This window comes from Emys orbicularis, chromosome 4 (assembly GCF_028017835.1).
Source record: "Emys orbicularis isolate rEmyOrb1 chromosome 4, rEmyOrb1.hap1, whole genome shotgun sequence".
NCBI classification, from domain to species: Eukaryota; Metazoa; Chordata; order Testudines; family Emydidae; genus Emys; species Emys orbicularis.
Window position 1 is genome coordinate 97839199 of NC_088686.1, and position 125706 is coordinate 97964904.

Below are 125706 nucleotides of genomic sequence, written 5' to 3' on the forward strand. Positions count from 1 at the left end.
ATATTCACAAATTATCCTATGGGACTTTATTGGCACGTGAAACAGACACATTTTTACTGAGCGCAGCATTATGTTGATAGCACAATATATGCTGCCAGTTCTACAAGAAAGTAACCAACAGATACCAACTTCCTGCAGAGAAACTGGCTAAAACCACCAAACAACAGTATTTCTTACATTGAGGGCACACAATGCATCCCTTTTCCTCTAGGAAAGCGCCATAGCAATCCTCCAGAACACTGCAGCTCACAATTACTGCAGAATATCCTAGAGTTGTATGCCACTCCGTACCAGGTCATAGTTCCAGAATATCACTAGCTGCACTGTTCCTTGTCCTAATGGAATATACATTGGGTGCATCACTAATTGAAAGGATTGCACAGCTTGCTTTCTTTTTCCTCCCCTCTGTTCTAGAGAGAAGCCATCAAAGGCAAAGCACTTAGATTTCCTTCAGTAATATTATCACAACTGTTTACACCAATATAAATAATCAAGCAAACTTCTACACACTCAAACGACTTCTCTTAGAAGGATGACAAGGAGGAAAAAAGACGGCTATAGTTATTTCTTTTTAAATACTTGGGAAGTGCTGAAATATTACAGTGATGCAATAGGCTAAACAGACAGGAGAGTGCCTTTGCATCCCCTGAATAGTAGCTTTCAGTGAGGCTCATATTAGCTCAGTACTGCTCCCCAGTACCCAGCCCAAGTAATTGCTGGACACCGAGGAAGTCCATGTGCTGTGGGGGACAGAAGGGACGGGAGCCATCTCCCCAGGGCTGTGGAGTAGGAACTTGATCCTGCACCACTGAAGTTGCTGACTTCAGTGGAAGCAGAGCACATCTTAGAAGCAAAGCTGTTCCTTTGTCCTCGGTAGCTTTTGTGCCCTCTGCATTCTCTACTCCCCCCCCCCTCCCCCCAAAAAGTTGCTGCACGCCCCATGGTCCAGAGCCCTACCCTGGCCTTTGGATCCTGCCCTGCTCCCAGGCAGCAGAACCATCTGTGGTGTCAGACCCTCCTAATCTAAAAGTCCAAATCCTGTCCCTCCTCCACAGTAGGAAATAGTTCAAGTAATCTCTAGTATTTTAAATAGAGCGATTATGACCAAGAAAGCAACCATGCAAAAAACTGCATGATCTTCCTCAACAGATTTGTTGCTTGTGTTTTTAAGTTATAGATGATTAAACTGACTAATCTATTTTCATTATTCAAATGGGATGAAATGTAAAAAAGAACAGAATAATCAGTAAGTAGTAAATTAGATTCTTCAAATTACTCCATTTTTCACAATTTCATGTACTATGAAAGGCAGGTGTGGCCAACCTGAGCCTGAGAAGGAGCCAAAATTTACCAATGTACATTGCCAAAGAGCCACAGTAATACATCAGCAGCCCCCCCCCCCATCAGCTCCCTTCCCCCAGCACCTTCCACCCACCAGCAGCCCCGCCAATCAACGCCTCCCCCTCCCTCCCCGCACCTCCCAATCAGCAGTTTTGTGGCATGCAGGAGGCTCGGGGGGGGGGGGGAGGGGGGAAAGGGGGATGGGGGAGGAGCGAGGACACAACACACTCAGTGGAGGGGGTGGGCAGGGGTGGAGTGGGGGCAGGGCCTGTGGCAGTAGGGTGACCAGACAGCAAGTGTGAAAAATCGGGACAGGGGGTGGGGGGTAATAGGATCCTATATATGAAAAAAACCCAAAAATCAGGACTGTCCCTATAAAATCGGGACATCTGGTCACCCTATGTGGCAGAGCCGGGGTTGAGCATTGAGCATCCCCCGGGCACATTGGAAAGTTGGCGCCTGTAACTCCAGCCCAGGAGTCGGTGCCTATACAAGGTGCTGCATATTAACTTCTGAAGAGCCGCATGTGGCTCCGTAGCCACAGGTTGGCCACCCCTGTATTAAAGGGCTATTACCCTCAAATTTACCCCTCTCATTTAAATTGCCCACTGTGTGGGTACAATGTTTTAATACTTTTTGAGTCCCTGGCTGACCTCTCCCTTAAAGAATAAGCCTGACACTCTGCTGTCTGGGGGTCACCAGAAAGGGAGCACCTTGGAATTCATGGGAACAATAGGGGAGAGGAAGTGAACTGGCAGCTGCAAGGGGCTGCTAAGAGTAAACAGGCAGTTTCTGATGCTGTAGGTAGCACAAAGGAAAAGAGACGAGGGGAAGGATGGTCCAGTGATGAGGGCACAAACCTGGGACTTAATAGGCCTGGTTTGCATTTGCTGTTCTGCCACAGACATCCTATTGACACAGTCTCTTTCTGCCTCAGTTCCCCATGTGTCCAATGAGGATAATAGAACCTCTCGACCTCACAGGGGTCTTGTGAAAATAACGACATTAAAGACTGTGAGACTCTCAATAGCTAGGAAAAGCAGCACCAAGGCTCCATGTAGTCAGCAGGGCTGGGGGATTGAATCAAGCAACCCCTCCTGCATTAGAACAGCACAGACCTTTGGGGTTTGAGAACCTTTCTACAGGTTTGAGCTTTTTAAACCTGCCATAGTGAACCCTACATCAACTGTCCAGCCCACTATCCCACAGAATTTCAGAGAAAAATCGTATCCCTGCTATAAATTCTATAGGATAGCACAATAAACATAGAAAGGATTTCACTCATTTGCTGTTAAATTCTGTGTTTTTAGAACAGATTTTATGGAGCCCTATTCAATTTCTATAGAAGCCTCTTGGCTTTGTTGCTTGTCTTTTCTGTAATATTTCATAAAAGTCTAGAGACCAACAAATCCCATTAGTCCCACCAATACTCATCAGGGAGGAAAGGCACAAGCAGATAATCTATAGAGGGAGGCAGGGATCCCCACCCCAAGAATCTAGGTTAAAATGCTGCTCTCACCTCTGATAAATTGTCAAAATGATTGCTAAGTCTCTGATCTTCCCCACAACCCTCCTGTGGGCATGGCTACTCCAACTTCTTTGCTCCCTGCAGCAGGGGGGCCTCTGAAGCATCACAGAGGCTGTGTGCATCTAGAGTGACAGAATGAATCGCCCATGCTCAATACAGGCTGGGAGAGGGGCAAAGGGGTTTAGGCATATTCTATGGAAACAGCATATATGCTCTTGGATCAAGAAGTTAGGTGAAGGGTAGTGGGAGGAACCTGGAAACCTATGACTGACTTAACAGGCAAAAGTCTTGACAATAGCATACTTCTTTATTGGCAATGTTCAGCCTTGGCGACAGCTATATCTTTCTCCCTGATTTCAGTTCTTTAGCCCAGTGGTGCCTGAACTGGGGGTGGGGGTGAGGAGGGCCATAGCCCTCCGACTTCTTGAAAGTGGACAGGCCAGGCATGCCAATTTTCACCGAGGCAGACCCTGCCCTCTTCCCCTCCACTTCCCCCCAAGGCCCCCGCCCCCCGGCCCGGCAGTTGTGGGAGCCGCATAGACCCTCCACCTGCCCCCCCCCCGGCCCGACAGTTGTGGGAGCCGCATAGACCCTCCACCTGCCCACAGTGTGTGTGTGTGTGGGGGGGGCAGGCTGAGAGCAGCCCCCAGCCCGTATCCCCACCCGCCCCATGGCAGGTGGAGGTGGAGGATCTGTGACAGCTCACCACAATTGCCCACGCAGCTCTCCCTGACCCAGCTCTGGCTGGGGAGGGCTGGGCCTTGGAGCCACAGCCTGACCATTGTAAGAGCCACGTGGGCAGCTGTGGGGAGTCATGGACCCACCACCTGCGCTGGGCAGAGGGACTGGGGGGTGGGGAAACGGGACAGGGGCTGCTCTCAGTGGGCACACCACAGGCAGGTGGATGGTCCGCGTCTCTCCACCTACCCCCCCACCCCGCTGCTCTTATCATGGCCGGGCTGCGGCTCTGAGGTCCTGACCCCTGGCCAGAGTAGGGTTTGGGAGAGCCGCACGGGCAGCTATGGGGAGCCTGGGTCCCTCCACCTGACCTGGGGGGGGGGGCAGGGATACTGGCAGGGGTCTGCTTTTGGCGCCACCCCACCTCAAGGGGGCAGGCTCCCCTGCCTCACTCCAGCTTTGCTGGGGGCAGGCCCTTGGGGGGGGAGGGAAGGGGCCTTGGGAGGTGCTGGGGGGGCCCCCAGCCCCCCCCCCCACTTTTGGGAAGGCTCTGACACCCTTGCTTTAGCCCCTCAAGATATGTCTACACAGCCCATAGAAGTGAGCTTTCCAGGCTAGGTTGGCAAACTTGGCTTAGTGGGGTGTACACTAGTGATATAAAAACGTGCAGACAGTGCTTTGAAGCCATGGCTCAGGGGCCGGAGCTCAGGCTCTGAAGCATAGGGAAAGGGTGTGGGGAGGGGCTGCACCACTGTAGCACTTCAGTGTAGACGCTACCTATGACAATAGGAAGGCTTCTCCCATCAATGTAGGTAATCCACCTCCCTGAGAGGCAGTAATAAGGTCAATGGAAGAATTCTTCCAGTGAACTAAAACGGTCTGCACTGGGGGTTAGGCCGGTATAGCTAGAGCTCTCAGGGACGTGAAAAATATACACCCCTGAGAGCTGTAGCTATACTCAAGTATATTCCTAGTGTAGACCAGGCCTCAGAATGGTCCATGGTTCTATTATACCAGCTATATCTTCTTGGTTCCTACCCCAGCATGAGGAGCTTCCCATAAGCATGGAGCTGCTAACGGCCATCCTCTGCCACCCCCACAAGAACTCCCGGGGGTACGGGCCTTCCTGGGTGAGAGGAGTTATGGCCAGGAGTTCCTAAACGGACTCTTCCCACTTGTAGGAACAGCCCATAGCTAACAAAGGCAGCCAGGAGGAAATTAGGCTGCTCTAACGTAGTTGGGGGCTGAACTAGCCCCAGCAGAGGACAGGCATAAAGGGAACATAAAACTATTTTTGCCCTCCCCTGCTCAGTCCCTGTGCTGAGTTCAGCATTGCTGAGAGGATGAATTTGCCTCCCCCCCACCATGCCTTTCCATTTTAAGCAAAATAAGAATCACATATGCAAGTGGGTTTGGGGAGTTTCTGGAGCAAGTCTTTACTGCCTCCAGTGGAGGAGCAAATTGATCCATAGGCCAAAGCATTCACTCTTCATTTCAGGAGAGCTGAGTTTAGATTTTTAATTGAGTGAGACTCAGGAGGCTCAGCCTCACTCCAGTTACCCACATCACAAATAATCCTTCTAATTGCACACATCTGGCAGGTGATGTTTGAGAAACCCACACCTGGGACAAGGACATGGAACATGGTCAAGGGTGAGAAGTACTCGCAGAACCATATATGGGGATTTGCAGAGCACTGTCCAGAGGAGGCCTCGCTGAAGCCAGAGACATTAGCCCCTCACTTTCATGAGCTGCCAGTTCACATAAAAAGCCTAAGAAAAAAAGTAGTTGGAAAATAGGAATCCATCAGCAATACAGGCTTAAGTGCTTGAAGGGGAGGAAACAATAATGTCTGCCAATGGCCTATGGCTCCTTTTTCCTTATCTCCAGACTGAGACATGCCTCTCCTCCATTCTTTACTGAGAATTCCCTTTTGACCAACATGATGCAAACCAAGTTGCCAAGTTTTACTTACAAAGTCAATTACTTTTAGGGAATGTAACCTTTCTTCCTGTGTAGCAGGCTTGATGGAGGCTTGTGTTATGTGAAGGGCCCTTACAGGCAGGTAGTCTGGACATAAGGAAGCTGTGGCATCACAAGGCCTCTGCACCCCTTTAATTTAATCTGTGCAGGTTATGGGGCAGTTCCACTGACTATCAACAGGGGTCCAAAGGTGGACACTGCTGGCTAGTGAGAGGATGTGGCCAGTACACCCAGGCAGTGTGCGCTGATTTCACCCATCTCCCAGTGGTGCTCTTATGGAGCCCCTATTTTATGTGTGCGTTCACACACACACACACACACACACACTAAAGGTCAAAGGCCAATTGTCCTAGTGCAGTACAAACGGAGGGCGACAGGGTCACTGTCTATGTAGTCAAGACAAATAGTAACAGACAACATAAGCAAACTATGTGATCAAAGACTATTTCATGTCCTTCATGGTTTATTGATATTCTCAAAGTATTTTGAGTTCAGGACTGGTTTAGTTACAGATCCGAGACAACTTTCAAAAACAACGATTTTCAAGGACAAAACTCCAGTCACATGTGAGTGCAGGGTACAAAGAAGCCTAATTTACCCTTGATCTTTGTGCAAACTTCCCATTGATAGCAATGCAATGTAGCTGTAGCCGTGTTGGTCCCAGGGTTTTAGAGAGACAAGGTGGGTGAGGTAATATCTTTTATTGGAACAACTGTTGGAGAGAGAAAGAGAGCGCACGCGCGCTGGTCTCTCTCACCAACAGAAGTTGGTCCAATAGAAGATACTATCTCACCCACCTTGACTCACTGACAGCTATGGCAGTTTCCAAGTAGACTGAAGTAGTAAGTAGTCCTGTAGCACCTGTACTCCTAATACCAGGCAAACCCCTACGCTACTATTAAAAAAAATGTCAGATCTACTGTGTCCATGAGCAGACAGGGCCTTCATTTTTAAGGGTTTCATCTGTAATAAATTATAGGGAATTCAGCTTGTCTAACTCAGATGGTTGAAGGGCTGAGTGAATCCAGATAAAATTTGAATCTGTGGCTGTAGAGAGGCTAAGCATTTCAGACCTGTTGCTGAGAAGGGCAATGCCACCCCCTCTATGAACTGTATGGCTCAAGACTTCTCTTTTCTCACTACATTATTTTTAGGGTAATAACATTAAATACCTTGAAATACATCATTTAAACGCATGATAGTGTTACTCAAGCTTGTAATTCATTCTGAGGGTGGTATTTGCCATGCAGTTGCCTAATAGATCTTGGGTGGCTCAGCCCTCGCACCATACTAGGGATGAGCAGCATATTCACTCCTAGGCCAGTGCACCGGGTACCATCGGGGCTGGGATCACATGACCCCCAACTGCAATCCAGTAGCACTAACCGCCACACAGATGGCGTGAAGAGGGTTTCCAGCCCTCAAGGCTGAAGTAGCAGTCACAGCAGGGAGTAGAGAGGCAGGCACTCTGTGTCCGGGTCAAAGGGGAGCATATCTCCTCCTCACCCCATCCCTCTGCGCATCACCTACAGATCATTATTACTTATTTGTATTTCAGTAGTGTCTTGAGGCCACATCCAACCTAGGCACTGTATGGCTGCATACTGAGAGACAGCCCCTTCTTTAAAGAGCTACAGTCTAAATAGACAAGACAGACACCAGGTAGGAGGGGAAAACGGTAAAGTGACCAGCCCAAAAATCACACAGCAAGTTAGTGGAAAGCAGGGAATAGAATCCAGACCTCCTGACTCCCAAGCAAGTGCCCTGTCCACTACCAGACCACACAGCTCTTCCTGAGCAGTTACATCAAGCCTAAACAGTATTGCCAACTCTCATGATTTTAAAATCGCCAGTCTCATGCTATTCAGTGTTTAAGTCCCAGCTGCTAGAGTCAAGAGATTGCACATGAACATCGGCTTTAATTTAAAAACAAAACCTGTTTCTAGCCTTCACAGTTGCAGAGAAAAGCTTGAAAACATGAAGCAAGTGCTCTGAAACCAGAAGGCAAAGAAGCCAAAATTTATAATTAAAAAAAAAAAATCATAATTTTGGGGAGAGGGAGGCCAGGGAAGCTGACTCATGACTTTGTAATTCTTGTGGTTGGCAATACTGGTGAAGTGAATTTCACCTAAATGAATGGGGAGAAAAGTGTTCAGAAGAATTTTTAAACTTCAATAAAAATTTTTAAAAGAACATTCTATTGATTCAACTTGTGACCTTGGGCAACTCACTAAAACCCTATCTAGCAAAGTACTTAAGCACAAGTAGCAGCATTTGAGTCAATAACGGTACTCACATACTTAAAGTTAGCCACATTCTTAAATCTTTTACTGTACTGGGGCTCCAAGGCCTAATCCAGGCCTGCTGATGACAATGGAGATACTTTGACTCCAATGGGCATTTGGACTGGTTCCTTCACCTGTCTGGTTGTTTTCCAATCTATAAAATGGCTGTAATTATATTTCCCCATCTGGAAGGGGGGTTGTGAAGCTTTAGTTAATTAACATTTGTAAAGCACTTTGAGATCCTTGGAAGAAATGAGCTACAGCAATACAAAGTATCACTGGCATAATATTAGTTTAGTACCCCACCAAAACACGCTTCCCAATGTAGGCCCAGATTCTGTACCATTAGCCTCAATAGGAGCAGGGTCAGGCCCAGAGGCTGTTTGCTAAGTTCCATCCTAAAAGGAACTCTGGCCACAGACTCCAGAGTTTGTCATGGAGATACTGACAGTTTCTTAACCACCAGGGTTGCAAGTGATGTTGCAGGTCTGTAAGTTACTTGGTACTAAGCATCAGACTTTCTCTGCCTAGGGCAGGAGAAAAAGCAGGACCAGTGCCAAGAGTTGGGTGTGCACAGTATTACTTTACAGTGTGTAAAGGAGATAAGTAGGCATGTAGAACAAACAATTACACACAGAAGCTATCACGAATGAAATTAACAGTCCTGAAAGAACTGCCCAGCAGTAATGGATCAGTGTCTGGAGTTGTAATTTGCCAGAACATAGTCACAGTATTTGCTTTTCATAAAGCAAAGTGTACAATAACTATCAGGCCTTACCATCCAAAATGTTAGATAAGAGCAGCAAAGTTCTAAGACCAAAAGTCATCTGCACAATTCCTGTTTTTTAACCTTTCCCTCTAGTCCCCCTACCCTTTCTGTTCAGAACATGAATTCGTCAGTCCACAAGCTCAATTAAGCAGCAGCAGCAGCATCTGTGATGCTGTAATTAAAGCTGTGTCAGCACTTCCACTCTGAAACATCGCTTTGCTGTGCTTTCAACTCTGCTGTAAAAATTAACTCCAGAACAAAGCTCAATACAAACAAATCTCAGTTGGGGAGACAAATAAAAAATAAAATAGCTTTTCCACCAACATGCACAATTTGTCAGCTCCCATGTCTGTGTTCAGCTGAGTAATGAGATCGAAGTCTCATCTATGGGATGTAAGTGAACGTATTGTTTTCCTCACCACTACCACCTCCCTCCTCCTTAATCTCTTCTTGTTCATCTCTCATTCACAATCACCCCTTCAGCACACGTATATAAAGTTTTGTCTCTGTTAAAGCTTTCCAGCTGAAAGTCCATTTACCATCGGTCAGCCATTCAAAACCCCGGATATACAAATGATGGTCCTGATTCTCCAATGTGCTCTGTGTTGTCAACTCCCACTTGCCGCTGAGGAGCAGAGGCTTCAAACCCTTATGCACATGAGCAATCATATTAAGTCAATTGGGCTGCTCACAGAACTATTTGTATGAGTCACCATTTGAAGGATTAGGCCCTCCAGACATATTCCTTTCTCAAGAAAGCTCAGTAGAGGTTTGGAGAAGACCTATCTGCAAAAATACTCTAATTTGTCAGCACCAGAGAATTTTTCTGCAGGTGCAGTAATTAACTTAACCCTTAAGTAAAAGTGAATCACTATCTTGGAGACCATAAATCAGTGTATAGTCCTGTGTATTTCATTTCTAGTATATCTATAATGCTAAGGTTGGAACAACAGTCCTTTAGTTTTCCAAAAAGTATAAGAAACATACTTCCTGTTGCATATTTTTCATTTGCTCACTTTTGGCTGTTAACAATTAGAACTTCACATGGAGAAAAAGTAGTGACACTGACAAACTACATACGTATTTTGAAGGTCTGCAGGCAAACTACAGTAAATCCTGAAGATTAATTGCAATTCGAGATGCTAATTTTTACATTGCAATGCTTGTTTTTTCCAAAAATGTATCGCTGATAGCCACAATGTAGTATTCACTGTTGATAAAGAAATACAGCTTTAAACCAGCCATAATTTGCCCTCAAAGAGCTACGTGGCTACATCACATTACAGGAAGTGCTATCCACTGTGTGGTAATTAATGTGAAAGAAATGGGTGGGTACATACAACAGCTATTTTTTGTTTGTTTTAATTGTTTGCCTTCGAACTCCACAGCAGTGGATTATTTATAAATGGTATGTGTCCCCTGGGGCCATAGGACTGCAAGCCTCTGTTACTATAGAACATGCTAATTGCCAAGTAGCACAGATCTGGGCATTGTGTTTATTAGTTTCCAATAAACAGCTCTAATCTTTAGACATTTTTTCTTTTATTCATTCATATAGTAAAAAGACAGGACAGAGAAGCCTTACAGTTTGATTGGCTAAGGCAGATGAGTAATTATGCATCATTCCTTCAAAGCACTGCACATTTTTTCGCTAGTAATCATACTAATTTCTATAGTCCCTATTGTTATGGCAGCCCCTTATAGGTTTACATTAAATACAGGCATGGCTACCTAGTATCTTAACATTATTATTTGTATTGTTGTAGTGCCTTGGGGTCCCAGTCCTGGAACAGGAACCCATTGTGGTAGGTGCTGTACAAACAGAAAATAAAAGATGGTCCTGGCCCTGAAGTGTTTCTGATCTAATATTACAGCACATGAGGTAGTCAAGGATGAAAAGCAGTTTCAATTAGAACTGTCTGCACATATTCACCCCTTTCAGCTGACACCTTGCAAGCTGTTCAGTATGCACAGAGCTCCACTGACTTCACTGGGGCTCTACATTGGAAGAGAAGGCTCAAGGTCTGGAGAAACAAGTATCGACCCTGCGTTGCATACGAGAAAATGAAGATTTCCTGGACAGACATCAGGATATGCTTCTACAGGCACAACGTTCTGAAGAATCGGAGCAGGTTGCACAGAGGGGACTGAGGGATGGTGAAGAAAATTGGCAGCATGTGACCTCCAGAAGAAGAAAGAGGAGCGTCCATGTACCAGCAATGGAGATACAGGTGAGCAACCGTTTTCATGTTCTCTCCACAGGTACTAATGCAGAGAGTGGAGTAGATGATACATCTGAGGGAAGGGAGCAGAAGGAGACTCCACCGATTGGAAGGCATGAGATGCACTGTCCTAGGGATGGGGGTTCCACGACCACCGCTCCCAAGAGAAGGAGGAGGGTGGTGGTGGTCGGGGACTCCCTCCTCAGGGGGACTGAGTCATCTATCTGCCGCCCCGACCGAGAAAACCGAGAGGTCTGCTGCTTGCCAGGAGCTAAGATTCACGATGTGATGAAGAGACTGCCGAGACTCATCAAGCCCTCGGATCGCTACCCCTTCCTGCTTCTCCACGTGGGCACCAATGATACTGCCAAGAATGACCTTGAGCGGATCACTGCAGACTACGTGGCTCTGGGAAGAAGGATAAAGGAGTTTGAGGCGGAAGTGGTGTTCTCATCCATCCTCCCTGTGCAGGGAAAAGGCCTGGGTAGGGACCGTTGAATTGTGGAAGTCAACGAATGGTTACGCAGGTGGTGTCAGAGAGAAGGCTTTGGATTCTTCGACCATTGGATGGTGTTCCAAGAAGGAGGAGTGCTAGTCAGAGACGGGCTCCACCTAACGAAGAGAGGGAAGAACATCTTCACAAGCAGGCTGGCTAACCTAGTGAGGAAGGCTTTAAACTAGGTTCACCAGGGGAAGGAGACCAAAGCCCTGAGGTAAGTGGGGAAATGGGATACCGGGAGGAAGCACGAGCAGGAGAGGGCAAGAGGGGACGACTCCGGTCTCAGACTGAGAAAGCGGGACAATCAGCAAGTTATCTTAAGTGCCTATTAGGGTGACCAGACGTCCCAATTTTATTGGGACTGTCCCGGTATTTGCTTCTTTGTCCCACTTCTTTGCCCCGCGTCCAGTGTCCTGATGTTCGGTTGGGACACTGGACAAAAAAGCACATTTGCCCTCCGCTCCGGCGCTCATGCCCCCCACGCCCTGACTCCACCTCCTCCTTCCCCCACTGGATCCCTCCCCAAATCCCCGCCCTGGCCCCGCCTCTTCCCCAAGCACGCAGCCCACATTCCCCTCCCTCCCAGGCTTGCACGCCGCTGATCAGCTGTATGGCGGCTGCGCAAGCGCTGGAGGGAGGCCGCCGGACACCAGCGTGCGGTGCTGCGTGGGATGTGAGGGGGATGGAGGGAGGAGGTTAGGAGAAGGAATGCGTGGAGGGGGAAATGGAGGAAGGAGGGTCGGGCATCTACCAGGAGCGTGGGAGAGGAAGGAAAAGTTGCTGCGGCTGCCAGGGGCTAGCTGGGCATGGCCCGGGCTCCGTGCAGGCAGCAGCCGGGGCTGGCTCTGGCCCGGGTGGGCGGTGTGTCCCAGGGGCGTGGGCCGCCGGAGACACGCGGCGGAGAGGGACTGCGGGGGCGAGACTTGTCCCAGGTGGGGCGGCCGGCGGACAGGGGCGAGGAGCCGGCCGGGGTCCCCGGAACCCATAAACTTCCCCGCCACTGCCGGAGAGCCCCACGCCTCTCCCGCTCGGCTGCGCTCCAGCGGCTCGCCCCGCCAGCAAGGAACCGCTGGAGCGCAGCCGAGCGGGAGAGGCGCGGGGCTCCCCGCCGGCAGCGGGACGCGCCGCATGTGCCCAGGGCGGGCTGGGGGGCGGGAGGCTCCGCGGGGCCGGGAAAAGCCCCGACTCCCGCCCGCTGCCCAGCCCGGAGCCCCGGGGAGCCGCTCGGGAGACTGGCCGCTGCTGCGGCTCGGCTGTGCCAGTCCCGGCCCCCTGCACGCCCGTGCCGCGCAGCCCCCGGGGTCCCCGGCTCCCATGCACCGCCGCTGCCCCGCGCCCAGCCCTGGGCTCAGGGGCTCCTGCAGCCACTTCCAGGGGAGACAGCTTTGTCCCCGCCTGGTCCCGCTACGGGGCTCTGCCTCCTTGCGCCCATCCAGCCTGTGCCCTGTCCGGGGCCCCGCTGGAGCCGTACGCCCTCGCCCACCCGGACTCCTGTGCTTCCCAGCGCCTCCTCTTGGTCCCCCGCCACTGCCCTCTTTATCCCCAGCCCCCTCTGCATCAGGGCCACCTTTTGCCCTGGGGTGGGCAGCGCACGCGGCCGGGGCGCTGTGTACGATCCGGCAGCGCGGCTGGGGCCTGCTAATGCCCCCCGCCCCTGCAAAACTGCTTTTTTTTTTTGCTCCGCCCCCCCCTCCCGATATTTCATCCCTGTGATCTGGTCACCCTAGTGCCTATACACAAATGCAAGAAGCCTGGGAAACAAGCAGGGAGAACTGGAAGTCCTTGCACAGTCAAGGAACTATGATGTCATTGGAATAACAGAGACTTGGTGGGATAACTCACATGACTGGAGTATTGTCATGGATGGATATAAACTGTTCAGGAAGGACAGGCAGGGCAGAAAAGGTGGGGGGAGTTGCATTGTATGTAAGAGAGGAGTATGACTGCTCAGAGCTCCGGTATGAAACTGCACAAAAACCTGAGAGTCTCCGGATTAAGTTTAGAAGTGTGAGCAACAAGGGTGATGATGTGCTATAGACCACCAGACCAGGGGGATGAGGTGGACAAGGCTTTCTTCCGGCAACTAGCAGAAGTTACTAGATCGCAGGCCCTGGTTCTCATGGGAGACTTTAATCACGCTGGTATCTGCTGGGAGAGCAATACAGCAGCGCACAGACAATCCAGGAAGTTTTTGGAAAGCGTAGGGGACAATTTCCTGGTACAAGTGCTGGAGGAACCAACTAGGGGCAGAGCTCTTCTAGACCTGCTGCTCACAAACCAGGAAGAATTAGTAGGGGAAGCAAAAGTGGATGGGAACCTGGGAGGCAGTGACCATGAGATGGTCGAGTTCAGGATCCTGACACAAGGAAGAAAGGAGAGCAGCAGAATACGGACCCTGGACTTCAGAAAAGCAGACTTTGACTCCCTCAGGGAACTGATGGGCAGGATCCCCTGGGAGAATAACATGAGGGGGAAAGGAGTCCAGGAGAGCTGGCTGTATTTTAAAGAATCCTTATTGAGGTTGCAGGAAAAAACCATCCCTATGTGTAGAAAGAACTGTAAATATGGCAGGCGACCAGCTTGGCTTAAAAGTGAAATCCTTGCTGACCTTAAACGCAAAAAAGAAGCTTACAAGAAGTGGAAGATTGGACAAATGACCAGGGAGAAGTATAAAAATATTGCTCAGGCATGCAGGAGTGAAATCAGGAAGGCCAAATCACACTTGGAGTTGCAGCTAGCAAGAGATGTTAAGAGTAACAAGAAGGGTTTCTTCAGGTATGTTAGCAACAAGAAGAAAGTCAAGGAAAGTGTGGGCCCCTTACTGAATGAGGGAGGCAACCTAGTAACAGAGGATGTGGAAAAAGCTAATGTACTCAATGATTTTTTTGCCTCTGTCTTCACGAACAAGGTCAGCTCCCAGACTGCTGCACTGGGCAGCACAGTATGGGGAGAAGGTGACCAGCCCTCTGTGGCGAAAGAAGTGGTTCGGAACTATTTAGAAAAACTGGATGAGCACAAGTCCATGGGGCCAGATGCGCTGCATTCGAGGGTGCTAAAGGAGTTGGCGGATGTGATTGCAGAGCCATTGGCCATTATCTTTGAAAACTCATGGCGATCGGGGGAGGTCCCGGATGACTGGGAAAAGGCTAATGTAGTGCCCATCTTTAAAAAAGGGAAAGAGGAGGATCTGGGGAACTACAGGCCAGTCAGCCTCACCTCAGTCCCTGGAAAAATCATGGAGCAGGTCCTCAAGGAATCAATTCTGAAGCACTTAGAGGAGAGGAAAGTGATCAGGAACAGTCAGCATGGATTCACCAAGGGGAAGTCGTGCCTGACTAACCTAATTGCCTTCTATGATGAGATAACTGGCTCTGTGGATGAGGGGAAAGCAGTGGATGTGTTATTCCTTGACTTTAGCAAAGCTTTTGATACGGTCTCCCACAGTATTCTTACTGGCAAGTTAAAGAAGTATGGGCTGGATGAATGGACTACAAGGTGGATAGAAAGCTGGCTAGATCGTCGGGCTCAACGGGTAGTGATCAACGGCTCCATGTCTAATTGGCAGCCGGTTTCAAGTGGAGTGCCCCAGGGGTCGGTCCTGGGGCCGGTTTTGTTCAATACCTTCATTAATGATCTGGAGGATGGCGTGGACTGCACCCTCAGCAAGTTTGCAGATGACACTAAACTGGGAGGAGTGGTAGATACGCTGGAGGGTAGGGATAGGATACAGAGGGACCTAGAAAAATTAGAGGATTGGGCCAAAAGAAACCTGATGAGGTTCAACGAGAACAAGTGCAGAGTCCTGCACTTAGGATGGAAGAATCCCATGCACTGTTACAGACTAGGGACCAAATGGCTAGGAAGCAGTTCTGCAGAAAAGGACCTAGGGGTTACAGTGGACAAGAGGCTGGACATGAGTCAACAGTGTGCCCTTGTTGCCAAGAAGGCTAACGGCATTTTGGGCTGTATAAGTAGGGGCATTGCCAGCAGATCGAGGGACGTGATCATTCCCCTCTATTCGACATTGGTGAGGCCTCATCTGGAGTACTGTGTCCAGTTTTGGGCCCCACACTACAAGAAGGATGTGGAAAAATTGGAAAGAGTCCAGCGGAGGACAACAAAAATGATTAGGGGAGCACATGACTTATGAGGAGAGGCTGAGGGAACTGGGATTGTTTAGTCTGCAGAAGAGAAGAATGAGACGGGACTTGATAGCTGCTTTCAACTACCTGAAAGGGGGTTCCAAAGAGGATGGATCTAGACTGTTCTCAGTGGTACCTGATGACACAACAAGGAGTAATGGACTCAAGTTGCAGTTGGGGAGGTTTAGGTTGGATATTAGGAAAAACTTTTTCACTAGGAGGGTGGTGAAGCACTGGACTGGGTTACCTAGGGAGGTGGTGGAATCTCCTTCCTTAGAGGTTTTTAAGGTCAGGCTTGACAAAGCCCTGGCTGGGATGATTTAGTTGGGAATTGGTCCTGCTTTGAGCAGGGGGTTGGACTAGATGACCTCCTGAGGTCCCTTCCAACCCTGATATTCTATGATTCTATGATAGGTGCAGATGTCCACCCAAGCAGAACAGATTACCTGATCGGGGCCTAAATGCACACCTACAAGAGTTATGTACGTGGCTCGGTATGTCAAAACGCTCATATCAGCCAAAACACCAGTGTCATACCTTTCACTTCTTTGTCACACTCTTCAATAGCAAATTTTCATTTGTCACTTCTGGGCAGGTTTGAAAGTAAAGACTTGCAGACATGAATTCAAGAAAAGTAATTTTGAAGTGGTTATGGTGAGTGTGACGCTCTGTACCTCGTGGGAACACCCTACATCCCCATGGTCATCTTTATAAAATGATTGTATGGTATCCAATACAAAGTTTGTCATGTTGGGTGTCTTCAGAAGGCTCATGATGCACTGAGCATGGTTTTAGTGATGTTATAGTAATTGTTACAGTAATGTTATTGTAAGGTTATAGGTTGTAATCATGTATATAGTTTCATGTATATAGGCTGAAAATGTATCCTCATGGCTTAAAGCAAGCCCATGCAGAAAACTCTCGAAGAACAGAGAGGCAGTTCACATCTCGTCAGGGCATGGATGGGACAAACCCAGCCCAGCCTCACAGGAACAATGGACACTGGCTTAGGCAGGAACAAAAGAATCTGTTAGACCGTCGAGGGAGTCACCGCATTCCTTTAGTCAGTTTGGAACTGTGATGAGGTAATGCTCACCTGACTCTGAAAGGGGAGGGGGGGCAAAGCCAAGAGGAAAGGAAGGACATGATAAAAGGGGGAGAAGTTTGCCATGCTCTCTCTCTTCCACCCACATCTACAGACACCACCACCACCACCAAGTGACTGAAACGCTGATCAAAGGCGAGAGCCTGACTGAAAAATAATCAGCCAGCCTGTGGTGAGAAGCATCTAAGTTTTTAAGGACATTGAAAGTTTTAAAATCAGCTTAGAATGTGTTTTGCTTTTATTTCATTTGACCAAATCTGACTTCTTGTGCTTTGACTTATCACTTAAAATCTACCTTTATAGTTAATAAATCTGTTTGTTTATTCTACCTGAAGCAGTGCATTTGGTTTGAAGTGTGTCAGAGGCTCCCCTTGGGATAACAAGCCTTTGTCTTTGTTAAATTGACGAACTTATATAAGCTTGCAGCATCCAATGGGCATAACTGGACACTGCAAGACGGAGGTTCCTATGGTTGTTTCTGGGACCGGAGATATTGGCTAGTGTCATTCGCTTGCAAGTAGCTGGGAGCAGCTTACATGCCAGAGGCTGTGCGTGAACAATCCAGGAGTGGGGGTTCTCAGAGCAGAGCAGGGTAAGGCTGGCTCCCAGAGTCAAGGATTGGAGTGGCCTAGCAGATCACCTGTCCAGATAACACCAGAGGGGAACGTCACAGTGAGAATTTCAGAAATGAGGTTGCTTTTTTAATTATCTGAGTGTTCAGTTGCCTCTCACATTCAGCTCAGAGGACACTGTTTTTACGGTCTGTGGACAGGCCCATTTTAGACAACCTATCCTATCTTGCCACTGCATATCTAGCTCATCCTCAGGGTGCCTGACAAGAAAAGGTTACTCATTAAACCTGGATGCCAAGCACCTGTGAAGCTACTCTGAGTGAAGGGAGCATCTGTGTTCAGATTCCCCCATTCTGAGTTATATGCCAACTGTACAGATCATTGCTGGCACTGTGGGGACTAATTTCTTGCATTTCAACAAAAGTCCAACAAGCAAGAAATAGGATTTTTCCTACTTCCAAAATAAGTTAGAGAAATAGAGTGCAATCTTACCATTTTAAACAAAAACAAAATGTGGATATTTGTCAGTATTGCCTCATTGCTCTGACATTGACTGGCTTTAATAATGCCCTGTAGTCCCAATACTTTTATGGTAAAGGTTAAAGTAAGGATATAATTAGAAGCAGGGTTATTTGACAAGAGTTTCCACCACCTAAAAATAAACAAAAAAATAAATAAATAAATAGCGGAAGTAGCATATAAAGGCACCAGCTCTGTGTTTCAGTATTTCTGCTCTATCTATGAAGTCTGGCATTTGCCCACTTAAAAAGTATTTTTAGTTTACAAATTCATAGATTTAAATCACAATATTCCTTTCACATTAGCTCCAAACTAATACTGGACATTAGTTTCTAAAAATGATAGCTTAACGATGCTTTTTTTAAAAAAAGAATAATTCCTTTTCAGTATATATCTAAACCAAATTCGGATCATTACTAGAGAAGTGTTTATAGTACTCGATTGCACAAAATACATTCCGTCACTAAAATACTCTCAGCAACCTGATTCTCTTTACAATTCCAAGTCACATTCTCTGCTACTTAGCCCATTGTATTCCCAGGCACAGGTTGCTTAGCATCCAGTATTTGCTCTGGAATGTAGAAGCCAGCATGAAAGAGTAACTAACACATCCGGAAACTGACTTATTAGGCTAAGTGTAGCACATTCCTATTAAAAATGAATGGGCTTGGTTTTAAATGAGGGTCACAAACAGTAAAAATTACCTTGCAGGCTTCTTTTTCCAAATGAAATATTTAACAGAGGAAAACCACAGGTGTCAGTGTCAGAGAGATTCATTGTAGTTTAAAAACTGCAACTGCATATTAAAAACAAGTTAGATTAATTCTGCTTGCTACTAAACCTGTGCACTTTAGGTAAGTACATAGTTTAGAATGATATTTGTTGTAGCTATGTAGGAAAGAGGAATCTTTCATTTGTTTCCAAGAACAATATTAGTCATATTCCTGCTCAACAAGAAAACCTAAACCATGTTTTATTTAGTTACTAATGTATCTCAGTCACTAAAATATTTACAACCAAAAATGTACTACCTTTTCAGCACAAAATGCCCAATGCTTGGCTCCCGAAACCAGCACAAAAGCCCCAATCCTTAATGTTAACTGAGACAACAAGATTTCAAAAGCTGGCTGAAACAAAGTGCTCCAAAAGAATGCCAAACACAGATTCTGGTGGAGCAAGAGAAAGTAGCTCCAGAAATCTGGACCTTCCAATGAGAAAGTCCTCTTGCTGAGAAATGATTAAACCAGAAACCGTGTAGAAGCATCCAGCAGAATGATGTGCGGGAGAATGGTGATCTCTCAGATAGCTGGGTCACAGATTATATAAAGGCTTAAAGTTGAGTGAAGAGCGGAAGCTCCCTTGGCATAAAGACAGAAGATTACAGTTTGAAATCTCTCCATGGGTCCTCTACTACTGGATTATTTAGGGGGACTGGTATTCAAGTTTCCAGCTCAGAAGAGGTTACCTTTAAAGCTTGAGACCCTGCGCAACACGGAATTTTTGACACAGTGTGCCCCTTTTTTGTCAATTACACTGGTGAAACTCATGGACTTCAGTGGGGTTGCACAGTTTTAACAAACTGCAGAATATGCATCACTGTACCATAGTTATTTATTAGCCAGAAATTTATCACTACAGGTGTATATTGGTGCTTTACACAACACAAAAAGAGCAACTCCCTTAGCTAAACTGCTTAATGCCTATGTTAAATAAACAGGAGACAAAATAGGGGGTCTTGGGGCAAGAGAGGTTTGAAAGACAAAGCCATACAAAATGATGGGGTTATTTGGAAGGTTCACACCCACCCACACCATCCCAGGAAAGTTACACAGCATTGTTGTTTTTAATATATTTAAAATTATAGTTTAAGCACCTCCTTAAATAATTGGGTTTGTGAAGAGACTTGAAAAAGGTGGAGGCATAGCAAATGGGCCTTGAAGTGTCACGCCTCCATCTAATCACAATAGGTGTTAAGTCCCCATGTAATACTAATATATCTAAAAACTTTATGAGAATCAGGAAATAGCCCCTTACTGTACACATACAGGAAAAGAAATTTGTGATTGCTTTAAATCATCTATCTGACCTAGTTCCTCCCATACAAGAGTTGGCTCTGCTGTGTATAATCCCTCCCCCCCCCCCACCTTCTTGTATCATTCTCAAATACCACAGCCAGCCAAGCAGCCTCCCTTCAGGAAGCCCTCCAACTGTCAAGTTTCAAAGAGAACCTCCCAGAGGGGTAGGGGAACAGCAGCTGGAGTTGCCAGCAAGGACTGCAGTGCCCTATCATTAACACTTTAATACAGGCAAGACACCATCTGTTTCACTGCTTCTCCTCCTCCCCCCAGTCCTGAAGCTGAAAGTATTTCTGTAGGATGGACAAAGTGGAAGAAGGGCCCATTGGGTTAGCAACGTTGGAGCACATTTGCTGATATACCTGGGCAGGGTAGGTAAGGGAACAGTTTTATGGAAAATTAAAAATATACAAGAAATATACTTCTCGCATTTTTCTTATGGTGTCATTACTATTTCCTCTATTTAGATTGTAAACTATATAGGGCAGGAACATCTTCCTGTGTATTTGTATAGCTCTGAGCACAATGAAGCTTTTAGGTGCTTCTATATAATACATGCAATAATAAAAGGAACACTGTCAAGATGTATCAGAGGGGTATCCGTGTTTGTCGCTTTTTACAGATCCAGATTAAGAGTCCTGTAGCACCTTACAGACTAACAGACGTATTGGAGCATAAGCTTTCGTGGGTGAATACCCACTTTGTCAGACGCATGCACTACGAAAGCTTATACTCCAATATGTCTGTTAGTCTATAACGTGCCACAGGACTCTGTCGCTTTTTACTGTCAAGATGGATAAGCTTCCCCTCATATCTTATCAAGTATCCACCTCACATGCTCACGATCTAACTCACCATTTGTCCCACCTAGAATGGGACCATCACACAATCCAGTCTTTGGGTTTTCATTTTTTTCTTTACCTTTCAAACTCAGTGAGATTTAGAACCTTTCACTGGTTTGAATCTGGATCATGGCTGAAGATTTGTAAATTGTTGCTTGCTGCTGTTACTTGCTCATGTGAAATTAACAGTAGTCTCAGTACAAGCCCTGTGCACAAATATAAACACAAGCCATCACTGACAGGATCAGCAGACAAGCTAAGGCCAAAGTGAACATGAATACAAATATTGAACCCTCTTGTTTCTTGGTCAGAGATGAGACATATTGGCAAGGCAGTGTAGGGAAGTTTGTGCAGTTGCCTATGATGTATCTGTTCTGTGCAAAAAAAGTTCTCTCTAGTTCTGGTACATTTCACGGGAGCTAAATTTACTTAAGAACCTGGAAAGCAATTCCACTACACTCTTGTTTGAAACTGGCGACAACTAGACAACTCTCAGTCAAGATGAATGATGTTAAATTCCCCTTCTACTGGCTAGACAAACTTAGAAATGAAAAAGAATATAAGAACATTAAAACGGCCATACTGGGTCAGACCAAAGGTCCATCTAGCCCAGTATCCTGTCTTCTGACAGTGGCCAGTGCCAGGTGCCCCAGAGGGAATGAACAGAACAGGTAATCATCAAGTAATCCATCCCCCGTCATTCATTCCCAGCTTCTGGCAATTACATGCTTGTTGACCCCTTCAAAGAATTCTAGTAAATTGGTGAGGCATGATTTCCCTTTACAAAAACCATGTTGACTCTTCAAACAAATTATGTTCATCTATTTGTCTGACAATTTTGTTCTTTACTATATTTTCAACCAATTTGCCCGGTACTGAAGTCTGGCTTACTGGCCTGTAATTGCCAGGATCACCTCTGGAGCGCTTTTTAAAAAATTGACGTCACCTTAGCTATCCTCTAGTCATTTGGTACAGAAGCGGATTTAAATGATAGGTTACAAACTACAGTTAGTTCTACAATTTCACATTTGAGTTGCTTCAGAACTCTTGGGTGAATACCATCTGGTCCTGGTGTCCTATTACTGTTTAGTTTATCAATTTGTTCCAAAACCTCCTCTAGTAACACCTCAATCTTGAAAAAAGAACAGGAGTACTTGTGGCACCTTAGAGACTAACAAATTTATTTGAGCATAAACTTTCGTGGGCTACAGCCCACTTCTTTGGATGCATAGAATGGAACATATATTGAGGAGATATATATATACACACACATACAGAGAGCATGAAAAGGTGGGAGTTGTCTTACCAACTCTGAGAGGCCAATTAAGTAAGAGAAAAAAACTTTTGAAGTGATAATCAAGATAGCTCAGGACAGACAGTTTGATAAGAAGTGTGAGAATACTTACATGAGGAGATAGATTAAATGTTTGTAATGGCTCAGCCACTCCCAGTCTCTGTTCAAGCCTAAGCTGATTGTATCTAGTTTGCATATCAATCTTGGACAGTTCCTCAGATTTGTCATCTAAACAGAATGGCTCAGGTTTGGGAATCTCACTCACATCTTCAGCCGTGAAGACCAATGCAAAGAATCCATTTAATTTCTCCGCAATGGCCTTATCGTCCTTGAGTGCTCTTTAGCATCTTGATCATCCAGTGGCCCCATTGGTTGTTTAGCGGGCTTCTTGCTTCGGATGTACTTAGATTTTTTGCTATTATTTTTTTTTTTGAGTCTTTGGCTAGCTGTTCTTTAAATTCTTTTTGGCCTTCCTAATTATATTTTTACACTTCATTTGCCAGAGAGTTTGTGCTTTCTATTTTCCTCATTAGAATTTAACTTCCACTTTTTAAAGGATGCCCTTTTTGCGTCTCACCTTTTTTTACTTTATTGTTTAGCCACGGTGGCAGTTTTTTGGTTCTGATTATGTTTTTTAATTTGAGGTATACATTTAAGTTGAGCCTCAATTATGGCATCTTTAAAAAGTTTCCATGCAGCTTGCAGGGATTTCACTTTTGGCACTGTGCCTTTTAATTTCGATTTAACTTCCTCATTTTTGTGTAATCCCCCTTTCTGAAATTAAATGCTACAGTGTTAAGCTGCTGTGGTGTTTTCCCCACCACAGGGATGTTAAATTTAATTATTTTATGGTCACTATTACCAAGCGGTCCAGCTATAGTCACCTCTTGGACCAGATCCTGCACTCCACTTAGGACAAAATCAAGAATTGCCTTTCCTCTTGTGGGTTCCAGGACTAGCTGCTCCAATAAGCAGTCATTTAAGGGGTCAAGAAACTTCATCTCTGCATCCCGTCCTGAGGTGACATGTACCCAGTCAATATGGGGATAGCTGAAATCACCCATTATTATTATTATTTTTTTATAGCCTCTCATCTCCCTGAGCATTTCACAGTCACTATCACCATCCTGGTCAGGTGGTCGGTAATACATCTCATCTGTTATAGTCTTCTTATTAGAGCATGGAATTACTATCCATAGAGATTCTATGGTACCGTTTGGTTCATTTAAGATTTTTACTTCATTTGATTCTTTCACATATAGTACCATCCCCCACCAGCATGACACTTTCTGTCCTTCCGATATATTTTGTACCCTGGTATTACTGTGCCCCATTGATTATCCTCATTTAACCAAGTTTCTGTGATGCCTATTACATCAATAGTCTCATTTAATACGAGGCACTCTAGTTCACCCATCTTATTATTTAGACTTCTAGCATTGGTATATAAGCACTTTAAAAACTTGTCACTTTTTAGCTGTCCTCTATGACATGATGTAACTGAATGGGACTCTCTCTCATCGGATCCTACCTGTATTTTTATCATCTTTCATCTTCTCCTCTTTACTAGGAAATAGAGAATCTCCATTAATAGATCTTCCCCTAAAGGATGCCTCTGTCCGAACTACATGCTCCTCTGCACCTGTCGGATTTCCCCCAGCTCTTAGTTTAAAAACTGCTCTATGCTGGCACTTAAAATTAAAAAGGTCAATCTGGTTCCATTTTGATTTAATTTAATTTAGCATTTCAGAGAATGCTACCATGGAGGTCCTGGACCTCAAGTCATCTGGTCCACCCCTCTACCAATACAGGATGGTTCCTTCTATGCATTCTCTTTTGCTTCATAGTTATTTAATAGTTCCCAAGCAATAAAGCTTCCACCACTTTCCACAAGAGCCTTTAAATGTAATATTCTGCCTACCAGTAAGATGTTCCTAATATTTAGCCTGAATTGCCCCATTTTATAATATCACCCATTACTGCCCTTGTACAGTAACTCCTTGCTTAACATTGTAGTTATGTTCCTGAAAAATGCGACTAAGTGAAATGATGTTAAGTGAATCCAATTTCCCCATAAGAATTAATGTAAATGGGGGGGTTAGGTTCCAGGGAAATTTTTTTCACCAGACAAAAAACTATATATTATATAGATATACACACAGTGTACGTTTTAAACAAACAATTTAATACTGTTCACAGCTATGATTGTGAAGCTTGGTTGAGGTAGTGAAATTAGAGGGTGGAAGAGGGAGGGATATTTCCTAGGGAATGCCTTACTCCTAAATGATGAACTAGCACTCGGCAGAGCCCTCAAGGGTTAACACATTGTTGTTAATGTAGCCTCTCACACAAGGCAGCACGAACATGAGGGAGGGGAGACAGCATAGCAGACAGGGACAGACACACACCTTGTGTGTGGGAGAGAGAGATGCACACTGCTCCTTTAAGTAAGCTGACCCACTCTTAAGTGCATTGTCTTTTTAAGTGGATCGGGAAGTTGAGACAGCAGCTGCTGCCCCAAGCTCTCTCTGTCTCTCTCCCTCTGTGTCCCCTCCCTGCTCTATATGGAGAAGGGGTAAGTGGGGTGCAGGAGCAGGGGGACACCCTGACATTAGCCTCTCCCCTTCCCAGCAAGCAGGAGTCTCTGGGAGCAGCTCCAAGGCAGAGGGCAGGAGCAGCACATGGCAGTGGGGGGAGGGACAGCTGAACTGCCAATTGACAGCCTGCTGGGCTGGCTGCAGCACATGGCAGTGGGGGGAGCGGGGGAGTTGATAGGGGGGCTGCTGGTCCACCCTGGTTACAAGCCCCCACCAGCTAGCTGCAACGGGCTATTCTTCCTGCAAGCAGTGGACAAAGCAGGCGGCTGCCAAATGACGTTAGAAAGGAGCATTGCACAACTTTAAACAAGCATGTTCCCTAATTGATCAGCAACGTAACAACGAAACAACGTTAACTGGGACGACTAAGTGAGGAGTTACTGTACCCATCTAAATATTTCCATCTTTCATATGCTTGTAGAGGACTGTTATGCTCTCGGCCCCCTTCTCGTCACTGCTTAGCTATATATTTAGCTTTTAATCTTTCCTTATAAAATCAGCCCTGCCCCACACTCCACTTTTGTTGCATATTGGAAAAATGAATAAAGGAGAGAGCATGCAGTAAACTGCGAGCCCAGAACTAAACATTATATTCCAGGTGTAATCTCAGTAGAGGCATACAGAAAGGGATTGTCTTAGCCAATTACATATTCATATAAGTTGCTGTCCAAAGATCTCTTGACATTACTACTTTCCAGGTTTATCACTCCAATTGATTACCTGGGTATAGGGGAAGTTTTGACCAGATGTATTGGCTTGTATTTTACCAAAATGAGTAATTATTTCTTACTTGCATTCTTTCTCCTTTCACTAATGCGCCGAACTAGGATCAAGGGGTCCCCTAGAGATTAAACAATGATACTTCAGGGTTTTTTATTTAATGCCTTACTTGTATCATAACATCAGCAAGTTTTGTACATTACTGCAACCTTTTAGCTATTTCACTTATTTTGCATGTGAAGTCCAGTGTACAGTGCCACTGAAGTACTATTAGGAAGATTTATACAGGTCAAGTCCAAACAAGTCAACAATGCGTGTGGATGGGAAGAAGCAGAGTAGATGGTTGCTATGTTTGTCATCCCTTTCCAGGGAGACCAAGCACTCACCTAGCAATTCTAGAATATTACAATTCTAGATTTTGTGTCATCTTCGGTTTCACTTTTTTAAAAAGGGAGAGAGAGACTAGATTACCCTCAACAATGTTGGGGTTTTAGTTTTTGCTCACTAGACTGCTATAGAATGTTGGCTATGATGGTCAGAGAAATGCCACATACATTTTTTTAAAAGTGCAGTAAGTTTTTACTATCTGTATCTCTTACAGTGCCTACCACAATGAAACCCAACAATAAAAATAAAAATGTATTAATTTTGGGGAAAAACAGAGTGCCCTGAGAGGAACAGCCATTCAATTAGTAAGTGAAATTAAACGCCACTGTTAGCAGCCACCATACTAGAAATTAATAGGATGCAACAGAATTAAGAGAAAAATCCCACACATTGCATTCAAATCACCATTCTTAATGCTTTAAATTTTACTTCAGTACATTTCTAAACTGATCAGAACTTTTAACCTCACCAATTAGTCATCATTTTCATTTCCCACAGTAATGCACACAGTTAAAATTGCTCAAAGCTGTCATTGTTTCAGCCCCTCCATATCATGAAAAGACAAGATGGTAGTATAATTACTAATTATCTATCAATATGAGTCACAGTTCTGTTGAAGGGTAGAGAAAGCCAAAGAGACTACCAACCTCATACCACAAAAAGTAACAAGATAGTGTTGGAGGAAAAATGGGTTTGAGCTTAAAAATAAATCCTGAAAATGGAAGCACAGTTAAAATTTACCTTGAGGGGACAGAGAAATAGGACTGGTGGTGAAGTTAACTAACCTTTTATTTATCCAGTCATCTGAAGCAGACAAAAGAAAGAGCAAGCTTCTTCAAACAGACAAAGCCAAAGTAGATGCATTGCAAGAGGCACTATAATAAATTTAAGAAAAGCCTGAAGTTAAAAAGGAAAAAATGAGGCCCTATGAATCCAGTTCACCCTCTCCCCTACCCACTACACTGCAGATTTGAAGCAGGAGTGGGTGATTCACACTTACACTGTTCACTGAGCTATTGCATAGCTTCTAGCAAGTCACAAGTACTGTGAACACTTACTTTAATCTTTTCCATATTGAGCAAACATTTTTTAAAAGGACAGCATGAATAGAATATATTTTAAGCATTTGCTGGCATTTTTCTACAGCAGTGTCCTAGCTTTGTTTCTGTATTAAATTATCAGTTTGTCCCTCAGTATCATATGAAGTATGCAGTGTCCTAGCTTTGTTTCTGTATTAAATTATCAGTTTGTCCCTCAGTATCATATGAAGTATGCAAATTTAGTGCTAGTTAATATTTTATCTACACCTCTCATCTCTCCTATATAAAAGGATACGTGTTTCCTTAGATCTGACATTTACTTCAGTCCGACATAACCATCCCTGTAAATTATTGTTAATACTAGATCAGGAATTTATGAAGGAAGGTTATCAAATTTGGTATATCGTTTAGAGTTTCCTGCAGTACCAATATTTTTAATTTCCGTTTGCATCGTTGTTCCAATATCTGAGTCTTCGACATTGGGGGGGGGGTGAGAGAGAGAGAGAGAGAGAGAGAGAGAGAGAGAGAGAGAGAGAGAGAGAGAGAGAGAGAGTGTGTGTCTCAAGAATTAAACAAGTCCAACCTATCATGCTTACCAGTGTAATCTTTCAAAGGGCAAGTGAAAACAGGCATGAATGTCGTGCCTTAGCCCTGGTGAGTTATGAACACTGTTTTTGTACAAAGCTAACGGCACTTCCTTCTGCATTCTCCTCAAAAGTTCCAGGTTTTCCATCTCTGTGGTACAGTGATTCACTCATGCAAACTTAAAGCCTACAGCTTATTGCAAAGCCACGGTGTACTGCACATTTGGTTGGAATAAACTTGTGGTGTTAACTAGTATTTCCTTAGGTTTCATATTTTAGGTATATTTTCCTCCTAACCTTCAACCCTTTTACCTGCAAAAGGAAGTATTCGTGCACTCAGATATACAGAAATTGACATTACCAACAGAGATGGTGATAGTGAGTAAAACTTCAATATAACCAAAAATTCCTAGCTATGCACTTGAGCAATACCTCATAAAAATCTTAGTCTGTGCTCCGTCCTCTTAAATAAAAACAACAGTATGAGAGATACAGAAAGTCTAGTTGGTAAGGGTAAGAAAACACAAAAATGCATATGTATCTACAAAGAGCTTATCAAGATAGTATAACCTTGAATTCTGTAAATTCTATTTTCAATTAAGTATTCCACACAATTTAACTCAAAACTTGAGAAATTCAGTATATGTAAAGATGCAATAAATATTATAAACGGCATATTTAAGGGATTTGTTTATTTTTGGTTTACAAACAAAGGCACCCGATGTTTCTATTGATGTCTTATAAAAGCTTACAGATTTAACATTTCTTTTAGAGTATCTGTTCCTATGGCAGAAAATCCCATTATAGGAAAAAGCACTTTTCCCTTGGTCCCATATTTTAAATACCGGTATACCCGTTTAATGACCATCTGTTTTCAGACTGCTCTTCCTCCTACTTAACATGTTAGATTTCACTGTTATTTAGTGAGTTACAGGACACATTAACCTTACGGTATCAAAATATAGACCCAGTATGTTCTCATTAATATTTATAGTTCTGGAAACTGAAAACTGCAAACATTAATACGAAAAAAAAAAGCAAAAATATAGTGTCCTGTATGGAAAAAAAGTGCCTTCAGATACAATTTTAATGGCGGATTCATGTGGAATGACAGAATAAATGTACTTAATGTGATAAGTCACTATCATGAATTAAACAGGATGACTGATGAATTTGTGTATGAAACAAAAATAGTAATCCACAGCTAACCATAGTCTCAATTATAAAGAAAAGCCTGGGGTTTTTAAATGGTTCAGTTTACATGGAAAAGATTAGAGATTCTTATGCTCAAAATGATGCAATTACTTCACTCATTTATTCATTCAATAGCAGAGATTCCTTTAAAGAGTGCTATGGACAAGAGAAATCAACTCAGTGGCTTCATAGTTCTCAGTTGCTCCGTTTAAAGGAATTATCATTAAAGGAACTATGTAAAAAACAAGTTATGGTTACAGAGAGAAAAAGTTGTTTAACTATTAATTTCACAATCTTGATATATTTGGGCCTCTTTCCAAGTTCACCCACATACCAAGAACCGAAAAGGTGGGTCATTAGATTCCAGGCACTTTCTGCAGAAAATCTACATTTCATTAACAGTATATTTTCAAGTCCAATAACAGAAGATGCACAGGGAGGCAGCTATGACAAATACATTAGGAATATTACAGTTAAGTGTAACACTTCGAATCACAAAAGCCACAATTTATTGTAGTTTCAACCATTGTCGGAGGTCTCTCTCACTTCATGGCGTGGTCCTAAACCATTATAGTTTTGTATCACTGTAAAGAATATACACACAAGTATCTTTAAAAGGAGGTAAGGTTTTAAGTACTTACTACAGAGTATTTAGCTTCAACAAAGGAAGCTGTTCTCTTTCCAAAATTAGATATACACCCACGTGAAATAAAAGTGTTTTCCTTTCAAGTTAGCTTTTCATAAGAACAGCAAAATAAGCTCATTGCACACTTACTTCAAATGGGAAAAGAAAACAAATATGTATATATGTTTTATGTAATTTTTGTATGATTAATTCAAAATTTACCTTTCCAGGCATATTCAAAAACACATACTGGATTTAAGTACAGCACAAACTGATCATTTTAATGAGAACATACCATGTAGGTGTGCAGGTCAGTGTGTCAAATAAAAGCAATGTTAAAAATGTTTTAAAATAGAATTGTAGGCAATTGAGATATAAAGGGAAATTCATTAAGTGTTACATTAAAATAGAATTCAGCTGTTTCTTGCAGTTATTCTATACATATTTCTCCTGCTAAAACAAAATAGACATGCAGAAAAATAGATTTATTCAATTTTAGCCAAGAGTTTGCTACTAAATATTGTAAACTTAAAAAATTCTTAATTTATTTAAGATGTGTAGGATTCCTCTTCTCCCTACCTCCTCAGTGAAATGCAGGTTTGTGTTGGATCATTTTTAATGTGTTTTTTGCAAGTACGTTAACTTCAATCCTTCACGTAGTAAGAGAATTTTGTTGAGATTATGATTATGGGAGATCGCATACCTTGCTAAACCATTTTTATCTGACAGAGAATATACAATTTGTCTTAGCCAACCAGAACTTAAATATTCTATGAATAATATAAATAGTAGCAAATAATATAGAAATTCCTCTGGAAGAGGTTATTCTTGAACTAGGTGTGTAATTATTGTCTCTGTGTTCCTGATCTAGCCATCATCTAGGGTGAAGAAATTCAACAGCTTGCATCTCTGTTCTTTTCACGGTTACTGTTCCTTTCCTTTTATTTCTTTTTTCAATAAAAGGATTGATTCTGCTTTCAGACATGCAAATGGTTCTCACTGACTTTAATGGGAGTTTCATGACAGTATATAAGGGCAGAATTAATCAGTGTGCATTTTGAAGACTAGATCAGACAACTAGCCTTTCAATTAAGAGAGATGCATTTCTTTTAATGAAGGAGTCTTCATCATATCCTTACAATCTTTGAGGAAGGAAGTGAGGGAAAGGTGATAAAAGTCAAGAACAGAACAACATAAGGAGCTATCAGTAATTTACAAAGATCCACAGTCACTCATATGGGCTTGTAAGGGGACAAAACTCACTAATCTAGGAGAATCTCAAATAAATAGGTCTACAAACTGAGTCAATATTTTGTTCCTCTTACTGAATGTGCCTATTTACAGTAAAAATTAAAATCAGAAGTTAATTGTTAAGGCAGATTTCAATCAAATGCATTCCAGAATTGCACAGTTATATTGGCCAATAATCCAAATGTTTCTGCCTAAGCCAAAGAGTTAAACTTGCCGTGGATAAATTTTTTGTTTGTAATGCTAACACATTTGTCTAATGCCAATTTGATCCAGTATTCAACTGTTTTATTCTCTAAGTTTTCATGGAATACACAATTAAACATTACATATACTGTACTGTATATTTCACACTCCAGGTCTAAGATGATTTCATGTTTTTACAAAAGATGAGATGACTAAGTACATTTTACAGGCTTTGTGCAGTTAGACCACCATATGCATAGATGTCCTAATGCTAAAATTCTTCTCTTCAGTATCTCATAGTACTGGATGCTCTAAAGTAGGAGAGGAACTTGTAACACAGACTAACCACGAAGTACCAGATGTTTCTCGCCATTTGTGATCTTGCAATAAAGATACGCCAGATCAGGATCACAAGGACTGTATTGAAGCCATAACGTATGTTCCTTAACCTGGGAAAGAATTAAAGAAATATAAAAACTAAGTGTTGAGAAAACACTGAGCTGTGCACATGAAAGATGCTATAGAAGTGCAACCTCTAATTTATTATGGAATTTAAGGCATTCCACGCTTCTCACACCCCAAGTTGCACTGTGGGCCAAATTAACTGAACGAAGGGGCAGCAGCTCCTCTGCAGTGATCCCAGAGGGCTGGGACCAGACAATCATTGAGAAAGGGGCTTGGCAGGAATGGAGAGGAAAGCCACATAACTGGGTTAGTAACTGTACTATAGAATAAACAGAAATATAATATGCCAACAGTAAAGGGTATTTATCAAGCAAATTCAAGGCCAACACATGGTCGTTTTCCCATGTATTTTTTAGAAAGGACACTAATCCTTAGTTTCCAGAACATGCACCATTCATTTCTTTAACAGGTTTAGCATACACAGTACTGACTGACTGTGGCTGACGACAAAAAAAAAAAAAAAAAAAAAAAGTAGGTTTTTCAGCTATGGGAACCCTAGAACTCACCTACAACTTTAGACTTACTCCTTTCGAAGACAGAATCTCAACAGACCATTTTAGACGCTTAAAAATATTTAATTTTCTTTGTAATACGTCTCTGAAGGTAGGTAGTCTTCAGAGGTGTGAATCCAAGATGGTGGCCCTAAACCATGTAACAGGACTTTGTAGCTTCTCTAATCTGCTGTCATTCGGTTTTTGCTCTTTTTTTATTTAAAATAAGCACAATTAGTATGAGTATTGCAGACATAGCTCAAAAACCAAAATGCAGTCAAATAGCAGACATAATAGAACTACTTCACTCTCTAGATCGGCTGAATCATTTGCCTGTTTGCAGCCTCTTTAAAAAAAATAGTTATAACACTATTTGTATCATGTAAAAAGTGTTCTCTTTTTCCCTGACTGGAGAGAGATCTGTTCTTAAGGTAGACATATGTAATTAAACTGATTTTCCTCTTTACAAAGCTAGATAAACTGTTTGGTGAATTTTAAAACTACTCTGTTGGCCAAACAGATCCTTCATCACACCAAACAAAAACAAAAAAAGACATTGTGACTATTACAACTTCTAAGCACTGTAAAAGTTGCACTGAAATCTACATATCAAGAAGACTAAGTTTATGAATTTCCAGAGCATATATCACTGTAACATCTGGACAAAAATATTTAAATGTTCTCATAATCAGCTGTGTAGGATTTACATATAAAAGTAGTGGGGATTACAATACAACTTTATACATGGAGATACTATGGGACCTCTATAGTAACACAGAAGAAAAGTTACTGACAAAGGAAGCCATTCAGTTTGTGATAAACAAGTGTTGCTCAGTATCTGAATGTGAGATGTTGAAGACGGTCAAAGCTGCCTTAATGCAAGTGATTTAGTGGCTTTTTGTTTATTTTCACGTAGTGTCCAATTCATCTAAGCGCCATAACTGTAGCTACTATATTACTGTGCTTCCAGACACTAGATGACACCAAGTTCTCTTCTCACTCTTCCTTAGTAACTGGCGGCAGACCTGCTCAATAGACAAAGCTCTGGTGATCTTTAACTGGCTCTTCTGCTGTGCAGCTCAGTCTTTTCTTTACCTTACTAGAGACAAGACATAGTAGCACATTGCTCCTCCCATTCTCTGCCAGAATGGCCAGAAAGGGTAAAAATGGTTTTACTGATTACAACCTGTGTAGAACTGGTATGTTCTGCATGCAGATTGGTCAGACCACTCAGAAATAAAGTAGGCCAACCTCTTCCGTTCACTAAGTCCTAACAATTTCACATATTGAAAGGGGTAGAATTCATTGACTACCGAATTTGGACAGTAACCCAGTTGGCACTGTGAAAGCAGATGGAAGGAAGAATCCCAGCCAAAGCTCAGGTACCCAGGAAACAGAAATGAAATTGCTTTGCATGCCATTTTTTCCAAAGCTGGTATTTGCCCACCTACTGCACTGCAGTTACTGTTTCATGTCATAGCCAAATGTCTCTCTCTCCCCATGACACTAAATCCAGGTCATTCTCTTACTCCCACACTGTTCTATGCAGTAGTAGTTTATCTGAAGGGCCAATCCTCTGCTAAGCCCCCACATCGGTCCTAGATTCAAGAAGTAGATTCCTTCAAACTCTAGGCAGCTGGCAGCTGTATATGCCTAACCAGGCTCCCAGTCCGGACTGAACACCAGACCTGAGAAAAAGGACACTCCAGAGCCCAAACCTCTTTCAGCTCAGAAAGGAAGTTTAATATAGAAAAGTCTACCTCTGACTGAAGCATTCCTAATACTAAACTGGACAGAACAGTTCTTGTGGCATTGCCCATTGCATGGGGGCGTGGGGGGCGATGTCAGGGGGGTGAGGAGGGAGAGCAGAGGAGCTACAACAGAAGGACTCAGCAGACAGCAGAACCAGTTCAGAGAGCGGCTCCTCTATTCCGAAGTGAGGGAATACAAGACAGACCCTTTCATTTCCACACAGAACCAGTCTTCCAAAGCATTACAACGAACTCTGATAAGAATGGATTGATCACTTTGTCAGTCAGAGGGGGAATAGATTACTCCATTAGAATTATATTAATAAAGCATGATTAAGCCATAGGACAAGAAGCGACAGCGGTAGACAAGGAAAGAAAAAATATGCAGAAAGGGTAATATATGAAGAAATAACTGAAATGCAAACCTACTTCTTCAAGTGTTTCCTAGCTGCAGGGAGACCAGACATTTCCTCATTCAATACATATTTCTTAGTTCCCATACAGTAGTTCTCCATGTATTCTGCCCAGTGTAACTGTCGAACATCAAAATTAAACACCTACATAAAAAGAGAACCTAATGGTTAAAACTTAAGAAAAAAATCATTATATTAACTTTACACTTCAGTCTCATAACGCAAGAACAAAAACTGACATGTCACGGTCAGATATCTCCATCACAAAATGATTGCAAGGAAATAATTGTGTCCTGTGCTTTCCCAAAAAAACCCAAAGTCCAAAGATCTAGATTTTATTTTCTGGCTCTACCACAGGCTTAATGTGTGACCTTCAGCAAGACCGCTAATGACTCAGTGACTCATTTTTCCCATCTGGAAAATTTCTTAGAAGTGTGTTGCTTTGCTAGTTTGCTTGGTCTTATGGGGTTTGTGGGTATGCCTATATTGCAATTAAAAACCCATGGCTGGCCCATGCCAGCTGACTTGGGCTCACGGGGCTCAAGCTAACAGGTTGTTTAACTGTGATGCAGGCGTTCAGGCTGCAGCCTGGGCTCTAGGACCCTGCACATCTACACCACTGTGAGCCCGAGTGTAGACAAACTGTCTAAGGAGGCCTAGGCATTTATACTATTGTTTTCCATTGTGATGTGTTCAAATTGATGGCATTTACGTTATTCTTTAGTATTATTTAACGCCGCAATAGATTGAATGGTCTAAGATTTTGTTATTTTAGTCCTTCAGCCATTTTCTATTCACCTATGCAGTTCTTTTAAAACACTTGACTTGTAAAACTTTACATTCTGTATGTATTCTATGTGGTTACCACCTAGGAGTTTCTTCATCACTCTGGTAGCTTTAGGAACTTAATTTTTCAGTGTGGATTTCTGGATTCCCTAATATCAAAACAGTCTGTGATGGCAGTCATGGCAAGTCCCATAAAACACTACAATTTTCTAGAGGTTTTAACCTTACAAATGCTACAGATTTCCAATAACAGAACTAGAGAGATCATGACAAGGGCAAAAGTCAAGTAAACAGTTCTGTAAGCTGGAAAAATGTCCTTGGTAATTTATCCAGATTCATAAAGTTGATATTACATATGCTAACTCCTTAGCATCCATGCTGCCAATTCACAAAATAAGCAGCTTCACCGTTCACTTGGATCACTGGAAAATATCAGGAAAAATAAACCCCCTAGAACTGAGGAGACAGTCTCCTCTCTCCTCCTCCCAACAATTTATCTTAATTCAATATTCAAAATATTGAGAAGATGAACATACATTTCAAGACATGCCTATAAAATGCAAATGTACTGTCAAACAATCTAGAAATAAAACTTTCTAGTGCCAATATGAATTATGCTTGAAAGCTCTCAAAATTAAAAAAGTTATGATTTAAAATGTTTAAGATATTATATTTTCATTTCACATCAAGAAAGAAAGTCCATTATTTAACTTTCAATTTGTTCAAAAATTACTTTGGGCACATTCTTCAATTTTAGGAAACTTCTCTGTAGGCAAAGGCTATTTGGTGGCTTTGCAACAATCCAAAGTATATTCCTATTCCCCTTGAAGGTCAGAACAAGAGACTAGCAGTCCAGAATTGCTTAGTTAAGGAAGATGATCTGGGATTAAGTTTGAACACACAGATACCAACTGGCTGTTCTGTTTGATCAAAAAGTATAAAGTGCAGTGTGTCCACTCTCCCATTAAAACCTGCACAGCCTTCAAACTTAAAATCAAAACACCACCACATCTCTAGTTTAATGGAAGAGAAGTAGCTGCACTAGGTTTTGCTAGTTATTTCAGACATTTTACCCTGAGTTTTGGGATGATTTTAACTTTTAATAGGTTTTGGGAACATGATTCTTTATCATTTGCTTTGTCTAGGTTACTTTCATTTAGTGTCACTCAATAATATTCACAGGATATTTTATATAACATCAATGTTAATCAATGTAATACTGATTTTACATTGCTTTACCCATTGCATGTTTATCTTGATCTTTACTAATTGTTTTAATTAACTTTCAGGTTTTGCACCTCACCATTCATTTATGATTGCATACACATGCTCTAGTCCACCTTCATCCAGAATGAGCATGCATGCACACACATCCCATCAAAGGAGGAAGGAAGGAATAGAAGAACAGAGCGCTCGATTTTTAGTTGAAAAAAAAGAAATGGGGAAGGAAATCATCAGTTCAAAGCCTCCAAAAATAAAACATTTTTGACCAATGAAAGTGCTTCCATATAGTGTGTGTTTTAGTGTGTGTGTGTGTTTTAGTTGTGCTGATGCCTAGGTACTATGGATATGAACCTATAAGATTCTGAGGACCAGTATCTTCTGAGGACTTTCAATGGGCTTGTTCAAATGGGATGGTCTTCTAGTGAAGAACTGTATTAGCATCCACAATGCTGGCCACAACTGACCAGGATAAACAGGTTTTAAGAATCATGTCTGCTAACTCAGCTCTTCATAATACCATTTAAACATGATGAAATCATCTAGTAAAGACCAGCCCAAGGGGAGTTGTAGGTGCTCAGCACCAACCAGTATAAAATAATGCTACTTCTGTTCATGATAAATGAGGCTTAGTTACCATTTAATAAAAAAGTGTTTGGAGTTCCTCAGATAATTTGCACTCTTTATAGTGTGTTTATTATAATTACGTTTTCCCCCTCTCCGTCTTAGATGCGCTTTTTCAGAGTGAATCTTACCAAGTTTACAAAGTGCTAGATTACGTACTTAAGATACATGTACTCCACAAATGTATCCTTGCTGTAGAAGACAGTCAATAGGTAAAAGAACCATATATTCCTGCTTTAGCAACATCTCTCACACTATCTGAAGACCACTTGGTAACTCAGGAAGAAGACAAGAAATTTTGCATAATTTTTTCCCCCCCATCAGTGCTGAAGACTGGGTTAGGTTATGCCAAAACTTTACTTATAGAGAAAGAACCAGTTGCCATGTTTGGCTTCTTCTGCTGCAGTCTGAGTGTATGTAATCACATTAGTGAGAACAAAAAGGCCCAGACACATACTAAACAAAAGACAAGTGTCAGAAGAGACACAGAGCAATTAAAGTTATTTAGTTTTAACTGCACTTTCTGAATTTTGGTCCAAGAGCCTTATTACTGCTATATAAAAGCAGTCCTTGAAAGAGATCAACCCAGGGCTGATAAAAAAACCTGGAGCTTGTTCTCTTTGTTCCTGGACTTATGTACTTTGTATGAAATGAGTAAACAAGCATATATCTGTGGTCTCAAAGATTGCTCTGAGATGCTTCTCAAACATTTTCTTGTTTTGGAAAAAGACTGGATTGTAATAGAAGAGTGACTCCTGATCTTTTTCCAGGCCCTGTCCCTAGAAGCAAGACTGCTTTAAATATTATTGTTGCTAGAAGATTTCAGCATGGTTTCCCCTAAATAATGTGGATGTGGATTTATTTTTTGTCTGAAAACTATATTAAAGCTCAGCTAAGGCATTCACCCACATCACTTATTTTAATATTCTAAACTGTTAGAAAATAGTTCTTAGACTCAAATTTAGTTTTTTTATTTGTTTGGACTAGACTGAACAAGAAAGTATTGAGCCAAGTCATTTATTCAGGCCCTGGCAAAAGTCTGCAATCCCTGTGACACTTCATTGACAAACCTCTAGAAGGTGGCCCCTGCATTAAACTAATCCAAAAGGCATAACTTTACACTCCTATAGGCCAGATTCCACTATAAAAGCAAATTTTTCTTGGGCATCAGCATAAAAGGGAATTTGCCAATTGAGAGAAGTCCAGAGTGCTTATGAATTTTGCACTCCCCAATAGGTCCAACAGGTCCTCTAGTCAGGTTGTAGGATATAGGTCAGGTTGGGTAATAGCATTTAACCTCCTAAAGTCCACACACAACCTCAAGGTTTTTATCCTTTTTAGGTACCATCACAATAGGAGATGATGCCAAGGGGCTTTTTGATTTAGTAATCACCCCCATATCCAGCATGCTTTCCACTTCCTCCTGAATTTCCTTCTGCATGTCTCTGTTAGCATGATATGCTTTGCTAGGAGAAGGGCATAGCCCTGATTTTCAATGGAATGGACAATCTTGTCAGTTAAACCTGGCTGATTGGAAAATATCTGTCTGTGGTGCTTCAAAAGGGCTAATCTCCTGCTTCTGGATTGGGATCAAACTCTCACACATCTCAGTGCTCTCCAAAAGAATCTCTTCCTTACTCTCCCTAACCAAATCAATTGAAGGGGCAGTAAATGTTCCCTCATCAGCACAACAAATCATATTCACTAGCATTCTCCCTTTCATGGTAAGCTTTCAATCTATTGACATGAATAGTTTGTACAACTCCCCTGCCATGGCACTTCCTTACATCATAAATGACCTTATTCACTCGGTCATCTGAAAAGGTCCTTCCCAAAAATCCTGCATTTTGTTTTTCTTCACTGGAATCAACTCTAACACCAAATCTCCTAAGTCAAAACATCTTTCTTCAGCATGCCTGTTATACCAAGAGGTCTCAAAAGGCTGACCCCTTTCAAGGTTCTGCTGCAAGAAAACCATCATAGCCTTTAAATTCTCTTTAAAAAGAGTGACTACTCCCCTACAGGCTGGCCTATCTCCTCTATACTGCCCTCCCAAGAGCTTTGAATAAAATCTAGGGGTATCCCCGCATCTCCCATAAAGTAGATTAAAGGGGGCTTCTCGTGGAGGTGGAGTACACAAATCGATGGGAGAGCACTCTCCCATCGATTTAGCATGTCTTCACCAGACTCACTAACTCGACACTCGCTGCAACAATTGCAGCAGTGCTGATCTACCAGTAAGTGTAGACATGCTGTAAGTGTCCTGCAAATGGGCAATCATAGGTTAACTGCAGCAACTCTCCTCTGTATTTCTCAGGCACTATCACCTGTTCGCAAACCTCAACATAATGCCTCTTCTTCCCTCTGGGAGCCACTCTATATAACAAACCTTCTAGAAACAAATCTACCCTTTCCTTCCCCAGCTCGGGTATTATTCTGAGCAGCAACACTCTCTTGATCCAGAGAAGGATCAGCTTGCTGTGCCTGCATAAATTCCTTCTGAATCTCATTTAAGTTCAGATTCACTTTCCACAGATTCTGGCAAAGCGGTGGAATTTTCCCAATTTCTCCTCTGAAGACAAACTGGTACTCTCAGCAAAGGACTGAGGGTATTCCCCCAGCCTGCCCTGCTGCCCTCCCTGCTGTCCACAGACAAAGCAGATGAATTAGAGTCACGCTCTTTCTGGCTGCAGGTTAGAACAGTAACCTGCTTAGACATGGCTAAAATGTATCACTTATTAAAATATGGTCAGGAAGCAAATTCCTGATGCCTACAATGACCTCACCTTTAAAATCCTCCTGTTCAAGGTAGATCTTAGCCAGAGACACGGGTACAGAGAACTCAGCCAAAACCAATATATTTAAACTCTTATCAGGGAGTTTATCTTCCTCCCTTACCAAAAACTTTCTTTAACCAAAGGACTTGGGACGCTGTGTCCCTCCAGCCCTTACAATCTATGCCATTTACTTTAGCATCCTTAATAAACTCTTCATTAGCTTCCCAAGATTCAGTCCTAATATAGTTCACTGGGCCATTCACCTCCTCTATTGCTGCCATGGGGCAATGATAGTGGCACTCACAGTGGGGGTTGTGGGTGTGGATTGTAGGGTGGATACCATACAGTTTCTCAAAATGTGGCCAGGTACTGCAACTGGGCCTGTTCCCCTGCAGTGTCTGAGGAAGCAGGGCCCTTGGACCCCTGGTCAAAGCTCTCAATTCCTAATCTGAGGCTTTTAATGGGCTATTCCCCTATTTTTACATAACTTTCCAAGGCCTTTTGTGTCAAGACCATGATATGACTGTGATTCACTAATTGTGACTAATCTTTAACCCTTAAAAACTCTCAAAAGTTTAAATTTAAACTTTTAACAGCACTGGCGTTATGATCTAGGAGCCCAATTGACACTAATTGTTACACCGCCTGGAGTGACTCATGACTATGCGTGCCAACCTCAGGGTGAGTGTCAAAAAGCAGGGCAGACACCCCAAACTGGTGGTATGTTCTATAATTTGAATTCACCAACCCAGTAACAAATGTGACCTCTTAAAGCACTATAACAGTCTTATCATGGCTTCACAGACAGTCCCCTTGGGCATTCCAGTCTATCTTGCTACCCAGACATGCTGGACTTAGTGACAGTTGATTGCAATACACCACAGATCACAAAAGATTCAGGTGTCTCCCAGTCCCAACAGACCAGTCATTTACTCCAGGTCAATTTGTATCTCAGACCTCACACCAAAGACAATGCTTGTAGCCAATCCTATAGTAAACTAACTATGGATTTGTTAACTAGGAAAAAGAAATGAGCGTGATATTTACAGGTTAAAGCAAACAAACATATACAGAAATGAGTTACAGTCTATGGTTCCAAATGCTGAGAGTTGTAGCAATCTGTCAGCACTGAATGTCTTTTAGGGCTAACCAATGCCAAGCAGCATGGGGATCTCTTGCTTTTGTTTAGGAATCTTTGCCCCCAGGGGCGGCTCTATGTTTTTTGCCGCCCCAAACACGGCAGGCAGGTGGCTTTTGGTGGCGCACCTGCGGGCGGTCTGCTGGTCACGCGGATTCGGCGGCATGCCTGCGGGAGGTCCGCTGGTGCCGTGCCATCGGCATCCCCGCCGCCTAATTGCCGCTGAAGCCGCGGGACCGGCGGACCTCCCGCAGGCAAGCCGCTAAAAGCCACCTGCCTGCCGCCCTCACAGTGACCGGCAGGCCGCCCCCCGCGGTCCATCCTGTCTACAGGACAAGCACTTTACCTTAATCAATGCTTCTTCTATGGTTTGGTGAGCCACACAATTACAAAGGTTTACAATGCAAACACTCAATATAAGTTTATACCATGGGCTACAGAGATAAGTGAGATCAATACATGCAGCATCCTACAAGCATTTCATAAAGTCTAAACAAACACAAAACACATGGGTACTGGATTTATAACAATCTTAACCATGCTAACAAATAGGAGAACTAGATTGTTTTTCCATCAGGAATTTGTCAGTGTTTAGCTGAGGCCTCAAGTCCTGGCAAGAGCTGGTATCTGGTCTGCCAGCATCACAATAACCACGCATGGTCCTACTTCTCACAGACCACAGTATGGAGCCATTTTTTTACTATCAAAATGGGGGGAAGCTATTTTCATAAATTATTTCAGCAAGCATAGCTCCTTTCCCCTCATCTGAAAAGAGCATAGTTATTTAAAAAAATTATCAAGTTATGCTGATGCCTAATATTTTAAAAACTGCTTTATCCATATTACACCTTACCACACTGGGGCAAAAAATTTATGATAGGTGTGTGTGTTTTCAAAGACCATTTCACCTACCTTATACCTGGTGTACACAAAAATCATAGACAGTTATAGTTAAACTACCAGGTTTTTTTTTTTTTTTTTTTTTAAATAGGTGGCCCAACTGGATCACAAAGAAGCATTACTTATTTTATTTAAACTTCCATTACCCAGTCTTAAGTAAATAGATTTACTTCTTTTAAATCCTTAAATGACTGATAAGAGGTGTATTACACAAAGATTACTTGCCTTTTTGTCTTCAGGGCTTAGTTGGTTCATTAGCATATTGACATTCTCAGTATTCCAAATCCAAGAATTGCTTGTAAAGTATTCTATTAACATCATGGCCTTGTGAAGACGGGTTATTGTTTTCATCATCCTATTGTCCAAGGAAAGGGATTTACAGATTACAATAGCAAAAAACGTATCCAAAACCAACATACCCATACCGTCCAAACCACCAATCTCAACTTCCCTATAACACAGTGCATTAATACCAGCACAGGAACTGTCAAATCACCCAGCACACCAAGCATGACTACCTGTAACAGATAAATAGACTATTCCTGCATATTTTATATTTTTATTTTTAAATGTACTGGAGATCCAATCTTTGCCAGCTGTTGCAATCTGAAATTTTGATTCAGCAACCTAAAATGGTGTTCTAATGGTTCTACCTTTCAGAGTATTTAGAAAAGAAATATAACAAAAGACAGATATTAGAAGAGCATCTTCCTACTAGCTTTTCTTGCAATTCTAAAACACTAACAGGTTGAAAAGACTTATTATTCATAATACAAATATCTATTCTTATGCATAATAATTTAACTTGATGAAAAGTATTTACAGCCAAATTCTACGGTGTGGCAGAGAGGGGGTAGGGGGAGAGAAGGAAAAGGAGGAACGTGTATGCAAAGAAGGTATAAAAGATCATATTTGCACTCCCCTAAGCCTAGTGGCAGCTCGAGTTCAGGGGAACTGGCCAAGCTAGAGCAGCCCTATTATGGGTAGAAACAGCCTCAAGTAGCAGAGGATTGACATAGCAAATGCATGACCTGGCCACAGAGTGGGGAGTGGTTCAAGGGTCTCTATGCCATGGAGGGTCCCCCTTGCACAGGGACAATCCATTCCTAGCTGGCAATGCCTACAGAGCAGTGCAAAGCAGCCACTCCGGAGGATCTAGCCCCAAATATGCAGAAATATTCTAGCATCCTTTATTGCCCAACTTAAGCCACTTTGTAAAATATCAGAGGGGTAGCCGTGTTAGTCTGGAGCTGTAAAAAGCAACAGAGTCTCCTGTGGCACCTTTAAGACTAACAGATGTATTGGAGCATAAGCTTTCGTGGGTGAATACCCACTTCGTCAGACGCATGCGTATTCACCCACGAAAGCTTATGCTCCAATACATCTGTTAATCTTAAAGGTGCCACAGGAGACTCTGTTGCTTTTTGTAAAATATAACATTTGGAGTACAGTGGGATTCAATTATAAGAATCAATCTGGGCAAATTCCTTGTTGACCAGAATAGCTGAACATGGATCCATGAAACAATGAGTTTTGCCCAGAATGGAAGTGTGCGTAACAAGCAAGTTCTCTGTCTTGCCAGGACAGCGAATTCTGCTTGGTATTGCAATGCCAAGGCTAGTCAGTCAAGTTATATATGGCTCCAAATGGCACTTATACAACCCAACATCCTTTACCTTACTGGCTCACAAAAGGATCCATTTCTTTCCTGCTTTTGCAGACTCCCAATAAATCATTTCTAGTCCGATCCTTATAACTGAATACACTGATCAGTGTAAACAAGGGGATGGAGCGGAACAAGAAACAAAACCCACCACCAATATGAAACTGCTTTTGGACCATAACATTTGCTTCAGATAGTTGAATGACCATTCACAGTGAGCAACAAAGATCACTTACAGGTAACTGTTCTTTGAGAGTTGCTTCTGAGCATTCACACTTATAGGTGGGATATGGCGCTCCTTGACGTTGAGTCAGGGAACCTCAACCAAAGCAGAGTCCATTGAACTATATGAATGCACCCCTTAGTGAGGTCAATGGCCAACATCAATGTATAAAGGAATTCAGCCATTACCCTCACCCTTCAGTTTTTGTTGAAAGATATCAAACTGGCAATCCTGCTGCAGTGTGTGCCCCATCCTGTTCAGTGGCTTGTGGAACTGGTGGGGAAACCACTGAAGGTTAAGTATTTTCATCTGCTGATGTCCCATTAATAGGGAGGTCATTGTCGTCATCATCCTGTCTGAAGCTGAAGTTGCAATTCCAGTAAGGATAATGAAGCAGGTACTGGAACTGGTGGATTTATCAGCAAGGCTGGAGTTCAAGGTGAGGCTACTGGTTGCATAGGTGCCACTGCCAGTAGAAGTGAAAGTTGTGGTGGCAGAAGCAAAGTCACTGGGATTAGGTGCAGAGACCATGCTGATCCCATGTTTGTGCGGTGAGAGTCTGACAAGCCATATCAAACTGAACTCTTAGGGCTCCCTAAGGCACCCCATAGGGAACCCCACCAACTGGAGGAACCCAGAGTTATTCAGATGAGGAGGTGTGGTGTGGAGATCCTGATAAAGTTCCTCTTCTGGCTCATTGTCAAAGGGAGTGGCCTCACCCAAACCAATCAAATAGTGCACGATGTCTGATTCTCAGTAAATGAATGAACAAGTAGAACTTGGCTTAATGCCTTAGGCTGCTCTGAGCATTCTAAGACTGCAAATGGAAAAGGGCTCTTCTTTCTTCAGACAAGAGATAAACTAAAATTAGACTAAGCTAAACTAAACAGGGAGTTAATATATGCTAAGCGGAGGTAGCAAGGTTCCTAATGCTCCTTGCTGCAGAAGAGAAGGAACTGAGGTAGATAGGGAATACCCTTCCTTATGTACAATAAGATGTCAGTAGTTTACATCACTAGGAGACACTAGTGCAGCTCCAGTGGACAAGGCTTTGGTAGAGATTCTGTAATTCAACTTCAGGGGGCACCATCCCCCACCCACAAGTGGGAATTCAGAGGAGAGACTCAAAGAACATCAAGTTCCACTGTGACAACATTAACAACCTGAAGTGTTCTTTAAAATACATATTTTAGATTGTTGCAAAGACAATTGTTAGACACATGTAAATAAACATAACATACACAAATGAGGCAATAGAACAATATGATCAGATAATACTGCATCACACTTTCTCCTAGCAACCATAAAATGGTCAGAGGTTTTCAATATATTTCTTTATCTTAAAGAACAAAATGCCAGCCATGGTTAATGAGGCACACTGAGAGAATGTGCCAATAATTTGTAGAGGTTAGCCAGTGCTACTCATCCCATACTTTCATGAGCACAAAATTAAGTAAAAGAAAAAATAGAGAATATATTAAATATGAACAAGGATTTTAAAACAAAAACAGTTGACTAAGCAATTCAAATATGTAAAATTGCATCAAAAGTACAAGTTTCATTCAAAGTTCCCTTGCTTTATTAAAGTTTTGCGCACACACAAAAAAATAATCTAGAAAACATCTCCACGTTACAAATAGTTCTATGGAAAAATAAGAGCTGGTGCCTTCATTAAATCATAGCTCTGCTCTGATGTATAAGCCTTTGGATAATCTTTTATTGCTATTGCTCTCAACTCTTTGTGGGTGTTTGCATATGTAGTCTACGTACAGAATGAGTTACTGAGAGAAATCTGCCACCTTAAATAGGGCATAATTTTTGCAGTTTCTTCATATGAGGCATGGAATGAAAGTGCAGGAGAGAATTTGTAATAAAACAAACATTTATATCCCCCAAACAAAATAAGGACAGAAGATCTCAAGCAATTTCTTAAGGCCCTTATCTGGCTGCTTTTCTGCTAGATACTTAATTCACTACTTCTATATGTTCCATTAAGCAGACTGCTGGTAGGTCCTTGGCCACAAAAAATGCTGTGTAGTTCATCAAACACCTGCAATGTTATGAACATGACTGGAGAACATACCTGTAAAGTTTTAGTGTGCTGTGGAACATAGTCATATAGAATGGCATATATTCATGCCTAAACACACAGCAAAGAGCTGCATCAAAGGAACCCATAGAAACCTCATAGAAAGGAAAGACAGATATATGTGGTGCTGGAATGTGCCATGTATCTGTCTCTTATTTTCCTTCATGGGTGCTCAGTATCTGAGTAGTAGGGAATGGTGCAGCTGGGCAATATGCTATGTTCTATGCTATGTAAGGAACTGGGATTGCGTACAAGCTAAATATGCTATACTTCACTGGAACTCCAATATAAGATGTGGATGCAAGAAGCGGCAATAATTCCCTCTTACTGGCTTTTATACGATACAGAAGGTGTATGCATGCACAGATGGGATGGATGTCAAAAGGGAGACAGCTAAGACATCACTTCAGGTCAAAAACATGGGGATGGGGATTCAATACTCTGGTCACACTAAGGCTTGAGCACCACAGACACCTTTTAAAAACCAAAAACAAACACACACAAAAACCAAAGGAGACAAGTACCAGAGACATGTGATAACAGAGTTTTAAATGCAAAGCAGTAAGGCCAGGCCAGACCAGGCCACCTACAATGGTGAAGTTGGAATACATCTTACAACCTTCCAGATCATAGACACTGTGCTCTCTCCTCTAAACCAGTTGGTATACAATAATGATTTCATCAGGACTCTTGTAACATTAGCTGTAATGATAATTGTTGTGCCATTTGACAGCATGTTCTAAGGTTCAGTTAGGAAGATAACACCAAGAGAACAGACCTGGAGGTGACTGAGGACAGACCTGAATAATCATAGCATTAGTTTCTTTGAAATTGTTTTTTTAAAGCGTCCAGTAAGCTTTTAAATTTCTCGTTAAATTATGTCCATTTTTTGGCTAAAAATTCCAATACAAGTGTACAACATTTATGCATCAGTTGGAATCCTACATATCTTTCCAACAACTCTGCAGTCTTCACAGATGCATCAGGCTTGGAAGGGAAAGTTTTCATGCCCAATAGAAAAATACACCTCCATTTTTTGAGTAAATGTACGCTTCATTCACTCATGGTTTATAATACATCAACAACGTGCAGGGTGTTTTACAGGCAAGTTAAAAATAATCCCTACTCTAGATAACCTGGATTTGAAATAAGATCACATAAAATGATATTTTTACCCCTGGCTACACAATTTATCACTTCATTTTTTATTACAACTACTTCAAACAACAGCTTTTGGATAGATCTCTAAATTCATGACTGCCGTATCTTCCATCTTTCTACAGGGATACTGAGAAGCTTTAATGAGTTAGTGTTTGTAAGTGCTTTGAAATCCTCAGATAAAAGGTGCTGAATTATTATTTGTAAGGCAGTAATGCCTAGAGGACAGGGCATTATTGTGCACTGTACAAACATACAAGTAAGGTAAGTGCAAAGCATTGTTAGGTTTTTTTTGTTTTGTTTTTAAATACAAGTGATCAGATTTCTTCACGCATAGCGCATTCTGAGCTAAGGATATGCTGCCAGTAGCACTGCCAAGGATTATTATTATACCATTTATTAATAAGCACAGCATTTGTATAATTATAAAAATCAGATCAGTCTCACATCAATTCCTATAAGAAAAGAAGAATTTAAGAACAGCCATATTGGGTCAGTCCATCAAGCCCAGTATCCTGTTTTCCAACAGTGGCCAGTGCCAGGTGCCCCAGAGGGAATGAACAGAACAGGTCATCAAGTGATCCATCCCGTTGCCCATTCCCAGCTTCAGACAAAGAGGCTAGGGACACCATCCTTGCCCATCCTGGCTAATAGCCATTGATGGACCCATCCTCCATGAACTTACCTAGTTCTTTTTTGAACCCTGTCATAATCTTGGCCTTCACAACATCTTCTGGCAAGGAGTTCCACAGATTCACTGTGCATTGTGTGGAAAAAATACTTCCTTTTGTTTGTTTTAAACCTGCTGCCTATTAATTTCATTTGGTGACCCCTAGTTCTTGTGTTATGAGGAGGAAAACAACACTTCCTTATTTACTTTCTCACACCAGTCATGATTTTATAGACCTATAGATACAAGGCCTACAGTAATACGGTTTGCACAAAGTTTGGGGCAAGTGTTAAACCCCTCCACCATCCCTACTCCTTTCTGAAGTTTTTGTATGACACTGTAACCTAGGTTAACCTACCAGTTTTAAATTGCTTTTAATTTTTCTAACATTTCCTCCAGATGCAGAAATTCTGATAAACAAAAAAAAGACACCTCAAGAATAAAAATGTTTAAAGTGCTGACATGATTAAATGAAGCATGTCAGAAAACATGATTTGATCATGTAAAGCAAGACTAAGAATATGGAAAGAAAATTCTGTGAACACAAAGCTCCTGCTGTTACTTTGATGACCAGTTTGTAGGGAATGTCATACAACTTGTCTGAACTGTAGAAGTAACCTCAAAAAAGTTCTTCTACTTCTGTTAAGATTTCCCTTCTCCTTTGGCAGTATCATACATCAATTACATGACAAAGCATTGCGGAATAAAAATTATAGTGATTTCCCATGTATAGTATGTCATTATTTGCATATTAGATACCGCAGTTGAACACACACTTCTGAAAATCATTTTAAGTGTGTTAACACTCCAAGACACAGCATAGAATTAGCATGCAAAAGACAATGACAAACAAAACACTATTGTGAAGGAATTACAGGGAGAACAATATTGATGTCAGTTTGACTGTACAGATTTCACCACGATTGGAAGACTCTGGGCTGCTCTAACTTGTGCCATCTAGTAATGAAAGCCAAAGGCTAGCCAAATGGAGTGGAAAGTTATTACATGTATACATCATCAATTACTATAAGAAATTATTATTTGTCCTCCGGTAGCACGTAGAGGCTAGAGCCCCACTGTGTTATGCCTTGTACAAACAAAAAAGAGACGGCTCTTGCCCCGAACATATAACCATCCAAGAAATGTTATTGCATGTTGATATGTGCAAAAGGGAGTGTTCTCTTCACCTTTTGCCGATACCTTTTATTGAGAAAATTCCACGGTCAAGCAGGTCTGGCATATGTTAAATAAATCTTAAAATATTCCTACTGGCCCATTAAGAGTCATTTTTTTAAAATGTACTGATGACAAATATTTGTTTTTCCCCATAATAAGATCTAGATTCTGGGATAGTGAATGATTGTCATTTATTATATACACTATTTCAACTCTCCACTATGATGGCAATGTAGTTGGAAAATAAATATTTCCAAAAACAGGCTTGCCATATAAATGCAGCAGAGAAGTCTAGAGGATTGTACTGCTTTTGAAGTTTGGAACAATAGAAAGGAAGTAGTAGTTAGACCTCACTCTGTGTAATATAGTTTTTATTTATTATTTAGCTAAAAATTATACCATTTTCCCACTTCAAAAAAGTTAGCCCGATAAAGAAATTAAATATTATAAACTGAATGGAATGTTGAGACAATACAAGCAATTGTCCTGGATATAGCAAATGAAACTGCATCCACAACAAAATATAAAAATTGTGTGCCATGTTTGTGGAATTTCTCTCTCCATAACTCGGGAATGATACCGATGGACTGGAAAATAGCTAATGTGGTTCCTATTTTCAAGAAGGGGATAAAAAGTGACCCGGGTAACTACAGGCCTGTTAGTTTAACTTCTGTAGTATGCAAGGTCTTGGAAAAAATTTTGAAGGAAAAAGTAGTTAAGGACCTTGAGGTGAATGGCAATTGGGACAAATTACAACATGGGTTTACGAAAGGAAGATCGTGCCAAACCAACTTGATCTCCTTCTTTGAGAAAGTAACAGACCTTCTAGATAAAGGAAATGCGGTGGATCTAATTTACCTAGATTTTAGTAAAGCGTTTGATACTGTGCCGCACGAGGAATTATTGGTTAAATTAGAAAAGATGGGGATCGATATGAAAATCCAGAGGTGGATAAAGAACTGGTTAAAGGGGAGACTGCAGCGGGTAGTACTGAAAGGTGAACTGTCGGGTTGGAGGGAGGTCACCAGTGGGGTTCCTCAAGGTTCGGTTTTGGGTCCGATTTTATTTAATCTATTCGTTACTGACCTCGGAACCGAATGTAGGAGTGGGCTGATAAAGTTTGCGGATGACACAAAGTTGGGAGGTATTGCCAATTCGGAGAAGGATCGGGATATTCTGCAGGGAGACTTGGATGACCTTGTAAATTGGAGTAACAATAATAGGATGAGATTTAATAGTGAGAAGTGTAAGGTGATGCATTTAGGGATGACTAACAAGAATTTTAGTTATAAGTTAGGGACGCATAGGTTGGAAGTGACGGAGGAGGAGAAGGACCTCGGAGTCCTGGTTGATCGCAGGATGACTATGAGTCGGCAATGTGACGTGGCTGTGAAAAAAGCTAATGCGATCTTGGGATGCGTTAGGCGAGGTATTTCTAGTAGGGACAGGGAGGTGCTGCTTCCGTTATACAAGGCGCTGGTGAGACCTCATTTGGAGTACTGTGTGCAGTTCTGGTCTCCTATGTTTAAAAAGGATGAACTCAAACTGGAACGGGTACAGAGAAGGGCCACTAGGATGATCCGAGGAATGGAAAACCTTTCCTATGAAAGGAGACTCGAGGAGCTCGGTTTGTTTAGCCTAACCAAAAGAAGGCTGAGGGGGGAATATGATTGCTCTCTTTAAATATATCAAGGGGATTAATACCAAGGAGGGAGAGGAATTATTTCAGCTTAGTAGTAATGTGGACACGAGAACGAATGGATATAAACTGTCCGTGGGGAAGTTTAGGCTTGAAATTAGACGAAGGTTTCTAACCGTCAGAGGGGTGAAATTTTGGAACAGCCTTCCGAGGGAAACGGTGGGGGCGAAGGACCTCTCTGGCTTCAAGATTAGGCTTGATAAGTTTATGGAGGGAATGGTTTGATGGGATAGCGTGATTTTAGTCAATTAGGCATTAACGTGCCATCGCGGGTAAAATGAGGGTCCGGCTGTAGAATCTTGCCTGTATGCTCGGGGTTCTGCTGATCGCCATATTTGGGGTCGGGAAGGAATTTTCCTCCAGGGTAGATTGGCAGAGGCCCTGGAGGTTTTTCGCCTTCCTCCGCAGCATAGGGCAGGGGTCGCAGGCTGGAAGATTCTGTTGTGGGTGGGTCAGCTTTTGTGGCCTGCATCATGCGGGAGGTCAGACTAGATGACCATATTGGTCCCTTCTGACCTTAAAGTCTATGAGTCTCCACATTCAGTTTATAACAGCAATAACGACCTCAGAGCAGGACATTTCTTAGGGCTTAGTGACTGACTAGCGTTACCAGCCTGAGGCACAGCTCAAAGTCAACTCTTCCCAGACAGTCAATAATCCTCTCGGAATACCCAGCCAGTTGATTGTTATTGCTTATATTAGTAGATCTAAGGTAAAGCTCATGCGATTATCATCTCTACAAGCCTCCACCACCTTTTAGCACTGTCCTTCTTACCACGGTTTCTGACCTGTCAACCTGAGAACAACATCGTGCAATAATGCAGGTAGTATATGGCTGACCGCAGTCCAATACTGATGCAAAAGGGAGTTGGAACGGATATTAACATTGGGGCGCCTTAGTGCTTGTTCTAAAGGATTCATCTTGAAACTCATATTTAGGTAATACTCTGTAGGAAAAATAAGGATCAAAGTATTTTGAATATTTATTATTCCGAGAGAGCCTGTAGTTAGGTCTTGAATTCAAGTTATCCTGACATCACAATGATTATTCAGATCCCAGAACAAAATAAAATACCCAGATAATGCATTCTCATTACTGGCAGGGAGTGAAAAAGTCTTGAATTCAAGGATCTCCTCTTATTTAATGACGACCTTAATAAATAAGCAAAATCTGGAAAATAATTCAATATTAATATGCATTTTCATGTAAACATGGGTTTGTTTAAACATCAGAGGAACAGGTAAGACAGAGCTAGTCACCATTACCTTGGGCTTCTTCCTGTAATCCTGAGGTAGATATCATACAGGAATGCTGGGGCCTTATGGCTTACAGCAATCCAGTAATGATATAAAAGGTGATTGGAGGTTAGATTTACATTGGGCCGTCTGAAGGCCTGTTCGAGAGGATTCCTCTTGAAAGTGGAAATTACATGGTATTCTGAGGAAGAAAAGTTGTGTAATAGGTTTGATAATAACCATGTAAAATTTAATGGTTTTCAAAGTACATTACAGTACAGTACTTACTCTTATTAATGTTACTTCAAATATAAAACTTTCCTAACATTTCTGCCACCCCCCCCCCATCAACTAAAACAAAATTATGAAACTGTTCAACTTGAATTGCTATTGGACTGTCACTCTTTGTCCCAAGAGGTACTCCATACACCCACAACTCTATTGTTTGTTTTTAATATTTTACTTCACTGTAGCTTCTCTCTTTCTGTTCCTACTTAAGGGGGAAAAACACACTATTCAATCTTCTGGTTGTAAATAATTTAAATAAAATAGCTTTGCATGGCTATATATTTAGCAATAGTCCTAATCTGTTATAGTACAAATTATTTTAACTTTCCTTTTAATCATATCATAGGCATTTCTAAACATTTGATCTGCATTTTAAAAGACATTTTAACAAACGATTCACTTCTTAAACATTTAAAGAAAAAACTTGTATTAGGGTTTTATTCTGCATTTCTTGCACATCCAACACTCACTGAGGTCAATGGGAACTTCAGCTGTGAAAGACATGCAGGATTGGGCCCTTAAGTAGTTACATGCACATTTACTTCAGATTTCTAAACATCTCCCATATTTTTCACATTGGTTTCTTGGAGAAAATGTGTTCTTATCACAAAGTAAGAGGAAGTTACTCACCCTGTGCAGTAACTGACGTTCTTCGAGATGAGTGTCCCTGTGGATGCTCCACTCCAGGTGTTGGTCCGTCCCTGTACCTTTGCTCGGAGATTTTTGTAGCAGTACTCGTACCGGCCACGCATGCGCAGAGCTTGCCCCCCTCTCTGAGTCTAGCTTAATAGTACGCATGCGCGGCCGATCTCCTCAGTTCCTTCTCTACAACGGAGGCTACCCCAACTCCGAAGTAGAGGGGAGGAGGGTGGGTAGTGGAGCACCCACAGGGACACTCATCTCGAAGAACGTCAGTTACTGCACAGGGTGAGTAACCTCCTCTTCGAGAGAGAGATGTCCCTGTGGGTGCTCCACTCCAGGTGACTTAAAAGCAGTGTGTCTCAAGGAGGTAGGGACTTCGGATCTGATAGGAATGCAGTAGATCGTACAGCTCTGCCCAATCGTGTATCAGAGAGAGGGCCCTGAATAAGGGCATAGTGCTTAACAAATGTATGTTCAGAGGACCAAGTGGCTGCTTTATAGATGTCACCCAGGGGAACTTTGCGTAAGAAAGCCACAGAGGCAGCCAGAGATCTAGTGGAGTGAATTCTGATGCCGGCTAGGGGTGTAACCTTCTTCATCTGATAGCACAATCGGATGCACTGAGAAATCCAGTTTGAAAAGTCTCTGGGTAGAAATAGGAGTCCCTTTGGAACGCTCCGTGACGGAGACAAAAAGTCTAGAAGAATTTCTAAAAGGTTTGGTTCTATCCAAATAGAAGGACAAGCCCTGCATACATCTAATGTATGCATTGTGGCTTCAAACGAGTTTGCATGTGGTTTCGGAAAGAAGGTTGGTAGGTGTATCGGCTCATTAATGTGGAATTTGGAAGAAATTTGGGATGTAATCTAAGGGGAACCTTGTCCTTGAAAAATAGCATATATGGTGGGTCTGCCATAAGAGCTGCTATTTCTCCTGCTCGTCTGGCGGAGGTAATTGCCACTAAAAATGCTGTTTTCATCGAAAGGTGTAAAAGGGAGCAAGTGGCTAGGGGCTCAAATGGTTGTTGAGTTCGGCAAGATAGTACCAAATGAAGGTCCCACGGAGGGATAGGTGGTTTAATGTCTGTGTATAGGGCTTGGAGTTCCTTGAGGAAATGCTTGGTGATTGGATGAGCAAAAACAGAGGTATCATCAATTCTGTAATGAAAGGTTGTAATAGCAGCTAAATGGACTCTGATGGAGCTGAAAGAAAGGCCAGATTGCTTAAGGTCCAATAGGTAGTCAAGTATGAGCGGGAGAGGTAACGACGTGGGAAAAAGTTGTTTAGCCGAACACCAATGTGTGAAACGTTTCCACTTTCGTAGATAGGTGGTGCGAGTAGATTGTGTTCTGCTATGTAGGAGCACTCTTTGAACTTGTTCAGAGCAATCTAGTTCGTTTTGGGAGAACCATGTAGGAACCAGGCTTTGAGATGAAGCATGGACAGGTTGGGGTGGAGAAATCGGCCGTGTTGCTGTGATAGGAGGTTTGGGATGAGGGGGCAACAAAATTGGTGGTCGAATCGACATTCTGGTGAGGAACGGAAACCACGGTTGTCTGGGCCACGACGGGGCAATCAGGATCACCGTGGCATGGTCTGTTCGTATTTTTATCAGGACCCTGTTGAGAACCAGTATCAGGGGAAAAGCATAGAGCACGTTCCGGTGCCATGGGATCATGAATGCGTCTCCCAGGGAATGTTTGCCCAGTCCTGCTCTGGAGCAAAAGTCGGGACATTTCGTGTTTTTCGCAGTTGCAAAAAAAAGGTCTATGGTTGGGTGACCCCAAATGCGGAATATGTTGTGAATGGTTCTCTCGTCTATCTCCCATTCGTGATCCCAGGGAAAGGGTCTGCTTAATTCGTCCGCTGTGGTGTTCATCACTCTGGGAAGATAGGCAGCTGATATCCGGATGTTGTTCGCAAGGCACCAATTCCAGAGCTTCATAGTCTCTGTGCAAAGCGAGTGGGAGCGAGCTCCTCCCTGCCTGTTTACATAGAACATGCAGGCAATGTCTGTCATTATGCGTACATGTTGATTCCTGATTAGTGGGAGGAAGTGACGGCACGCATTGCGTATGGCTCGAAGTTCTAGGACATTTATGTGCAGGAAGGTTTCGGTTGAAGACCATAGCCCCTGGACTGTGTGGTGAGACATGTGTGCACCCCATCCTGTCAGGGATGCATCGGTAGTCAGTATGAGGGATGGAGTCTCCTGGAGAAAAGGGACTCCAGAACATAGGTTTGAGTGAACTGTCCACCACAGTAGAAAGTCTTTGACTCTGAAAGGTATGGAGAGAGTCTTGTTTAGAGCGTGCACATTCGGTCTGTAAACCGTGGCCAACCACGCTTAGAAGCACCTCATGCATAGTCGTGCATTTCAGACCACGAAAGTGCACAAGGCCATATGACCTAGTAGTTGTAGACCAGTCTCGAGCAGTGCCCTGGGGACGGTTGCGAAGTCTTGTGGCCAGTAGGCTTATGGAGTTGAAGCGGTCGGGTGGGAGAGATGCCAACCCCGTCCAGGAGTCGAGGTCTGCTCCTATGAACTCCAGGTGCTGGGTGGGGCGTAATGTGGATTTGGTTTTGTTTATTTGTAGGCCGAGAGATAGGAAACAATCGATGGTGAGCCGCGTGAACCGGAGAGCTTCGTCGAACATTGAGGCTTTGAGGAGGCAATCGTCGAGGTAAGGAAATATTATGACCCCTTTTTTCCTGAGGTAGGCAGTGACTACGGCTAGGAGCCTGGAAAAGTCACGGGGGCCTGTGGACAGTCTGAAGGGTAGAACCCTGTATTAAAAATGTGTCAAGCCGAGGGTAAATTGAAGGAAGCGTCTGTGGGCCGGATGTATAGTCACATGGAAATAGGCATCCTGTAGGTCGAGGGCTGAAAACCAATTGCCCTGCTCCAGCGCTGGGATTATGGTGGTGAGAGTAACCATCTTGAACTTTTGTTTTTTGACAAATTTGTTGAGCCGCCTGAGGTCGAGGATCAGTCGCCATCCCCCAGTTTTCTTTTCTGTTAAGAAATAATGGGAATAAAAACCCTTCCCTTTGTGTCGTTCGGGCACAATTTCTATTGCTCCCAGTTGAAGGAGATGTTGTACTTCTTGAAGGAGCAGTTGCTCATGAGAGGGGTCCCTGAAGAGGGACGGGGAGGGTGGGTGGCAAAGAGAGGAAGGGGATAGAGTAGCCAATTGTAACGACCTCTGTAACCCACTTGTCGGTGGTAATGCTCTGCCATTGATGGGAAAATGGTCGTAGGCAGTGTCCAAAAATGGGTGCATGCGGTGTACGCGCTAAAGTGGGAACGCTGTTTTCTAAACCCTCGACCAAGGCTTCAGATCTGCTTATTAGTTGGAGGGGGTTGAGGCGCCCCCGAAGCATTGGGACGACGGCACTGGTATCTCAGTCTCTGGCGTTGCTGTTGTTGTTCCTGTGATCTATGGAAGTGCTGTGTATATGCGGGGTAGCGTGGACGGTGGTAAGGTTGGTATCTATATTGTCTCCTTCTGGTCATAGGGGTTTGGATTCCTAAGGACCGGAGGGTTGCCCTTGAATCCTTTATTGAATGAAGTACGTCGTTCGTGGTGGAAGCAAAGAGTTTGTCACTGTCAAAGGGAAGATCTTCAATCGTAGTCTGGACCTCTCGAGGAAAGAAAGAGGAGGAGAGCCATGAACCTCAGCGCATAACCACTGCTGTGGCGGTGGATCTTGCTGCAGTATTGGCTGCATCAAGGGCCACTTGAAGAGCGGTACGTGGTATGATTTGTCCCTCGGAAACTAGAGCTGTGAATTGTTGTTTCTTTTGTTCTGGAATGTCATCAATAAATTTCATGAATTTGTTATAGTTTCTGTGGTCATATTTTGCAAGAACTGCAGTATAATTAGCAATACAGAATTGTAGCATTGAAGATGCATATACTTTACGACCAAAGAGGTCCAAGCGTTTACTTTCCTTGTTGGATGGGGTGGAGCGGGAATACTGCTGTTTGGTCCTCTGGTTGGCTGCGTCTACTACCAACGAGTTTGGCGCTGGATGGGTAAAAAGGAATTCAGAGCCCTTAAAAGGGATGAAGTACTTGCGGTCCGCTTGCTTACAGGTAGGTAGGCTTGTAGCTGGGGTCTGCCAGATGGACTTAGCAGGTTCTAAAAGGGCTACGTTGATTGGTAATGCCACCCTAGAAGAAGAAGAGGGCTGTAGGATGTCTGTTAACTCATGCTGTTGTTTGGGAACTTCCTCCAAGTTAATTCTCAACTCATTGGCAACTCTTTTAAAAAGGTCTTGAAATTTTGAGAAGTCATCTGACGGTGTTGGAGGAGGGGGAAGTAAGGCTTCTTCAGGCGTTACTTCCGTCTCTACTGGAATAGGAGCAGGACTTGATTGATCCTGCAAGTGTGACAGTGCTGCCTGGTGTCTTGTGTCATTGGCAGGTTCGTCAGGTGGTGGTGCTAGGCAGGTGTTGCGCCTGGTTGAGGTGGAGTAGCGCGCGTGTTCTGGAGGATATGATGCCCATGGGGCCCAATACTGCCATGGTGGTGGAAAGGGCATAGGTGGTACCATCCAGGGGTTCACACACCAGGGGGCAGGATCATGCGAGTAGGATGAGGTAATTTTTCTATGACCTCTATTGGCTGGGGTCTGGGGATGGAAGTCTTGGTAAGATTAAAAATCCCCTTGTGGTCAAGCTTCCTCCTCACTTGAGGAAGGCTGTTCAGACCCTGAATCAGCCATTGGAGAGAAGCAGGCATTCAGCAGGGGTGACTGCAGGATAGGTGACACAAACAGATCTCTTGCCTGAGTAAATTGCAGTGCTGAGGCTCCTGTGTGAGGTGAATGTTGTGCAGGAGGAAGTTGCTGTGAGGAAAAATTCCTCTGCACCGGTGTTTTGAGCCTGGGCTCACTGCCAGTCAGCCCAGCGGGTGTCGGTGCCGTGGCCAGTGCCGGGAGATCAATATCAGCCTGCAGGGGGTCAGGCATGTTGTGGAATGTCGGCACCGCGTCCATCGCGGTGCAGAACGGTGCCAGAAGAGAGGCAGGCAGCTGGAAGCCTGAAGCCTCAGCACTGGAGCTTCGCGCCGCCACCGCAGCCTCAGGCGGTTTTTGCGCGGTGCTGGAGGAGCCCGGCTCATCAAATGTGCTCAAGCGGGGAAGCACAGGGAGGGAGGCTGTAGATCTGCCTGGAGAAATCTTGCGTCTCATGGTTTTCTTTGGTGACAAAAGGTGCCCTTTTTTTGAAGTTTTTTTGTGCTTCTTTGAGGCGGGGGGGCTGTGGCGGACAGCTGAGCCGGAATCAGCGCCTGGGTCTGAAGCTGACACTAGGGACTTCTGAAGGAGGAGCCGTTTCAATCTAAGCTCCCTGTCCTTCCGTGCCCTGGAGCTAAGTTTGCTGCAGTGGGCACATCTTTGGGGGATGTGGGTCTCCCCCAAACATTTTATACATTGTGAGTGGCCATCTGATAGAGGGATCGGCTCCTTGCAGGTAGAGCAGCGCTTAAAGCCTGTGGAGCCAGGCATGTCCGAAGCAGCTGCGGCTGACAGGAATGAAGAATTTTTTTTTTTTTTTTTTAAAGAGATAGAAATGGTAACTAACTATGACTAACAACTAATTAACAACAAACTAACTAAATAGAAGGGTAATTGTAACAAGAGAAAAGAAGTTCTTAACGAGTCTGCTGAGCTCCATCTCAGGCCGGGGACGGTAGAGAAGAAACTGAGGAGACCGGCCGCGCATGCGTACTATTAAGCTAGACTCAGAGCGGGGGTCAGGCTCTGCGCAGGCGTGGCCGGTACGAGTACTGCTACAAAAATCTCCGAGCAAAGGCGCAGGGGCGCACCAACACCTGGAGTGGAGCACCCACAGGGACATCTCTCAAAGAAGAAGTTGTGATTTAACTAAAAACCAGTAGTGCTCCAACCAATTTGCTTGGAAGATTAAATGGTTGAAATGTTTTTATTTAGTGTGTGAGTGTGAGTGAAACTGCATAAATAAGAAAAAACTTAGTACAGAGAAAATCCTTAGAACTACTTTTAAACTAGCTACAGGGCAGTCTGAGATGATATATATAAATATTTGGAACAAATATATTCCAAACCTATTAAAACTTCTGATCACAAAGATAAGAGAACATATGCATTAAAATGTTAGAAATCTTACATTTTCATATAAGGAAGAAAACATATGTCTGCAATATTTTAATATTAGAAACAGATTATACTAATTCAAAGTATGTTAAGAGTTGAAAATAGGGGGCCAAATTTAAAGATTATTTTTCTGTATTTGATACCTCATGGAACTACCTAAAGGTAAAAACAACAACTACATCAATCGGACTACTCAAAAGCAAAGTTGCCATCATACCGCTCAAGTGTGCTGCTCTGTGCAAAATCCATCTCACTTTTGGACTAATTGTTCTATTATTATTTGTTACTTGTATTACCATAGTGCTTACAAGTCATGGACCAGGACCCCACTGTGGCAGGCACTGTACAACAGAACAAGAAGTTCTAGATGTGTTTAGCAAGACTGCCACTAAACCCAGCAGCGAATACCTTGCCAACATCACGGGGTCTCTACTGCTCCCTGTGATCAGTGCTTTACTCACTCTACCCACGAACTGCAGGCAGATTAGGTTGTGGGAACTATTAGGAAAGCTGTAGGACTTCCCAGTCCCACCTTCAGCTAAAATGTGGAAGAGCTACTACCAGGAAAATAAACAGTGAATGGAGGGGGAAGAAACAGGGAACAGAGGATAAAATTAAAAAGTGATGGAACACATTGCAAAGTTGAGAGGTATGACAGCTGAATTTCTGATGATAAAAACGCTAACATTTTAAACTCAGTGCTCTCAAGTTACTAAAGTTGATACAAGGGCTTTATAGAAATACACATTATCTAATGGCCACATTTTGGGCCTTTTATTATTCAATAAAAAATTTTCTATTGAAGTTTACAGAGAACATGTATAGAAAGAACACAGCATACCAACTTCACCCCAGTGGAAAGGATTGGTGCCACCTGTTGTGCAGTTGTACACCATGATGTTTCTTGGTCTGAAAAAAGCATCACATATAATTAAAAATAAATTAAAATTTGGTACACAATAGCCCAAACCAGAACTATTTATCCAAATCACTCTTGTCCCCTGAATTCTGGAGTTTGGATAAAGTGGGAGACCAATCTAATCACCTTAATTTTATCTCCGTACTTCAAGCATTTTTCTTCCCAACAGTTATCATAATCCCCCCACCCCCCCTCTCTCTCATGAAACAAATATTTAAGCTTCAACTCTAATATTTATCATTTAAACTGACAGCCATAAGGATCAGGAAGGAATTTCCCCCTGATCTACATTATTGCACAACTGACTGAACACATTATCAGATACTGGCCATTGACTTAATGGGCTAATATGGTGAATCCTAAATTCCATAATAGTGTGGGAAAAGCAAACTACAGACTAGTAGTTAATAGATGGTTAGGTTTATAGAAACATCACACCACCACTTTTGGGGCTAATTAAAAATGAACTGCATTGTCACCTGCTATACCTATTAACTCCAGAATACCAAGCTGCAGCCAGTGTTGTGTTGACAACTACATCTACTGGAACAAGATCTGCAACTGCACTGTTGGAGGCTCTCATTGTTCGAAGAATTCCTTTTCCTGCCTTAAATAACAAAAACAGAAGACACACCAATAAAACATTTCAAGTAATGTGTTTCCTTTCAAAGACAGTTGTATTAAAATGTTTACTTACCGCAATAAAAAGACCACTGGGCCCATTAAAGTTATCAATCCATCCCTATTGTGTAAAAAAACCAAAAGCAATTTCAGTAGAAGTTTTCCGAGTTCAACATATAGTTTGTATTTGACAAACATTTACCGTTACAATTTAAGGAAACAACATTTTACTTCCCCACTCCTACTTTTGTTTCAAATATAAAAGGTGCTTTCAGTTTGCATACCTGTGACAGAGCATTTAATTAACAGCTACTACAACTCCAGCAGAAGAGCCACACACAATTTAACTAGCTCCTCTAAATGAGCTGCTGTGTATTCATTTCTTACCAAATAAATGGGATTAAAATAATTTTGTAAAACATATTTACAGTTTGAAGGAAGTTTCCTAACAGCAGCTATGAAGTCAAGACATACTTTGACCTGAGCTACTTCCAGTGACCCAGAGAAGTAGATAAACAATTTTGCTGTCCCTTATTAGATTTCCTGCCATTTTCTAGAGTAGGAGTCTCTCAATTTTTAATGCCTACATTCAGGGCCGGCTCCAGGCACCAGCCCACCAAGCATGTGCTTGGGGCAGCGCCTGGAGGGGGGCGGCGCGGCGGGGCACTCCGGCCGCCGGGGAGAGCGGAGAGCCCCGGCCGGAGCGCCCCGCCGCGCCGGGGGCCCTCCGCCCTCCCCCCGGCGCTCTGGCCGCCGGGGAGAGCGGAGAGCCCCGGCCGGGCTCTCCGCCCTGCTCCCGGCGCTCTGGTCGCCGGGGGCTCGCCGCCCTCCCCCTGGCACTCCGGCCGGTCGGAGATTGCGGGCCCGCGGCCGGGCACGGCGCCCTCCCCTGCCGTGCTGGGGGTGGGGGTGGAGGGGGGCGGCGGGTGGCTTTTTTGCCTAGGGCGGCAAAAAAGCCAGAGCCGGCCCTGCCTACATTCAGTACCAAAAGAAAGGATAATTCTGATTTTGGTGATCTGTAAGAGCTTGAGAAAGCAACTCATCTTGGCCCAGATTTTCTCCTGAATTAGGAAAACAGCCCCAAAACTAGTCACAAGAGGACTAGCCCAGATTGGGAGAAACTTCAGATAGCATTCAGCTGCTAAAGCAACATCTAAAACACTCCCTTTCCTATGGCTGTCATGTAGAGTGGCTACAAACAGGGGGTGCTCCAGGGCATCGCTGTGCTCCGTTAATCCCCAGTTTCTGTTGCAAGTTGAAGGGGAAATGGGTCCATAAAGACATCTCCAGGATCAGGAAGCACAAATGTGGCAAAGAAAAAAAATAAAAGATCAAGGCTTTAGTCTTGCATGTGTTTTAGCACTTAGAAGTCATGGGAACTAACTGATGAGAGAAACTTCAGTTCTTTATAGATACACAGAAGCTCACTGAAGTCAAAACTACTTTCCTCAAGGCTACACTATTTAGTCTCCTTATCAGAAAAAGTTTTGGATGAACAGTTAAGTGTGTAAAATGTGTGTGTGTGTATAGTGAAAAATATCACTTTAGGATAGCATCATATTCTCTCCAGTAGTTCGAACTAAATATACTCTTCCTGTGTTTTAACAAATACTTCTTAATTCACTTGATAGGCCGATACAATCCAGAGGTCAGAGTAATTTATCCTTTAAATCTATGGGTTTCTTACACAAAAACTACACACAGAAAGCTGTCAACCAAATGAGGCAGATTTGTAGCTCAGTTTGCTATCCACAAGTGACTAAGTTTCAACTTGGATTTCTATGGACTTCTGAACTAGATCCCTAGCAATATAGGCTATCAAGGATGCATGCATAGGTTACAGGTCAAGAAACATCGATTGTAGAATATTCAGAGGGAGGCTCAAAAAGACTTACAGGGAAAGGCTCCTTCCAGCTGGCACCAACAATTGACGGCCGTATAATGGCTATGTTTAATTTTGCACCTTCCTGCTGCACAACATATTCTGCTAAGGCTTTTGTATATGTGTAAGTATTAGGCCTGTCTCCTATCAGTTTTGGAGTAATGTCCTTCACCAGACCATCATCCATCCACCTAAAGAATCAAAAGGACAAAGATTTAATTACTGTACAATTCACTTAAAGGAGTACATAAGTCTGAAAGAAAGCAGAGAAATTAAAAACAAACTTATCAAGAAAAATGCTTATGACTGCCTCATTTATTTCAAAGCAACAATCATAAGAAATTGAAGCTGTAAAGTTCAGCAGAAGCAATGTAGACAAAGAATGGCATAAACACAGTAAGGCAAGGAATTTTGCTGTAGTGTTTATTGGCAAGTTTTACAAGTTGCATTAGGAAAAGCTCTGGAAGTAATTTAATACTGCCACTTCAAAGCTCTGTAACAGCCCTAGTGTCCAATACCAGATCATCAATGAATTTTAAAACCCAATAGCCTGATTTTCAGAGATGCTTAGCACCAATTTGCACTAAAGCTAACAAGCATAGCACCTTTGAAAAAATCAGTCCTCAGATAAATCCAAACTTTTGACACTGGTATGCAAGCACATATATGTAGGTTGTACAATAGTGGCGTTCTGCAGATAATTTACACCAAGCTCAGTTCTGCAATCTGTACAACTCCCTCAGATTTCACTTATGAAAAACAGTTTCCTTTATTTAGAAGCCAAAGCCTGATCTCATTAGAAGCAAAAAATAACAGTTGAACACTACCAGTATTTAGCCCTTAATGCTCACTCTGTTTAATAAACAGCTCTCAGACTGGAGGTGAGTAAAGTGTGGAAGAACTGTACTGAAAGAAGAGTTTGATGTCAATTTCAGGAGACTAAGGGCTGGTCTATATTAGAAATCTTGCACCAATAAGGCTAAATTGATTTAAAACCCACTACACTTAAAACAGATTTAAAAAAAAAAAAAAAAATCGCTTATACCAAAGCAACATGGGTACAAGCATAATTTAAACCTGCAAGTGTATGTAAAAATAAGGGCTTGCACTGGTGTAGCTTATTTAGTTATTCTGGTTAAAGTTTTCTTACACAGACCAACCCCATTATGTTTAGAAATATTGCAATGTGCTCTAGAAATTAAAGTTTATTTTATGAATTGAGTTAAAAATCTGAAGGATTATTTTTGAAGGAGGAAGAATTTACAGGAATTTTTATGAAATGGTAATATAAAAAGAAGAAAATGGATACAAATTGATGTCTGATCAATACAAGATTTGTCAAAAGCAACAGATCACTGCACAAGAAAACCCACAACTGAATGTACTGCGCACCACCACATTTCCAGAAGTTTATAATTCAACTGAAACACAAAAATTGATAGGACAAAATAAAGTAATATCCAGTAAAATCCCAGAACTGCTTGCAAACTTGGTTTAAAATAAAAGCAAAACATACTTTTTAATACGTATCAATTCACAATTCATTCTCCCCCATTTTTCTGTAGTGCGTTAATTCATACCATATTTAAAAAAAGTAGTGAGGGGATAGAGTGTATATTTGATACACAATTAGTGGACTTGGTCCATCAGTTATGGTTAATGATGAGACTGCCATCTTCAAGATTTTATATTGCCACTTTTCTGCCTACCCCCTTCTCATTTAATGTTTACATTTTCTGCTACATGTCAGCTATATATGTTAAGTCATTTCCCAATTTTCTTGGCTCTTCCAAGATGATGTTAAACATATTTGGAAAAACTAACAGTGAGCAAGGAGAAAAACCCTCCTATAGGCATAGGCTCAAACTGAGAAACATCAGGTTAGTTGGTGTGTAATGAAGGCTTGTCTGAGCATAGAAGTATTACCAGTTTAAATTAAATCAATTTTTAAAAATTTTAAAGAGTCACACCTTTAGTTAAGCTGGTGCAATTGTGTGCATGTAGACCAGGCCTGAAAGCTTGCTTACACCAACTTAGATCACCTTACAAGGGAGCCTAAAATGGTGTAAGTTACATACTAAACATCTAGAAGGTGAAAACTGAAATAGACCACTTCTTACATCTTATCTAGACTTGCTGAATATATTAGTATCTATTAAAAACAAGTTTTAATACCTTTAAAAATCAGTTCGTATTGGCAAAATCAAGGGAGACCATAACCAGCTATCATGTTTTTAAAAGGTATTAAAAACTCTTTATACCAGGTTTTTCATAAATTTTGAGCCAGAGAAGGGACCACTGTATAAAAAAGGCCACAGCACATTTTAAACAGCACTTAAAACATTGAACACTTTTTATACTAGGGGAAAAAAAAGATGTTTAAGGCCTTTTCTGTACACACTCCTCTTGCTTTACCCTTCTCTTCTGGCTCCTTAGTATTAGTTACAATTTAGGTCCCCTTACATTTAGTGAATCAAATCCAGATATGATACGCAAGGGTGTATGTAATTCACACTTTGATAGGTAGGCCTGGATCTACAGAGGGTTAAAAAAGTAAAGGAATCTAAAGGGAACCTAATTTGGTGCATTTTAAATGTTTTTCAGGGTGCGGGGCAGAAAGTTACAGTAAACTACAACTTAGTTTAGCCCATAAAGATCCCTTATCACGGAGTCCTCCTCTACCAACAATACTCAAGTAACAGTAAAGGAGTTGGTTTCTAGCTCTGCATTTCTGAAAAACATGATTACTTTTCAACCAATATACAAGTCCCATAGTAGTTATAGATTTGTAAATGTGCTGTTAACTAAGTATCTTGTTCTGGATGCCAAACAAAGAAAGGGATAAATTATTCTCTAACATACCTATCTATAGTTCCAGTTGATTGTACTCTAACATTATCTGAGGAGCACATATGCATGTGCTATAAAGCCGAAATGATAACCTGATCTAATCCATTTGATGCGAGTATTCCAGATATTTTCCAGAAGAGAGTCACACATCAAAAAAGGCCAGAGATTGTGTGACACTTGTGCTGGCTTAGTATCATAAAGTTGTTAGGTTCCAACCAAACTAGGGGTTGTGGCAGTTGGTGGAATGTAACATACACTGCAGTGAAGTGTGGAACTATTTTTTTGTGGCAGTATGTTCCTAAATTTATCTTGTGACATAACAGACACTTCACCTGAAAAATAACATGCATTCTCCTTCCTTCCATGCCACGCAATGCTTAGACTTCTTATGCTTTGAATAAGCAATTTCTACTGTATTTCACACAACGTGTTTTTATTTACATAGTCCCAACATCTAACACATCAAGAGGTTGCTGAGTTACTTCCACATTTAAATCGTTGTCATGCTGAGAAGTACTTATCTCTAAGCTTCTGAGTACCAGTCTGAGGAACATGGGAGTAACTCCCCTTTATACAGAATGACACATGGCAGCAGGATTACCTAACACTAACATTAAAAATGATGGAAGTTATTTATTAGAACAAGTACCAAATAAACACAGTATTCATTTGGACATGCATTTGTACACAGGGTGAAAGGATTTAAAATTAAAGTGATTTAAGTCACCAATTTTAATTATGGTTTAAATCATTAAGTAGGAAACCTTGATTTAAATTGATTTTAATCTTGTTTTGCATTTGAATTTTTAGTTATTTACCCTAAAAGAATGTTTAGTCTCCTGGTTGATAACCATTAAAATGAGATTTGCAATTAACTATAGCCTTTATAAAAAGTTTGTTACTTTTTGATTACCAGGAGGATACATTATATTTAACTCCACATTTTAAGCAATTGTATAGTTTAACATACATTTAGTCTGTCCTAACATGATAAAATAAAGTAAAAATTAAGAAATGTATCATTCACCATTTTCTATTTACTCGATTTTTTTAAATAAACTCCTGACTTGTGTCAAACTCTATTTGGATAGAAAGTAAAATTCAACTAAAATGCACAAATAACATTTTAAAATTATTTATTAAATAAACGTCAAATGCACTGGGTACCCAAGAATGAAGTTTATTAAAACATGTTTTGCATTTAAAACTGATTATTAAAAAAAAGAAAAGATGATCTGTAGTTAGTAAATTGAATTGATTCTTGAGGTGACTAGAAACACTTTGGCACTAGGAGATCTCATCCTTTCATACCTTTCATTTTATGTATAGACTGGAAGAGAAAAAAGCTTTCCTACCTTTTTTGATTCCCAATCAATCCGTTTCTTAATTTTGAATCAATTGGTCATGAAACTGAACTTGTTGCATAAACTGAAATGAAGAAAATATTCTCTCTGCCCTTGCAGAAGAGAATACTACTGTAAAAAACAGGTTTAGTATTTTAACTAACTGTGATTTCAGGTGTCGAGTGACTATCACCAGTTCAGCAGTATGACTTTCTTTACAGGGTCAGTAGCAAACATTGTACTGCTTAATTTTTCTTTTTTTGATTTGTGATTTTAAAAATATTACAACAAATTAGGCTTTAACATCAGCGGTAATAATTTCAAATTAAAAATTAAATGTTTATTTTTTAAAAGGAAAAAAGTAAATTTTTAATACCTTTTTTCCACTATGCTTGTACAGCATCTCTCATCTGAGCATTTCAAAGCATTCTACACAAGGCCAAGCATCATAATACCTACCTCACCGATGTAGTATCATGACCAGTATATAGCTGGGGAAACTGAGGCATTGAAAGGCTAACATACATGGTCATGGTCACACAAAGCAGCAGCAGAACCAGAAATACATTTCATCTCTCAATTCAGTCCCATATTCTAATGCTGCCTTCTTTTCACTTTAGATACATATATTTATTCATGAAATCTAAGCACCAGCTTTGAAATATCTAGGCTTCTGGAAACAGGTTCAAATTCTGTGAAATTCAATTCAGGCCTTAATTCTTTAAGATAGATAATGGAGTATCATTAAAATGTGTTCTATAGAGGACTTTTTCATGGTAACCTAACACTGAGGTCTTACCTATTCTACCTGGGCATTAAACACCCATGGTTTGGGTCTTAAGGAAGAAAGATTTATACAACATCTTGACAACTGTTGTTAATACTAATTATGCAGCCACTTGTGATGCCACGACATATGTTGCTTTACACAAGACCCTTATCAGTTATAGATAACAGTCTTTCCCCACTCAACTAGCTTTTAGTTTTGCCAAGTTTTTCACACATTAAATTAGTTACATGCTAGATTCCTACCAGCCCAACACCTTCTTCCCTGTATAGGAAGTTATAACATTTAAAAAAGTAATTCTACACTTCCATGTGGAAGCTCCCAAATAGTCAACTTCTATAAACTTATGTGAGGATTAAGCTCATTTCAAGACTCTGATTTTACAGAGGAATTTAGTGCAAAGAGAGTACAGTGATCATTTAGATATACACCTCTACCTCGATAACACGCTTTCCATGGGAGCCAAAAAAAATCTTACCGCGTTATAGGTGAAATCGTGTTATATTGAACTTGCTTTGATCCACCGGAGTGCGCAGCACCGCCCCCCGGGAGCACTGCTTTACCACGTTATATCCGAATTCGTGTTATATCAGGTTGCGTTATAGCGAGGTAGCGGTGTATTTAGTTTTTTCTAGTTGGTAAAGCTAAATTTCTAGCTTCATAACTCAATTATCCATATCCTGGTCTGTCCTTATGTTATTGGGTTAATACATAGTACTTTTATCTGTAGCTTCAGATTAGCCCAATAATGCATGCAATCAACTTACTTCAAAAAGGATTTACAATCTTTCATTACCTAGGCTTCTAGTTACTTGGACAAAATCCAGCAAAGCTGCAGTAGAAAGCAGTGTCTTATTTCTGCATTTAAGTGCATGCTTGTCTGAACTCTGATCCAATGGCCTTTCAATCAAGTGCTAAACAGACTATCCAACCCCTAACTTTGTCTATGAAGTATTCACAGCACAGTTAATCCATGCCTTCAGATTAATTAAAAAAAAAAAAAAAAAAAAAAGAGAATTTCTACAAGTGTTTCTTGATGCTCCAAAATAAGAAAAATGGCAAATGCCTTCTGTGAAAAAAGTTTCTTCCTACACTATATTTATTATTTCTATTACTTCTGCCATAACAAAGACAGCCTTTTTGAAAGGCTCATATTCTACCCACCATCATCCGCCACTTTACATTTAAGAGATCAAGTTGAAATCCAATTAATTAGAACCTAATCAAAAAAATAAATTTGGACAGTCACCTTAAAGAGAAAAATTGCCACAAAAATTGATAGGGGAGTCAAGGGCAGTTACAGTACTTGAAATTACTTCGAGGAAAGATATCAACTTGAAATCTTTTTGGACCTACATTTATTGTAGAAGTAAACAGTGAAAATGGTCAAGAAAAACTCAAATGTATCTTCAATATTTGTTACAGTAATCTGAGGTTACTTACTGCAAAAATTACACTGTTGTGAAATTTATTACCCTGATGTCCCTTTAATTACTATCCATGGGTATTCTTTATTCTCTTTACTAGAATCAGATTCTCTTTTCTTCCCTACTGAAATCCAGGCTACTAAACCTTACATTTTATTCCAGCTCGCTCAAGCTTTTTGTCTATCCTCTGCAGCAGCTTCCGAAGATTAACCCACTAGAACCTAGGACTAGTTACAATTGGCCAAATGAAATCTGTGCACCTTACAGATGGGCAGCTAATTTTGGCTGGTTTATTGCTTTTCCCACTTGATGCTAGGACTCAAACTTTACTGTATTTGCCACAACTATACCACACATCTGAGTCAGAGGGAATTTACCCTTCATATAGTTTTGTTTTATTCACTGAAGTTTGTTGGGCAGGAAGTATAGTGTATTTTCACAGTTGGAAGGGGGCTGTCTGTCTGCTCTGGAGATATCCCCTCAGAGGAGTCAGAAAAACAGCAAGGGATTCATGAAGAACAAGTTTAGTTCTGGCTATTTCTGACATCAAGAGGTTCTAATGCAAGGAGCAAGAGGTTACCCTTCCTTTGCAGTCACACTTACCCATCACCACCACCATTCGTGGCCAGGAAGACTGCAAACAAAGTTGGCCTCTACAGACTATTTTTATTGTAATGCAGTATTTTGAATCCAGATTCAATTCTTGAGTCCAAATTTGATTTTTTTAAAAACTACTTATTTCAAACAAAAAAATAAAACCACTGATCTTCAATTTCTTTTAAAGAGATGATGCCTTAGTGAATTGGAAACTGAAGTTTAAAACCATGCAACTTTAAAATACTTTAGGAAAACAAAAATTTGCTTGGTTTGAACTTTAAGTTTTGCTAGATTTTATTTTTACATGCTACAGTATAGACATTTAACTTTATACTGAATTGCTAAATAATAGACACTCTTTTTATTAGGATTGCTTGAGGGGGTTTTATAAGGTTGCCAGTGCTTTAGGAGGTTTTAACTTTTGGCATCTAATTATATGTTTAGTTTAATATATTGAATATTTATTATTTGGCTTCGAGGAGGTAGTACTCTGAATGAAAAAACAGACATTTATCCTAATTCTTGAGTAAGTGATCTAAAATAAGTCACAACCTTCCTACACCTTAGTTTCCTCATCTGTAAAATGGAGATAATTGCCTCACCCATGAGTGTAGTTTTTTTATATTATGCTTTTCAAAGCCTTTTATCAATGTGTAATAGTACTGGAGAAGAGAACTGCAAGTAGGTGTGGATTAGTCAAGAAAAGCTATAAAGATTCAAAACATACTCTAAAGAACCTATCAGTTTCTTGGGGTCAACAGGGGGTGGATATATGATTTCTTCAATGTGCTTTCGATTGCAATAAGCGTATGCTGTTGAAACATGCATGAACACCTCCAAATTCTTCATTCGCTGGGCCAAGATGACGAGCTGTTGTGTGGCAATCACATTTAACTGAACAGCATCTCTGTTAAAGAAAACAGACAAATGAAGATGAGTAAGAGTAAGCATGTCAGAGAATCATAAATTGAGGTAAAAGTCTCATGTGGTCATCTATTCACATCCCCCTACCAATGCAGACATAACATTTTCCCACATCTTGTCCAGTCGATTTTTAGCTGTCCCTAAGTGGGTTGCACCACTTGTAATGGGTTGCACCACTTTCCTTGTAAGACTGTTCCAGTCTTAGAATCCATAATATGGAAGTTTCTTAGTACTCAGTCTAGTTTTCACTAATTTCATGCCACTGTTTTTAGTTCTATCCCTGTGTACCATCTAAAAAAAAAAAAAAATTCCTCTGCTTACATGGCATACACCCTAGTCAAGTTATGAAACTTCTTTATTTTCCTAAAATAAAATCCTTCTCAACTAAAACAAGGGAGTGAAAAATGTTTACATGACAATCTATAATTGCTAGGCTCTTTTGCTTTCTTCACCTCTGACCCTCACACAAGGTGTTTAACCCAGTATCAATAGATATTCATATATAAACCCACAGAGCCATCCACATCAGGCAGTTAACACGTCAAGCTGAGCAAGATCTGCCCTGTTCAATACTTCAATGGGAGGTCTCCAAAGACTTCATGTTGGCAAGTCAATAGGTGATGCTCTCCCTTCTGAGTCAGTGCTCAGGTAATAACCAGATATGCGGGGGACGGTTGGGGGAAGGATGAGTATTATGCTAGTCATGGGGGTCTTGTATAGAAGGAAGGCAACCAAAGATACCAAGGTATTGATTGCTTCTTGTCATTAAAATTTCCATGGCACTTTCTGAAAGGCTAGGGATGAATCCAACTTTAATTTAGCTAGTATCTGGGCTGTGACTTTCTGGACACACAAATTTCACCTATAAAATTTCACATAAGTTAGGTATTCTTTCCAGTTCTATTATATTACTATGGGTTATTGCCTTCCTCCCCATACCTAGTAGCATTTCAGTAATACTGGTGGACTATTTATAAGGTTGTCAAAATTTTATTGGGATAAAGTGCTATATTAACATCGAATACAAGTTTGAGGGTTTTTTTTTTTTTTTTGCTTTAACGTAAGTAGAGTTACACAGAGATGACAGTTTTTCAGTAATCTCATATCAATTTTTCAAACAATCCCTACCCCATTGCAGCAAAAGCACAATCATTTTACAAAATGTTATCACGGAGTCCTCCTCTACCAACAATACTCAAGTAACAGTAAAGGAGTTGGTTTCTAGCTCTGCATTTCTGAAAAACATGGTCAAAAGACCAAAAGAATTGACCCATAAAAAATTCCCTGCATTTCTAACTTAGGAAACGGAAAAAGTTCTGAAACAAAAGTCCAAACATGTTCTGTGCCTGCTTTTTAGGTCAGAAGATGAATAATTTTGAGCTTGAGTCAACTCTCTGGGTGCAGGAGAGAGATGAGGCAGAGACTCAACAGCAGGGAATTAAGTTCTGACCAAGGGCTTCCTAGGGGGACTTGTCGGCGAAGACTGCCCAAGAGAAATATCTGTTCAGCACACTTCCATTTGCCCTTCCCAGCCAGCCCCATCCACTTGTGTTCTGCTTCAGGAGATTCCAGACCTGCCAGCAGAGTGGAAATTACAGGAGGCTTGAGGCATTATGTCCCCACTCCAGAAGGATTTTTCCACTGCTAAAGGCCTCTGTAAACCTAGCTCTTTAGCTAATTCCTATGTTGGTGACACAAGGGAACTGCCTAATTAAAAGAATTTGTGAGAAGGAAGTATAAAAAGGGGGTTTGCTCATTTTCATCATGTAGCATTCCCAGAAGGCCATGATCAGTATTTGCAGGGACTCGGAAATTAGGGTTTCCTAACCCTACCTTTCACTCTTATATAGCCAAGTTTCTTTCCCTCCTCCTTCCTGAAAAGAGATTTATCATATAGCAACAAAAGTCAAAAATGTACTGTAACATTTCAACATTAAAAAGCAACAGAGGGTCTTGTGGCACCTTTAAGACTAACAGAAGTATTGGGAGCATAAGCTTTCGTGGGTAAGAACCTCAGCATCTGAAGAAGTGAGGTTCTTACCCACGAAAGCTTATGCTCCCAATACTTCTGTTAGTCTTAAAGGTGCCACAGGACCCTCTGTTGCTTTTTACAGATTCAGACTAACACGGCTACCCCTCTGATATTTCAACATTAAAAAATTTTCTACTAAAAATGGATATACCAAAGCTTACTTTATCTCCTTTGCTTTTGTGAGTCCTTTTCTTCTACAAGAGTCTCTTTTCCTTAAGCTTTCAGTAGTTGTTTTCCCTCAATCTCTTTAGAAATCTTCCTAGTAGTTTTCTCCTCACTCTTCCCCTTTTTATTTCTCTTATTTCTCCCCACACTTCCTCTAATCTGTATTGCTACCCCTTTGCCGTTACTTTCTCCTTCCACCTCACCACATATATCTCCTCTTCCCCTGCACCCACCCTTAGCATATATTTGATTCTCTGACCCCAGATTCTGTCAGATGAAGCAAGAGCTAGAATTTTATCCCCATACCCTCAGAACGAGAGCATTTTTGTTCTCAATACACCCTTACCTTCCAAAAAGGCTGACCATCAAATTACATATACGTGTGCACTCTTTTTATGACCTGGTTCATAAAATGGGTGGTGGTTCAGCTCAACTGCTGAGCCAGATGAATCTGGCTCTAGCCCATCCACATCCATTTATTATCCACCAGCTAGACTCATATCAGAGGCCATGACAGCAGGAGCTCACAAGACACATGAAGGTGCCAAGACCAGTACAAGCAGCAACATTACTTAACTTTCTGTACACCTTGTGCCTGTACCAAGCCTGGGACCGGGCACAATCTTCATATTCGTCTTTCCCCAACAATGGCCCTTTATACTTCTCCTTTAAATCCTAAGGGTTAAAACCTTCTTGGGGAGTTTCCTTATACAGAGGAAAAAATTAAATTGACCCTATATGCAGTGAAACTCATGAAAAAAGGGTTTTTTTGTTTATAAAATTTTGCAGATAAATATTATTTTCAAACTGGTGTCCCCTTGAGGAATACACTAATATAATTCAATTACATTAGTTTTTTTCATATCAAGCTTTATACTCACCTCAGTGTTTCATTGAATCTGACTGTAGCAGCACAATGGAATACAATATTAATGCAGTTTATGAGCTTTTCTTTGTCCTGCTCACTAAGGTCCAGTTCATTCTGCGTAAGTTCACTAGTAACTGCTATTATTTTCTCTTTAAATTCAGGCTGTTCATCTCTTAACCTGTCAAACAGCTGTCAAAAGAAAATCAGGACTAAAAATAAAAATTCACACAATGATTTCAGATGTAGCAAGAGAAGGGGCAATTAACTAAAAAATATTTTCTGCCTATAACATGGAGTTATACTTCCCTCAATCATAATGGATATTAAAAAATATGGATTGTAAAATTTCATATCACATATCAGTACGAATTGGGATGAGCAAGTTATTCAACTGGCAAAGCAGCCAGTGAATTATGCAGGTCATTCCAAGTTAATGATAAAGCTGAACAGGCATGATGCATTTTTTTAAAACTTTATTTATTGGAACTACTTTTCCTGTCCTTAAAGCTAAATTCCTTAAGCTCCCACAAGTCCAAATGCTCAGGGCTCCAACAGAGCCATAGAAAGCATCTAAAACTTAACTGAAGTAGCTATAATCAACGTACAGTCTACTATCTCTGGCCCATTCAGAGCTAAAAAGCAAAACATTTTACCCTATCTTCCACTGTATAATACTGTAGTCTAGAAGTGAGAGGACTCCAGATATCAGTCTTTAATCCCATGACATTTAGGTCTAGAAGATGTGTTGCTGACCCAAGAATGAACACACCCCAAGGCCTTAAGCCAGGTGTCATTCTGGGGAAAGTTTCACAATTGAGAAAGAATCAATAAAAACCCACTTGTCTTGAAGGTAGTTGCAAAAGAGACGGGAGGATTTAAGATTGCTCAATGGGTTGGAATGTCAGAGTAAATCACAGGAAAAACAATTTAGTAGGCAGATGAAAAATGAGGCTGTTAGAGGCACAAGAAATGTGTTCATCACATCTGTAGTTTATCGCATGGATTACCACCATATATTTGGTGTATTACATACAAATACAAAATCCTTGTCTTTTTTTCCTCCATTAGATACCCAGAAAATTTACAGGGGTAACAAACTAACAGTAATGGAAGTTCCACATGCTATGGTTTTAATGTATCAGTACAACAGGACCTTAGCGTTTAGGTCAATATCCCAGTCAGACAGGAAGTTCAGTTTAGATTAACATCTAAACAGAACTTTGAACAGAACACTATCAAAATGTTTTAATCCAACATCACATTAACAAAAATGAAAAGCCTCCAGTTAAGCAGCAGCTACTACTACTGCAAGTGTTGTTTAAAGACTGAGCTTTCAAGGTTGTGCACCCCATGAAAAGGGGGAATAACTTTACTAACACACCAAATTTTGCAAAACAAGTAATGGTGAAGTCTATGCTTTTCAAATACTACTTTTTGAGCATATGAAGTGCTACTGGAAATCAGAGTTAAAGATGCCAGATGCTGTGTAGCAAAGAACTTCTCTAGACTAGCGGCAAGGAACCATGCGGCCCATTAGGGTAATCTGATTGCAGGCCGCGAGATATTTTTCTGATGTTAACCATCTGCAGGCATGGCCCCCCGCTGATCCCAGTGGCCGTGGTTCGCCGTTCCCGGCCAATGGGAGCTGCGGGAAGAGGCGGGCCGCAGGGACGTGCTGGACACCGTTTCCCGCAACTCCCATTGGCCAGGAACGGTGAACTGCGGCCACTGGGAGCTGCGGGGTGCCGTGCCTGCAGATGGTCAACGCCAGCAAAATGTCTCACAGCCCGCAACCAGATTACCCTGATTGTCTGCAGGTTGCTCACCACTGCTCTAGGCATAGGTTTGTGCTGAGTTCTTCACATTTACACATACAGTCCTTCACATTTATACAGACACATCCAAAGTTATTTGGTCAATCTGAGACTTCGAGCTTAAAACACAACTGCTATTCTTGTCTATACCATTATATAGGTCAGTGCATGGTAGTAGCATAAAGCTGAAAAGAACAATAAAAAAAGGAAAGACTCTTTAGTTTCTATAACCAAACAGTAATCGAAACAGTAAATTAAATCCAATGAAGTGGCTAAGCATCTGACTAGGATTTAAATGCTCCTGAACTCTTGATTCCTGTATCCCCAGAAGGAATTGAGAACAACAGCCATGCTTCTGGATTTAAACAGAGGTTCTTTGTTCCTCAAAGTTACTGCAATTGGAGTAAGAGAGAAGTTGGCTGAATGCCAATATAGTTACACTGAAAGCATGAACTGATAGTAAATCAGTTTTCTTTAATCAGTTAAAATGGGGAGGAACTGGTTGAGAATTTGAAAGTGGAAGGCAGCTTAGGTGAAAGTTTTCATGAAATGGTAGAGCTCATGATTCTAAGGAATGGTAGGAGGGAAAACAGGACAATAAAAACAATGGATTTCAAAAAGGCAGATGTTAGCAAACTCAGGGAGTTGGTAGGTAAGATCCCATGGGAAGCAAGTCTAAGGGGAAAAACAGTTCAAGAGAGTTGGCAGTTTTTCAAAGAGACTTTAAGGGCACAAGAACAAACTACCCCATTGAGTAGGAAAGTTAGAAAGTATGGCAAGAGACCACCCTGGCTTAACCAGGAGATCTTCAATTTTCTGAAACTCAAAAGAGAGTAATAAGCCTTGTGGATAGAGGGGAAGCGGTAGATGTGGCATATCTTGACTTTAGTAAGGCTTTTGATGCTGTCTCGCATGACCTTCTCATAAACAAACTAGGAAACACAACCTAGATGGAACTACTATAAGGTGGCTGCATAACTGTTTGGAAAACCGTTCCTAGAGAGAAGTTATCAGTGGCATATCCAGTGGGGTCCCGCAGGGATCAGTTCTGGGTCAGTTCTGTTCAAGATCTTCATCAATGATTTAGATAATGGCATAGAGAGTACACTTATAAAGTTTGCAGACGATACCAAGCTGGAAGGGGTTGCAAGTGCTTTGGAGGACAGGATTAAAATTCAAAATGATCTGGACAAATTGGAGAAATGGTCTAAGTAAATAGGATGAAATTCAATAAGGACAAATTCAAAGTACTCCACTTAAGAAAGAACAATCAGTTGCGCACATATAAAATGGGAAATGACTGCCTACAAAGGAGTACTGCAGAAAGGGATCTGGGGGTCATAGTGGATCACAATCTAAATAGGAGTCAACAGTGTAACACTGTTGCAAATAAAGCAAACATCATTCTGGGATGTATTAGAAGGAGTGTTGTAAGCAAGACACGAAAAGTAATTCTTCCTCTATACTCCGTGCTGATTAGGCCTCAACTGATGTATTGTGTCCAGTTCTAGGCACCATATCTCAGGAAAGATGTGGACAAATTGGAGAAAGTCCAGAGAAGAGCAACAAAAATGATTAAAGGTCTAGAAAACATGACTTATGAAGGAAGATTGAAAAAATTGGGTTTGTTTAGTCTGGAGAAGAGAAGACAGAGCAGATATGATAAGAGTTTTCAAGTACATAAAAGGTTGTTACAAGGAGGAAGGGAAACAAATTTCTCCATAACCTCTGAGGATAGGACAAGAAGCAAGGGCAGTTTAGGTTGGACATTACGAAAAACTTCCTGTCAGGGTGGTTAAGCACTGGAATAAATTGTCTAGGGAGCTTGTGGAATGTGCATCATTGGAGATTTTTAAGAGCAGATTAGATAAACACCTGTGTCAAGAATGGTCTAGAATCTAGATAATAGTTAGTCCTGCTATGAGTGTAGGGGACTGGGCTAGATGACCTCTTGAAGTCCCTTCCAGTCCCATGATTCTTCCCGTAACCCCTCCAACTGTAATGGGGCAGGGAGAGGCTGGAAGCCAATAGTCACAGAATCATAGAAACATAGAATATCAGGGTTGGAAGGGACCTCAGGAGGTCATCTAGTCCAACCCCCTGCTCAAAGCAGGACCAATCCCCAACTAAAATCAGCAAAGTGTGCCCAGGAAGCCCCCTTAAGAAGGGGCCTTCAGTCATTCCTCCCAGCTGCCACCAATTTCTCCAGACAGGAAATTCTTTAACAAAATAGTTCATAAACAAGGGAGCCAAGGCTGTTTAGCTGCAAGTACCGTGTAGCCTTCCAGAATGCAGAAGTTGACAGCCAAAACACAAACCTGTGGGATCCAGCAAACTCAAACACCTGTTAAGATAATGCCTGATATACCACATGCCCCCCAGAGTCTTAACTCAGGCCCCTCCAATTGCTTCCCTAGGGAGTCCCTCAAGGAGATTATAGTTAGAACTGTGATCATAACTGGTATCATAACTGATTTGTCAATTTGCTGGCAGTTCTGGAAGATTGAAAGTTGTTCAGTTCAATCTGTTCAGTTCAATCTGAACTGAACTCAAAGGTTCAGAGAATTGAAAAAGTTAACATTTCATTTCAAGCTTGTTGTTATTGGTTGTGTCTTGATATAACCTTTAGCCCAGCAGTTAGGGCACTCACCTGGGATGTGGGAAACCCAGGTTCAAATCCCCACTCTGGAGCAGGGACTTGAACACAGGACTCCCTGATCCTACCTGAACATCCTAACCACCAGGTTACATGGTATTCTGGGGTGGGTGTCTCAGTCTCTCCTGTTGAAGCTATTTCACTTTGTATAAATACATAGATATACATTCAGTGAGAGCATCTATAGCTTCGTGCAGTCATCTGGGAGGTAGGAGAGAAGGGCACACCCGAATTCTTGTGTCTGCTTCTATTAATATTTAATTGTGCTGTGTTTCAACATTTCTAAAGTTTTGTTTTGACCACAACAATGCAAACTAGACACAAATTAATGAAATGTTTTATTTAACCGGAATTCACATTTGGGGAGGCAGGGAGAAGAAAAGGGATTCAGACAAAATAAATTTGCCCAACTAATTAGAATACTACATCAATTCCCAAGATATGGACATCAGCAGGGAGAATGAGGAGGAGCAACGCTGGGGAAACTTAAGTGCTTAAAATCCATTGATCCTTGCTCTGAGGAGTTCCTCAGAGCAATTTACCTTAGCTCTCACTATGTGATTCATTGTTCAGGGTGATGTATACCATTTACAGTTAGTAGTCTCTAGAACAGTGGTGTAACAGAAGGTGTAACAGAAGAAGAAAGGCTTCATGGGAGCGTTTGAACAGGAGTACAAACGTGGAGTTGTGCTGGACACAGAGGAGATGCCAGGTGATATTAGGATGAGGTCAGATACTGCTATATTCCCAGCTATTGCTACGTCCAAGCCTCCTGAGGTGCAAGTGAGAACTCTGGCATCTAACCAGGGTTGATTTGATTTAAAATCACTAGTCAGGAAGACTATTTAATCATGGATTTCCACATAAAAGTGCATTCTTGTTGGTTGTTATAACCTTAATACATGTTCTTCACAACTCAGAGATAGATGAGATAAGAGACCCAAACTGGGTCTCTTTTACAGCCAGCTGCCATTATAGGTTTTCCTTACTAGTGAGAGAATAGTATGGTAGATCTCAAATCAATGAAGGCAACACTCAGAAAGACCTCAACACTTCTGAAATATGCTGCTCAAACAGTTTCACTTTTGTTTTTACTGCCTGTCCCTCCCTTCTCACATTTATCTCCAGACTTCTTTTCCTTGTCCAGATCTATTCTACCCCCAACGATCTTCTATTCAGTGAACTTTTTGAAACTTTGCACTTTTAAAGAGAGGTAAGGAACACTGTGTGTACACAAATTTGCAGAGCGACAATAGGGTTGAGGTCTTATTTCTCACCTCTATATATTATTTATTTAAAAACATTTTTGCTGTTAGCACACAGTTTGAGAACTGCAAAACTAAGCATCTCTGATGGGATCTTCTAGATACTTAGCACTGAGTCCCACTGGGTAGATAGAAAGATTATTTAGGTTAATCTACACAGAAGCCCCTGGAACCCCATAAGATTGGGTCCCTAAACCATGAACTATTGGAACTCATTTATAAAACTTTTCTTAAACATGACATGAATATATTGTCTCATACTATAGAATTAGAATTTATAATCCCTATTCCATGATTAGATATCTTTGAGCTATAATGTATCTTAATTCAAACTAATCTTTAGATAGGTTTTTTCCTCAAAAAAGCATTATAAAAAAAATCCAATTTCAATTAAAAAACATTGGATTTTTATTTATTTATTTATTTTTAAATCATTGATTTTTATCCATCCTGCAGACAACTGCAAATTGTCCTTGGCTTTATACTGATACACAGCTTCGTGAGAGACAGCTGGAGTGCCTGAATAGGAGTTGTGGTGGACACAGAACGTGGCTCACATTGGAGTTGTGGTGGACACAGAACGTGGCTCACATGGTTAGGGTCCGGGAAGGTAGTTTTATACTTTCCGGGCCTATTGTGTTCTCCATGGGGTCAGGGTTAAGGTAGCTTGGCACAGAAGACAGTAGAGTACCCTTAAATCTGAATTTTACGTTTCAGAGGTTTAAGTTTTGCCTTTACTCTGTCCCCTTCAGGACAGGAAAGATTATATGGGGCTCTACTGGCCATTAATTACATTTTGGAAAGTCAAAAAAACAGAAAATGCAGAGTTAGTAGTTTGTTTGAGCGCACTTCCAAGATCTCAAATTTCTATGCCAGCTTCTACATTCCGTAAGGCACTACTAAGCACAAGACTTAACTCCCATGTAACACCACTGTTTGTTAATGAATTAAGATTTAAGTTCCCCATCCTTTCTCCCCCTTGTGAATGTAATTCTTTGTATCGCTATCAAAGTCCCTGTCTCCGATACTCAGCCAGCATGCTCCTGGATTCTTCACAGTCCATCAACATTGTTCTAGTCGGATAGAAAGACTGGAAAAACAATGCACTCCCTTCTCAAGAGGGGAATACACCTTCTGAAGGGAGGAATGCCTCTCCAGCATTATTTACTTTCATTAGCCCAGAGCACCGGGTACCCAGGGTAGCAAAATATTAACAGTTACTTTGTCAAAGAGAAATCACTGAAATTCCAAATTGAAGAAATTTCATAGTAGGTTCACATTGTAATGTAGATTACTACTAACCAAAATTCATGGGAAATGGGGGGTGCTAGATCTCCACAACTCTATAAAAAAAATTTTGAGCATATTTTGAAATGTTGGTATAGCTTATTTTGGTAAGTTTAAAGAAATAAGCTATGTTGATAAGCACCTCCGCTATACAGTATAACTTCATGCACACTAAGGGGTTGCACCAATTTGACTAATTTCTAAACTACAATAGTTAAGTGGTACAGAAACTGTAGACAAGGGTAATTTAATTTCCCTGTAAACCACACATTTAATTTTACATCTTATGCAATATTTTCACACCGTCTTCCAGCTAATTCACCTTGGGGCAGCTCTAATAATAATAACTCTACCTAGCTCTTAGAGTGCTTTTCATCAGTAGACCTCAAAGCACTTTACAAAGAAGGGATATGTTTTCCCTATTTTACAGATAGGGTAACTGAGGCACACGGCGCCGAAGTAGCTTGCCCCAGGGCATACAGGAGGCCAGAGGCTGAATTGGGACTAGAACACAGGTCTCCTGAGTCAGTGTTCAATGCTCTATCCATAAGGCCACACTACCTCCCTACAGGTGACTACACATTTTATTAGCAGACTGTAAAACACAAGTCATTTACATGACAACCATTTGACATTTCAACACTGCTTTGCACTTTAACACACAAGATAGCTGAATTAAAAACAAGACCTTTTAACAAAGCTGAAAGCGGGTAAGACGCTCCACTTGAAATGTACATCCTCTTACCCTCACTGTAAAACCTATCACTGGGCTTTTCACTTGAATGCCAAGCACACAAAAAAGTCATCAGCAGAACTTAAAAAAACAAGCATATAATATGGTATATGACATTCAAAGAATGTGTATCTGTCCGCAAGTTTAAATGGCAGAAAACAAGCTTCATTATGCTCATCTGCTGTATGTGTCCCTCTGTCTCCAGGAGGGAGATGTCTATTTTCCTTTAATTTGTTAAGTCAATGCAACCCTGATATTTAGTTATTAATACCACAGCAGTCAGTTATTTGGAAGTTTGTATAGCAAAAAACCTGTTCCAACATGTTCATGGTTGCTCACTATTTCAGAAGTTTCTTTACAATGGGGAAAGGAGGTTTGTATCACTTCTTTAGTCAATTAACACAAAGAGCTTCCAGAGACATACCTTACAGCTGATCATTTCTTCCATTCGTTCTTGAGGCGTCTGACCTGCTTTATGTCTCACCAATATATAAACTGCTTTCACTTTAGGGCAGGACCTCAGTAGCTTTTCCAGAAGCACCTTTCCCATGAAGCCAGTAGCTCCTGTGAGGAGGACATTCTTTCCTTCATAGTATTCAGGGATGGATACCATTATGACCTTAAAGTTTAACAAGAATATATTAGAAAAATGTCACTTTATGCAGGCCTACAGATCTGTACCTCCTTCATTATAATGCAAAGATATGAACATTCATTCAGTCCTGTGGCTGAAAGTAGAAGCTCACTGACCACATTCTTCATCTATCGGTATCCCCTTCCTTCTTACACAAGTAGGTCTTAAGTTTAAGCAAATGCCATAGGTTTTAGAAGCAATTCACAGAATACCTTTTAAATCTTTTACACGATCTGGATCCATGCTACTAGCACAATTCAAGATTTCTCCCTCTGCCCCATCCCAATTTCTCCCTTAGTTTCTGGTTATTCAGAACTGGCTCTAAGTATTTAGCCAACAATATTTTCTTTTTCATTAAGTGAAATAAGCCACCTGCTTTGCACAGCTAGATAGATGGAGTTTTAAAGAGACTGTACAATATAAACAGAAATTGTATATACCCACTTTAAGTAACCACCCATCGGACCGATAAAAACTGGGTGGCTACTACAGAAAGTTTAAGGTAAGTTTGTTGTCTGTAGTGTGTGTGTTTGTGGTATGCTTGCTGCTGGACTGGTCATGTGGTCTGTTTGTTTGGGGGACTGTGTGCTGAGCCTAGCAGCCTGCTAGGCAAGGCTGAGAGCTTCTTAATGAGGCTTTGATCCCCAAGTCCTTTAGCATCCATCAACCCTTAACCGGGGGCGGGGCTACTCAGGAAGACCAGGGCTTTAAAAAGCCCACTCCTAAGCGGCCAGAGGAGCTAGTGAACAGGAGCGGCTAACAGGGGAGTTTTGCAAGGGAGTTCTCCAGGTGAAGGAGGAGCACTTACGTAACCCTTGGAGTAAGTTTGTTTGGGGGGTGGGGGGTCAGGGGGCAGCTAGATATACTTAACATTCTTTAAACTTAAAGCCAAAACCACCCCGATAAAAACTAAACATCAAAGGAATGAGCTACAGGAGTAAAAAAAGAATGAGGTAGAAGTCCAGCAACAGAGTGGGGGCTATTCAGTTTATTGCACTGAAGAAAGCATGTATGATATGGGCAGGTAGCGTATATTTGCATTTGGTGCATGGAGCTCCTGGCCCTCAGAGACTGTGTACGGGCTTTGGAGACCACAGTGGCTGAACTGGAGGAGCTAAGAGACAGAGAGGTACGTATATGAGACTTTCCAGGACACCGTAGAATGGTCTCACCCCCGGTCTGACAGCCTTTGTGCTGTTGAGGAGGATGAAAGTGTCAGGGAAGGAGAACATCCAACTGGAGCAGAAAGAAACGATTCCATAGTTCAGACCCTCCTTCCAGATGATGTCATGGTATCCTCTCGCCCTGAGGATAACTGGAGTTCCCTTCCCCGGAGAGGTATTATGAAGATACAGGTAATAGTTATGGGGGATTTGATCATTAGAAACATAGATAGCTGGGTTTGTGATGATCAGGAGAACTACATGGTTCCTTGCCTGCCTGATGCGAAGGTTGCAGATCTCTCGAGACATCTAGATAGATTTATGTGTAGTGCTGGTAAGAAACCAGTGGTCGTGGTACACATAGGTACCAATGACATACAGAAGGACAGGAGAGAGGTCCTGGAGGCCAAATTTAGGCTGCTAGGTAAGAGATTGACGTCCAGGTCCATGGTAGCATTCTCTGAAATGTTTCCAGTTCCACATGCAGGGCCAGACAGACAGACAACTGCAGGGTCTAAATGTGTGGATGAGACGATAGCGTAGGGAGGAGGAGTTTCGATTTATTAAGAACTGGGGAAACTTTTTGGAAAGGGGGAACCTATACAGGATGGGTGCCACCTAAACCAAAATGGAACCAGATTGCTGGCATTTAAAATTGAAAAAAAGTCATAGAGCAGTTTTTAAACTAAGGACTGGTGGAAAGCCGACAGGTATGGAGGAGCATGTAGTTCGGACAGAGACATCCCTTAGGGGAGGATCTATTAATGGAGTTTCTCTATGTCCTAGTAAGGAGGAGAGGATGGAAGATGATAAAATACAGGTAGGATCTGATGAGAAACAGTCAAATGAAAAAAAGAGTCCCATTCAATTACATCATGTAACGGCAGACAGCTAAAAAACGACAAGTTTTTAAAGTGCTTATATACAAATGCTAGCAGATAATAAGAAGATGGGTGAACTAGAGTGCCTTGTATTAAATTAGGATATTGATATAATTGGCATCACAGAAACTTGCTGGAATGAGAATAATCAATGGGACACAGTAATACCAGAGTACAAAATATATCGGAAGGACAGAACCAGTTCTGCTGGTGGGAGAGTGGTACTATATGTGAAAAAAAGTATAAAATCAAATTAAGTAAAAATCTTAAAATGAACCAAACTGTACCATACAAAATGAACCAAACTGTACCATACAATCTCTATGGATATTAATTCCATGCTCTAATAATAAGACTATAGCTGACCAGGATGGTGATAGTGACTGAAATGCTTAGGGAGATTAGAGAGGCTATAAAAATAAAATAAAAACCCTCAATAATAATGGGGGATTTCTACTATCCCCATACTGACTGGGTACATGTCACCTCAGGACAGGCTGCAAAGATGAAGTTTCTTGACACCTTAAATGACTGCTTCTTGGAGCAGCTAGCCCTAGAACCCACAAGAGGAAAGGCAATTCTTGATTTAGTCCTAAGTGGAGAGCAGGATCTGGTCCAAGAGGTGAATATAGCTGGAATGCTGGGTAATAGTGACCATAACATAATTAACTTTAACATCCCCGTGGCAGGGAAAACACTACAGTGCTAGGCTGCCATAGTATTTAATTTCAGAAAGAGGAATACACAAAAATGAAGACGTTAGTTAACAGAAATTAAAAAGGTACAGTGCCAAAAGTGAAATCTTTGCAAGCTGCATGGAAACTTTTTAAAGACACCATAATAGAGGCTCAACTTAAATGTATACCTCAAATTAAAAAACAGTCAGAACCAAAAAAGTGCCACCATGGCTAAACAACAAATTAAAAGAAGCAGTAAGACACAAAAAGGCGTCCTTTAAAAAGTGGAAGTTAAAATCCTAACAAGGAAAATAGAAAGGAGCATAAACTCTGACAAATGAAGTGTAAAAATATAATTAGGAAGGCCAAAAAGAATTTGAGGGACAACTAGCCAAAGACTCAAAAAGTAATAATAATAATAATAATAAAAATTAAAAAAAAATTGCTAAGTACATCAGAAGCAAGAAGCCTGCTAAACAACCAGTGGGGCCACTGGACCATCGAGATGCTAAAGGAGCACTCAAGGACAATAAGGCCATTGCGGAGAAACTAAATGAATTATTTGCATCCGTCTTCACATCTCAGGGAGATTCCCAAACCTGAGCCATTCTTTTCACGTGACAAATCTGAGGAACTGTCCAAAATTGAGGTGAAATTAGAGGTGGTTATGGAACAAATTGATAAACTAAACAATAAGAAGACACCAGGACCAGATGGTATTCACCCAAGAGTTCTGAAGGAACTCAAATGTGAAATTGCAGAACTACTAACTGTTGTCTGTAACCTATCATTTACATCAGTTTCTGTACCAAATGACTGGAAGATAGCTAATGTGATGACAATTTTTTTTAAAGGGATCCAGAGCTCATCCCAGCAATTACAGGCTGGTATGCCTGACTTTAGTACCAGGCAAACTAGTTGAAACTATAGTAAAGAACAAAATTGTCAGACACAGAGATTAACATAATTTGTTGGGAAATCGTGCCTCACCAATCTACTAGAATTCTTTGAGGGAGTCAACAAGCATGTGGACAAGGGGGATCCAGTGGATATAGTGTACTTGGACTTTCAGAAAGCCTCTGACAAGGTCCCTCACCAAAGGCTCTCAAGCAAAGTAAGCTGTCATGGGATAAGAGGGAAGGTCTTCTCATGGATTGGTAACTGGTTAAAAGATAGGAAACAAAGGGTAGGAATAAATGATCAGTTTTCAGAATGGAGAGAGATAAATAGTGATGTCCCCCAAAGGTTTTACTGGGACCAGGCCTATTCAACATATTCAGAAATGATCTGGAAAAAGGGGTAAATAGTGAGGTGGCAAAATTTGCAGGTGAAACAAAACTACAAGATAATTAAGTCCAAAGCGGACTACAAAAGGATCTTGCAAAACTGGATGACTGGGCAACAAAATAGCAGATGAAAGTCAATGTTGATCAATGCAAAGTAATGCACATTTGAAAACATAATCCCAACTATACACATAAAATGATGGAGTCTAAATTAGCTGTTACCACTCAAGAAAGATCTTGGGAGTCACTGTGGACAGTTCTCTGAAAACATCCACTCAATGTGCAGCGGCAGTCAAAAAAGCAAACAGAATGTTGGGAATCATTAAGAAAGGGATAGATATGACAGAAAATATATTGCTTCTATATAAATCCATAGTATGCTCACACCTTGAATACTGCATGCAGCTGTGGTCGCCCCATCCCCAAAAAAGATGTATTGGAATTGGAAAAGGTTCAGAAAAGGGCAACAAAAATTATGAGAGGGTATGGAATGGCTTCCATATCAGGAGAGATTAATAAGACTGGGACTTTTCAGCTTGGAACAGAGACGACTAAGGGGGTATATCATAGAGGTCTATAAAATCATGACTGGTGTTATTTACTCCTTCTCATAACACAAGAACTAGGGGTCACCCAATGAAATTAATAGGCAGCAGGTTTAAAACAAACAAAAGGAAGTATTTCTTCACACAACGCATAGTCAACCTGTGGAACTCTGCCAGAAGATGTTGTGAAGGCCAAGACTATAACAGGGTTCAAAAAAGAACTAGATAAATTCATGGAGGATAGGTCCATCAATGGCTATTAGCCAGGATGGGCAGGGATGGTGTCCCTAGACTCTGTTTGCCAGAAGCTGCGAATGGGCGACAGGGGATGGATCACTTGATGATTACCTGTTCTGTTCATTCCCTCTGAGGCACCTGGAATTGACCACTGTCAGAAGACAGGATATTAGGCTAGATGGGCCTTTGGTCTGACCCAGTATGGCCGTTCTTGTGTTTAGATCATTAATACACGATCACATGTGGATACTTGAAAAATGTTCAGTGAAGACAGGACCCAGGTATGCCAACTGCTGGCTCTAAAAGTTTCATACTAAGAATTTCTGCTACAAATTAAAGGCTCATCAGCTGGAAGAAAACAGAGGAGGAAAGAGACCTGGGTATGTTGCTCAATCACTGGCTGAATTCAAACTACTGATGTGATGTGGCTGCAAAAAAGGCAAATGTGATCCTGGGATGCATCAGGTGAGGCATTTCCAGTAGAGATAGACAAATATTAATGCCATTGTACAAGGAACTAGGTAAGACCTTGAATATTGTGTACAATTCTGGGTCAACCATGTTCAAGAAAGGTTAACTCAAATTAGAATAGCTGAAGAGAAGCGCTACTAGGATGATTATGGGGATAGATGGCTTATCTTATGAGGAGAGAGGAAGAGCTCAGCTTGTTTATCTTAGCAAAAAAAGCAGCTGAAAGGGGATATGATTACTTTCCATCAATACACGGGGGTGACAGGTAAACAGCAAGAACGGTGAAGAGCTATTAAAGCTAAAGGACAACACAGGCACAAGAAGAAACGGGTATGAACTGGCCATGAACAAATTCAGGCTGGAAATTAGAAGAAGGTTCTAACCATCAAACAAGAGTGAGGTTCTGGAACAGAGCCCCCACATAGTTGTTTGTCTACACAACTCCTCAGTTTTAGGAGCAAGCTGGACAAATTGATGAATTTAACTGTATGATGGGGTTGCTTGTGATGGTAAGGACAGGGCTCAACAGCCCTAGAGGTCCCTCCTGGTTTATACCTTATTTTCCTAAAGCTCATGCTTCATGGCTTCAGACAGTTACCTGCAGTAGTCAGGAAAGGATTCCCCTCACTGCCCATAAGAATAAGTTTTGGGGGGAGGGATTGGTCACCTTGGTCTCCTTCCCTCTGAAGCATCAGATACCAGGAAATCAGACAGTGAATAGGGTAGCCTCAGACACTGGTGCACTTCGGTCTCTCCTATTCTCTGTCTTGGTATATAATAGTATAGTCTCCAGTGGGCAGTAATACTGTGGTCTAATTTCAGTTGTTGGGATTAGTGTGTGGGTGCTGGTGGCCGGTGATAAAGGTGGTCACACTAGATGATTTAGTGGTCCCTTCTGACCTTCAATGACTATGACAGTATACCTCCCTGTTGCAGCAGAGTCCCTTATACCAAAAAGAATTCAGCACAAGGAGGGCAGGGAATGTTAGGCTATGTCTACACTGAGCACCTTACAATGGCGCAGCTGCGCTGTTATATGGTGCACAGTGTAGCATCTGTCACCAGGAGAAAGCTCTCCTGGTGACAAAATAAAGCCACCCTGAACAAGGGGCAGTAGCTTTGTCAGTGGGAGAGTGGTTCCCATCAACAAAGCACTGTCCAAACCAGTGCTTTTTGTTGTCAAAACTTGTCCTTCGGGGGAGGGGGGGTGTTTTTTCGCACCTCTGAGTGACATGTTTTAACAACGAAAGTGCAGTGTAGACATGGCCTTAAATAAGTACCTGTAAAAACAAGAATTAGTACTTACACCTCAAAGATAATGTAATAATTCCTTACAGTAATCACACTTGTGTATTGGAACATGCATACAAGCCAAAGATTTGGAAAATTCACAAAATTGCACTAAAGAATTCACCAAGAAAAGAACAAAACCTGGGGCTTGCTGTGAAAGGTCAAGTGTTACTCCAAACTGCATAGTACTCACAGGATAGCGTGGAAGTGCTTTGCTTTGGTTTTCAGAGATACACGAACCTTTTCAACGATCAAATAAAATTCTTGTTCCTACCTACATACCCACTATCACAATATTTCTCAGTCTTTGTTTACAACAGTTGTAGTCTCACACAAAAATTTAGGACTTGAAAATAGAGGTGGGTGAATTTTGGCCAAAAAACTGTTTTGGCCAAAAAGCAGATTGACTGACCAAAACATTGTGAATGTGTCTAATTTTGCCAAGTTGTTTCATCTGGAAAAGCGAAGCATAAAAAGTTTTTTAAAGTTTGGTTTTGACATACTCTACTGAAAATTTTTCTAATTTTGTTTATTCAAGATTTACTTCAGGTTTATTAAAAAAACAGAAAATTGTTTTTAAAAGCTCAAAGTTAAACAGTTCATTTGACCCAAAACTAAATTTTGATTTTTCAGAAGGGCCAGCAATAAATAAATAAAAATTTAAGAAGTCAGTTATTCATACAGTTCTATTTGCAAGTGCTAGTTAACAGTATTAGTTTTGGTATGGCTTTTTATTACTTGCAATAATTTAAAGCCAAACAAAGCCAATTCTAGTTTCCTGAGGAAAAATTATTCTTCAAGTTCTTAATAGCAAACAGAAACAAGCGAGCTGTATCAATATGTTGACAGCATCAGCTATTTTATGGACAACATTAACCTTTTGTTACAGCCAGGTACTGATTAGCTAGAGATACTTAATAATATAGTACTTTCCTCATAAGTTCACTTAAAAAAAAAAAAAAAAAAAAAAGATTATTACAATCAAATCTAGTTGCTTGGATTCAAACAGAGCACAACAGAATTTATTCAATCTAGTCTCATTCTCTGTGCTCCTGTTATTAAACTAGTTACCAAAGCAACAATTAGAAAACGTCTAATTAATTACCTGTTAGTTTCAGCCATTTATTTACAAGCAAAGTTGGAAAATACTGCAATTTTTTTAGGAAATGCATGTAACTTAAGAGTATCTTAAAACAAAAACCAAGATTTTTTTCTGCTTTGGGTTTACAGAAACTAAACCAAGACAAGGAAGTAAAAGTGAACAAAAAGGAACAAAGTCAGTGAGAGGAGGAATTAAAATTACAATTAAAACATATCTGGATGCAGACACATCTGAACTTGGAAAATTCACATCAAAATCCAAACACACAAGGTTGGGCCCATATTTAGATTATGGTATTTAGTATTTAAGTAGTACATTTTTCAACATCCTGTACAGACATCTATCCTCACCACTATACTTGGACGAAAGTAAGTAGTATCCCCCTTTTACAGAGGAAACCAGAGATTCTTCCCCAATGCTACCATAGTAGTCAGGACAGAACCAGATTTAGGATTTACAAGTTCACTCTTTCCAGATGAAAGTTAGAGGCATCCTTGTTGCAGATGAAGTTTAACTGAGTCAGAAATGGACACAGGGACAGTAGGATGAGGCAAAAGAATAAGCCATTCACGTTATGTGCATTCTAACCTCTGATCAGAATACATTCCAAAGCACAGATCTCACCAGGATGTGACAAGTATGCTGCACCTAGTAGCAGATGGATGTACTATTCTTTATGCAAGGCCTGTGTGTTAGGGGGGACTTGCTGTACACTATATAAGGTGCAATACCAAAAGGCTAGCAAGCCCAAGAGACCTAGGCTATTCTTTGATTTCCTGCTACAAGCTGTTTAGCAGCATACATTTTAGAAGTCTCACAGACTACAGATTTTACAAGAAAGCAGTTTAGGATAAGCGTCACATAATACTCACACACCCTTGTTTTGAGTTTCAGCATGCTCATGGTGTGGCTGAAATAAAGACTATTTGACTTTCTTAACTAGCATTTATCCAAGATCACAAAGGAGGAAGCCATAGGGAGAAAGATGGCAACTGAAGAGTCATGTCAGAATCTCAAGAGGCAATACTCGACATTCATTCCACTGACCCTGACACATAAGGTCAAATTTTAAAGCATCTCCTTACGATTAGTTATAGATGCAAGAGTAAGTTCTAGTGACTAAAGAACTGGGCTAGGAGCAAGGAATATATCTTGAGTATAATTCCAGATTTTTCACTAACTCTGACTGTGATCTTGGGAAAGTCAACCTTTGTGTTTCTGCCCTTTCAAAATTATGTGGTGAAGTTTAATATACCAGCCAGTCCATTGCTCCTGGACCATAATTACTCCTACTATTTAAGGAGTATATCTTTAAAATAAATACTATAACATGTGGCTTTATATTTTGTTATGATGAAATAATCCGTGAATACAGAAATATCTACCTTAACAGGAAGGTTACTTATTAGTACCTGGATTTTATATACACAATTGCCTGTGAAAATCTGCACTACAGAATTTGTGTATCAAACCATTACAATCAGAAAGTCATTGGTGGGGGGGAAGAGGGGTTTTAGTGCAGATCTACACAAACAGTATATTCAAAGAATTAGTTATTCTCGTAGCTGACCCACACTTCTTACCCAACTAATGATTACCTTACTAGAACAGCTAATGAAAAGAGTAGGGTTTTAGAGCAGGTAGAAGGAGGAACGGAGAATGCCATGAGGTAGACTTTTCTAACTATAATCTGAAGCATTGATCTGCAGTTCCATGACTCCTCTGAACCATTGCAAGCAGTAAACTATTAACAAGACATGCATGAGACATGACACTGCCTACTCCAATAGTGAGGAACTGCAGCATAATTTTCACACAGGAGAAGATCTAGCACTATAGTAATAATTATGCCTGCTTTTCATCTTCAAGATTCTTTACAAACAATCTTCACAATACCCATGAGGTAGGTGACTAAATAATATTCTTAAATCAATATCAGGCTGTGTAGCAACACCACCAGTATCCTTGATACTGAAGTCATTGTCCAACAATATTCTACAGTGCTTTTCTGCCCATGCTTCCTCAGAGCCTCCTCTTGTATTGAATTATGTGCTAAGTCATTTCTAGCAAGCAGTCCAGCTACCTGAGTAGGCTAGGTTTCAATCCTAGAAGTTTCAGGCAGCAAGGCATACGGCTTGGTAATTATTTGCTAAAGATTCTTATCCAGGAACAGAGAATGAGAATATGAATTCCTGCACTGTACACATTAAAGGACTATATGAAGCACCTAAAGCCGCACCTAAAGCCACACCCATACACCTGTGACAGTCCCTGAACAGAACAGCACTTAAATCCCCAATTGGACAAGTGTTTTGACCAAGTTATCATCTGATAGAATTCATACTGGAAAGAACTTGGAGCAAGTAAGCTTTTGAAATAAGTTCACTTGAAAACGCAGATGGCAATATTATCTAATAGTAACTTGAGGCTACACCCTCATCCTTAATTACTATGAACTTAGCTCTTCACAAACCATACCACCTCTGATAAGGTAGCAGAAAAGAGAAATGACTAGCCCATTGACTTTATTAGTCATTTCCCCTTTCAGCTTTGCATTAAAGCACAAGCTTCTTGTCAAGTGACTCATGTCCAACATTCCTGCCTTCACTCCAACATTCCCCATCTTTACTACATACCAGACATCTTCTCCTATGGGGTAAGTCTACACTGCAATAGAAGACCCTGGGCTCATGGGGCTCAGGCTGCAGGGCTATGAAACTGCAGTGTAGATGTTTGGGTTCAGCTATAGCCTGAGCTCTGGGACTGCAAGGGGGGGAAGGCCCCAATTACATAATTTTATAGCCCTGCACCGTGAGCCCAAGTCAGCTCACCTGGGCCAGCCACAGTTCTTTTATTGCAGTGTAGACATAGCCTCAAGCACTTCCATGATTTCTCTTATGTTCCCCTTATGCATGACAGTGGGCAAAACACTTTAAAAAAAAATACAGCCATTATCTTTTTTCAAAAATCTCTCCTTAAAACTCCCTTTTGCTGTTGAGCCTATAAAATCCTGCCTACTAATGATTGCTAGGAAGGTGAAGAATTGTAACCATTTATCTTTCTCTTCCGTCCTTTCCTACTTTCTTATTCTAAGTTCTATCTCTGCCATTTCCTTACTCTACCTCCATCACAACATAAATCTTCAGATGCTTTAATGCTATATCCTCATCCCCAAACCTTTGTACACTTGTGTTTTAGATTCTAAATTATATGGGGGGTAAGAATTGTCTTTGTTGCTATTATTTCTAATGTAGTGTCCCTAGGGTTACCATACGTCCGGATTTTCCCGGACATGTCCGGCTTTTTGGTCCTCAAATCCCCGTCTGGGGGGAACTGCCAAAAAGCCGAACATGTCTGGGAAAATGCTTTGCCAGCATCCCTGTCCGCCGCGGGGGAATCCGCCTGCAGCTCCCCGCAGACATCTCAGCTCTGTGCAGCTGCCCAAGCGCTACCGGCTTCACGGTTTGCCGGGCAGCCCCCAGACCTCCAGACCCTGCGCCCCCGGCCGGGCGTTTCCCCTCCCGGGCTCCGGCTGCACTGGGGAAGCGCCCGGCCGGGGGTGCAGGGTCTGGAGGCTGCCCGGCAAACCGTGAAGCTGGTAGCGCTCGGACAGCTGTTTCGCGTGGCTGGGAGGGAGGAGGAGGGGGAATGCGGGGCGCTCAGGGGAGGGGGCGGAGACTTTGGGGAAGGGGTTGGAATGGGGGCGGAGTTGGGGCGGGGCCGGGGACAGGGCCGGGGCCCCATGGAGTGTCCTCTTTTTAAAATGTTTTAATATGGTAACCCTAAGTGTCCCGAGGTCTCAAACAAGATTTCAGCCTGTTTGTACAGCACACAGTACAAACAAGATTAACATATTTTAGTTTCTCAAAAGAAGCGTTTTGTAATGATACATATTTTAGTATACAAGAGATATAGCGTATGGCAGAGTCTGATACTAGAAAAGAAAATGAAAAGAAAAAGACAGCAGAGGTCAAGAAATTCCCAGGCATGATTGTTTTAGACTGTGGCCATCCAAACCTCTATTTTGTTTTAAGAGGTGTTACCTATAGTGATTTATCAAGTCTAAAATAACTCAACTGCAATGCTAAAACTTGTACCAGCGCCACTGAGCCAGTAAAAGCCGTAACAGTGCAGCAAATTCACTGTTTTTGTTGCACACGGTATACCATGTCCACAGAGAGTGCTACTTGCAAACATTAAACCAGTGCTTGCTGTCTACGCAGACACTGAACCAAAGCAGAGCAAGCAACACTAATGGATGACATGGTGCTTAGGGATTGCACTTGCTCTGAGCCAGGCTAAGGGTGAGTCAATATCAATGCACTGTACCTACCAACTTTTGCACTGACTGTGTTACAGGAATACTTATGGTTGCAACAGTGCTTGCAAAAATCATACCCTTTAGCATATGCAGGGACTGAAAGCCAGCTCATGAATAATTCTGAGGTTATCTGAAGATGGACGGTACTTGTATTGAAGATGTGAATTCCACTGGCTAGCCATACAACATTTTTGACATTAATTAAAATTTTAAGGAAAAAACTAAGATTGCCACTTTTAAGGGATTCTTGTTACCTTTTCTTTTTAGATGCTCTCACCATCATTGCTTGCAGCAGGTCATCTTTGTCTGAAAAATTCCTTTCAGATTTGGATGAGATACAAAGTGCTAAAAATCACCATTAAGCTAGAAAGAAGTGCTTTTTTCCCCTGGGTTAACCAAATGATTTATATAAACAGCTATTTCTTTTACAAACATCCAGATATCCCTGATCGCTTCAGTGATGTCAAATCTAGCAGTTGCAACACCAAAATTCTTAGAAAGTAGCAACTAGTCACTTGGAATCTGGCAGACTGACAGTTGCCATTATTCACAGAATCAGTTACAAGCAAGAGTGGGAAGAGAGATTATGACAGTTTAGAGGATTTAATGCAAATGGTTTTTTAAAGGTTCTTGATTTAAAGCAGAAATAATTTAAACAGCTGGATGACTAGTTCATTTCTGTACTGTTGTTCATATAAAAGACCAAGACAATTTTTTCTTAACCATGTAGTTCTGTATCCTCCATGGGAAGCTTCTGCTGAACACTTTTGGAGAAGAATTTATGTCAGTATAGTTTAGCCCAGAATTCAGGGCCTGCATTCCATGCTGAAAATTCAGAGATGCTTTGAATAAAATGTTCAATAAAAGGTTCCTTCAGCCCATCTCCGATGGACATTAAAACTCCCCAGACACTTTAAAAAGACAAACAGGGAACAATAAGTCCAACTTCTTGGCCAACATTTCCTCTTTCAGTAAAAGGTTCTAGTGTCTAAGGCTGAGCAAGTACTATTGTAGGGCATATAATGGCTGCTCGGTTTTTCTTCAGTCAGTGCAGCAAATATTTAACTCATTGCTTTGTAACACACATTAAGATCTATGAAACTCTAGATAAGAGATGCTTCAGAAATTCACATTGCTATTTTATAGCAAGTGTTTTGCTGAATCAGAAGGATATTTTCTAGATTTGTCTGGACACAGGATTTGGCTGCCTTAGTAACAAAGTTTCAAAGGGAGGATCAGCCCTCTATTGTCTGAGGCTTTCTTTAAATTCTGTATTAAGAGTTTAGCTCCAACAGATGTTCAAGTTTTAGTTTAAGTCCAATAAAAGAAGAGACAAGAGTGGGTATAAGAAAGATGAGAGGGGAAATAAAGGTACATAACGCTAACAAGTGGACCATTTAAGACTAGAAGCATACCTAAAATCTGAGCTGTGGCAAGCACAAGTAGCAGATTTGACGTTCCCCTGTTATCTGGGCTGGTGATCTGCTAGGTCACGCCAATCCTCGACTCTGGGAGCTAGCCTTAGCTTGCTCTGCTGTGAGAGGCCCCACTCCTGGGCTGTTCACGCACAGCCTCTAGCAAGTAAGCTGCTCCCAGCTACGTGAGTGAGCACTTTTGGCCAGCCACTGCTTGGACTGTGCAACCGAATGACACTAGTGAATATTTCCGGTCCCAGACACAACCCTAGGAATCTCCCTCTTGCAGTGTCCAGTTATGCCCACCAGATACTGCAAACTTATGATTTTGTCAATTTAACAAAGAAATTGATATGTACCAGATCAAGGGGAGTGTCTGACACGCTTCAAACCAAACGCACTGCTTCAAGTAGAACAAACAAACAAATTTATTAACTACAAAAGATATAATCACTTAAAATCTAAGTCAAAGCACAACAAGTCAGATTTGGTCAAATGAAATAAAAGCAAAACGCATTATAAGCTGATCTTAACACTTTCAGTGCCCTTACAAACTTAGATGCTTCTCACCACAGGCTGGCTGGTTGCCCTTCAGCCAGGCTCTCCCCTTTGATAAGCGCTTCAGTCACTTGGTGGTGGTGTCTGTAGATGGAGATGGAAGAGAGAGAGCATGGCAAACGTCTCTCCCTTTTATCATGTTCTTTCTTCCCTCTTGGCTGTGCCCTCCACACCCCTCTTTCAGAGTCAGGTGAGCATTACCTCATCACAGTCCCAAACTGACCAAGGGAAGGGGGATGACTCACTCGAGAGTCCAACAGAACCTTTGTTGCTGCCTAGGCCAGTGTCCTTTGTTCCCATGAGGCTGGGCTGGGTTTGCCCCATACATGCCCTGATGAGGTGTGAACTGCACCTCTGCTCCTGAAGAGTTTTGCCTGGGCTTGTTTTAAGCCATGAGGACACATTTTCAGCCTCATAACTAAATACATGAAATTACAACCTATAACATTCTTATAACAAGAATGCTCAGTGCATCATGAGCCTTCCGAAGACACCCGACATGACAAACTTTGCATTGGATACCACACAATCATATTATAAGGATGCACATGGGGGTGGAGGGTGTATATAGCCCCAGAATGGGTAAGGACAAATGGTCATAGAGAAGAAAAACAACAGAACAAAACACAAAAAATTACCACCCATCAGCCTTAAACCACGTTACCCTGCAAGAACACTAAAACACGCAATCTATGCCAGATTGAGGTGTGGTGCTAGACTAATGCTTACTGAAGAAACTGAAGGGATTCAGGATAAATTGGCCAGCCAATGCTTTTTCATTAACTTTCCAATGTGGCCAGACAAGGTTATTGTCAGAGGAGTCTGAGCATTGGTTGGGTCACAACATGTTTTGTTGTGGTTGATATTTTGTTCTCACAAAGAGAAGTTAGGATTCAGAGCGACAGCTGTGTTGTTATTTTTGCTGATACAGACTGAGGAGAACTTGTGGCACCTTATAGACTAACAAAATGTATTTGGGCATAAGCTTTCGTGGGCTTAAACCCACTTTATTAGATGCATGGAGTGGAAAATACAGTAGGAAGATTATAGATATAGATATAGCAGTACATGAAAAGTCTCAACAGACTTAAATGTGGCAATTCTTAAAAACAAGCAAACAAAAAACACACCTTCAAAAACAGACTCCAACGAGAAACTGCAGAACTGGAATTGATTTGCAAACTGGACACCATCAAATGAGGCCTGAATAAGGACTCGGAGTGGATGGGTCACTACAAGAATAGAAAAAAAAAAAAAAAAAAACTAATTTCCCCATGCTAATTTGCCCCTACTGTTACTTACACCTTCTTGTTAACTGTTTGAAATGATTACCACCCTGATTACCACTACAAAAGTGATTTTTCATCCTGTTGAAACAAATCAATTAAAGTGGGCTATTATCGACCTCCCACTAGTAAGGCAACTCCCATCATTTCATGTACTGCTATATATATCTTCCTACTGTATTTTCCACTCCATACATCTGATGAAGTGGGTTTTAGCCCACGAAAGCTTATGCCCAAATAAATTTGTTAGTCTATAAGGGAAGTTAATGAATCTCAATTGGTCCACATGCTTTCACTAACCCTAGGTCCAGGATCTATTTTATTTGGACAAAACCCACCCAGTATATCCTAAACTTCTGTCAACAGAACTCCTCCAAAGAGGGGTGGCATGTTGTCTTTCTGTTCCAATGTTAGTCAATGGATATAACCTTAACTGTGAAATAAATATTTATGGTAGGAGAAGAGAATAGAAACTCTTCACAACAATACTCTGTCACCAAGCTGAGGCCATCTGGATCATTTGAGTGGCCCATCATTGATTCTACTAACTGCATTTAGCCAAAGGAACATAATCTTAGGCTTCCTACAACTACAGAATAGCATGTAAACGTATCTATGCTGTAGTTTTTTAGATTTAGAATGCATCTTCTTCCATTGCATTCTAGCCTTCTTCCCTGCAAGGTCGGCTCATAGGCAAAGTGTAAACCACAGTAATCTGCAGGAGAGATGGCCTAAACCAGTAGTTCTCAAACTTTTGCATTGGCAATCCCTTTCACACAGCAAACCTCTGAGTGCACACACACCCCCCCCCGCCCCCTTATAAATTAAAAACATGTTTTTAGGTTTAAACACCATTATAAATGCTGGAGGCAAAGCATGATTTGGGGGTGGAAGCTGACAGCTCACAACCCCCTGCATAATAACCTTGTGATCCCCTGAGGGGTCACAACCCCCAGTTTGAGAATCCCTGGCCCAAACCATCAATGCACTGATCCAGTAGCTGGACAGTATTTATAACTCCAGCCTTCGAATTCAAATGGATCTGTTTGGTTCTGGTTAACCATCAAAACAGGATCTAGGAAGGTCTTGAAGTGAGGCTGATGTAAGTGGTTGCCAGACCATGACAATGTTATCACTACACTCCTACCCAGTCAGACCCTAAAGTTCAGTGTATGCCCACCTAAAAGAAGTCAGAAGCCACCAGAGAATTCCCACAGTTGTCAAAAAGGCCATGACATCCCAAAACAACTCACTCAGCATTGTCAAGAGCAATAAAGGGTTGGTCTGTACATCACCAGAATCCCTAAATTAATCTAATCCTGACTAACACATGTCAGAAACAATCCCATTAAGTCCGTTTGAATGGGATACATCCACATGGCTACACCAGCAAGGTGAACACCTTCCAACAGACTACATAAGGATGTAGACAAGGCGGGGCAAGTACATTCCCAGGGTTTCTTTCAATTACAACAGGCTAACTAGAGAAAAGTAACTGTGTATTCCCACAATCTGATATGATCAACTAACCTAATACACAACTACTAATGGAAAGAAACCCTATTTTGTATATTAGTCCAGATCTGTAAATCAGTTTAAGCCAAATTAAAAAAAAAATATGCTCAGCTAGAAGCTGACATGGCTAGATGAACTGTAGTCTGATGATCAAGAGGCATAACAGGCAATAAGCAAAGTCACTTCCTCAAACCCTTTTCAATTCCTCCTAAATCTTTGTTCTTCCTCCCCACCTTGACTTGCCTTTAAGAGCTTATTACATACTGACAATTTTTGTCCTGGTTTGTACATGATATGCAAGTCATGAATTTTCTAGATACAGCGTTATCCTTTTTAGTTTGAGTAAAACACCTATCTGAATGAGGCTGTGAGCACTAGGTTTACGATTCTGAAGCAGCACTGCTACTAACCCTGCTTGCTACATATCTACTTTACTCCCAGGGGAATTCTGCACCAAAAATTTAAGAATTCTGCTCCAAAAAATTAAAAATTCTGCACACAATATTTTAAAATTCTGCATATTGTATTTGTCAAAACACCACAATATAATCACGCTGGTTTCAATTATTTTGGTAAATTATTTAAAATATAATACAATGGATGGAAAATGGGAGTGAAGAACATTAAAGGAAATCCCCAAACCTCATTTGTCTAATAATGTAGCTAGGTTTGACCCTTTATTTCTAGTTATTAGTCATCAAATATATGCAGCCATATGCTCAGTTTTACATCAAAGCCAACTGAAGAGCAAGTGAGGGCTGGTGAATCAAACTCACAATTTATATTGGCTACTGACTATCTCCAGAAAGGTCAGTAGCAAACAGTTCATGGAGCATATTTTGATAGGAAATATTTTCAGTCCAAAAATTTAGACCAGTTCTAATCATTAAAGCACCATAAGCATTTATAAGCCATACTGTACTTACAATAAAACTCCTTTACACCACTCTGGCAATGTAAAGGAGCCTTAAAACTTTTACACCTGTTTTATACTCCAGGGGGATTCACAAAATGACAATGGGAACAATTCACTAAACAATTCACTAAGCAGGAAGGCTGCTACATTCTGCTCTGCCTGAGTGATCAGAGCCTGCGCACACCTACTTGCTCAGCAATACCCCAAAGCCCTGCCCCTCCATGCTGAGCACACCACAACAGCATGCAAGGACAGAATGTCTCTCTCACACACAAGCGACTGCTCCGCCCCACACCCCTGGCACCCAAACTGACCTGCCAGAGGTGCCGGGGAGGGGCATGTGACCACTCAAGGCTTCCCTTTGCTTCCCCATCAGAAGTCATTTTTCTGTGGGGAAGCAAAGAAATCTGCAGGGGATTTCATGTGAATTCTGCACATGCACAGAGATGCAGAATTCCCCCAGGAGCACTACTTGTAATGCTTTTGACATCATAACACTGCAGACCAAGGGCTGAAGATCAGGGGAATAATCCTTTAACTACCTTAAAAGTTCATCATGACAGACAAAACCACACAATAATTCATTAGCTGAGATGGGGTCAGAACTCCTTGCTCAATGTTCAGTTATATAGCTCATGGTTTGCCAGCTCATGTGAAAGTTGGAAGTGCCTGTGGCACTCTGTACCTCAAGGCAGCACCCTGGAACCCCCATATGCACCATCATCATATAATTATGATATGCTTTGTACAAAGTATGCCTTGTGAGGTGGTATTTTAAAAGTCTTGATCTGCTGAACACTAATGTCCTGTTGGATTGTATGTGCTACGATTGTATGTGAAGTGATGCTGTATGTGTGTTACTGAACTATGTTGGAAGGTTGGAACACCCATAACCAGCCTTTCAGGTACAACAATGGAATACCCAGATGTGCTAATGGCCCATTAAAAGGAATCCACTTTCCCAAAAGACTTCTCAGAGAGAGCACGTAGACAATGGAGAATACTTGACCAATGTCACAAGCATAGATCTTTCCAGCAAGCTGGAAGCAACTATAAAGAGGGGAGGTGACATCATGACTTGGCCTCACCCCCCCTCAAATAGCTCAACACCTGGAAGAAATGTCTGGAGGACAAAGACTTTGAACTTGGGAGGGTGGTTCTGGGTTGGAAGGCAATTCCAGCCTGTGTATTGAGGAACTATACCAGTGGTGGGCAACCTGTGGCCCATCAGGGTAATCTGCAGGCCACGAGACATTTTGCTGACGTTGACTGCAGGCACGGCCTCCCGCAACTCCTAGTGGCCGTGGTTTGCCAGCTCCCATTAGCCAGGAGCTGCGGGGGGGCCGTGCCTACTGGGAGCTGCGGGGGGCCGTGCCTGCAGTTGCTCAACGTCAGCAAAATGTCTCGCGGCCCACAATCAGATTACCCTGATGGGCCGCAGGTTGCCCACCAATGAACTATACCATCTGTCAAAGTGAGACACGGCTTGATTCAAATCCTGTTTAGTTTATAGAGCTTAAATAAAATAAATTCAGTCTCTTAGGTAACCAACTTTGATCTCTACACTTACTACTTATAATCACTTAAAATCTAAATATCTTTCTGTAGTTAATAAATCTGTTTTAAATTTATCTAAACAGTGCGTTTTGGTTGAAGTGCGAAGGAAATCTCAGCTCAGTTTACAAAGGCTAGTGTGTGTCCCCTCCACATTGAGGGGGAACAGACTAGGTAATGAACTTACACTGGTCAGGTTTCTGACCAGTACAAGATGGTACAGTTCTGAGGTGCAAGACTGGGTAGCTGGAGAGAATTGATTGGAGCCTCACTACTGTTGGTTCATGAGTGGCTGGGAGAAGCATTCATGTTATTCGGTTGGGTGTGTCTCTGCCTGTGGATGTCTGTATAAGTGCAGTACCTGCCACAGGTTTGTAACTTGGCAACAGCATCAGTGTGAGAGGCAGCCCGGGTTGGTGGGACAGAGGGCTCAGCAGTCCCACAGTCCAGGCTGCATCCCAGGAACCTCGTCACAGTGCCCTTGATGCAAATGAAGTCTAATTGAAAGTTATGGCTGTGCCATTAAGGTCACATTGTTGTCAGTTTTCATACCTTCTTTTCTTGCCAATCCATATTTTCCCCCATACTTTGCCCGATAATAAAATTTGCATCTTGCAAACGCACTGACCTCAAAAACTTGGACCACTGTTGAGTTGGTCTGGATGAGACTGCTTTTGTCACTGGAACTTTTGGATAGGCATGGCCCTGCTGGTGGTACTTGTGTGTGTGTTCAAGTGCAGTCTGGTAGCCAATGAAGAGCTTGAACCAGCTATGCTACAAACTCACATTCACCTTATCCTTTTGACAAACATGTGACCACATACTGTACTAGCTGAAGCTTCCGAGATCAGTCACACTCTATGCCTTCACATGTCCCTTGCTGCTGTTCTTTAATCCCTCTACAGTCAGTCCATCAGCGTCTCCATCTTGTCTGAATTTAATTCCAGACAGTTTTCAGCCAGGTGGGGCCCTAAGAGCACCCCAGTGCCAGAAGGCAAAGGACTCCCTAGTATGTAGCAGTGAGTTTCAGCTGGCCTGACCAGCCCAATATGTCCCAACTCACTGCTGTCCTAATCTGTACCTAAAATGGGTCGTATGCAAATGGGTGACACTAGTGATTAATATCATTGTAAAAAGTATGTATTAACATTATATAAGGAATTATGGATACTCACCAATTTTACACTTTAAAGTCTATGACCAAACAAAGGGAGAGATACACATTCTCCCCCAAATAGGAGGGAGACCGCTATCTACCTGTCTCCTCTGTAAATTAAGCATGATGGAATCCAAACAATGAAAGCCCAATTTACATATGAAGTAGCAGTGGGAAGGGAAGTCCTCAGAAAGAGAACAGAAGCATGAGGTCATCCAAAGATATAAGGAGAGAGTCAAAAACATCATGGCATCTATCACTGCACCAACACATGGGGCCAGAGCTCTTGCAAGCTGAGAAAGATAGGTCCTTCAACCAACAGTGTTGAAGTCTCTGGGGACTCCATATAGGTGAGAAACCCACAGGCAAAGATCTTTCACCAACAAAGTCAATGGAAACCAGCACGTGACTGAGAGAAACTCAGCCATGGCAGGAAAGAGAGAGATTGGTAAGACTCATAGACTTTAAGGTCAGAAGGGACCATTATGATCAACTAGTCTGACCTCCTGCACAGCGCAGGCCACAGAATCTCACCCACCCACTCCTGTAACAAACCCCTAACCTATGTCTGAGCTACTGAAGTCCTCAAATCGTGGTTTAAAGACCTCAAGGTGCAGAGAATCCTCCAGCAAGTGACCCATGCCCCACGCTTGCAGAGGAAGGCGAAAAACCTCCAGGGCCTCTGCCAATGTGCCCTGGAGGAAAATTCCTTCCCGACCCCAAATATGGCGATCAGTTAAATCCTGAGCATGTGTGCAAGACTCACCAGCCAGCACCCAGGAAAGAAGTCTTTGTAGTAACTCAGATCCCACCCCATCTAACATCCCATCATAGACCATTTGGCATTTTTACTTGCTAATAATCAAAGATCAATTAGTTGCCAAAATTAGGCTATCCCATCCCCTCCATAAACTAATCAAGCTTAGTCTTGAAGCCAGATATGTCTTTTGCCCCCACTACTCCCTTTGGAATCAAGTGTCGCTTGTTGAGTTAAGCCTAAGGGCTTGTCAACACACAAAACACTACAGCGACACATTTGCACCACTGTAGAGCTTCAGTATAGACACTACCTAGGCCAACTTGAGGGATTCACCCATCATCATAGGTAATCCACCTCTTCAAGAGGCGGCAACTAGGTTGACAGAAGAATTCTTCCATCAACGTAGAGCTAACTACACTGGGATTTAGGTCAGTTTAACTACGCCGCTCAGGGATGTGAATTTTTCACCCCCTGACCGACATAGTAAACTAATCTGATTTTCTAGCTTAAACCAGGCCTTAGCCACTAGAAAGCATATTTTACTTTTATTTGCTTGTAACTATTTTGTCTTTATCCCTTGTACTTCAAGTCATTTAAAACCTCTTTTTAGTAATACGCTTGTTTTACTTTCAATCTAAGCCAACCAACCCAATGATGTGTCTGAACTGAAGTGATTGTTAACTCCAATTAAAGCAACAAGCTGCTGTTCTTTTGTCTCTTTAAAAGGAGCAAAGAACCTTAGTCTTCTCTGAGCATCCCAGGAGAGGGCTGGACACTACTGGGCAAATGATTTTGGGGAAATTCAGGACTGGGGGTGTCTTGGGGTCACCCTACAAATAGTAACCAAGGCTGGTGGAGACCAGGGCAAGGCTAACGTGTCACAGGCAAGCTGCTGGGGTCAGAGTGCTGAATCAGGGCTGCAAAGCACACAGACATTCAGGAAACTGCAGCATGCTTGTCTGCTGGCTGTCTAGGCTGTGAGCCACAGCAGCAGAGCATCTAAGGTACCCAGGCTTAAGGGCAGGTGGTGACAACCTCTCACTAGTCTGGAATGCACTCAAGAACATGAAACCAGCTATTGGGTGAGCAAGAAGCATAAAAATTCTGGCTTTGCTGAGGATAAAGTGCAGCTCAGAACATCATACTAATTGTATTGCAACCCAAAATATTGTGGTCTACCCTAGCAGTCTCAGTTACACTAATACAAACAGGCTTAAAAAGATGAAACCCGGCAATTTCTCCCCAAGAGTGTCATGGGAAGCATGAGCAATAGCCAATCACTGCTCTTTCAAAAGCTGTCCTTCGAGGAATTAACAGAATCAAAATACAATAACCTCTTCGACCCATGTCATACATAGCAACTCCCACTCACTGTTGTCCGATACAGATATATATTGTATATTGATTATGACTGATTTTGTTTCCCTAATTAGCACTCTGAAATCTGGTAGGTTCTTGTCCCAAGATCAGGCCTAGCATTATCAGAATTACTGTTGGGAGCCCCGATGTGCACACCAATGACCACACACACACCTAGGTAAAACCTTCTGCAACTGTAATAGTTTTATTAACACAGTTAGCAACGTTACAAACATTCCAACCCAGTAAGGTAGGTAAAGATAGTACAGAATGATCTGAGGATCCATATACTTACAGAGCAACCAGAAGTTTTAGATATCTTCCTCATCTTCCCCCTCACCGTCACCATAAGTCATCATCCTGGCATCTCCCAGGGTACACTGGCCAGGATATAGCTTTTATGGTGTGTTATTTTGTTGCCACTATGCCCAATGCATATTCAGTAGGGATTTCAGCCCCTTTACCTTATTTGTAGTTCCTCACCTGTCTCCCATCGGTTATTAATCCTTTTACCTCAAGCTTATTAACACGTATATCCATTAGTTACTATGGCATTCTTGTATTCAGACATCTGCTAATGTCTCAAACTTAAAATATTCCAAGATGTATTAAGTAACATCTTGTAGTTACCTGTCAGCAGTTAAGTCATTATAGAATTCTATCTTGTGATATCTTAAAATCTAGGGTTACTCTTGGGGCTTGGCTACACTTGCAAGTTAGAGCACATTAAAGCAGCCCCAGGCGCCCTAACTCCCAACCTGTCCACACTGGCAAGGCACTTAGAGTGCCTGGACTCTGCAGCTGGAGCGCTCCTGGTACTCCACGAGAAGCATAATGCTTGCTGCACCTTGGCTGAAAAGCCCAGGCATCAGTGTGAATGAGGTGTTGCATTACTGCGCTGTGACCGGCCTCCAGAAACATCCCATAATCCCCTTGAGTCAAGTGGCCACTCTGGTCATGGTTATCCCCTTTCAAAGCTCCGTTTCTGACAGCCGGCATGCTTATCTGCTCCGGGACAAAGCAACCATTACTGTGGAATGCTGCTTGCTGTGAGCGTGTGAGAGAGAGGACAAGACAGCATGCGGACACGCTCTCAGCCCCACAAAAAACTCACTCTCTCCCCCCCCCCACACACACACCACACAGAACACACACCCTGTCACACTCCAACCCCTCCCCTCCCCGCCGCCATTTGAAAAGCACATAGCTATCCCAGCATTCAGGTGGCTGCAATCACAATGCACTGCTCTCTGTGGCGTTGCAAGAGCTGCTAATGTGGCCATGCCAGTGCGCTTGAATTTGAGTGTGAACACATGCAGCATTTTCCCTACCGCGCTCTCGGAGGGCTGCTTTAACTCACAGCACTCTTCATCTGCAAGTATAGCCATGCCCTTGGCTAGCTTATGCTTTTGGGACCTTGATTAATTTAACTAAGCTACTATCTTACAGGCCTTGAGGCTAGCAAGCTCACTGCATTATTGCCTTAACTTATACCTATGCCTCACCTAGCAAATATCTATACCTATAGGCTACACCGGGGCGGGCAAACTTTTTGGCCTGAGGGCCGCATCAAGTTTTGTAAATTGTATGGAGGGCCGGTTGGGGAGGTGTTGTGGCCCAGCCCCCACCTCCTATCTGCCCCCGCCGCCGGGACCCCTGCCCCATCCACACCCTCCCACTCCCTGTCCCCTGACTGCCCCCGGACCACTGCTGCCCCATCCAACTCCTCCTCTCATTCCTGATGGCCCCCCGGGACCCCTGCCCCATCCAACCACCCCATCTCCCTGTCCCCTGACAGCCCCCAGAACCACTGCCCCCGCTGCCCCATCCAACACCCCGCCACCCCATCCAACCCCCCCTCCTTCCTGACTGCCCCCCCCGGGACCCCTGCGCCCATTCAACCCCCCGTTTCTCTCCCAACTACCATCCACCCCCCCACCCCCTGACCACCACCCTGAACTCCCCTGCCCTCTATCCAACACCCCCTGCTCTGTGCCCCCTTACGGCGCTGCCTGGAGCACTGGTGGCTGGCAGCGCTACAGCTGCGCCACCTGGCTGGAGCTGGGCCACGCTGCCGTCAGCACCACCACACAGCACAGAGCACTGAGGCAGGCCATGCCCTGCAGCTGCGCTGCCCCAGAAGCTCACCGCCCTGTCGCCCAGAGCACTGCACCGGCGGCAGAGTGAGTGAGCTGAGGCTGCGGGCGAGGGGGAACAGCGGGGGAGGGGCCGGGGGTGAGCCTCCCGGGCCAGGAGCTCGGGGGCCGGGTAGGACTGTCCCGCGGGTCGGATGTGGCCCGTGGGCAATTTGCCCACCCCTGCATTACGTTGTTTTAATAGGAATGTGATAATAGTGCAGGGAGGGGGCAAACTTTTTGGCCTGAGGGCCGCATCCGGTTTCGTAAATTGTATGGAAGGCTGGTTAGGGGAAGGGTTTGTGGCCCGCCCCCACCTCCTATCTGCATTCCCCTCCCGGGACTCCTGCCCCATCCAACCCCCCCGTTCCCTGACTGCCCCGCTGGGACCCCTGCCCCATCCACACACCTCCGCTCCCTGTCCCCTGACTGCCCCCGGACCCCTGCCGCCCCATCCAACCCCTCCTCTCATTCCTGACACCCCAGGAGCTCGCTGCCCAGAGCACTGTGCCGGCGGCGGAGCGAGTGAGCTGAGGCTGCAGACGAGGGGGAACAGCGGGGGGGGGGGGGGGGGAGGGGTGCTAGCCTCCTGGGCCAGGAGCTCGGGGGCCGGGCAGAGCAGTCCCGCGGGCTGTAGTTTGCCCACCCCTGGGCTACACTGTCAACTAAAAGCACCATGCTTTCAACTTTTAGTCTGTCATTTGTGTGCTGGCATTTTCCCCTGGTAATTTTTAGGATGGCTTCCTCAAGAAATGTCAAAATAGTGGACACATGAAGAAAGCAATTGATGACTGGTGTCCTTCACATGCTAAAACATACTATGGATATGCTTGTTGTAAACCTAACAAAAAATAAGCGAGTTATGGATTAAACAAGGACCACAGCCAGGGATTAAGAGAGCAATTCTAATCTAAAAAAGTGACTGAAGATGGCACTTTTTTACTCAACAGATCTGATCCCTGTGTTCAGAGTCAAACATGCTTACCTTGGCAATTAATGTAAGCTTATTATTATTATTATTTTTACACCTTAGTTGACAGTAAAATTTGATTTCTACATGTGAATAGATGAATTATTTACTGACTTCCAAATTGTTACACTTGTGCAAATGCAAAGTAAACAGTAGGTTAGTATAGATGCAAGTGAATTCCTACTTAAGCCTACAGGACGTATTACTGTTGCTGCACGAGAACAAAAACAGTCTGATTCTTAGATTTAAAAAAAAAAAAAAAAAAGTCTATCAGCCTATGATCTTTCTACTTGCAAACTGAGGATACTTGAGATAGAGTAAGTAGACAAGCATAGAACCTCATAAGGCCACTTTTAGAGAGTTATGTTTGACAGTCAAATCATACTTGAATTCATTGTGCAGTCTCTGGAATCATACAATTCTCAGACATACGTCACTCAAGCAGGAAGAGAGAAATTGCAGGCCAAACAACCAAGTCCCAGATGAGCAAGGCAGAAATGTATCACAAGTAAAATTAATGAAGCTCTGGAGGAGGAACATGATACCTCAGTATCCCCAGTGGCATTAAGTGGGTGGGGACAGATTGGCCTACAAAGGCCACTACTTTATCATGAAGGGGAACTGGTGGTAGGAGGTTTAGCTCCTAAGTCAGCAGCTGACACTCAACAGCTCCTACCTCCTCCTAGTACTGCAGGAGAACAGCAGTCCCAGGAAGGAGAGGGAGTCTATTTGAGCAGCAGCTGCTATAGAGGAGAACTTCTTTCAAGTGCAGGTCTTCATCCACCAATAAAAGGAAATGGAGTGGGCGAAGTGTTGGTGATGAACTGATGGGGAAGAATTAAAAAAAAAAAAAAAGAAACGGTAGGAGGAACAGAATGGGGAAGGGGAAGGAGGAGAGGGTAAGATTTTAGAATCCCCCTTATTCAAAATTGTGGAGGAGAATCCTCCCTCCAGAAAGGTAGATTCCTGATTACAGCCAGAGGCAACAAAATAAATTATGTTGACACTGACCATGCAATCGGCCCAATTAAGCAGCAAGCCCTGTTTAGCAGGGTGCAATTAGGTACAGTAGTTTTTCCAAGCAAGCCACAGAACATGTTTTCCCGCGAATCCTGTTGGGAATGCAGACAGTTCAAGAAGTTCTGCCATTACACTCAGATAACTTCATTATTCATTCCAAACAGCCACTATTGGTCTATTAATTTGTATTTGAAATCCATGTGAGGGGGTATACAAACCCTACACCAGGGTGGGGTAAGAATCTGCTTTGGGCTACAATTGCCCCACCCCACCACATTTGCATGTCATGCAAGGACTGCAGGAGTTAAAAGGAGGGACCTCCACATAGAAGGGGGGAACCCTGGGCAGAAAATAGGCTGTTGAGCTCACCAGCTCCCAGAGAGAGAGAGAGAGAGAGATCTGTCAGCCAACACAGCCTCTACCCCTGAAGAAAGGAGAACAGAGATCATCTGGGCTAAGAGGGAGAAAGACATAGTTATACTGGAGACCCAGTGAACTCTGGAGTGTATTGTGATACTTCCAAGGCTCTCTGAAGTCAAAGAGACCAATATCCTTACTGAAGCTGCCTACAGGTTCTCGTTTTTCTTTTATGCTTTTATTTAGCCTCATTTGCTGACTCTGGACTGGCTTGATTGTTTCACCTGGGACCCTGAGAGGGGAAGAAACATTCAGAAAACCTTGAGCAGAGGGCAGTATGATGGCCCCTCTAGATTGAGGAATTCTACAGCACCCACAGGAGTGAGGATGTATGTGCACTCCCTATGTAACTCCCTAAAGGGGAGCTATGCCAAGGTCAGATTCATGACAATGCAGTTATTACATTTATGTGTAAGCAAAGATTACATTAAAAACCATCTCTGCAGTTTCCATTAAATTTACTTACTATTTTCATAGTTTTGAAGCTGGTAAGACCACACCATCCTTTTAAAGCATATATTCCCTTTTCAGTAAGAATGTGATGGTTCATTTAATTGTCCCACAAAAAGGTACAGCATAAAAATATTCAGGTGGCAAGTGAACAAGTTATATAAAATATATGAACTCCTTCTCTGACTCACCATCCTCCCAAAAATATTAGATTGCTTTCCCCTTTGACAGAGTCATGCAGAACCAGTGCAAGCACGTCGCTGGGGTCTCCAACCCAAAGACCCACCTCTAACAATTAGATCAATTACTTAGAAAATGATGCCCCTTCCCAAAAAAGAACTAAATATGCAAGTACCACGCTAATAAGAGTGTTATCACACCTGAATTGAACAGCTACAACTTTGACAGTGGCACTGGATTTTTTGGAACCTTACCTTCAAGTATTGTTTGCTTGAGATAATACTTCCTCAAAACTTGCTTGTGAAGTATTAGAGACAACACTAGAGCAAAAATTGACAGCCTGTTCTCCTTAAACAGTATCTGCATGTCTTGGTGACAAACAGAATACTAACCACTAAAATCTACTAACCACTAGCAAGTAGGAAACATTCACTAGTAAGTGTGGGCCCCCTAAAGCATCTTTTGGCATAATTTGGACTATGTTGAAAATTAAGTTTATAGCCTTCGTGATTGTGAAGATAGCCTTCCAAATGTGAATGCAGTGTAAGTGATACAGTACTGCTTTTCTTTGCTCACAAAGAAGTCCTATTCTTCTGCTTCTACTCAGGTAGCTTTTCCAAGCAACTTCAGAATCAAACAAACAATGCTAGTAAACGTCACAGCTGTTACCCAGAGCCAGGGAAAAGCTGTGAAACTTACAGTGTCAGTTTCACACTTCAGATGCTCAGAAAAGCTATTAAACTGCAGCAGAATCAAGAACTAGAATTATTCACATAGAGAAGCCTAAAAAACAGAGGCTGAAAGGCAGCAAATGAAAGAGCGCCCTCTGCTTACAGCAGCCAAGAGACTGGATAGACATGCCCCCTCTACAGCTAGGAAGCTCTGTAGTGGGAGAGCGACAGAGTTCCTTTGCCTTTTCAGGAGACAGAGGTAAATGGTGGTACCTCAAGTTTACAAGAAATGTATCAAACTCTGCTTACCAAAGATAACGGGTGTTACCATTGTAGGGCTTGAAAAATTTACGAACACATCCAGAAAACCAAACCCATTACTGTCTCACAATGTTCAGGGCCACCCAGAGGATTCAGGGGGTCTGGGGTCTTCGGCGGCGGGGGTCCTTCCGCTCCAGGCCTTTGGGGCACTTTGGCGGCGGGTCCCAAAGCGAGTGAAGGACCTGCCACCGAACTGCCACCAAAGACCCGGAGCGGAAGGAACCCTCGCTGCCGAATTGCCGCCGAAGACCCGGAGCGGAAGAAGCTCTCGCCGCCGAATTGCCGCCGAAGACCCAGAGCGGAAGAAGCTCCGGGTGTGTTCGGCGGCACTGAAGGACCTGCCGCCGAAGACCCGCCGAAAACTCTTGTGGGGGCCTGGGGCAAATTGCCCCACTTGCCCCTCCGTCTGGGAGGCCCTGACAATGTTCAAGTCTCCCCACCACTCCCCAATACTAAATGACTAGAACTGGGACAGGAAGGTTTTTCATCTTTAGAGAAAATGATTTTAAATGTAAACAGCTAAAATGTGTTCCAATATCACAAAGTTATGCCTATAATTACCTTGAAGTATCAATCACTTATGACAATTAAGTATTAGAATAATAAAAATCAATTGTTTGACACCTGTTCTTTTCAAAGTAATGCTAAAAATATATACATTTTCTCCCTAACGCCTCAATCTGGCTCTATAATCTTAAAAAAACCCATAAAATTATTAATCACCAGAAAACCAGTTTCTCCTATGTGTACAAAAGCTTTTCGAGGGGAAAAAAGTAGTATACGTCAAAGCCCCATTAAAGACCAAACAAACATAAGGAAGAATTGTAACAAGGTTTCTCACTCTTAAAGCTCATGACCAGGTATTGCAGTACACAGAGTAACACTGCATATTACTTTAGCCCCCTGCATTCATAGTTCAGACACAATATGGATGGCAGAGATTAATGAAATAAAGCACTGATTAAGATTACATTTTATACCAGAATCTCTTATTTTAATAGTTACTATTAACATGCTTAAGAATGCATACATACATGAACCTTTCACCAAAGCATTTCATGCTGCTCAGGTTTCAGAAAAATTCTGTTTCACCAATTTCTAGCTAGCTTACTAGGACTATGAGTTCACCATTAACTTCTAATGTATTAGGGGATTCACACTAAGTGCAATTAAAAAACCTCCCCAAAAGATACCAATTGCACAAAGGCAACTAGGCTTTAAAATGTTGTACATAATAGGTGCCAGCACTTTCGTCAAGCCTCAGGCCACATCTACACTATGGGCACTACAGCAGCATAGCTATGGCACCATAGCTATGCCATTGTACTCTGGAGTGTAGACACAGACTACAGCAACAGAAAGGGATTTTCTGTCACTGTAGAAACTCCACCTCCTTGAGTTGCAAAAGCTACGTCAACAAACATTCTTTTGTCAACCTAGCTAGGTTTATGTTGAGGGCTAAAACAACTACAGCACTCAGGGGTATGGAATTTTCACACCGGATTGCAATGGCTATGTTGACCTAAGTTCTAATTTGTCCAAAGACAGCTGGACAAATTAATGAGTGCAACTGTATGGGAGGGCTGCTTGTGATGGAAGGAGGCAATGCTCAACAGCCCTGAGGGTCACTTCTGATTTATGTCTTAAGTTCCTAGAAGCTCATGTCCCCCAAAACATTCTACAGGGGAGGTTAGATCTTCTTCCTCTGATGCATCAGTGATAGCCACGACTGAAGATGGGACATTGAACAAGGATGGCCAGGGCTCTGAAGTAGCACCAAGCAGTCTCTGTCTCGGGTGCTTGGCTGGCTGGGTCTTACTCACATGTTCATGGTCTAACTCATCACAATATGCAGGGTCAGGAAGGAATTTTTCCCAGGTCAAACTGGCAGTGACTTTAGAGGAAGGCAAAAAACCCCACAGTGTGTGGGTTCTGCTCACTTGCTAGTATTATCTGAGTATATCTCATTTAATTATTTCCCTATCATTGTGGGGCCTTGAGCACCAATGCATCTTGGTCCCTCCTATTCTCTACCTGTGGCATGTAATAGTTTAGTCCCCTGTGGGCTGTAATACCTTGATTTAATTTCAATTGTTGGAATTAGCATGTAGGTGCTGGTGGTTATGATATCTAGGTGGTCAGCCTGAGTATCTGGCCTTAAACTCTATGACCAGACCTCAGGCAAGAAAGTCCCCCTTTGTTCCCACTCAGCAAGAGCTGTCAATACAGCACTTCAGAGTTCCACCTCCATCAGCTCCTGGCCTATGGCAACCTAAAGCCCTGGGACATCGGAGTGCTTATAACCCCATCTATGCCTTTCCCCACTCGTGTGGAACCACTGGACAGAAAAGTTTTCAGATGAGGAAATGGTCATTTTTAATCCCCATCCCCTCATAGACTCTTGGATTGCAGGAAGTGAGCTTGTGTCCCCTTCCTTTAATGCTACTCTCTGCTTCCCATTCAGTAGCCGCTACTTCTAAGAGCTTCCCTTCCCTCATAGCTGTTTTAATGGTGCTATAATAAGAGCAGCAAGCTACACTGGGGGGAGGGGGGGAGAGAAACGGGACAGAATACCTCTGAGAAGTGGTTGCCAGGCAGGGAGCAGAGAGCTGCCTTGTAGGGAAGGAAGATATTTTACTCCATGCAAGGAGGCCCAACCAATAAGAAAACACTAGTAAGAAAAAAAGTAGGAAGTATATGATGATGAACTAAGGGTAGAGTGGGTGTGTTGCTCTTTGCAATACCCCTCTTCAAGACTACTGGGAGGAGGTAAGGGGGAAAAAATCCCCCTTCCAAAAGAGACTGAAGTCCAAGAAATGCACAAGCTGGGAGAAATCATTTAACAGCAGGCAAGAGTTCCACTGCTATCAGGGCATGTAGTCCTACATATGCAAATACAGCAACATTATAGTGTCACATTATAGGGAACAGAGCCATCAATCCAAATAGCACAAAAAAGTGTATACCTAAAACAAGGTAGTTAACGTCTAGGACGAACACACCCATAGCATTATGATGAATGCAACTACAAAGCTCATACAATTTGAGGAGGAATCTGTGTTGATCCCCTTCCTGTCAGACAGAAAACCCCAGTACTGCCCTTATACCTGAGATAGCCTCAGCCCCTGTTACTCCTTGGCAATGCTGCCCCCCGTCCCTCCCCAGCGCCAGAAGCGCCCCCCCCCCACCTGCCCAGAACCCGAGTAGTCCCCGCACTTCCCACCCCCCGGCACCTCCCCCACCCCCCAGCCCCAACACTCCCCTCCCGACACCGCACCAACTGCCCTACCCGGAGACAGCCCCCTCCCCCGGCAACCCCCTCAGCGCTTCCGCCCCCTCCCCACAAGACACCAGGGCTCCCATCCCCACAGGGAGCTCCCCGCCCGCCCAGGCCCGCTCACGGCGGTGCCCCGTACCCTTGTGCTGCCGCTAGCCCCGCTGAGCCTGAACGTCCTCCGCGTCGGATGCTCTCAGCGGCAGCCGCCTACTTCCAGCCCCGCCCGTCGCTTCTCACCCTGCCGCCCCGAGCTGCCTGCTTCCCAGAAACCCAATAGGACCTGGAAGAACAGCTATCATTGGCCGCTGTGCGGCACGTGCTATCCACCTTCCTATTGGCTCCCGTGCACGCCACTCTCCGAGCGAAATGCGCCGCTGATTGGTAGATTCTCGGAGCAATCAGTAGCTAGACACCTGCCCGCGGGCTGAGGTCGGAGAGAAGCCAATAGAGGGAGGGCGGGCGAGCGACGGGCCGCGGGCGGGGGGAGGGGCGTCGTTGGTTGTCCGGTAGCGGCCGCCTAGCGGACGTGTGACGCGCCCTTACGGAGCAGCTGTAAGCGGCTGGGCCGAAGCCCCTCGGTGCTTTGCTGGTGGGAGGGCGCCCGCCGCTGAGCCAGCCGTTACCGCTCCCCCAGCGCCACCACAGTTCCGCATTGCGCCCCGTCCCACCAACCGCCCCCCTCCTGCCACAGAGCCACAACGTGCCGCAAAACCTCATCGCCAGCCATACACCAAGTCCCCCCACCGTCCACGCTGCCAACCCAACCTCGCACCATGGCCCTGACAACTTTACCACAGCCCCAAATGCCTCCGCTACAACTCAGACCCAAGCCGGCACCCTGCCATTGCATACAGTCCTCCCAGCTGCACTGTGTCCTCAAACCCCACCCCATCCACACACAGCCAGTCCCACCAGCCTACCTGCCAGCTGCCACCAGATAACTGCCTACCGCCACTTCATGGCCCTGCCGTTCACCCCACAATCCCAGCTAGGGTTGCCAGGTGTCCAGTTTTCGACCAGAACGCCCCATCGCAAAGGGGCCCTGGCGGCTGTTAAAAGTCCAGTTGATGGCGCAGCAGGACAAGGCAGGCTCCCTGCCTGCTGTGCGCCGCGTGGCTCCTGGAAGCAGCAGCACGTCCTCCCTCTAGCTCCTACGCGTAGGGGCAGCCAGGGGGCTCCTCATGCTATCCCCGCCCCAAGCACCACCCCCGCAGCTCCCATTGGCCGGGAACCGCAGCCAATGGGAGCTGCAGGGGTGGCACCTGTGGATGGGGCAGCACACACAGCTGCCTGGCCACACCTCCCTGTAGGAGCCGAGCCGGAGGGGGACATGCTGCTGCTTCCAGGAGCTGCTTGAGGTGCCAGAGCCTGCACTACGATCCCCTCCCATGCCCCAACCCCCTACCCCAGTCCTGATCCCCCTCCTGAACCCCAAATCCCTTATCCCTGGCCCCACACCAAAGCCTGCACCCCCAGCCCAGAGCCCCCTCCCACACACTGAACCCATTTCTGGCCCCATCCTGGAACCGGCAACCCTGTCCCACACCCCAACCCCCTGCCTCAGCCCGGAGCCCCCTCCCACACCCCAAACCCCTCATCCCTGGACCCACCCCAGAGCCCGCACCCATTCCCGCATCCCAACCCACTGCCTCAACCCGGAGCCCCCTCCCACACCCTGAACTCCTCATTTCTGGCTCCACCCCAGAGCCTGCACCCCCAGCCAGAGCCCTCACACACACCCCGCACCCCAAGCCCCTGAGTCAGCCCAGTGAAAATGAGCGAGTGAGTGAGGGTGAGGAGAGCAATTGACGGGGGGGGGGGGAATGAAGTGAGCGGGGGACGGGGCCTCAGGGAAGGGGCGGGGCGAGGGCTCTGCTGAGGGGCGGGGTAGGGGGCAGGTCAAGGGTGTTCGGTTTTGTGCGAGTAGAAAGTTGGCAACCCTAATCCCAGTCCGCCTGCCACCGCACCATAACCCTGCCATTATGTCATAGCCCTGCACAATGGAGCCACTCTTCTGGTACACTCCAAGGTTCCACCACCTCCTCTTGCACCATTATTCCATTTTACAGAACCGTGGTCTTGCCATCATGTCACACACCATACCATTCACCATAAAACACTTCTCACTACTGCACCGTGACCCTGTGGATCACATCATGGACCCACATCCAAACACCACCAGACTGTCCATTCTGTGCACCCTTAGTTTGGCCCTCTAGCATATTTGTAATGTAATGCAAGTTTTAATTACATGATCAGATTACTATTCTTTTCCAACAGGACCCTGCTTCATTCAGGGTTTACCTAATTATTATCTATTAAAAAAATTTTTTTTCCTCATTGTTCAGTGTGTGGTCCCAGGCCTTATTTATTGCACACTATACAAACCCTGCTCTAAACACAGTATTAAATTTCTTCATGGACCTTTCTATGATGCTTAGCACTAGGGAATTTTTCAACAAAACATATTTCCATCTGAAAATGCCAATTTGTTGAAACCCAAACAGGTTCAAGTCTTTGCTCTGCCTGAACAGCCCAGGTAACTAGCATAACCACTGGGCTGTTGGCTATTCTGGGGTGGTTTCTCTCCTTTTCAGTTTTGTTCTGATGCAGGATCAGAACAAATTTTGAAATCTCTAACTATTTTGCTAAATGGAATTCTTCTTTTCTAGCCTGCTGTACTCATCACTACAGTGTCTGCGTACTTTTCACACTCCATTTTACACACAGGGAACTGAGGCACAAAAATATTAAGATGATAAATTTCCACTAATTTTGGGTGCCCAATGAGGCAAATTCTGCCCTGTTACACCAGAATAACTCAGTGTTTACACTGGTGTAACTGAGAGCCTAATTTGGCCCACTGTGTATGAGAGCGTCAAATTATTTTTGCAGTTTTTATATTAGTTTCCCTTTAACACCTTATTTCTCTCCCTCTTGAGATAGGCAAACAGTGTAGGATTCATTTAATGTGGGTCACAAATTGAAGCCTTCATTGTCCCTTTGCAGAGATTAGCACGGACAGACTTTGAAATCCTGTGGCACTTGTCAAAGATCTAGAGCAGAGTACTTTTTTGGGAAGGAGGGAGGGCTTTCTAGAAACAGTATCCTCTTCTATACTTCTCATGAGGCAGTGTTCATGTTGGATTGCTCTATTTTGATCTTTAAGGCCCAAATGAGATTTCAACATGAATGCTCACCCATGAGAAATATTGAGGTGGCTGCTGTTTCCAGAAAATTCTACACCAAAAAGTTCTCCTAGGAATTAAGTTAAAGCAAACTACCAAACTGGGATGGAAGAAATCATCTCTATGAGGCACATACTCAGTGAACACAGTCTTCAGGACAACCCAAAAAAGGCAGAAGCTATTTTTCAGCTGGAAACCCCGTACGACAAAGTAGCACTTGACCAATCCATTGAGATGATCACATATATGTGTATATTCACCCAAATTTGTCAAACTCTACTCCCACTATTTCCTGACAGTCAATTGATATTGGATTTAGTGCAACTGCAAAATTTCCAGGAATTAAAACATTGATTGCCACAAGTGCCTCTCCTGAAGTATTTTGATATAAACAACCCTGTTAATCTCACCCTGGATGCAAGGTCATAGAATCATAGAATCATAGAATATCAGGGTTGGAAGGGACCTCAGGAGGTCATCTAGTCCTACCCCCTGCTCAAAGCAGGACCAATTCCCAACTAAATCATCCCAGCCAGGGCTTTGTCAAGCCGGGCCTTAAAAACCTCCAAGGAAGGAGACTCCCCCACCTCCCTAGGTAACGCATTCCAGTGCTTCACCAGCCTCCTAGTGAAATAGTGTTTACTAATATCCAACCTAGACCTCCCCAACTGCAACTTGAGACCATTGCTCCTTGTTCTGTCATCTGCCACCATTGAGAACAGCCGAGTTCCATCCTCTTTGGAACCCCCCTTCAGGTAGTTGTAGGCTGCTATCAAATCCCCCCTCATTCTTCTCTTCTGGAAACTAAACAATCCCAGTTCCCTCAGCCTCTCCTCATAAGTCATGCACTCCAGACCCCTAATCATTTTTGTTGCCCTCCGCTGGACTCTTTCCAATTTTTCCACATCCTTCTTGTAGTGTGGGGCCCAAAACTGGACACAGTACTCCAGATGAGGCCTCACCAATGTCGAATAAAGGGGAACGATCACGTCCCTCGATCTGCTGGCAATGCCCCTACTTATACAGCCCAAAATGCCGTTAGCCTTCTTGGCAACAAGAGCACACTGTTGACTCATATCCAGCTTCTCATCCACTGTGACCCCTAGGTCCTTTTCTGCAGAACTGCTACCTAGCCATTCGGTCCCTAGTCTGTAGCTGTGCATGGGATTCTTCCGTCCTAAGTGCAGGACTCTGCACTTGTCCTTGTTGAACCTCATCAGGTTTCTTTTGGCCCAATCCTCTAATTTGTCTAGATCCCTCTGTATCCGATCCCTACCCTCTAGTGTATCTACCACGCCTCCTAGTTTAGTGTCATCGGCAAACTTGCTGAGAGTGCAGTCCACTCCATCCTCCAGATCATTAATAAAGATATTAAACAAAACCGGCCCCAGGACCGACCCTTGGGGCACTCCGCTTGAAACCGGCTGCCAACTAGACATGGAGCCATTGATCACTACCCGTTGAGCCCGACGATCTAGCCAGCTTTCTATCCACCTTACAGTCCATTCATCCAGCCCATACTTCTTTAACTTGGCAGCAAGAATACTGTGGGAGACCGTATCAAAAGCTTTGCTAAAGTCAAGGAATAACACATCCACTGCTTTCCCCTCATCCACAGAGCCAGTTATCTCATCATAGAAGGCAATTAGGTTAGTCAGGCACGACTTCCCCTTGGTGAATCCATGCTGACTGTTCCTGATCACTTTCCTCTCCTCTAAGTGTTTCATAATTGATTCCTTGAGGACCTGCTCCATGATTTTTCCAGGGACTGAGGTGAGGCTGACTGGCCTGTAGTTCCCCGGATCCTCCTTCTTCCCTTTTTTAAAGATGGGCACTACATTAGCCTTTTTCCAGTCATCCGGGACCTCCCCCGATCGCCATGAGTTTTCAAAAATAATGGCTAATGGCTCTGCAATCTCATCCGCCAACTCCTTTAGCACCCTCGGATGCAGCGCATCCGGCCCCATGGACTTGTGCACGTCCAGTTTTTCTAAATAGTCCCGAACCACTTCTTTCTCCACAGAGGGCTGGTCACCTTCTCCCCATATTGTGCTGCCCAGTGCAGCAGTCTGGGAGCTGACCTTGTTTGTGAAGAGGCAAAAAAATCATTGAGTACATTAGCTTTTTCCACATCCTCAGTCACTAGGTTGCCTCCCTCATTCAGTAAGGGTCCCACACTTTCCTTGACTTTCTTCTTGTTGCTAACATACCTGAAGAAACCCTTCTTGTTACTCTTAACATCTCTTGCTAACTGCAACTCCAAGTGTGATTTGGCCTTCCTGATTTCACTCCTGCATGCCTGAGCAATATTTTTATACTCCTCCCTGGTCATTTGTCCAATCTTCCACTTCTTGTAAGCTTCTTTTTTGCATTTAAGATCAGCAAGGATTTCACTGTTTAGCCAAGCTGGTCGCCTGCCATATTTACTATTCTTTCTACACATCGGGATGGTTTGTTCCTGCAACCGCAATAAGGATTCTTTAAAATACAGCCAGCTCTCCTGGACCCCTTTGCCCTTCATGTTATTCTCCCAGGGGATCCTGCCCATCTGTTCCCTGAGGGAGTCAAAGTCTGCTTTTCTGAAGTCCAGGGTCCGTATTCTGCTGCTCTCCTTTCTTCCTTGTGTCAGGATCCTGAACTCGACCATCTCATGGTCACTGCCTCCCAGGTTCCCATCCACTTTTGCTTCCCCTACTAATTCTTCCCTGTTTGTGAGCAGCAGGTCAAGAAAAGCTCTGCCCCTAGTTGGTTCCTCCAGCACTTGCACCAGGAAATTGTCCCCTACACTTTCCAAAAACTTCCTGGATTGTCTGTGCACCGCTGTATTGCTCTCCCAGCAGATATCAGGGTGATTAAAGTCTCCCATGAGAACCAGGGCCTGCGATCTAGTAACTTCTGCTAGTTGCCAGAAGAAAGCCTTGTCCACCTCATCCCCCTGGTCTGGTGGTCTATAGCAGACTCCGACCACGACATCACCCTTGTCGCTCACACTTCTCAACTTTATCCAGAGACACTCAGGTTTTTCTGTAGTTTCATACCGGAGCTCTGAGCAGTCATACTCCTCTCTTACATACAACGCAACTCCCCCACCTTTTCTGCCCTGCCTGTCCTTCCTGAACAGTTTATATCCATCCATGATAGTACTCCAGTCATGTGAGTTATCCCACCAAGTCTCTGTTATTCCAATCGCATCATAGTTCCCTGACTGTGCCAGGACTTCCAGTTCTCCCTGCTTGTTTCCCAGGCTTCTTGCATTTGTGTATAGGCACTTAAGATAACTCATCGATCGTCCCTCTTTCTCAGTATGAGACAGGAGTCCTCCCCTCTTGCGCTCTCCTGCTTGTGCTTCCTCCCAGGATCCCATTTCCCCACTTACCTCAGGGCTTTGGTCTCCTTCCCCCGGTGAACCTAGTTTAAAGCCCTCCTCACTAGGTTAGCCAGCCTGCTGGCGAAGATGCTCTTCCCTCTCTTCGTTAGGTGGAGCCCGTCCCTGCCCAGCACTCCTCCTTTTTGGAACACCATCCCATGGTCGAAGAATCCAAAGCCTTCTCTCCAACACCACCTGCGTAGCCATTCGTTGACTTCCACGATTCGACGGTCTCTACCCAGGCCTTTTCCTTGCACAGGGAGGATGGACGAGAACACCACTTCCACCTCAAACTCCTTTATCCTTCTTCCCAGAGCCATGTAGTCTGCAGTGATCTGCTCAAGGTCATTCTTGGCGGTATCATTGGTGCCCACGTGGAGAAGCAGGAAGGGGTAGCGATCCGAGGGCTTGATGAGTCTCGGCAGTCTCTCCGTCACATCGTGTATCCTAGCTCCTGGCAAGCAGCAGACCTCTCGGTTTTCCCGGTCGGGGCGGCAGATAGATGACTCAGTCCCCCTGAGGAGGGAGTCCCCGACCACCACCACCCTCCTCCTCCTCTTGGGAGTGGTGGTCGTGGAACCCCCATCCCTAGGACAGTGCATCTTTTGCCTTCCAATCGGTGGAGTCTCCTTCTGCTCCCTTCCCTCAGATGGGTCATCTACTCCACTCTCCGCATTAGTACCTGTAGAGAGAATATGGAAACGATTGCTCACCTGTATCTCCATTGCTGGTACATGGACGCTCCTCTTTCTCCTTCTGGAGGTCACATGCTGCCAAACTTCTTCATCATCCGTCTGTCCCTGCTGCGCCTGCTCTAAATCTTCAGAACATTGTGGCCGTAGAAGCATCTCATGACGTCTGTCCAGGAAATCTTCATTTTCCCTTATGCAACGCAGAGTCGATACTCGTTTCTCCAGACCTCGAACCTTCTCTTCCAATATGGAGACCAGCTTGCACTTTGTACAGACAAAGTCGCTTCTGTCCTGTGGAAGAAAGACAAACATGGCACAACCTGTGCAGGTTACAACAGCTGATCGCTCACCTTCCATATCACCTTCCTCTTAAGAGCTTCCTCAGCTGTTGCAAGAACTACTCAGAGAAACCTGCAGATGAAAGCCTCAGGGAGCTCTCCCCAGGCAAACTCCCTCTGTTAGCCTCTGCTGTTCGCCGCTCAGCTGGTTCGCTGCTGACTGCCCTTATATACCAGTCAGGCCCACTCAAGGCCCACCTGGAACAAAGCACTCCCAATTCACACTTTTCAAACAAACAAGCAAGCAATCAAGCACACGGTCAAACTGACAAACTGTCCCAGCAACAGACACTCAGATACTCACCAACACAGCCCCCCTAATGCAGCACTTAGCGTACCTCCTCTCGGACAGCTCCCAGGCAAACTCCCTCTGTTAGCCTCTGCTGTTCGCCGCCAACACACTTACACACACTCAGTCTAGACAGACTCTTGACTTTCCTCCCTCCCAGCCCTACCCAGTCTGAACAACCTGGTTCTTCTCCTACATTCTTTTCCTAGGCCTCTTTCTTTTCTGGCCAGCCATCCTCAAACAACATGTTTACACCTCTACTTTTTGCTGCTGCCATTCTTGTCTCTAGTATGACTTCTGAGTGCTGCTTACTCACCTGGCCCACAGTCCCAGAGTCCTCCACAAGACAGCCTGGTATTGTGTTCAGTACACCTGACAAGCACACCGTACCATTTACTTTGGTTAGTCCTAGAGAACGTGCTGAAGTGCATATAGAAAACATATGTTTTCTTTCTAAGCACCAGCTTGGGGCAGAGTGCTTTCAGCCCCAAATGGGTTCTCCCCCAAACCCTGAACAGCCAGTATGCCCCATCACACCTCCTCTTCACATAGTCTTTAAACCAAACCCAGCAACTTGTATGTCTCCGCTTTCCCAGTGTCTGAGAAGGATAGGGCTATGGATGGAAATAAACTAGTGTAGGCTCAATCTGAATAAGATGAAGTGATGTTGAAAGGCAGGGAAAGCAACTAGAGTGGCATGAGCAAGGATGTGAGTGCCCTTTCTGTTGAAATGGTACTGTGTGTCTAACCTTTGTCAGTTGAGTATGCAGTCTTGGGTCGATCTATTACTGTTCCTGAATTACAAGGTAACAGCTCTGGCAAGTGGTGCCATTTGCAGTATCGATTTACGTAGGGGATATTTCTGCCTGGTGCAAATCTCAGCACATGGTTATAACTATATGGTTCTAGTTTCAAGTCTAGAGTACTGTGGTGCACTCTTTGGGAACACCTTTGAAAATCACCTGGAAGCTTTAGCTAGCAAAGAATGCAGTACTTCTTGAGTGATGGAAGCCATTGTGAGCACATAACACCAGCGCTCTGTGCTCCATACTGACTACCTATTTGCTTCTGAATGCTGTTCAAGGTGTTAGTTGTCATCCAAAAATGTTTCTAAAATTGGAGAACATGGACTGTGAAATTGGGTACTCAGAAAATGAAAAACACACTAATTAGTGGCCACCTCTTTCCATTCCACTAGTATCTCTGGTGGATGCTAAACAGAAGCTACTAAGGCATTTTTAAATTAGCAGGTCCAGATAGTTCTTTTAAAACTCTTGGATACAAGTTTCTAAGAAACTTGCTGAACTGTTACTGTTGAGTTTCAATAAGTCTTGAAGCACTGGGGAAGTGAAGACAGCTAATGTTGTTCCCTTTTATAAAAAAAGGGTTAGTGGGATGATCTGGGTAATTATAGGTCTGTCACCCTGACATTGATCCTGGGAAAGATACTGGAGCAGCTGATAACAGGACTCAATTAATGAAGACTTAAAGGAGGGTAATGTAATTAATACAAATCTGCATGGGTTTTTGGAAAATAAATCTTGTCATACTAACTTGATATCTTTTTTGATGAGATTACAAGTTTGGTTGATAAAGGTAACAGTGTTGAAATAATAGATTTCTGTAAGGTGTTTGACTTGATATTGCATGACATTTTGATTAAAAAACTAGAACATTATAAAACTAACATGGCACACATTAAGTGGATTAAAAACTGGATAACTGATAGGTCTCAAAATGTAAATAGGGAATTGACATCAAGTGGGCGTGTTTCCAGTGGGGTCCTGCAGGGATTAGTTCTTGGCCTTATGCTAATTAATATTTTTAGCAATGACCTGGAAGAAAACATAAAATCATCACTGAGAAAGTTTGCAGATGACACAAACATTGGGGGAATGTTAAATAATGAAGAGAACAGGTCACTGATTCAGAGCCATATGGATCTCTTGGTAAACTGGGCCAAGCAAATAAGGTATGTTTTATTATAGCTAAATGAATATATATACACACATCTAAGAAAAAAGACTGTAGACAATACTTTCAGGATAGAGACTCTATCCTGGGAAGCAGTGACTCTGAAAAGATTTGGGGGTTGAGGTGGGTAATCAGCTAAACATGAGCTCCCAGTATGATGCTGTGGCCAAAAGAGCTAATGTGATCATAGAATCATGGACTTTAAGGTCAGAAGAGACCATTATGATCATCTAGTCTGACCTCCTGCACAATGCAGGCCACAGAATCTCACCCACCCACTCCTGTAATAACCCCCTAACCTATGTCTGAGCTATTGAAGTCCTCAAATCATGGTTTAAAGACTTCAAGGTTCAGAGAATCCTCCAGCAAGTGACCCGTGCCCCATGCTGCAGAGGAAGGCAAAAAAAACCCAAGGCCTCTGCCAATCTGCCCTGGAGGAAAATTCCTTCCCGACCCCAAATATGGTGATCAGCTAAACCCTGAGCATGTGGGCAAGACTCACCAGCCAGACACCCAGGAAAGAATTCTCTGTAGTAACTCAGATCCCACCCATCTAACATCCCATCACAGGCCATTGGGCATATTTACCGCTAATAATCAAAGATCAATTTATTGCCAAAATTAGGCTATCCCATCATACCATCCCTTCCATAAACTTATCAAGCTTAGTCTTGAAGCCAGATATGTCTTTTGCCCCCACTACTCCCCTTGGAAGGCTGTTCCAGAACTTCACTCCTCTGATGGTTAGAAAGCTTTGTCTAATTTCAAGTCTAAACTTCCTGATGGCCAGTTTATATCCATTTGTTCTTGTGTCCACATTGGTACTGAGCTTAAATAATTCCTCTCCCTCCCTGGTATTTATCCCTCTGATATATTTATAAAGAGCAATCATATCTCCCCTCAGCCTTCTTTTGGTTAGGCTAAACAAGACAAGCTCTTGGAGTCTCCTTTCATAACACAGGTTTCCATTCCTTGGATCATCCCAGTAGATGTCTGCTTACTAGGTCTGTGGATGTGTCCACACCTACAACAGCTAGTAGGCTACTAGGGCATATGAACACCCTAGCCACACCCTTTCCCTCTCCAGCCATTCTTCTTGTTCCAGAAGCTCTTGCAAGGGATGGATGTGTTTGCCAGGGAGGGACTTCCTTTACATGGAGGAATTCCACACAGGCCATTATGGTATCTTTGTGGCACTCTTTTCCAGTATGAAAAGACCATAATACAGCAATAAATTCAAACTGGTCTGAGTGTGAAATGAGCAGGCCAGGCAAAGCTTCTGTGGATTGAAACAGTGGATCACACTGAACACACAGAAGGTCGTTTGTACTGTGGAACACTTCACAGGCTTTGCTTTCTCTCATCTAGCCCATGGCAGGGGAATGAGCCTTGTCTGGAGGGCCGGAAGGGTTACAGTGATAATCTCTGCACCCTAACTCTCTCCCATCCAGAAAAACTGTTCTATCCTTCCTTATGTTTGTTCTCACTTAATATTACCTAAAGGATAGAAGTAGCAGGCTGCAAGAGCAAGTATTTCCACTTTTAGTGAATACTTGGTATTGGTGCAGAGAGCTTCATTCCTTAGACAAGCACGGATTGTGCAATCTCTCTGCCAGGACTATGACAGTCTGTTACTCAATCAATTCTCATGCTAGGTCTCAGCTCAGAATTTAAACTTGTGTAAATTGCCAGAAAAAGTAGGTGAGTGGTTTGAGTTATCCAAAAGATTGGGGGGATTTCCCAAGATTCCAAATGACAGTTCTACACTCTGATAGTCTGTTACTCCCAAAACTTCAAATCTAATTCCCAATCTAATTCCCTTTGTAAATCTTGGTGAAATGTAAAAGTTTGAAGAAAATGGGTTCAGTACTTATAAAACACTAGATATTTTCAGTTCTGTAGTGTATTCTAGAGTGACTTGAGGATACAACTTTTATGGATGAATGCCACGGTCTGGGGTACAGGTCAGAGAGGCTGTGTCACTGCTTATATTATAACCCTGAGTGCCCCAAAATCCTTTTGCTACTTGAGGCTCCCTGCCAGGGACACACACATAGGCAGCAATCAGGATGCACTGCGTGTTCTGTGTGATGTACAACTCTGATTTAACCTCTTTGAATCCAACAGCCTATCAGCAGTTATCAGAGACACACTTTTGTCTTTACCAGACTTGGTTAACGTTAGCAGGTGACCCCAAAACACCCCAGGTCCTGAAATTTCCCAAACCCATGTGCTCTGCAATTTTCAGCCCTCTCCTGCAACATTCAGAGGAATAATAAGGTTCATTTGCTCCTTTAAGGAGACAACACCCAACAGTTTCTCATATTAACTAGCATTAATGTTGACTGTAATTCAAACACAAAGCTGTTGGTTTCGATTACAAGTAAAACAAGTTTATTAACAAAAGATGATAGCATTGTAAGTGAGTTCAGGTATATGAGATGTTAGAAATGGTTGCAAGCAAATAAAAGTCAAGCTTTCTAATTACTAAAACTTAACCTACTAAAATAAAGTCTTTGTTCAAGATGTTTTTTCTCATCCACAGTCTTCCAGCCACCCCCGGGCGCTCCCCCCTCAGGGGCCCCGGCAGCGCAGCAGAGCGAAGCGGCATCTGACTGTTCACTCCAGTGGCTGCCGGCCCCTCCCTGCGGCCCAGGGGCAGGGCAGGGCTGTGCCTCCGCGCACTGCCCCCACCCCAAGCGCCCCTGCGGCTAATGGGACGCTGCGGGGGTGGTGCCTGGGGGCAGAAGCGTGCGGAGGCCCCCCACCCCGCCTTGGAGCCCCAGGTAAGTGCCACACCCCTGACCCCCTCCCAGAACCTGCACCCCCTCGCCACATACCCCCTCCCTCCACCAAACTCCTTCCCAGAGCCTGCACCTCCTTCCCACACATCCCCTCCCACCCCCAAACTCCATCCCAGAGCCTGGGCCCCGTCCCCACACACCCCCAGACCCCAAACTCCCTCCCAGAGCCTGCACCCAGTCCCCACATCCCCTCCCACTCCCAAACTCACCCCCCAGAGCCTGCGTCCTGTCCCCACACACCCCCAGCCCCAAACTCCCTCCCAGAGCCTGCAACCCCTCCCCACACTCCCCCAGCTCCCAAACTCCCTCCCAGAGCCTGCACCCCCTTCC

General features: G+C 42.9%; 1 protein-coding gene across 1 annotated transcript; it reads right to left on the minus strand.

The window, feature by feature from the left end:
- Positions 1-30485: 30485 nt before the first annotated feature.
- Positions 30486-112961, minus strand: FAR1 (fatty acyl-CoA reductase 1). The gene is made up of 12 exons (XM_065403501.1): positions 112864-112961; positions 80582-80776; positions 72416-72591; positions 69141-69320; positions 61423-61600; positions 59604-59648; positions 59395-59513; positions 58829-58896; positions 50946-51117; positions 41227-41356; positions 33572-33699; positions 30486-30884 (listed from the first exon to the last, which is right to left on the minus strand). The coding sequence occupies exons 2-12, from the start codon at positions 80768-80770 to the stop codon at positions 30722-30724; spliced, it is 1548 nt and encodes a 515-aa protein (XP_065259573.1). The 5' UTR covers positions 80771-80776; positions 112864-112961; the 3' UTR covers positions 30486-30721.
- Positions 112962-125706: the final 12745 nt, after the last annotated feature.

What these genes read in the sequence shown, in the direction of transcription:
- FAR1 (XM_065403501.1), bottom strand. Translation starts at nt 80,770, where the DNA reads ATGGTATCCATCCCTGAATACTATGAAGGAAAGAATGTCCTCCTCACA. An exon ending in CCAGTGGTCTTTTTATTGCG is followed by an intron (nt 59,514 to 59,603) that starts GTAAGTAAACAT and finishes TTGTTATTTAAG; the next exon opens with GCAGGAAAAGGAATTCTTCG. An exon ending in TTTCCACTGGGGTGAAGTTG is followed by an intron (nt 51,118 to 58,828) that starts GTATGCTGTGTT and finishes TTTCTTCCTCAG; the next exon opens with AATACCATGTAATTTCCACT.